At 54.4% G+C, this 137015-nt stretch overlaps 7 protein-coding genes across 22 annotated transcripts; 2 read left to right on the top strand and 5 right to left on the bottom strand.

Moving 5' to 3' along the window:
• Positions 1 to 44956: 44956 nt before the first annotated feature.
• PPIA (peptidylprolyl isomerase A) lies at positions 44957 to 47429 on the bottom strand. The gene is made up of 5 exons (XM_049831197.1): positions 47279 to 47429; positions 45973 to 46003; positions 45777 to 45865; positions 45413 to 45585; positions 44957 to 45274 (listed from the first exon to the last, which is right to left on the bottom strand). The coding sequence occupies exons 1-5, from the start codon at positions 47345 to 47347 to the stop codon at positions 45139 to 45141; spliced, it is 498 nt and encodes a 165-aa protein (XP_049687154.1). The 5' UTR covers positions 47348 to 47429; the 3' UTR covers positions 44957 to 45138.
• Positions 47430 to 48321: 892 nt separating this feature from the next.
• On the bottom strand, positions 48322 to 55077 carry ZMIZ2 (zinc finger MIZ-type containing 2). 4 transcript variants are annotated; one of them, XM_049831081.1, is made up of 19 exons: positions 54976 to 55077; positions 53933 to 54057; positions 53731 to 53845; positions 53435 to 53637; positions 53161 to 53353; positions 52826 to 53080; positions 52572 to 52745; positions 52414 to 52479; positions 52166 to 52337; positions 51388 to 51532; positions 50687 to 50897; positions 50486 to 50591; positions 50154 to 50311; positions 50006 to 50073; positions 49830 to 49898; positions 49488 to 49732; positions 49222 to 49397; positions 48891 to 49109; positions 48322 to 48773 (listed from the first exon to the last, which is right to left on the bottom strand). In XM_049831081.1, exons 2-19 carry the CDS (start codon positions 53980 to 53982, stop codon positions 48666 to 48668), a joined length of 2733 nt encoding a protein of 910 aa, XP_049687038.1. In that variant the 5' UTR covers positions 53983 to 54057; positions 54976 to 55077; the 3' UTR covers positions 48322 to 48665. The 4 variants fall into 4 exon arrangements, with proteins under 4 accessions (XP_049687038.1, XP_049687039.1, XP_049687037.1 ...); XM_049831082.1 differs by lacking the exon at positions 54976 to 55077 and having other exon boundaries at positions 49515 to 49732; positions 53933 to 54288; XM_049831080.1 differs by lacking the exon at positions 54976 to 55077 and having other exon boundaries at positions 53933 to 54286.
• An 868-nt stretch (positions 55078 to 55945) lies between these two features.
• Positions 55946 to 91776, bottom strand: OGDH (oxoglutarate dehydrogenase). 6 transcript variants are annotated; one of them, XM_049830748.1, is made up of 24 exons: positions 91695 to 91776; positions 88139 to 88387; positions 80991 to 81179; positions 75663 to 75753; positions 70439 to 70483; positions 67919 to 68034; positions 66575 to 66729; positions 65987 to 66133; positions 65416 to 65506; positions 64257 to 64436; positions 63010 to 63138; positions 62316 to 62495; positions 61800 to 61952; positions 60992 to 61094; positions 60645 to 60773; positions 59578 to 59728; positions 59359 to 59486; positions 59097 to 59275; positions 58848 to 58919; positions 58240 to 58362; positions 57593 to 57665; positions 56803 to 56966; positions 56567 to 56721; positions 55946 to 56480 (listed from the first exon to the last, which is right to left on the bottom strand). In XM_049830748.1, the coding sequence occupies exons 2-24, from the start codon at positions 88358 to 88360 to the stop codon at positions 56360 to 56362; spliced, it is 3096 nt and encodes a 1031-aa protein (XP_049686705.1). In that variant the 5' UTR covers positions 88361 to 88387; positions 91695 to 91776; the 3' UTR covers positions 55946 to 56359. The 6 variants fall into 6 exon arrangements, with proteins under 6 accessions (XP_049686705.1, XP_049686704.1, XP_049686707.1 ...); XM_049830747.1 differs by lacking the exon at positions 75663 to 75753 and adding an exon at positions 75431 to 75533; XM_049830750.1 differs by lacking the exon at positions 70439 to 70483.
• Positions 91777 to 93137: 1361 nt separating this feature from the next.
• LOC126051716 (interleukin-1 receptor antagonist protein-like) lies at positions 93138 to 94857 on the top strand. 4 transcript variants are annotated; one of them, XM_049831294.1, is made up of 6 exons: positions 93138 to 93327; positions 93421 to 93469; positions 93551 to 93740; positions 93849 to 94019; positions 94129 to 94274; positions 94364 to 94857. In XM_049831294.1, exons 1-6 carry the CDS (start codon positions 93287 to 93289, stop codon positions 94574 to 94576), a joined length of 810 nt encoding a protein of 269 aa, XP_049687251.1. In that variant the 5' UTR covers positions 93138 to 93286; the 3' UTR covers positions 94577 to 94857. The 4 variants fall into 4 exon arrangements, with proteins under 4 accessions (XP_049687251.1, XP_049687249.1, XP_049687250.1 ...); XM_049831292.1 differs by having other exon boundaries at positions 93149 to 93327; positions 93551 to 94019; XM_049831293.1 differs by having other exon boundaries at positions 93149 to 93327; positions 93421 to 93740.
• Positions 94858 to 96541: 1684 nt separating this feature from the next.
• CKAP2L (cytoskeleton associated protein 2 like) lies at positions 96542 to 103990 on the top strand. The gene is made up of 9 exons (XM_049831258.1): positions 96542 to 96604; positions 97757 to 97823; positions 99448 to 99514; positions 99870 to 101005; positions 101447 to 101639; positions 102291 to 102446; positions 102973 to 103036; positions 103357 to 103504; positions 103597 to 103990. Exons 1-9 carry the CDS (start codon positions 96577 to 96579, stop codon positions 103838 to 103840), a joined length of 2103 nt encoding a protein of 700 aa, XP_049687215.1. The 5' UTR covers positions 96542 to 96576; the 3' UTR covers positions 103841 to 103990.
• A 626-nt stretch (positions 103991 to 104616) lies between these two features.
• On the bottom strand, positions 104617 to 110251 carry LOC126051488 (cytosolic purine 5'-nucleotidase-like). Of its 4 annotated transcripts, none has more exons than XM_049830764.1 (18): positions 110130 to 110251; positions 109467 to 109540; positions 109259 to 109376; positions 109072 to 109167; positions 108901 to 108992; positions 108735 to 108792; positions 108524 to 108617; positions 108340 to 108393; positions 108147 to 108230; positions 107963 to 108004; positions 107772 to 107882; positions 107554 to 107620; positions 107306 to 107476; positions 107073 to 107124; positions 106912 to 106972; positions 106604 to 106780; positions 106339 to 106440; positions 104617 to 106232 (listed from the first exon to the last, which is right to left on the bottom strand). In XM_049830764.1, the coding sequence occupies exons 1-18, from the start codon at positions 110234 to 110236 to the stop codon at positions 106176 to 106178; spliced, it is 1617 nt and encodes a 538-aa protein (XP_049686721.1). In that variant the 5' UTR covers positions 110237 to 110251; the 3' UTR covers positions 104617 to 106175. The 4 variants fall into 4 exon arrangements, 3 of the variants coding, with proteins under 3 accessions (XP_049686721.1, XP_049686722.1, XP_049686720.1); XM_049830765.1 differs by having other exon boundaries at positions 107772 to 107879; XM_049830763.1 differs by having other exon boundaries at positions 104617 to 106440; positions 107772 to 107879.
• A 1454-nt stretch (positions 110252 to 111705) lies between these two features.
• Positions 111706 to 120813, bottom strand: SLC20A1 (solute carrier family 20 member 1). 2 transcript variants are annotated; one of them, XM_049830762.1, is made up of 11 exons: positions 120725 to 120813; positions 120028 to 120512; positions 119779 to 119919; positions 119607 to 119692; positions 117973 to 118069; positions 116117 to 116236; positions 114250 to 114498; positions 113607 to 114156; positions 113328 to 113513; positions 112911 to 112995; positions 111706 to 112416 (listed from the first exon to the last, which is right to left on the bottom strand). In XM_049830762.1, the coding sequence occupies exons 2-11, from the start codon at positions 120341 to 120343 to the stop codon at positions 112255 to 112257; spliced, it is 1992 nt and encodes a 663-aa protein (XP_049686719.1). In that variant the 5' UTR covers positions 120344 to 120512; positions 120725 to 120813; the 3' UTR covers positions 111706 to 112254. The 2 variants fall into 2 exon arrangements, with proteins under 2 accessions (XP_049686719.1, XP_049686718.1); XM_049830761.1 differs by having other exon boundaries at positions 120697 to 120810.
• Between the last annotated feature and the right edge of the window lie 16202 nt (positions 120814 to 137015).

The following is a 137015-nucleotide window of genomic DNA, read 5'->3' as shown; positions in this document are numbered from 1 at the left end:
GACCCGAGGAAGGTCTAAGCGCACAAGACAGACTACACAAACTACACGCCACCGCGGACACAGGCTGGAACTGCCCTGCCCGGCACACACGGGGCTCGTGCTGAAAAGCAACCCGCTCCCTTTGCTTGCGCAAAGGCGACTGCTTTGGGACAGCCCTCTCTCCTGCGCTAACTTTAAAACTCCTCCCTGCTATTCCCAGCTTTGTCCCTTCCTCTCAGCCTGGTCCCTCAACTTAGCTTTCAGAGGGCTGAGGGTCCAAATCCATCCTCCACAAAACCACACGGGCTAACTGGGATGTTCCTCAAGGGGAACATTGCTCTTCAACATCTGCAATGAAAAAAACAAACACAAACAAATCAGAAAAGGGAGTAAGCATCCCGCTGGCCAACGCCAACTACTTCCCCAACTCCCCCCTCCTCACAAGTGCCACCGTGTTCGCTTCCCCGCTCATTCCAGAGTCAGACCCTGCAGCCATCATCACTCGTGGTATCTAAGGTACCGAGAGAAACCACGTTAGCGTGGCACTCGTGAGAAGCCATCGGCCCCACGCTCCTCCTCGCTAATCCACAGCTCACCTGAAACGCTCATCCAATTCAAAGATAGCCCACACAGCACCTTCACAACAGAAGGTAAAGGCTGAACCGAGCAGCCCCATAATACTTTGCTATTCAACACCGACCCGGCCGACGACCGCCTCACCTTCTCGGACCGCTCACCGGCATGCAGCTTTTCGGGAGATCTTATAGCAGACTTCACGGTACGTAAAGGGTGCCTATAAGAAACTTGCAGAGGGACTTTTTACAAGGGAGTACAGCCATAGGACAAGGCGGTAACGGCTTTAGTCCTAAAGAGGGTACATTTAGTTTAGGCGTTAGGAAGACGTTTCTCACTAGGGGTGGCGAGGCACTGGAACACGTTGCCCAGAGAACCTGCGGATGCTCCCTCCCTGGAAGCATTCAAGGCCAAGTCAGATGGGGCTTTCAGCAACCTGGTCTTGCGGACAGGGTCCATGGGGGAGGGTTGGAACTAGAGGATCTTTATGGTGCCTTCCAACCCAAACCATTCTACGATTCTATGACATTCAAATCCAACTGCAAAACTCCTCTGAGAAGGGCTGGTGAACCCTCCTCCCTTTCCCCAGCAGTCCAAAAATTAAGAAACCCCTTTTCTTCTTCTCAACTTTCAGGAAAGGAACCCCACTGCTTCCTGACACCTCCTGCCCTCAATCTGCACTCCTGAAGCCCCTTCAGTGGCTACTCCTCAAGAGCCGCTCTTCTGAGCAACATCCCAAATTCTGGGGGCACCCCCTAACCTACAGCTCCCCAGAGACTCTGAGCTCTGCTACATGCCCACAAAAGAAAGTCAAGTCCCAAGCCTTGTAATCTACGAGGGGCCTGCCACCAGCTGCAAGGATTCCAAGGACAACGTGGCATTCTGTGGGCAATGAGGAAAGGCACCCCAAACCCTGAAGGGCACTGTGCCTCACGGCCCTTCTGCTTTCTTCAGAAATACTAAAACTCCATATTCAAATACATACAAGATGCTCACCCTAACCCCTGCTAAACAATGTCACCATCAGTCCCATTAAGAGAGATATCAACAACTTACACAGCAGAACTGTTAAAAAACCAACGTTCCTTCTTCAATAAAGTTGGGAATTGCAGGAAAACACAATGCATGAAGAATACAAAAAAAACCAAACAACAAAAAAAACCCCAAACAATGCATACTATTAAACCATCTTTCTACCCCTGAACTGATGCAGAAACTGACACTAGGCCTAGTAGATGTAGAAATAGAACGTATGTTTAGACTCAGTGTATTGCTAAATAAAAGACTCAGGAATTTGTTAGAAGGTTAACAACTGCCTCCGTAAGTTGATTTACGTAGACAAGCCAAGGACATAAAGCACAAGATTCCTGTGTCTGTAATATAAGACAAAATAACATGCCCTCTTTGAGGAGGTATTCTGTTTGATAAGAAAATATGTTCTGTCTCTTGTGGTGACTGAGCCAAAAGCTAGGTGATAAGCAGAAAAGTTGTTTGTGGGGCCCAGAAGGGGATCGTACTGCGCAAACTCATACAACAAAGTTCAAACAGCGGACAAGTGAGGAAGACTATGGAAGACCAGCAGAGGACTCCAGAAGACCACCGAAGACCTTCAACACGCATGCATAAAGGACGTTTACATATGCTAATGACTTCTCGGAAAATCAATGAATATGTATATTATTTCTCGGAAATTTTATGAATATGTATGTAAGGCAGGTATTTAACCTATACAATTAGTCCCTGCCAGGAAGCACATTTGGAGGAGCGATCCTCCGTTCTTCCAGCGCTGCAATAAAGAATACTTAACTCCATCACTGAATGCTCATTTCGAGAAACAGAACACTCGAAACAAAATTACTGACCTGAAAAAAAGAAAGGGGGGAAAAAAAAAAAAAGCTGCATACAAGTGTGTCGTGGTTTCAGCCCAGCCGGTAACAAAGGACCACGCAGCCGCTCGCTCGCTCCTCCCGCCGCCCTCCGGTGGGATAGGGAGGAGACAGAGGAGAGAAAAGGAAAAAAAAGGAACCTCAAGGGTTAAGATAAAGGCAGTTTACTGGGACAACACAAAACAAAATTGCAACAACAACAACAACGGTACTAACGAAAGAGTAAACAAAAAGAGTGATGCACAGTGCAACTGCTCACCACCCGGAACCCGACGCTCCACCACTTCCCCCACCAAAAGTCGAGCGCTCCCTGGGCCCAATCCCCATTTATATACTGAGCATGATATCACATGGTATGGAATAGCTCCTTGGCTAGTTCAGGTCAGCTGCCCCAGCTATGCCCCCCACGTCCCAGGTTCCTGTAAAAATTAACTCTATCCCAGCTGAACCCAGGACAAAGTGTTACTTTCTACCACACGTGCTGCTGAACCTTGACTGGTCCTGAAGCTCTTACCTCAGGCAGACACCTCTTCCCAAAGGGCTGAGCCAGCTCAAAAGCTGCAAAGCACTCAAGGAAGAGCTGAGCACCAACACCAGAGAAACCCAGGAGCACAATGAGCTCCCTCAGCAGAGGCTGTGGCTCAAATACCCCCGAGCCCCCGCCCACCACCCTTAGCACAATCCCCTGGGAAAGGGGAAGGGCAAACCACCAGCAGCTATAAAGTCAGCTGGAGGAGCAGCAGCACTGTTCTCACCTGCCTTAAATTTACAGCAAATGAGACCCTGAACAGAGAAAGTGACCCTTACTGACAACGATGATACCTGCTCCTGTGCTACAGCTACACCTATTGCATCAGCAATGGGACCAGGTAAGGAATTCAACTTAATTTGTCTGGGGCCTAGATAGAAAATAATAGATGCTCTTCCAAACTAGGTAGGAAACTAGCTCATTAAATGCAATGACAATGTTGTTATCAAAAATGATGTGCTTTAGTTTCCTATAAAAAAGCCAAAACACTCTGGGGTTATGCTTCATTTCTAGCAAGACTGTGCATACCTCCTTACTTCTACCAGAACTACCTTCTGGATAGGAATGAATCAAAAAGCAGAATTAGATCCCTTAAGAATTCCGTCTCCAAAATATCTCTGGTTGCAAAACAAATTATTTCCTGGCAATAGCCAATGATGCAGAGTCCCCCTGAGCATGTCTCCAGCTGACTCCCTTTAACAAGAGGTACAAGAGCCCCAAAGCACAAAAGACACCAAAAAAACCCCATGGAAATACATGGGGGGGAACAGGCAGCAGCCATGCCCTACAAGGACAGGACAGGCCAGGGCAGGGGGGCAACAACACCCCCTGCAGTCATGCAGGAAAGGGTCAGCAGAAGCCACACCCCTGCAGTTTGGCGGGGGGGGGGGGCTGCAGCCACAAATGACACCAAGAAAACATGGAACTTCAGGGATACACGGCGGGTGGGGGGAAGGGGGTGATGCCCCCACCAATCGGCATGGGAAAAAACTCACAGGGAAGGTGGGTTAGATGGCTAGTTTGCGGTGGTAAGATATGTGCACAAGAACATGCACAGGCTGGAGGGGGGGTCATGCATGAGGTTTACCTTCACCAGGGGCTCCACCCAGGTAATCCAGAGTAGGTAACCTCATCTGGGATAATCTGCAACAGCAATTCCGCTCTGGGTTCTTGACCCAACACCAGATAATCCACACTGCCTGCCCCATGGAGGGGGTGCTTCCCACAGGATGGGGCATCTGTTGAGCATCACCACACCCTTATGACAACACATCTGAAAAATTAAAATCACAAACTGTATTTCAGCATATTAAGAAAATAACACCAAATGAGTAGAGGAATTCCAGCAAAGGGAGAGGCTAGCAGGTGCCCTAATTAGGACTCAAGCTAAACAGGTCAGCTCACAATACAACACTTCCTTTAGAATGTAGACTGATGAAAACTGGTTTACTGTTAGATAACTGTATAAGTGAGATTTGATAAATGATCATGTATTAACATTATTGTTGAAACAGTAGACAAAGGGTACCTGGGGACATAATTACAAAAGTGTAGTGAAGTGACTAACTAGTAATTATTCATAAGTTTTGCTGTTCTTTGCTCTTATGACTAGATGTTCCTGTACGCTAAATGAGAACAATGCTGAAACTGACCACATGTGATTGAAACTGCATTAAGCTTCAAGATCAAAGAACAAGGACAAGAATAAAGACTTCGAGGACAGCCAGCAAGAACTTCAAATGGGTCGGTGGTCGCAAAAGCAGCCCTTCATCTCAAATGGATCCTTCATTGCACATGATTGGATGTAGGCAGTACTATGATAATCGGTTGCTGTCGTTTTTATGTATATGTGTACTAATCTGATTAATAAGCAATTAGTTATTCTATATAACCTGTTTGTGCTAAAGCTGTGGCATGCACACTAGGTGGAACTATCCCTCATGCATCCAGCACTGCAATGAAGAATGCCCGCTTTCTAAAACTCCAAAACGAGTCTTAGGGAGTTTCTTTGACCAGCTTTTCAGTATCAGAGGTACAAGGGAGGAAAGAAAAAAAAAAAAAAAGAAAAAATGGGCAGGGGTGTGGGAAAGAGAAGGGACCAGGGGAGGGAGGGGCAGGGAGGGACCAGAACGCCGAAGAGGGGAGACGGGGCCCCGAGGGCCCGGGGCTCACCACAGCTCTTGTTCTTGGCACTGCCAGGAGAATTTGCCAGTTCAGATGCTTCTTTCTGCTCCTCTCCCGCTCCCCACCTCTTCTGTAACTCCGGCAGCACAGCCGTCCTCCCCCTAGCAGTAACACAGGTCTTGCAAGACGAGGCTTCCTAGGCACGGAGCCTCGCTCGCTCGCACGCTATGTGGCCGTGCGGCATACGAACCCTGCGGTGCACCTCAGCAAGCCCCAGTGTCTGCTGTATCCCTCTGCATGGGGCATCAGGGTTGCGGGAGCGACAGCAGCCAGTCAGCAGACGCTGGCGAGAGATTTACAACAAAAAATAACGCCTGGTTCAGGTGACAGCCTGAAGGCAGGCCACAAGAGACCCAAAGCTGCTTCGTGCCAGAGGGGCAGCTCTGTTCGGCAGGAAACACCGCGGCCCAGCGCACCAGATGCGAGCGGCCCACCTGCAAGCGAGCGATACCCTGGCGACCCTGGGGCTCGGTCGGGGTGGGCACCTCCGTGCTATCAGAACGCTGCTCTCCTAATCCTGCACACACGCAAGGCTTCTTGCGCAGGGCTTGTCTCTTATCGAAAAGACGCTGCACGGTGTTACTTACCGCCCTGCCCTCTGGCGTGCAAAGTAATCAGACGTGAGGCAGGGAAAGCAAAGAGGCCTGTCGGGACATTAGATGTCCTCAGCAGAGGACCATAGAGCCCTCGAGGTTCCATCTTTGCTCCCTACAGGAGCGTGGCTCTGCGCTCCTTGCCGCTCCTGCCAGCAAGCGTCACAATTGCCCTTTGCCGCCTGCAACACGGCCCCAGTACTGCCGTTTACAGAGCGAGAGGCGCTCGCTATAAAGCGGCGATGAAGAACAAGGACGGCCCGTCGAGATGGCAGGAGGAACACAGAGAGCCTCCAGCATTAGCCAGGCAGGGCTTGCAACCCACCTCGTGTCCTGGTTTAACGCCAGCCGGCAACGAAGGCCCACGCGACCGCTCACTCGCTCCCCCGCCCCCAGCGGGACGGAGAGACAATCGGAAAGGGCAAAAGTGAGAAAACTCGTGGCTTGAAACGAAAACAGTTTAGTCATCATTAAAAAGAAACAACAACAACAACTTGTAAGGAAAAGAAGGAAAAAAAATGACAGAGAACATGGTGCAGGCAGCACACCAGGGGTCTGGAGCCTGATGGATGATGGTGGTGTGGAATAGGGAGGAGGGAAAGGAGGGAGGCAGGGCAGGAGACAGGAGAGCAGGGGGCGCAGGGGGAAACAGCTCGTGTGGGTTAAAAACTCGTGTGGGTGAAGGGGGTGGGCTGGAGCAGCGGGCAGCATATGGGGGAGACACGGACACAGGGGGTAGGGTATGTGTGGGTACAAAGGTGCACGGGGTGTACTAAAACAAGTTGTGCTGCTTCACAAAAACATGGTCCCACCTGAATTCAGTAGGGTTTCTTCTGCTCTTAAACATTAATCAGGCACTTAAAGCCTTCAGTAGACTTGTAAGTCCAAACCTCCGACAATTTACGTACTCTTATCATTTCTGATATCCATGATATGTGAAAATAAATCTTTCAGTTTAATAGTTGTCACTGAGAAAGAAACGTTTTAATCTAAACCACACAAGGGGAATAATATCATGTTCGCCATGTAGACTTTACTAAGAGCTTGAAATTAACTTCTCAGGATCTTTTAAGCTTCTAAGCATAAAATAATTAGTGTAGCTTACAGATGTGGAAGAGAAATATTTTGGTATCATAACCAAAGTAGCCTTCTCCTCTGTGAACTGCAACAGAATCTGTAATGTTGCATCAACACTTCAAAACCCACTCTGTCTCTCCACTTTTCTCATCCAATGTTTTGTTTATTTCAAGAAATTCTTTCATTATCTATCCCATAAAATGAGAAATAGATTATTATGGAATTGCTCCTAAGATAAAAAGTTAATGCATTAGACTAGCTGTGATATAAAAATTATTTGAGATATATTTATGTGTGATGTTCTGATGAATTATCTAGTTGTTTACAGTTGCTAGGACTTCTCTCAGTAGTAAATCACTGGCAATGTGAATGAACACGAGAAACTATTCATGGGGCACATTCATCCTTTATGCAGTTAAATGAAGTTTTTAAATCACAAAAAGATTTGGCTGTTACACAGTCTGTGTAAATTACATGATAGTAACCCAAACCACAAGACCATGTCTCTCCTACTTTGCTCTGTTGCAGAAGAATCTCAGCTTGCAAAGCACATCAGTTTTCTGTAACACCGATAACCAGGGTTCACACAGTCAGACTTTTCAGTTAGAAGGCCACAGAAAGAATCATAAAGAGACCAAGTATCTTTCCTTAAGCATCCTGTTTACAGACAGCTATGTTACCTCCTCCAAGTGCTATGAACGTTACTTTCTCTAAAACTATCTTCCATTTAGTTTTCCTTTTTTTTCTTCCCCCCCCCCCCCCCCCCCCCCGAAAACAATCTTATAGCTTAATCCTTATAGGATTATTTTCAAATTTTGTTTTTTTTCTAATGAGTATCAACACATGAAAACTCTAAATAGTTTCAGGAAGGTCAGTATTTGCTGCAGTTGCACTTGATCCAACATCCCACTTTTTTTTCCAACAAGCAAATGAGTTCAACCAAGTTTCTTTCAAGAGCCATACAGGAGAAAGTACAGATTCTGCTCTGTCTGCTAACAAGCAGGCGAAGGAGCTGCTACCAATTTGAATACTATACAGGCTCTGCTGTGCCCATTTTGAACTGGGGAAGAAAAATAGCCCTTCTTGTTCCAATATTTAGGTCCACTTTTTCTCATTTGTAGAGCAGATCCACTGCCTTGGGAGACTGACCAGAATTACCTGGAACAAACGTTATTTTTGCCTAGGATCTGTTTGTTAGTTGAGAAAACAGTCACTATGTCTCTATAATAATATTACACGATTTCATCACTACATTTCTGTCTCAAGGGGCCCAGTTGTATTTTATTTTCTAGTAACACAGTATCTATCTAATTCCTGTCTCTGACTTAAGAGATGAGCAACATGCAATTTCTTCAATGTCTACTTATCACGTGAGGAAGTCAACAAACCTCTTTTCACAGTTACAAGCACTTTTCAAAGACGTGACAGTTCGCTCCGGTCATCAACTGACCCTGAACAAGTTGGAAAACATAAAAGGATCAATGAATGTGAGAAAGACCTTTGGTATTAGGGAACCCAGACAAACCGGTGCAGCTTTCTTCCCTATTGATTCAAAGAGAATGCTGTTTGACTGCTGCTTATACGGATAATCCACAAATTATTTGCTCTTCTTCTTAGCCAAAGGGCTAAGGCAGTGCCATCAGCAACTTCATAATATACCCTGAAACAAGAAGCAGATATTACAGCTCCAAGTCTGAGGAAACAGCATCAATGATTAAGACAGCTGTAACATGGAAGGCCTGGTAAGTGGCAGTGGGATAAGGCACTAGCAATTTATCAGGGCTCTCTTTCAAATGCTGGCATTTTCTGTGACTTGGATTTTGCCTATTATTATGAGATCATTACATCACCTATCACACAAGTGTAACTTTGTTAACTTTGAAAGAAAAGCTGCTAGACAATATACAACACAAAGTTAGACAAGCGAGGGAAGTACACAGTGATTTCACAGGCAATCTGGAATCGGGCACCCGACTTGAATTCCTGGCTTTGAAAACCTCTCTCCAAATGACTTACCATCTTTCACTAAGATCCAGCAGCAGTTCTCTCCTGTGCCTCACGCTCTTCTGTAGTCAGCCAAAGCCCACGGAGCTGCACTGTAAGCTTGAAGACCAGGGTGCCAGCTTCGTGTCCTATTTCTGTCACCTAGTTCTTATGTACCGTTTCTTGCCAATCAAAAGGCCCAGTGATTCCTCCTCACACATCACACTTGAGTTAGTACATCCAAGCATTATTTCTGCAGCGCTACATTTGCACGGATTAGCTGCTGAACCCTCCAGATGATGTACTGCTTTTCAAGAAGGGTGTAGTACAACTGGTGAGGGTCTACAGTAAGTCCAAGAGGGTGCTCAACGATGTACAGGAGTCTGACTTCAAAGCGTAAATTTAAAAACAGCCGCTTAACCTGGAAAGGGCAATACTGAAGAGAAATAACAATGTTTAAACTCTAAAAGGTAGCTATAAGGAAGAACTTTTGTGTACATCCACTGCACACAGGACACGGAATCATGGGGCTTAAATTACAACCTGAAAAACTTAGGGTATGTGGCAATCTTTGCAACAGTAGTAATAATTACAGGAAATGTTTAAGAATAAATTAGGCAAGCATTTGTCAAGAATGGTACAGAAAGTTGATCATCCACCTCTAGAATGAGAGCAACACTAGACTATCTTCAAAGGTTCTTCTTTCCCCATTGCTGTCCCTCTCCGTATTTCTACCCTCATCAAACACAAGCATCATCCCCAGCTGTGCACTTACAATTATATCTGCACATGCACGTGTCTAGATATGCACATTTATTTCTTCGTTACACACAGTCGAAGGAGAGTACTCATAGGTAAGCCAATTTACATAAACAGCTTTTGAAAGTTAAACACCTCAGCTTCTTGCAAAACCGTCAGCCCAACAGAACACCGGGAGCGGTATGTAAATCCTTATTCCAAAACTGCGTTCTCTTAAATCTTATGAAAACCATTTCTATTATAAAGCCTGACTTGTCTATTTTCTGACACTCCCGTTCTCTATCATCAGGTACTTATTAGACAGTAAAACAACTGACAGGGCAAACACCATAACTAGCACAATAGCTGACTTCCGTAGCAGTTGCATATCATGTCTAAATAAATGTGAGTTTAGTAGGTAGATACACATTCAGAAATGCACAAGAACTGAAAGCAGTAATCTGTAACTGGTAGACTAAGAACACTGCAATAGCATGCAATGTAAATCAACATGCACCTATAGGGAAGGGAAGTACAGAAACATTCTTCTGGATTTAAAAAAAAAAAAAAAAAACAACAAAACGCAGCAATGGTAGGAAAAGGTACTTGGAACGTGCCACTTTCAATCCACTGAAACAATGTCTGCAACAGCAGTAAGAACACTGGCAAACTACCTTCTCTGTTCCACAGGGCCTTGAAACCCATACGCATCGTCTGTTGCCAGTTGCCATTAGGAAACAAAGGCACTGAGATCAGTAGAAGTGTGTAGAACACCAAAAATGAAACTTTTGAATATGTCACATGCAAGATCCTCATTCTCCGTACAGTCCACAAGGTTACACAATTGTAAAATACTTTGTAAGAATGAGAATCCTGAAGTTTGCCTTGGATTAAAAAAGTTTTAAAATTCCGTTTTGTTTTGAGTTTTTTTTCCAAGGGTTTTAGAAATAAAAGCATCTTGGTAAAGTGATTTTCGCACACTGCACAGACACAAGCAGTGTTTCTCCCACTGCGAGAGGAGTATAAAAATACTCTTATCTAATATGTTATAGACAAGAGTGACCAAGGTCACAGGAGAATCTGTACTTTCCCACTGATTACAAGGAACGGGCTAGGTGCTTTGTGCCTCCTATGCAGCTGGAGCATGCAGTTGCCTGGTAACTTGTTCTGAGCTATTGCATCTTAATCACACATACATGGAGGAATACCAAGCTGACCGCTTAGGTTTATCAGCCAAAACAGTTTACAGCAACACAATAGTTTAGAGCAATTCAGGAAGTTTAACACTGAATTTAGGTATGTGCTTATATGGTTTGATGAACAGAACTTTTATAAATGAAAGGGAAACAACAGACGACTTTAGAGCATACAAAAGGTATAGTCTACAAACCAAATATCAATTATTCGCAATATTTACCTGTTCAAAGGGCATCATGTAATGTCTCAGACTCAACAAGCATAAACTGACAGACTGTTATGATTTGAAAATTTTAAAAAAGTTCTAATAGCGTGCCCAAAATGGAGGTGTTTCAGTGTTCAGGCTAGACTCGTTGTCTCCAGTAAATACCTATCTTAATTCTAACACAGCATAAAAACCGATTTATAAATGTCCTCTTGTAAAAATGAAACTGTTCCAATCACCCTGTTCACTCCTATTTAAGATATTAAATAGGGCAAATAAGAAGTAACTTGAACCAATCCCTCCCACCCAGCTATAAACCAGGACCATATACAGCCCTTGCAGACTACACAAGATCCTGTCTCATTCCAGCCGTATCATTAGCATAAGCTGTGCAAACCCATGCAAATCAACAGGTTTATCAGGCATAAAAGCAGACTCCAACAGCAGTTAAGCCACTTCTTACAACTGACAATGTCATACTTCCATCACTGATTATAGCACAAGAACAAAAAAGAATGGGTCTTATTGTCCTTCATGAACTTGAGGGGCTGCAAGAAATCAGTGAAGTCACAAGCCTGGATTCTGTAACGTCACTATCAGCATAATTTCCAGATCAAAGATCCGGCCTCCTGTTAAGATCATCAAACATAATTTTGAGTTCAGAGGACAAGTCATCACAACACTATGTGAGGTAGAGTATAAAACCTTATCATCAGATTCTCAGCTAGTTTAAGTCAATGTATTCTGTGTGTTCCGCTGAAGTCAATGAAACTAAACACACTATCACAGGAAAGAGATATTTCAGCACGCCTCAGACCTGGAAAACTATCTTGAAAAATGCCCGTCACTTTTAACACAAATTCTCTGCACTTCCCACGATCTCTCAACAGCGAGCAGTAGTAAGACCCTAACAGTTACTTGCAACGTATTTCTTGCATAGCATTCATTTTTATTTTAATTTTAAAAGGGGCAACTAATAAGATTTTTGCAGCTACTCACAAAAATCAATAAGCAAAGACATTTGTTCCAAGACTTAAATTTCTTGTATAATTTAAAAAACTATCAAAACTCTGTAAAGTAAAATAGATACATTTACCTACTAATGTAGGAAACTACAGACAAACTTCAGGAAATGACCAAAAGTGCAGAGGATAGGGTAATAGGCTAAAGTCAGAAAAACAACAACAACAAAAAACCCCCCCACGAGTTCTACAGAAAAATGAGTGAGCAGCCCACAGCACTGGCAGACAACAGATTTTTTTATCCCCGATTCCTCCACCCCTTCTTCTTATTCCCCCACCCCCGTTTTTTTTAAAGGAAATAATTTTTCTATCGTGAAACACATTGTCAGTGATGCAGTTGAAGCCAAAAGTTTAAATGAGTTCAGGAGAGGATTAACCGAATTCTAAGACATGTGCCAACAGAACTGCTATAGAAAGCATCTGCATCATGGTGAAATGCAAACAGCTACTCTGATAACGACACACTATTCTTCACTAAATTTGCCTTTTACCCTGTTGTATAGTTACTAATGTTGAAAAGAGTCACTGCTGTGCAAGAAACTAAAACTTACAGCGCTTCATGCTCGGAGAGAACTGTGGCCCATCAGCTCGTGGCTGTGAAGTCTTACAACTTAACACGTTTACGGCGTCCCTTCTTCGAGAAAAGGCACACGCCACGCCGCCGTAAAGGGCAGCAACCGGTTTCCGACGTGCCAGACACACTGCCGGAAAGCGCGGCGTCTTTTCGTCGTGAAAAGAAACACGCCACGCCGCCGTAAAGGGCGGCAAGCGGTTTTCGACTTGCCCGCCACGCTGCCGGAAAGCGCGGCGCCTCATAGTCGTGAAACGCAGGGCGCCACACCGCCGTAAAGGGCGGCAAGCGGTTTTCGACGTGCCCGCCACGCTGCCGGAAAGCGCGGCGTCCCATAGTCGTGAAACGGAGGACGCCACACCGCCGTAAAGGGCGGCAACTAGTTTCCGACGCGCCCGCCACGCTGCCGGAAAGCGCGGCGTCCCATAGTCGTGAAACGGAGGGCGCCACACCGCCGTAAAGGGCGGCAAGCTGTTTTCAACGTCCCGCCACGCTGCCGGAAAGCGCGGCGTCCCTTCGTCGTGAAACAGCGGGCGCCACGCCGCCGTAAATGCCGGCAAGCGGTTTTCCTTCCCCACGCCGCTGCTAACGGCACCCGCGTTAAGGGAGACTCGAGAACACCGGAGGGCCAGCTTGCCGCCCTCACGACAGGGCTCGGGGGCTGCCTGCGGCTGCAGCACAGGCTTCAGGGGAGGGGCTGCAGCTGGGGGCAGCCGCACGGGCCGAGCGGGGCCGGGGGAAGGCACCGGGGGAGCTCCGGCGACTCGGGCAGGCGCCCGCTGGCCGCGCCTGGGGGGTGCCCGCCTCCGTCCCCTCTTCCCTTCTGTCGGCTCTCGGGGACCTGCCCGGCGCTGCCCTGGCCCGGCTCGCCTCCGGCGGACCGGGAGCCTGCCGCGGCGGCCGCTTCGCAGCTTCCCGTCCCGCCGGCCCCGGGCGGCCAGCGGGCAGGAGGCACCCACCGGCCCCGCTCCCTGCGCGCCGCCACGCTGCTCCCGGGGACCGCGCATGCGCGCCGGCCGTACGACGGCGCGCCGGAGGGCTCAGAGCCGTCGCGCGAACGCCGGGCTGCAGTACCGCACTTTGCCCACAAGGCGGCACCAGCGGCGGCGGCGCTGCTGCTGCTGCGCACCTGTGCGGTGCCGGCGCTGCTATTCGGCGCTTTGCGCGCGGAGCGCCCGCCGACACCGCGCCCGCGGGGCGGCAGCGGCGTTTCCTTACCGGGAGGAGGAAGCAACGAGCGCGGCGGCACTTTCCCCCGGGGCCGCACTGCCGGTACCGTCGGACGGCACGTGCAGGACCGGGGCAGCCCCGCGCACTCGCAGCCTCTGAGCTGCAGTACCGAACATTGGCCGCGGGGTGGCAGCGGCGAGGGCTTGGCAGAACGCGCCAGCGCGCATGCGCGGCACCCCAGCTGCAGTATCCGACTTTGGTCGTTAGGTGGCGAAAGAGAGCGCTGGCGCAAGGGGCCGCCACCGCGCATGCGGGGCTCCCAAGCTGCTGTCCCGTGCTTTGGTAGCCAGGCAACAGGCGGAGAGCCGTAAACCGCGCCTCCGCGCATGCGCGTTTGCCGAGGCGTCGTGTCGCGATTGGGTTGCCTGGCAACAGCGGCGAGCGCCGTAAACGGCGCAGCGCGCACGCCAGGCGGCCGTAACGCGTTCTGGTTGCTAGGCAACAGCAAGAGCGCCGTACACGGGGAAGCGCGCATGCGCGGACGCAGAACTGCCGTAACGCGATCTGGTTGCTAGGCAACAGCAGCGAGCGCCGTACAAGGCGCAGCGCGCATGCAGAGCTGCCGTAATGTGCCTTAGTTGCCAGGCAACAGCGGCTAGTCACGTCAATGTGCCACTGCGCATGCGCACCAGCAGAAGCCCACCGACTCACGCCACCGCGCATGCGCGCCTCCCCAACACCAGTTCCCACCTTTACTCACTGGGCAGCAGAATCCGCATCTCCGCAACGATCCTCTTCTGAGCGTCAGCTGCATGAGGGACGACTGACAGCTGAGCCCAGTAGAGACCAGCCGCAGGCGGCAACTCCTTACTGGGGGCACAGGGCTGACGTCGCCCTGCCATCTCCCCACTCGCAGCCCGGGCACTCCTCTTCATCGCCTCCCTTCCAAAAAGCACCCGAGCGGCTGCAGCGTTTACAGCAGTCAAGTGCAAGGAACAGACAATTCGGGCGGCCGCTTCTGTCCCTGCCCCCCCCCCCCCCCCCCCCCATTATCTAGAGAGGAGAAGCAGCACAGGGAACCTGCAAATGGGGGGGGGGGGGGGGGAAGGGGGGTGTCCCCTGGAGCAAGCCCCAGGGACTGCTGTATCCCTCTGCATGGGGCATCAGGGTTGCGGGAGCGACAGCAGCCAGTCAGCAGACGCTGGCGAGAGATTTACAACAAAATATAACGCCTGGTTCAGGTGACAGCCTGAAGGCAGGCCACAAGAGACCCAAAGCTGCTTCGTGCCAGAGGGGCAGCTCTGTTCGGCAGGAAACACCGCGGCCCAGCGCACCAGATGCGAGCGGCCCACCTGCAAGCGAGCGATACCCCGGCGACCCTGGGGTGGGCACCTCCGTGCTATCAGAACTCTCCTAATCCTGCACGCATGGCAAGGCTTCTTGCGCGGGGCTTGTCTCTTATCGAAAAGACGCTGCGCTGTGTTACTTAACCGCCCTGCCCTCCAGCGTGCAAAGTAATTAGATGTTGAGGCAGGGAAAGCAAAGAGGCCTGTCGGGATATTAGATGTCCTCAGCAGAGGACCATAGAGCCCTCAAGGTTCCATCTTTGCTCCCTACAGGAGCGTGGCTCCGCACTCCTTGCCGCTCCTGCCAGCAAGAGTCACAATTGCCCTTTGCTGCCTGCAACACGCAGTACCTGCACGGCCCCAGTACTGCTGCTTACAGAGCGAGATGCGCTCGCTATAAAGCAGCGATGAAGAACAAGCACGGCCCGGGAAGATGGCAGGAGGAACACAGAGAGCCTCCAGCATTAGCCAGGCAGGTCTTGCAACTCACCTCGTGTCGTGGTTTAATGCCAGCCGGCAACGAAGGCCCACGCGACCGCTCACTCGCTCCCCTGCCCCCAGCGGGACAAGGAGACAATCGGAAAGGGCAAAAGTGAGAAAACTCGTGGCTTGAAACGAAAACAGTTTAATCATCATTAAAAAGAAACAACAACAACAACTTGTAAGGAAAAGGAAGGAAAAAAATGACAGAGAACAGGGTGCAGGCAGCACACCAGGGGTCTGGAGCCTGATGGATGATGGTGGCACGGAGGGGGTGGTGTGGAATATGGAGGAGGGAAAGGAAGCAGGGGGGAGCAGGAGATAGGAGAGCAGGGGGTGCAGGGGGAAACTTGCATGGGTTAGAAACTTGCATGGGTGAAGGGGGCGGGCTGGAGCAGTGCGGGACATATGGGGGAGAAACACACGCCGGGGAGAGGGGAGGTGAGGGTACAAAGGTGCATGGTGGGACACGGGTGGGGATGACCTACCCCAGGGAGTCCACCCAGGATGATCCACAGCAGGTAACTCACCTGGGATAACCCGCAACAGAGCATCCACACCAGATCATCCACGCTGGGAGGACCCCCAGCAACACCCCTCAAACTGCCTGTGCTTCACCCCCAGTCTTCCCCAAACTGGGGAGTTTTTGGCTCTTTCAAAATACTCAGTTTGGGGTGTGTTTCAGTGCTTTTCCACAACATAAAAAGGGGTGATCTTTTGGTTGTGGTTTGTGCATGCAAATGGGGTGGGGTTTTTGCTTTCCAGCTGCGCAAATCCAGGCGGATTTGGCTTTCCCAGGAGTTCCAAATTTGTTTGGTATTTTTCCTTTGCAGACCCAGAATCAGGGGGTTTGGGGTTGTCCTGGTTTCGGCTGGAATAAAGTTAATTTTCTTCTGAGTAGCTGGTACAGGGCCATTTTGGATTTAGGATGAGAATAATGTTGACAACACACTGATGCTGTAGTTGTTGCTAAGCAGTGTTTATACTAAGTCAAGGACCTTCCAGCTTCTCATACCGCCCTGCCAGCAGAGGCTGGGGGTGCACAAGAAGAGTCGCTGAGCTAAAGGAGGATTCCAGGTAAAAAAGGTCAGCGCGAAATACACCACCTCCTCTAAAAGTTAAAGAGTGATTTGAACACTTAAAATCAGCATTTAGGCTAATCGATACCATTTTGAACACCTTCTTAGCATACAAGTAAACACTCTTGCCGGTGTTGGAAAACTGTCTCCTCCCTTCCTTACAGCACTGCTGCAGGGAGATAACCCTGGGAGGCTGCGGGACGAGGTCGTACGCAATCAGAATCTACAACAGCTACAGCCCTTGCGCTGCTGCTGCTGCTTTGCATCTTGCTTGTTTGGTGAATAAAGCTGAAAGTGAAGTGGAAAACTTCAAAGAGCAAAATGAAAAATAAAGAATAAATCTCAGTAATTCACTTTACACTAAAAAGGTGTGCCCATGTTTATATACATCCAATGAAAATACTTATACTGTGAAAGTATTTGATTTCCCTTTCCCATTACCTTAACTTGCACAGCTCTGAATTCGTACCGTTAAATTATCCCTCTCCAAAGTACACAGTTATAATGGGACTAGGGGGTTTTGTGCGTGTTACATAACACGGAGGGACACCTGGCCAGCTGAGCTGCCCAACAGAGGCACTACTGAACTGCCAGGGAAATGCACCATTGAAAGCCAGACAGAAAGAAAGTACTTCAGAGCACTCCGTCAAAACATCAGGAAAAAAAACCCATAACATTCAGTTGCCTCTCTTTTTAAACGTTTAGAAAAACACCTAACTGCTTACATACACCTAACACATCATATACTACAGCTATTTGGCAGTTACAGTTTAAACAATGCAAGTCAGTTTGTAAAATCCCCAGTGCTGCAATACCTCAGACTACCAAAAAGCACTGGTGGATTTCCTAATGCTTTTGGCAGTACTGAAGCAGGCAGAGTAACATGTTTTCATGTTATCTCGACTGTTACAACTGAGAAACCAAAGACCAGTGATGCCATCAACTTTAGGAAGATGGGCTGTGCTTGGGTCTTTGGACTTTTTTTTTAAAGAGAGTGAAAAGTCTTGTTACTGATGACTTCTACTGTCAAGTCAATCACCTCTGAAGATCCACTCTGATGGGAAGTTCCTAAAACAAAATTTCTTTGAGTGAGAAAGACTTCCATTTTGGAAAATCTCTTTCCAACTGAAGTCAAAATTACACACTGTAGGTTAAAGGAAAAAATACATTCCTGAAGCAGTAACTCATCAAAAACACCTCAAGGCTCACTGTCACTAGTTACAAGGCTGCTAATGCTTCCTGGGAAAGCCTGGGAAACACACAGATGCGACGCCCGTTTGTCCTGTTTTGTCCCCCGTCTCTTCTTTGACCTTGATTGCTTTTAGTACAGATGCTAATTATCTCCATAACGTTTTTGAGTACTACTATAAGATATTTTTAAAAACTCATTGACTGTAAAAGCATAAAGCTTTTATCATGAAAACAAAGTCTGTTTCTTCTGAACACCTGAACTCTTACGAACAGTTTCTTCCCTCTTTTAGTACAAAATTATTTTCACAGTATCATTTACTAGCAAGCACACAGAAACAGATGATTATGCTTTCAGGAAGAGAAAATAACCTGAGGGAAGTAAGTTTTGTATAGGTGTAACATGCTCCAGAACAGAACTTATTTTTAGTATTTCTGTTAAAATATTTCACGTTAAAAAAAGTAGGAGAGTTGGCACACTCTCAGTGTTAAAGTCCATACCACAAGTACCTTTGCAAAAATGCAGACACACATCGTAGGCATACCTTGTACTTGCAGGCCACTACGGAATCTTTCCCTCTGTCTCGTACCGTCACGGCAGAAGAAAGGGCAACCACAGCGAAACGGTGCCAGCTGACATCCAGCTGAGAGAAGAAAAAAACCCAACACATTAGCACAAAGCTGGGTAGGAAGCCAAAGCTGCCTTTTCTTTGTGAATGTTTGTGAAGACAGTATGACTGAGCGGAGGAAAAAGTATTTTTGTGTCATCTTCGGTACAGTTGTTTGTTGGAGCGGCGGAGGAATGCACATAAGTCGACCCAATATGAGTGATAGAAGTGATTCAACTTTATTTGCACGGATAGCTCATATTTATACAGTTTGCGATAATTATGCCTACTAGTCCTAATATGATTGGTACATTGCTAATGTTTATTCATTACTAAAACACACCCACTTGTGGTTGGCAGCTACGCGTGTTCAGTAACTTTCTCATGAGAACTTCTTCAAAAGTTACTTGTGAAGTCATGCCAAGGTCACACCGTCCCTGTCTTTCTCCTGATAACAGCGAGACCAGCTGTTGTTTTTCTCCCAATATCAGTAAAGCCAGCTATTTTCAGCCAAGGCCTAGTCTTGTTGCTCAAACTGACATTCTTTCACACAGAACTCTGCTCGCACAACTTTTCCACAGGCCCATGTCATTTTTCAGCAAGCCACTTCCCAACAATTCCCCCTTTTTCTTTTTGTGCGAGTAGAGCTTGGTGTGTCAGCTTTGACACTCCTCTCATCATGTACCCATACGCAATTTTAACTATTACACAGATTAATATCAACATACCCAACCATCGTAAGGCTTCCTTAATCAATGACATTAGCCGTGGTGTTATCCCACCAAATATTGACTCTAACACCCCATCAAACCAACTAGTTTCTTGCTGGATCTTTGTGTATGTTTCTTCAGCTAATTTATCTGTTTGTGAATAGATTGAGGTAAAATTTTAACACCTGCTGTATTGCCCTTTGCAAAGATCTGTGAACACAATTAATTAAACACAGTAAAAACAACATTATACCTAATAAAATACATAAGCACACAAAAACAGATTTGATTAATAGCTTTAGCTAGTGACACCCAAACATTCTTACTGTCCCATGGCGTTAACCGATGTGGATCAATCACCGGTGTCACTGTCATGCTGCTTACTACAGTCAGTGTGTTCCATATCAATCTCAGCATAAGGTTTCAAATTTATGGGTAAATCAGGAACGTATCTGCCAGACATGGATGATGTGACTTCTTTTTTTTGTCCAATTGCTGTCAAGGCTTGCCGTCCCGGTGCACTTAGTTGTCTTGTAGAAGTTAAGCTATCGCTGCCCCTCAATAAATCCAGCAGCGGCTGTAAGTCTGTATTTGTAATACCACAACAAGGTCGAATCCACTGTAGGTCTCTGTTTAAATCTTTCTCCCTCTTTTTGTTTTTGAGCAATCCAGGCTTGCTTAATAACTTGGGATGCCATTTTCCTTAATAAGCTGAACAAGGTAAAACTATTACAATAGCTACAATCACAGTAACTACAATAATGCCCATAATTCTTTGAGCCAACCTGTTACCCCTAATGACCCAGACCATGAGGACTATGAGGAAAATGAACCATCTATACATTCTTGTGCCATCTTGCTCCACGAACTCAGCCCAGCAATCGGTAGGTGCCAGCTTTCCGTGGGCGTCCCCACAGAGGCAACGATGGCCTCACCGTACACCAGCCCGATGCTCTTCGGAAAATCCCGGTATTTATACATTTGCAGAGGAACGGGTTTTAGCACACGTGGCCAGCGGGTGCCAAAAATCCGCCTCGGTTGCAATCTATGACGCATGCGCTCGCTGGCCAGGCGCGCTGCACGAGTCATAGCCATCTTGTCTATTGGTTCGTGGGCTTTACGATACAGTTGCGATGCGCAGAGAATCTTGACCTGTTATGTTAGCCAAGGTGACCTATACATTAGTTTTCGGCTGAGGTGGTATTCATATTGCCACATCATCTATGATGCTCCAGATGATGATGGTCATGCAAATCGAACAGGAGTCCGTCGTGGGCCTGTATCTGTGGAAACACAATCAAACTCGTTCCCAGGTTATTAATGGAAATAGACCTTACCCCTAATTTTGGCTTTAACTAACTTTTACATTTACCCCACACTGTCTTCCCGTAATCACACTATGTTTAATCAAATTATGCTTAACACACTTTTTACCTAAAGCAAGTTCTATATACAATAAGGCACGCTGTTCTAAAAACCTCTCTGAAGGACTCAGTGTCTGCTAGTAATACTCTATTAGTTAGAATCTGTCGGATCAGTGGCTTCAGCACCCGCCGGTGCCGTGCCAGTCGCCATTGGGACAATTCCGGGTCCAGCATCAGTGCGAAGCCATGGCTTGACCCACTTAGCTGGGATCTCCCAGTAAGTTTTACTTCTGCTGATCCGCACCATTTCCCGGATTCTGGGTCCTTATACATTACCATGATTCCTGTACTTTGTTGCGTCCTTTCTGCCTGTAAAAGAACATGATGCACTACCATTGGTGGGTCTTTGTGATCACCTGTCAATCTAAGATAATTTAGCACAAATAAGTCTTTGGCCAATCGTTCCTCTGGGAGTAAGCCCTGGGTTCCCCCTTTTTGTTTTTGCAGCATGTTCTTTTAGGGTTTGGTTGGCCCATTCGATAATAGCCTGTCCTGTGGGAAGATGTGGAATACCGGTACCATGATGAATTCCCCACAAATTACAAAATCGAGCAAATCGTGTAGAACCGTAGGCTGGGCCGTTGTCCGTCTTAATTTCTTTAGGCACACCCAGTACTGCAAAAGAAGCGTGAAGATGTCATTCACTATGTAAGGCCTTTTATCCAGTTCGTGCCGTGGCCCACACGGCAGCAGGACAGGTATCAATACACACGTGCACAGAACGCTTTGCACCAAACCACGTGACATGGGTGACATCCATTTGCCACAACTGCAATGGCAAAAGACCTCGTCGGTTAACCCCACGGCCCAAGCCCAGCCCTTCCTTTTGACAATCGGGGCATGCTTTAACGATACCTTGGGCATCAGTAAGTGGTAAGTCAAATTGCTTTGTTAACATCCTAGCGGGTTGGTGCAAGAACGCATGTGATTGCCGTGCTTTGTTGAAAACGATTCCCTGAAGGAGGCTCCCGTGGCGCTGCAACCAATTGGTCAACTCTGTCATTTCCCGTTTCTCATCTGCACAGTGTTCTCATACCCAAGAGTTCTACCAGAGGGGTCATATTGCCATTAGTGATACCGCAAAGATTCCGCACCCACTGGATATCTCCCACAAGCTTCTGGACATCATGTAATGTTGAAATTTCTCATGTTATTTGAACCTTCTGAGGTTTAACATTGCTAGCATTTATGTGCCACCCCAAATATTTCCAAGGTGCTGCCTTTTGCACCTTTTCAGGAGTGATTATTACTCCGCGATGGCTTAAGATGTCCTGCAATTGAGTTAAAATCTCATCCTGTGGCAAGTTACTGAGGTAACTGCTTTCTTACAGGCTCTGATGCCCAGGCCACATACACCTGACGCATCGTGGGGGAATTGCGCATTCATTGCGGTAACACGACCCAATGGTATCTCTTATAGGGTTCTGCCTTGTTAATCGATGGTACCGAAAAGGCGAACCGTTCAGCACCATCTGGGTGCAATCTTTTAGATTTATAATTAACAAATCCCATTCTTCTGGAAGCATAACTGGAGATGGCAAACCTGGCTGCAGGGCTCCCATACTGTGCATCACCACATTCACAGCTCTGAGATCATGTAACAGTCTCCGCTTCCCACTTTTCTTGGGAATGGTAAATATTGATGTATTCCATGGACTAGTAGAAGGAACAACTTGTCCCTCTCTCAATTGGTCCTCAACTAACCCTTGTATTTTTAGTAGCCTTTCAGAATTTAGCAGCTACTGATCAATCCAAACAGGTTCATCTGTTTTCCAGTTAATTTTCAGAATCGGCTACCCCTCAGTGACCGCTCCTAAAAAGGATGCGTCACTAACATTGCCTTCATTTGGCTCAATAAATCATGGCCTACGAGGCCAAACAATTCAGTTGGGGTAGTCATGACATACGGACACGTCGTAATGTGTTCACCATCGGGGAACACAAATGTAATCGGTAGCTGACTTACTAAGGTGGCTTGTGTGCCCCCTATCCCAGCAATACCAAAATTTGGATTGATCGATGGCCATGATGGAGGCCAAATGCATTGTGAAATAATCATAACATCAGCACCTGTATTGATTGTCATCGGTTTCTTGACAACAACTCCATTGGGCCCTTCCAATTGCACTACCTTTTCTGGTTTACCTCTTGTTGTGTCCATGGCAAAGTATACCTGCGGTTTCCCTGTGGAGCCGAATCCACCATCTCCACGTTGTACTTCACCTGGGTTCGGAACACACGACCTGAATGGAACTAATTGTGCTATTCTGGTACCTTTAGGAATAGAAACAGGAGGGATTAAAACATGAATCATAATTTTCACAGTCCCACAATAATCTGCATCAATAAGCCCTGGGAGCACCAGAATTCCTTCTAGAGCTGTTGAAGATTGCCCCATTAAAAATGCACTAAGTCCAAACCCCAATGGTCCCTTTATGTTGACTGCGGTTTCCACATCCACTCCGGAGCTTCCTGCGGTGGCGGATCTGGTGGTTGTGAGGCTGCCTGAGGGCTGGCAGCTCAAGCCCCTTGCATTCATGTCGTCGCGCGAGGGGCCTTCGCAGTTGGTGTAAAGTTTCCCTTCTTCCTATATTCTTGGTGGTATGGTTATCTTTCTTACACTTGTTGCAGCACTTACTGTTAACAGTACCTGTACATTTGCTCCTAATGCGTCCACGTTTGCCACAGTTAGAACACTTGACCAAGGGTGTCTTACTGGCCTTGTGTTTCTTTGTAGCTCCTTGGAGAGCTGTGGCAGCATAGGCTACTTTCTGTGAGTCCACTGATCGATCCGTGTATTCTAGCATATCAACGATGTCTGCATTTTTCGGCAAATTACACAATGCTTTGCGTGTCTTTTCAGTAGCATTTTCAAAAGCGAGTATTTTGAACATGTTTTCTTTCATGCCCTCGTTCATGTCAGGGTGGTCATAAATTGTATTCTCCTGTTTCACCTGGGTAAAAGCATGGCTGTACATATTGTCTGGTACAGTAAGAAAAGCTTGATACGCCAAGATTTGTGAGAGATGATGAACCTCAGTGACACATTGTAACTGAGCGTTCCCTGATGCGAAGGGTCCGGTACCCATCGGCATCTGCATGGTTACTCCCCATAGGGGATCTGTTTGTTGTCGTGATGTTGCTTGTTCCCTATCACAGAGCTTCTCCCACTGCCAGAAAAACACTAACATTCGGGTGGGTGTCAAAATCAACTGTGCTAGCTGTTTAATATCTTGAGGTATCAGCGTATCAGCAGAAAAAATGAATTGCAGTATTTGGTGAGTTAACGCAGATTTGATTCCGTACTGACTCACAGCATTCCTTAATTTCTCAATGACCTTCCAGTCAAACACCTCCCATTTTTTCTGTCCATTTTGATGCAATAACTGGGAATGCTTAGAGCATAGTCCCTTCTATAATGGCATCTGTTATTACACCCCTCCAATGTCTCTGCCTTTCTTCTGCAGCGGCTATTACAGGCGGCTCCGCGTCTATCACGGGTGCGGTTGGTTTCCCCGTCTCTTTTCCCCATTTCCTTTAACAATTCTAACATTGTCTCTTTTTGTTCTATTATTAGAGTAGCCAAGTCCTTGTTTGCATTATTTGAATCAGGGTGTATGCTAGGTATAATTTGTTCATGTTGAACGGTGGTATCTGAGGGCTGGTTTTTCGTAGGCAGATTTTTACTCACTCCCTGATTCTGTAGGGTTTCCTTTAATCGTACGGTTAGGGAGGCTTGGGAACTGTCGGATGGCTGATTAATATTGGCAGTCCCAGGGAGTGGAGCAGAAGTCAAGGGCACAAGAGCAGGCGAACAAGCTCCAAAAAGTCTCTCTCGCTGCATTATGTTTTTCTCCCCGCTTTTCCCTTTCGCTTGCGGTTGGAGAGAGAGAGCAGCAAAAGCAGACGCAGACGCTTTACGATCTGCTTTCATTTCTTACAGAGTTGTCTTAATCAATTTCCATAAAGTTACAAGATCTTTAACTTCTTTAGACCCGTCACTAATTTCATCCCATAGGGAGGTTCCGATAGCATTCCAGGTACTAAGCTCAAAAGCTGTACCCACACTAATTGAAAGGTTTCTGTCCTTGCTTCATTAGTTTTTTAGCTGATTTATCATCATCAGTTACCATATCCCATAATACGTCTCCTAATCTACGCCATTCACTCTCCTTAAATAATAAATCCGGATTCTTAAAGCATCCCTTAACGCGACCCAGCGCGACTAACCCCAAAATTTGCTTAATGCAGTTTACCCCCCGCTTTTCTAAAAAGCACTGTAATAATTTTAGGGCTACCTCTTGATCCATTGCCGGCCGGCTTCTTGATACTCCTGGGTGCTACCTTGATTAAGGCACCTCGGTTAAAAAGTCTTTGCAGCCTTTTTCCAGTAGCCCTCACTGACGGCGAACCCCTTTTGGACGGTCCAGGCACGAGAGTTAACACACCAACCAAGACGATCAGCGTTCGGTTAATCTTTTGCCCCCCGGTCGCTGCTACCGGTGCTTCTCAGTGTCCGTCGCTCCAATTCCCCTTTCTTCGGTCCCTGTTCGGGCGCCATTTGTTGGAGCGGCGGAGGAATGCACATAAGTCGACCCAATATGAGTGATAGAAGTGATTCAACTTTATTTGCACGGATAGCTCATATTTATACAGTTTGCGATAATTATGCCTACTAGTCCTAATAGGATTGGTACATTGCTAATGTTTATTCATTACTAAAACACACCCACTTGTGGTTGGCAGCTACGCGTGTTCAGTAACTTTCTCATGAGAACTTCTTCAAAAGTTACTTGTGAAGTCATGCCAAGGTCACACCGTCCCTGTCTTTCTCCTGATAACAGCGAGACCAGCTGTTGTTTTTCTCCCAATATCAGTAAAGCCAGCTATTTTCAGCCAAGGCCTAGTCTTGTTGCTCAAACTGACATTCTTTCACACAGAACTCTGCTCGCACAACTTTTCCACAGGCCCATGTCATTTTTCAGCAAGCCACTTCCCAACAGTTGTTGACACAGGCCACTAGAGCTTTTGCATCTTTCAGACAACCGTGCCTTTTTTTTTTTTTCTCTCCTTTCTTTTTTGACTCATTGGCAACTTTACTTTCACTAGAACTGACTTTCCTAGATAAACGCAGGTGACACACCCAGAGACCTACATACATCTTCTCAAGCTTTAGTACAGCCAAGGCTCCATCAAACCTATACATCCCAAGTTGAGTCTTTTTGCTAAAGAGCACAGCAACACATCTGTCCTTGTGAACTGCCTTGTTGCAAAAAAGGAATCATTTTTTTCCAGTCCGTTGCTCCAAACGGGCAAGATCTTTTAAAACCGCAGTTGTGCCACCAAACCCGCTCAGGGTCCCTCCTAGCTTTTGACTGCCCTGAGATTTAACAGGCACACGCTCCATTCCACCTTCCAACAGCAAAAATACGTTAACGCTCTCGGACCCAGAGTGCAACCCTACGGATGTCCACGCACACAGCCCGCCGTTTTGATGAGGAGCCACCAAGCATCCCTGCAAGCACAGCTGCACGCGCCAGATCGGTTTCACCTGCGCTGCGAGTTACCGGTTTGTAGTGAACGTAGTTTCTGACGCTTTACACCGAAAACCGTATCTTGACGCTTCGCCACAGCAGAAATGACCCATCGCTAGGACGCTACAAAAACGCAGTAACACCAACTGCAAACCCACAGCAGCAACAGCACCAGAAATATTTAGACCAGGAACAAGGGAGAAAAATAAAACAACTTCATCTCACGCACAGGGGAGCGGCAGGCAGAGAAAAGGGTTGGCATTCTGAGCCCTTACAGAAAACAGGCATTCTCCTTCCATTCCTCAGCCCGTCCATTAAGGTCTAAATGCTGCAACACTACTAAGACAACGTCAAGAGTAGGGAACAGCAGCCCTGCCACTGGACTTGCCATTGACCCATGCTATTTACGTAGCAGGACGCGGACGCAGAGGGACACGTTTTGCCACACGCAACCGTGAACTTCCTGAAAATTTACATTTACCAAAAAAAGCCATTTGGAACGTATTGCCAAACAACATTCGGCAATAAAGCTTTGATGCATTTGACACACGCAAGTTTTTGGTCACTTGCTATTTGCTTCCTGTTGCTGCTGCTGTTCTTCCTTCAGAAATTCTACCTGTAGCCAAGTTATTCACTACTGGTTCAAGCATTTGCCTTCCTGGTATTACCAGCACATTCACAGAGGCAAGTAACTTAACTGCTCTTCTACAATTATCCGAACGACAATTACAGCCATGAAAGAGAAGGAGAGGTCAGGCAGCAGAAGAGCTCTGCAGGCTAGCACCAGTCAATATTGCGCACTCTAAAAACAAACAACAACACAACAAAACCGTGACCCTGTATCCTCCTTTTTTTTTTTTTTTTCTTTCAGAGCTCATCCCTGCCTCAGCATTTTGTCTTGTCAGAGCGTGAAGCGCAGGTGATCCGTACCCTGACGACTTCTGCGTGTGATGAACGCCTGTCCAGAAATAGTCCAGATCTGCAAGACTGGCGTCATTTTTATGGTTTTAATCATCATAACTCAAATTTTATGTACTCACGCATTTGTGAGGAAACTAATTAACTTTAGACACTGCCTCTCCTTTTTTTGGGGGGTGGGGGTGGAAATGTGTTAGAGACTGAAAAACGTTACGATTCAGAGCTCCCAACCACGAGGGAGTGGTGGAGAAATCAATGAAAGCAAAGACCAACAGCAGCAACTTCAACTGAAAGTTGGCTTTAATTCCAATCACGTACTTAAGCGACTCTCCAAGTCTATGCCTCGGTCCTAGGAATGACTAGCCCCTTTTTGGAAGGACAAACTTTTTTACTTAAAAGTCCTAGACTGAAGACTCCACTGAATGGAATGGGGATTGTGCCACGGGACAACATGCCATCAACACTCTTAATGGCGAAGAAAAAAAAAAAAAAAAACGAACAAATAAAAATCAAGTTTAAGTACCAGTTCCCATCATGTTTCACTCATTACATTTCTACTGGCATCTAGGTGCTCAAAAATGAACTACAGGGACACCACATATTCCTAAAAATTCAGTTATACATAAAAAAGTAACAGGCTATTTCCAACTTGCCCATAAAATCAACATGAACAGAGAGAAAAAAAACACTCGACCCTGAAGAAGCTAACAGGCAGCTCTGAATTTACCAGACAGGAAATTTCATTCTTTCACCTGAAACAAAAACACATCAAGGGACCAGTTCAGGAACAGGGCACGATCTGTTAACAGCAATTTTTCCATCAGCTTTTCTGCACTAGCAGCAAATTCGCCTTCTCTGTGGGTTTAACGTGGAGCATCTGTAGTGCCCTCGAACTCACAAGCGTTTCTCTCCGCTCTCCCAGCCCGATACGTGCGATTACCTGAGCAGCAAGCGGAATTGACCACGCAGGATTTTCTTCATGTGACACTGGGAGAAGAGGAGACAAAGAAACGAACCTGCTTGTCACACCCAGCCAATGGTGAAAAGACGGGAGATTCTGCCGGAAGGGGTCTGCACCCCAGGAGCTCCTGCTGGCCAGTTTCTCTCCCCTTTGCCTGGTACCGAGGGGATGACGACACCTCACCCACGCCCCCTCGCAGGGGGGGCTGCCCCAGGAGAGCCGGGGGACCCCCACCTCACTTCTGCCCGCAGGAACGGACCGGGCGAGACCCTCCACGCAGAGAGAGGAGCGTGGCGTGGATTGCATCCCTGAGGGAAGAGGCCGGGCTCCCTGCTGGCAGAAGGACAACTCACCTCCCTGCTGCTCGGAGCTGCTTGCTGTGGACAGCCCTGCCTGCGCCCGGCCGCTCTTCGGCCGTGCTGGGAGCACAGTCCAGCCGACGGACGCTCCAGCGAAAAGATGCTCCAGCTAATCGCGCCTTCTGCTCGTTACAGCCACAGGTACTTTTGCCTCTGGATAATGCAAGCTCCAGACAGCGGACACCCTGCCTCGTTCCAGCTCCCGCTTGCTACAGTTCTGGCTGGTTGAAGCCCCAGCTCCGCACTGAAGCTCCGGCTGATTTCAGCTGCTTCTCCTTACAAGCTCCAGCTACGTGCAACAGTCTGGGCTTTCCATAAGGCTGTATATCAAATGCTGTCAAAACTGGAGCATTAGGATTAAACATCAGAGTTACACGCCAAGTAAATATCCGTTAGTTTGGGCAATTAATTACTTAACAACTATTCTGAGCAGTGCAGAAAGAAGAGCTGGACTCCAAGAGGGCACATGGGGTCTGAAAAGCGCCTTTCCCCCCACAGACCACCGCAGATGTTGAGTTCAGCCCACTGCGTGCCGGCCTCCCGAACTTTGGCGTCCGACACAACCAGACCCCCATCTCCGGGGAAGGTCCACGCACCCTGCCTGACCCCCGCTTCACCCCGCAGCCCCCAACACCCTCCCACCCGCCTGCAAAACCAGCCAAGCTGGCTCCCGCTTTTGGCCCCCACACCAGCTGACTCGGGGCCCATTTGGGAGCCAAAACACCCGGCTGCTGACCCTGTTCCCAAGGCCCAAACACGCAGGGCCGGACCTCTGTTTCTGGGCCCAAAGCCGGGCAGCTCGGTCTGTTTCCAAGCGCCCACATCAAGCCACACGAGCCTGTTGTCAAGCCCCAGGAATATAAAACTTGTTCTCCATTTCTGACCCTGCAGCGCCCATGGGCGACGCCGAGCATCGCCACCCCACAGCCCTGCACCCCCGGGGCCCCACACGTAGTTTCGGGGAGCGCTCGGGACCTGCGGAGGGCCCGGCCCCACGCCTCTGTGGGGCAGCCCCAGCACAGGCAGGGCGCCGCTTCTCGATTGCCGTTTCAGGCTTTATTTCCCCGCCATCAGCGGCATGGCCAGGCCCCCCCACCCCAAACCCCCCAGCCGAAGCACCCCCGCGGGTAGCCGGGCCCAGCCACCCGTAAAACAAGAAAACCAAAGAGGGAACAAGAGAGAACCGCGCTCACGGCGTGGCCTCTGGCAGAGGGAAAGAGGCAGCAGCGACCGTTCTTACCGCAGCTCCGCCCTGGCCGGAGCCCCTCCGTCCGCAGGGGCTTCCGCGGACGGACGCCGCTCCTTCCCCGCGTCGCTGCTAACGGCACCCACGTTAAGGGAGACTCGAGAACACCGGAGGGCCAGCTTGCTGCCCTCACGACAGGGCTCGGGGGCTGCCTGCGGCTGCAGCACAGACTTCAGGGGAGGGGCTGCAGCCGGAGGCAGCCGCAGGGGCCGAGCGGGGCCGGGGGAAGGCGCCGGGGGAACTCCGGCGACTCGGGGAGGCGCCCGCTGGCCGCGCCTGGGGGGTGCCCGCCTCCGTCCCCTCTTCCCTTCTGTCGGCTCTCGGGGACCTGCCCGGCGTTGCCCTGTCCCGGCTCGCCTCCGGCGGGCTGGGAGCCTGCCGCGGCGGCCGCTTCACAGCTTCCCGTCCCGACAGCCCCGGGCGGCCAGCGGGCAGGAGGCACCGACCGCCCCCGCCGCCGCCCCCGCCGGAGGGGATCGCTCGCCTCACCCGCGGTCCCGGCGCTCGCTCGCTGCCGCCGACACCCGCGCCCTGCGCGCCGCCACGCCGCTCCCGGGGACCGCGCATGGGCGCGCCGGAGGGCTCATAGCCGGCGCGCGAACGCCGGGCTGCAGTACCGCACTTTGCCCACAAGGCGGCACCAGCGGCGGCGCTGCTGCGCACCTGTGCGGTGCCGGCGCTGCTGTTCGGCGCTTTGCGCGCGGAGCGCCCGCCGACACCGCGCCCGCGGGGCGGCAGCGGCGTTTCCTTACCGGGAGGGAGGAAGCAACGAGCGCGGCGGCACTTTCCCCCGGGGACGCACTGCCGGTACCGTCGGACCACGGGTGCACCAGAGGCACCACCGTGCCTTTGCAGCCTCCGAGCTGTAGTACCAGATGGATTTTGGGCGCCGGGCAGCAGCATCCCCGCCGTAACGATCCTCTTCTGAGCGTCAGCTGCGTGAGGGATGACTGGCAGCTCAGCCCAGTAGAGACCAGCCGCAGGCGGCAACTCCTTGCTGGGGGCACAGGGCTGACGTCGCTCTGCCCTTTCCCCACTCGCAGCCTGGGCAGGCCTCTTCATTGCCTCCCTTCCAAAAAGCACCCGAGCAGCTGCAGCGTTTACAGCAGTCAAGTGCAAGGAACAGACAATTCGGGCGGCCGCTTCTGTCCCTGCCCCCCCACCCCATTATCTAGAGAGGAGAAGCAGCACAGGGAACCTGCAAATGGGGGGAGGAAGGGGGGTGTCCCCTGAAGCAAGCCCCAGGGACTGCTGTATCCCTCTGCATGGGGCATCAGGGTTGCGGGAGCGACAGCAGCCAGTCAGCAGATGCTGGCGAGAGATTTACAACAAAAAATAACACCTGGTTCAGGTGGCAGCCTGAAGGCAGGCCACAAGAGACCCAAAGCTGCTTCGTGCCAGAGGGGCAGCTCTGTTCGGCAGGAAAGGCCGCGGCCCAGCGCACCAGATGCGAGCGGCCCACCTGCAAGTGAGCGATACCCCGGCGACCCTGGGGCTCGGTCGGGGTGGGCACCTCCGTGCTATCAGAACGCTGCTCTCCTAATCCTGCACGCACGCAAGGCTTCTTGCGCGGGGCTTGTCTCTTATCGAAGAGACGCTGCACGGTGTTACTTACCGCCCTGCCCTCCGGCGTGCAAAGTAATCAGACGTGAAGCAGGGAAAGCAAAGAGGCCTGTCGGGATATTAGATGTCCTCAGCAGAGGACCATAGAGCCCTCGAGGTTCCATCTTTGCTCCCTACAGGAGCGTGGCTCCGCACTCCTTGCCACTCCTGCCAGCAAGCATCACAGTTGCCGTTTGCTGCCTGCAACACGGCCCCAGTACTGCCGCTTACAGAGCGAGAGGCACTCGCTATAAAGCGGCGATGAAGAACAAGGACAGCCCGGCAAGATGGCAGGAGGAACATAAAGAGCCTCCAGCATTAGCCACGCAGGGCTTGCAACTCACCTCGTGTCGTGGTTTAACGCCAGCCAGCAACGAAGGCCCACGCGACCGCTCACTCGCTCCCCCGCCCCCAGAGGGACGGGGAGACAATCGGAAAGGGCAAAAGTGAGAAAACTCGTGGCTTGAAACGAAAACAGTTTAATCATCATTAAAAAGAAACAACAGCAACTTGTAAGGAAAAGAAGAAAAAATGACAGAAAACAGGGTGCAGGCAGCACACCAGGGGTCTGGAGCCTGACGGATGATGGGGGGGTGGTGGTGTGGAATATAGAGGAGGGAAAGGAGGGAGGCAGGGCAGGAGATAGGAGAGCAGGGGGCGCAGGGGGAAACAACTCGCGTGGGTTAAAAACTCTTGTGGGTGAAGGGGGTGGGCTGGAGCAGGAGATGGGGGTGTGCGTGGGGGAGACACAGACATAGTGGGGAGGGCAGGTGAGGGTACAAAGGTGCATGGGGGGGTACTGAAACCAGATGTGCTGCTTCACAGCAATACGGTCCCACCTGAATTCAGTAGGGTTTCTTCTGCGCTTAAACATTAATCAGACATTTAAAAGCTTCAGTAGACTTGCAAACTGAAGCCTCTGACAATTTACATAGTCTTATAATTTCTGATATCCAGGATATGTGAAAGTAAATCTTTCAGTTTAATAGTTGTCACTGAGAAAGATACATGTTAATCTAAACCACACAAGGGAAATAATATCATGTTAGCCATGTAGCCTTTATTAAGAGGTTGAAATTAACTTCTCAGGATCTTTTAAGCTTCTAAGCGTAAAATAATTAGTGTAGCTTACAGATGTGGAAGAGAAATCTTTTGGTATCATAACCAAAGTAGTCTTCTCCTCTATGAATGGCAACACAATCTGTAATACTGCATCGACACCTCAAAACCCATTCTGTCTCTCCTCTTTTCTCATCCAATGTTTTCTTCTAGATAGTTCAAGAAATTCTTTCATTGTCTATCCCATAAAATGAGAAGTAGATTATTACGGAAGAGCTCCTAAGACAAAAAGTTAATGCATTAGACTAGCTGTGATATAAAAATTATTTGAGATATATTTATGTGTGATGTTCTGATGAATTATCTAGTTGTTTACAATTGCTAGGACTTCTCTCAGTAGTAAATCACTGGCAATGTGAATGAACACAAGGAACTATTCATGGGGCACATTCATCCTTTATGCAGTTAAATGAAGTTTTTAAATCACAAAAAGATTTGGCTGTTACACAGTCTGTGTAAATTACATGATAGTAACCCAAACCACAAGACCATGTCTCTCCTACTTTGCTCTGTTGCAGAAGAATCTCAGCTTGCAAAGCACATCAGTTTTCTGTAACACAGATAACCAGGGTTCACACAGTCAGACTTTTCATTTAGAAGGCCAGAGAACGAATCACAAAGAGACCAAGTATCTTTTCCTTAAACATCCTGTTTACAGACAGCTATGTTACCTCCAAGTGCTATGAAAGTTACTTTCTCTAAAACTATCTTCCATTTAGTTGTCCTTTTTTTTTTTTCCCCTGAAAACAATCTTATAGCTTAATCCTTATAGTATTTTTTTCAAGTTTTGCTTTTTTCTAATGAGTATCAACACATGAAAACTCTAAATAGTTTCAGGAAGGTCAGTATTTGCTACAGTTGCACTTGATCCAGCATCCCACTTTTTTTCCAACAAGCAAACGAGTTCAACCAAGTGTCTTTCAAGAGCCATACAGGAGAAAGTACAGATTCTGCTCTGTCTGCTAACAAGCAGGCGAAGGAGCTGCTGCCAATTTGAAAACTATATAGGCTCTGCTGTGCCCATTTTGAACTGGGGAAGAAAAATAGCCCTTCTTGTTCCAATATTTAGGTCCACTTTTTCTCATTTGCAGAGCAGATCCACTGCCTTGGGAGACTGACCAGAATTACCTGGAACAAACGTTATTTTTGCCTAGGATCTGTTTGTTAGTTGAGAAAACAGTCACTATGTCTCTATAATAATATTACACGATTTCATCACTACATTTCTGTCTCAAGGGGCCCAGTTGTATTTTATTTTCTAGTAACACAGTATCTATCTAATTCCTGTCTCTGACTTAAGAGATGAGCAACATGCAATTTCTTCAATGTCTACTTATCACATGAGGAAGTCAACAAACCTCTTTTCACAGTTACAAGCACTTTTCAAAGACGTGACAGTTCGCTCCGGTCATCAACTGACCCTGAACAAGTTGGAAAACGTAAAAGGATCAATTAATGCGAGAAAGACCTTTGGTATTAGGGAACCCAGACAAACCGGTGCAGCTTTCTTCCCTACTGATTCAAAGAGAATGCTGTTTGGCTGCTGCTTATACAGATAATCCACAAATTATTTGCTCTTCTTCTTAGCCAAAGGGCTAAGGCAGTGCCATCAGCAACTTCATAATATACCCTGAAACAAGAAGCAGATATTACAGCTCCAAGTCTGAGGAAACAGCATCAATGATTAAGACAGCTGTAACATGGAAGGCCTGGTAAGTGGCAGTGGTATAAGGCACTAGCAATCTATCAGGGCTCTCTTTCAAATGCTGGCATTTTCTGTGACTTGGATTTTGCCTATTATTACGAGATCATTACATCACCTATCACACAAGTGTAACTTTGTTAACTTTGAAAGAAAAGCTGCTAGACAATATACAAAGTTAGACAAGCGAGGGCAGTACACAGTGATTTCACAAGCAATCTGGAATTGGGCACCCGACTTGAATTCCTGGCTTTGAAAACCTCTCTCCAAATGACTTACCATCTTTCACTAAGATCCAGCAGCAGTTCTCTCCTGTGCCTCACGCTCTTCTGTAGTCAGCCAAAGCCCACGGAGCTGCACTGTAAGCTTGAAGACCAGGATGCCAGCTTCGTGTCCTATTTCTGTCACCTAGTTCTTATGTACCGTTTCTTGCCAATCAAAAGGCCCAGTGATTCCTCCTCACACATCACATTGGAGTTAGCACATCCAAGCATTACTTCTGCAGCGCTACATTTGCACGGATTAGCTGCTGAACCCTCCAGATGATGTACTGCTTTTCAAGAAGGGTGTAGTATAACTGGCGAGGGTCTACAGTAAATCCAAGAGGGTGCTCAACGATGTACAGAAGTCTGACTTCAAAGCATAAATTGAAAAACAGCCGCTTAACCTGGAAAGGGCAATACTGAAGAGAAATAACAATGTTTAAACTCTAAAAGGTAGCTATAAGGAAGAACTTTTGTGTACATCCACTGCACACAGTTACACGGAATCATGGGGCTTAAATTACAACCTGAAAAACTTAGGGTATGTGGCAATCTTTGCAACAGTAGTAATAATTACAGGAAATGTTTAAGAATAAATTAGGCAAGCATTTGTCAAGAATGGTACAGAAAGTTGATCATTCACCTCTAGAATGAGAGCAACACTAGACTATCTTCAAAGGTTCTTCTTTCCCCATTGCTGTCCCTCTCCGTATTTCTACCCTCATCAAACACAAGCATCATCCCCAGCTGTGCACTTACAATTATATCTGCATATGCACATGTCTAGATATGCACACATTTATTTCTTCGTTACACACAGCTGAAGGAGAGTACTCATAGGTAAGCCAATTTACATAAACAGCTTTTGAAAGTTAAACACCTCAGCTTCTTGCAAAGCGTTAGCCCAACAGAACACCAGGAGCGGTATGTAAATCCTTATGCCAAAACTGCGTTCTCTTAAATCTTATGAAAACCATTTCTATTATAAAGCCTGACTTGTCTATTTTCTGACACTCCCCTTCTCTGTCATCAGGTACTTATTAGACAGTAAAACAACTGACGGGGCAAACACCGTAACTAGCACAATAGCTGACTTCCGTAGCAGTTGTATATCATGTCTGAATAAATGTGAGTTTAGTAGGAATATAGGTAGATACACATTCAGAAATGCACAAGAACTGAAAGCAGTAATCTGTAACTGGTAGACTAAGAACACTGCAATAGCATGCAATGTAAATCAACATGCACCTACCTATAGGGAAGGGAAGTACAGAAACATTCTTCTGGATTAAAAAAAAATAATATACGCAGCAATGGTAGGAAAAGGTACTTGGAACGTGCCACTTTCAATCCACTGAAACAATGTCTGCAACAGCAGTAAGAACACTGGCAAACTACCTTCTCTGTTCCACAGGGCCTTGAAACCCATACGCATCGTCTGTTGCCACTTGCCGTTAGGAAACAAAGGCACTGCGATCAGTAGAAGCGCGTAGAACACCAAAAATGAAACTTTTGAATATGTCACATGCAAGATCCTCATTCTCCGTACAGTCCACAAGGTTACACAATTGTAAAATACTTTGTAAGAATGAGAATCCTGAAGTTTGCCTTGGATTAAAAAAGTTTTAAAATTCCGTTTTGTTTTGAGGTTTTTTTCCAAGCGTTTTAGAAATAAAAGCATCTTGGTAAAGTGATTTTCACACACTGCACAGACACAAGCAGTGTTTCTCCCACTGCGAGAGGAGTATCAAAATACTCTTATCTAATATGTTATAGACAAGGGTGACCAAGGTCACAGGAGAATCTGTACTTTCCCACTGATTACAAGGAACAGGCCAGCTGCTTTGTGCCCCACATGCAGCTGAAGCATGCAGTTGCCTGGTAACTTGTTCTGAGCTTTTGCATCTTAATCACATATACATGGAGGAATACCAAGCTGACCGCTTAGGTTTATCAGCCAAAACAGTTTACAGCAACACAATAGTTTAGAGCAATTCAGGAAGTTTAATACTGAATTTAGGTATGTGCTTATATGGTTTGATGAACAGAACTTTTATAAATGAAAGGGAAACCTGAACAGAAGTGAGTTATATGTGATTTCAGAGCATACAAAAGGTATAGTCTACAAACCAAGTATCAATTATTAGCAATATTTACCTGTTCAAAGGGCATCATGTAATGTCTCAGACTCAACAAGCATAAACTGACAGACTGTTATGATTTGAAAATTTTAAAAAAGTTCTAATAGTGTGCCCAAAACGGAGGTGTTTCAGTGTTCAGGCTAGACTCGTTGTCTCCAGTAAATACCTATCTTAATTCTAACACAGGATAAAAACCGATTTATAAATTTCCTCTTGTAAAAATGAAACTGTTCCAATCACCCTGTTCACTCCTATTTAAGATATTAAATAGGGCAAATAAGAAGTAACTTGAACCAATCCCTCCCACCCAGCTATAAACCAGGACCATATACAGCCCTTGCAGACTACACAAGATCCTGTCTCATTCCAGCCGTATCATTAGCATAAGCTGTGCAAACCCATGCAAATCAACAGGTTTATCAGGCATAAAAGCAGACTCCAACAGCAGTTAAGCCACTTCTTACAACTGACAATGTCATACTTCCATCACTGATTATAGCACAAGAACAAAAAAGAATGGGTCTTTATTGTCCTTCATGAACTTCTTCACTGCAAGAAACCAGTGAAGTCACAAGCCTGGATTCTGTAACGTCACTATCAGCATAATTTCCAGATCAAAGATCCGGCCTCCTGTTAAGATCATCAAATATAATTTTGAGTTCAGAGGACAAGTCATCACAACACTATGTGAGGTAGAGTATAAAACCTTATCATCAGATTCTCAGCTAGTTTATGTATTCTGTGTGTTCCGCTGAAGTCAATGAAACTAAACACTATCACAGGAAAGAGATATTTCAGCACGCCTCAGACCTGGAAAACTATCTTGAAAAATGCCCGTCACTTTTAACACAAATTCTCTGCACTTCCCACGATCTCTCAACAGCGAGCAGTAGTAAGACCCTAACAGTTACTTGCAACGTATTTCTTGCGTAGCATTCATTTTTATTTTAATTTTAAAAGGGGCAACTAATAAATAAGATTTTTGCAGCTACTCACAAAAATCAATAAGCAAAGACATTTGTTCCGAGATTTAAATTACTTGTATAATTTAAGAAACTATCAAAGCTCTGTAAAGTAAAATAGATACATTTACCTACTAATGTAGGAAACTACAGACAAACTTCAGGAAATGACCAAAGGTGCAGAGGAGAGGCTAATAGGCTAAGGCAGAAAAACAACAACAACAAAAAACCCCCCCACGAGTTCTAGAGAAAAATGAGTGAGCAGCCCACAGCACTGGCAGACAACAGATTTTTTTATCCCCGCTTCCTCCACCCCTTCTTCTTATCCGCCCCCGCCCCCCTTTTTTTTTTAAAGGAAATAATTATTCTATTCTGAAACATATTGTCAGTGAGGCAGTTGAAGCCAAAAGTTTAAATGAGTTCAGGAGAGAATTAACCGAATTCTAAGACATGTGCCAACACAACTGCTATAAAAAGCATCTGCATCATGGTGAAATGCAAACAGCTACTCTGATAACGACACATTATTATTCACTAAATTTGCCTTTTACCCTGTCGTATAGTTACTAATGTTGAAAAGAGTCACTGCTGTGCAAGAAACTAAAACTTACAGCGCTTCATGCTCGGAGAGAACTGTGGCCCCGCAGCTCGTGGCTGTGAAGTCTTACAACTTAACACTTTTCAGTTGCACACCAAAAGTTCTGAGGCGGACTGCTGACTGTATTCAATAGTCACAGCTTATGTAGGAGGATATGATAAACTTTACTTATTTGCCTTTAACCGATGCTCCAAATATTTTAAAGTCGTTCTTAAAGTAGGTTACTGGTTTGATTACCCTTCATACAAAACCCTCCTTCAAATGGAGGTTTCTCTTCTCTTCTTTTCAGATTGAAGGCATGAACAGAAATCACACCTGCATAATCACTGAAATCAGTGCCTATTTTTCAATAAACTTTAGCAGCATCAGAATTCGTCCTCAAGTACCGTTCATAATGCAAATGCTTCATTCTTCAAAACTTTTTTTAGCAAAGGTTAGTAATGCTGTACCACAGACTCTCACGCCCAGTCACACATGTTCTTCCCGAGACTGTTACGCAGCTTCGTATTTTAAAAATCACCATCCTAACTGTGTACCTGATACCGGTTCTCCCCTTTTTAAAGTCTGATGTTAAGGAAAAGCTGCAAGTCCTACAAAACCAGGCAGACTTGCTTGTTCTTGCCAAACAGAAAAAGGTTAAGCATTATTAAAAAATAAGACTATTGCCTACCTTTAAGTATCCATAAAGCTATCAACATGAACCGTATGGTGGCTTGTTAGCATCAATATTTGAACACGGGCATGCAAAATGTCCTTCAGTTAAATTCCAAACTCTACGAATTAATTGGTGGGCAATTCCCCGAGGATAAAACATCTATCAAAAGCCAACAGTAAGCCAGAAATCTCTTTCCATTTAATAGGGTAAAAAAAAAAAAAAAAAAAAATACAGTGAATCCTGAAAAAAGAAATCGATATTAGACAGGGAACGCCTCTATAGTTATAGGGCAAGTAATAAAACATTTAGTGTTTTGATTTTTTTTTTATTTATGTCATCACAATAGTTAGACAAACATGGAAACATTTGCAACAGCAATACTTGGGCCACTTTAAAATCTTGGTAACACTGAAATACAGGTCAGCAAAAACTAACGATGTGGGGAGGGGACTTTAGGTCTTATTATTTTCATACACATTCACACACACACACACATGTATCTATATACACACGCACACTCCACAACTCCAAAGAGCTACCTTAACTATGCCTGCAAGTAAACTGAAATAGTAGGCAGAAGGGAACCATATCCATACTAAGACAGTTATCTGTGTCGTAAAACTGAAGATCACTGCAACCAGTGCCATCTTAAAGAAGGAAAAAAAAAAAAAAAAACCAACACCAAAAAACCTGAAAGGAACCATCGCTGTGCATGTCATAAGCATGAAGTTATTTAAACCTGGTGACTACTCTGCTCTATACTTTAAGCATCATTAAGTTTTTATGTATTTTTAAGGTCTAAGGTTACTATTTTAAATTACCTACTTGTAGTGGCAGCCCAAGTAGCATTCTGGAGAACACCACAGTGTCCACAACTTCTACAGGTCAGTGCAGTATGATTAAGCACTACATTTCTAGGGGAGGAAAACAAAAAACCACTACCACTCATTTATTCAATTGAAAAGCTTATTACCTGCACTTCCAAAGCAACAGGCTACAGGAACACTGAATGCAAAGTAAACCAGACCCATCTGGAATAGTCTGACGTCTCAGCTCCAAGTTACACATCTTTCATTTCATATTTTAACGGATTAACAGCATTTGGATGCACAGAAACTGTCTTTACAGCGATGTCTGCAGACCTCCGAGTCAAGAGTTAAAAAGTCTTCCTAAAATATAACAGTTTTAGCACTTCCTCTGAAAGGAGTGGGAAAAAAAAACACAACCAGGGAAGGAGGAAAGTGACACAACACCAAGGTTTTTTTCCAGAGATAACAAAATCCTGAGAGAACAAGATGTTTGTGCTATCAGAATAAAAATCCCCAAAGAAACAAAAGAGTTTACCTTTCCCTTGGAAAAGTTACCTTTGAGTCAAGATCTGCTCTTTTTCTCTCCCAACCATGAAATCTCTCTTCAGCTTAAGACTGTCTTCTACTGCAGCAGAAATTTAGTGCACACGCTGGAACCTGGATAGAAACTTATTTAAAAAAACAAACAATACAATAGTACTACAGTGGCTAGAAATCTTTTACACATTCTGATGAAAAGACTCAACTTATTTCTAGGAAATAAAGTGTTTGGGGCCAAAGCCAACAGATGATGTTCATGTAAGGTTAAAAATTTTATTATTTTTTTTTTTTTTTAAATTGATATATTGAAAAAAGCTGGAGAAGGAAGCGGGGACAGAAATGAAAAACCACTCAGGGAGTCAGTGGTATAGATTGTCACCATGCAATCTAAATATTGTAATTGCAGATCACATAGTCCGAACAAGCCAGTCAAAAGTAGCACACTCCCTGGGAGAGGGGCGGGAGTCTCTTCCCCCTTGTATTTCAAGCCAAGAGCCAACTAGCAGAAGGCAGCTTTTCTGTCAGATAAAGCAAGGCAAAAGGATCATGTACAGCAACTTCCTCGCAGCCTCTTGCTCCTGAGCACCCTTCTTCACCTCTTTCTTTCTTTCTTCTGGTGATGGGAAGGCAAAGCATATTCTGTTCCTGTGAGCCCATACTGCTTGTCCCTATAGTCACAGCAGGCACCTGTGATTCCTCTCCGAAGACATTTACGCATAGAAATCAGTTGAGTGGTGTGTTACGGAAGCATAAGCTGCAGTGGACGTGATTTTGAATCAGTTATTTTTTTGCCCATCATGACAAAATACAACCGGCAATTTCTTACTTTATAGAAATCCCCCTAAAGGAGTAGTTGCCTCCAATAGCTGTCAAGTTTTTGTATCACAGGAGAACAAATGCAGCCAAAAGAACATTTTCTCTGAAAGGACCGCTCCGAACTACACGAGCAGGCAGGCACAGGCAGCTCCCAATTTAATTAAGCGTATGTACACAGCACCACTTAGTGGTGCAAGCGGAGTCACCACTGACAGGAATGAGAAGCTTGAACACCAACCTTCCCGCCCCGGCCCCCTGGACATGAACGATGTCTGGTCTGTCTGTCCTCACTCGCAAAATACCACTACAATGCCTTTACTACAAGAGAGTACATCTGCCAAGCAAAACAAGTCCAAGAGTGCTGAACCTCAAGGCCAGCAGAACCAACGGCTGCTGAGCATCAAACAGATGCATCCACTCTGAAGAGCTTTCAGAATTCTACAGCACACTACCACATGGTTTCCGGTGACAATGGCCTGAAGCAGGGTTTAAACAAATGATCCAGCTTAGTATATGCCATCTCCTTCTTGCCATCAGCCAGGGGCTTGGCCAGCAGGGGCCTGAGGATGCAGCAGGGCATGCTTGGGTCAGCTTGGGGCTCCAGGTTGGGTGGTTGGTGCACCGGCCCCACCACCTTCACTCTTTGCCCCAGTGGGTGGAAACTCAGGATGGAGTTCCGCAAGCACACCCTCAGGTCAGTGCAGGGCATCCCCAGCCCCTGCAGCATTTTGGCTTGGACTTGTTTGCACAGCAGCCTGTCCTGGGGTGGCACATTGCAGGGATCCATGCTCTGCACCTTCTCTTTCAGCAGTGGGTGGGTTGGATGGGCAGGCACAGGCCCCTTTGTCCCCTGGCACTCCCAGGTCTTCTGGGTCGCTCAAGCGCCAAGATGGGCACATTGGTGTCCTCAGATGCCCTGCGCTTGCTGCTGCCCACTTGTTGCCCACTGCTGCCCACTGCCACACCGTCCCTGTCCGGCTTCCCCTCCCACAGCGCTTTTGACTGTTTTGCCACCCAGCATACCACCATCTTCTTCTTCTCTGGTGGCATGTTGTCTCGTGGGGAGGTCTCTTGCGTCCTGGGGGTGCTGGCCAGTGCAGGGCGCTTGTCCTTCTTGCCGTCCCCCTCTCCTGATCTGGGCACCACCCAGCAGGAAACAATGCCCGGTGGCAACAGCAAGTGGGTCGAAACCCCTCAGGGCTGCCTCCGCAGCGCCTCCTCCACCAGTTGGACCATGCGGGGCAGATGAGGCTGGGGGCAGGTGTGGGGCTGGCCAGGGGACTCAGCAGTGGCATCCGCAGGGGGCTCAGCAGGAGACTTTCCAGGGGATCCTTCAGAGGACCCTCTGGGCAACTGTTCAGGGGATTCTCTGGACGAGTCTCCTTTGAAGTCTCTGTAGGTCTCTCCTGAGAAGGGTCCCAGGACTCTCTGGCAGCCGAGGGGGAGGACCGCCACCACCCCATCCTGCTTCCTCCTGGTGTCCAGAGAGGGGGACATCGCCACTCCCCACCAGGAGGGGTTGGTGTCCCCCAGCATCACTGCCACCATGCTGGAAGCACCCTGAGGTGGGGGGCTGAGGCAGGCGAGTGTCACCAGGCCAGGGAGGGGGTCAGTGCTGTTTGTTCACCTCCATCGCAGCTGAAGACCTGTGATACAGCCTTCGCCAAACAAGAGCTTAACTTTCTGGGCGTTTGTCACATTGCAGTGCTTTGCCCCAGTTTCAGGCCACTGTCCAGTCTGGGAAACCCTCAGCTGAGCAGTCCCAAAGGAGTGAGGGTCTGAGCATATTCTGGTTTGGCTTTTGCTCGTTGCCTGCGCTTTTCTCTTTGAAGGGATGATATTTGGGAACTTCTGCAACACGGACCTCCTCCCTCCATCAACCCGTCGCAGCACACCTGTGTTTAATGCCCGCAGTTCAACGTAGTTTGCTCCCAGAGCTGCGATCAGAACCTTCATCCAGAAAAGAGCTGTTTGCCTCGTGACCCGATGAAGAAAATCCAAGAACAAAAGGAAGAACCGGGCCTGATGGCACGCCTGACATCCAGAACTCGCTGCTACAGGCCAGAGGTCAGTCTTGGTCTTGCTGCCAGGGAAGAGATGCTCAGTGACGTTCATGTGCCCCTTCCTGGGGAGCACCGGGGGAGCTGTGCCAGGGCTGTGTCTGGGGCGCAGGGAAGGCTAGTGGTGCAGCAGACAGGAGTCCTTCCCTGCGGGGTCTGCCAGCGCAAGGGCTACACTGGTGGTTAGGGAGAGCTGCGGGGAGCCTTCTCCCGTGTCCTGGCTCAGCCGGGCTCTGGGAGCATCCCTGACGGATCCTCAGACCTCGAAGGAGGCCGAGGAAGAGTTGTCAGAAGGACACAAGCACCCTGCAAGGCCTGGGCCCGAGCTTGACAGGAGGTCCCGGGGCGCACAGCGTGTTGCCACACCCGGCAGATCCCCGGCCTGGAGCTTAAGAGCCGTGACGCAGGAGATGTGGAAGGGCGAGGTCTCTGACGCCGCGGAGCTGCGGAAGGAGAAGGAGAAAACATCGGGGGTCGAGAAGGAGCCCGCACCTCCGCCTCCCGGGCGCCTCGAAGGCTTCCGCCGCAGGGACCCGGTGCGACACCGACAGGCTTCCCCCTCCTGCCTGGGTGCAGCACAGAATCGCTTCCCCCGAGCTTCCGTCTTACGGCACTGAAAGGCTTCCCCCTGCTGCCTCGTTGCAGTACAGAAAGGCTTCCTCCGTGTCGCCTCCGTTCGGGAGAGGATGGCTTCCCGCGGGGGCCCGGACCAACCTCTGCGGGTACTCCACCACCTCGCCCTCGAGAGAGCCCAGCTCCCAAAAGGACACCCACCACCTCGGCCTCCCACACGGAAAGTGGCAGCCCTGAAAGCTGTTGCTGGTCTTCACCATCCCCATGCAGCCCATTCGCAGGCACAAGAGCCCTGCAGATCCGTGCTTTCCCAGAGACCTGGCAGCTCAGCATTCGAGGCAGAGCCTGTTTCCGAAATCGCAAACGTCCGGCTAGTTTTCCCGCAAGGAAGGTGGCAGCCCTGAAAGCTGTTTCTGCTCTTCAAACTTCCCCATGCAGCCTATTCACAGGCACAAGCCCCCTGCAGATCCATGCTTTCCCAGAGACGCAACATCTCATCGCTCCTGTTCTCGGCAGAGCCCGTTTCCGAAACGCCAAATGTCCGGCTTCTCCCGCAAGGAAGGTGCCAGCCCTGAAAGCTCTTGCTGGTCTTCACCTTCCCCTTGCAGCCCTTCCATAGACCTGCCCGCACTGGGGCTCGGCATTAGCTCTGGCACCTCACCCATGCCAGAGCCCAGCTCCAAAATGGGCCCCACCACAGACGCCCCCATGCAGGGCAAGGGGCCTATGGGGTGGTGCATGCAGGTGAGGGAGTTTAGCATCAAGTGCAGGCAGAGTTGTAGCTCTCAGCACAGGCAGAGGTGCAGGCAGCAGTGGCCAGCACAGGCAGTTTCAGGCAGGGGGTGCAGGCAGCAGTGCCACTGCAGGCACTGTGGGTGCACCCCACAGGAGGGCGGGGGGCCAGGTCCTTGTCTTGCTGGGCCCACACGGTACTGGAATCTGCCCCTACCCAGGCACCCTCAAACAGGAGGCACTGAGATCATCCTAGAGGTGGAAGCACCAACCACCCCACCCCCAACTGGGACTGTGCCAGACTGGGAATCTTAAAGAGCACTGGACAACCCCAGCTGGGACCACTAGAATCCCCCAAACACAGTGCTCCCCCCAGATCGGGTTGCTTAAACTGGGAGCACTGGGATGCTCCCAGGCCTGGACTCTCCCTTACTGGGACCACTGGGATTCCCATGTTCCCAGCACAGTCCAGCACTCTCCAATGGCACCTGTTGACCCAGATCCACAAGGCACCCAAAGGTGGGGAGCACCACCCCTCCTATGTCTGAGAGGGGGGGTGTTGTAGCCCCACAGCGGGGGGGGTGTGTGTGTCGCACAACAGTGGGTGAACAGGGAGCGGGAAGGGGCATGTCTCTTCCCAATCTGCAGCACTGAGGTCCCCAGGGATCAGCTCTGTGCCACAACTAGCAGCCCACACCTGTTCTGAGGGCCTGGTACAGCCACAGTGCAGGGGTCCTCATGCCCCACCCCAAGCACCCCCTCCTTCCTTCCCCACCAGCCCCACACACCACCCACCCCACGAAGGAGGAAGAGAAGGGGGCCACTGTGGTTTAACTCATTTTATTTAGACTCATAAAGGTAACCGCGGCCCAGCTGGACCATGCACATGGGGCTGAGACCCAGTAGAAACGCAGCAGTAAGTCAGGAGCGGGGTGGGACAGGGCAAACTGCAGCAGGGCACGGTGCCCAGGCTGCTGAAGGAATGGTCAGTTGTTGAGAGGAGGGTTTATGAGAGCTGCCCACAGTCGGTAATGGTGATCTTCTTGCTTGTTTTGCCATCTTTGGAGCCACAGCGCTCCATGGCCTCCACCACATTCATCCCCTCCTTGACACGGCCAAAGACAACATGCTTGCCATCCAACCTGCAAGAGAAGCACCGGTCACAGTTGGCACCTGCTGTCCCCATGTGGGGATGTCGGCACCAGGCCTGGCATGTCACCTCCCCAACAGGGCGGGTGCCAGGGACCCCTGAGCTCGCCCTCCTGCAGCCCCTGACTCACCATTCGGTCTTGGCAGTGCAGATGAAGAACTGGGAGCCATTCGTGTTGGGGCCGGCATTGGCCATGGACAGGATGCCAGGGCCTGTGTGCTTCAGGATGAAGTTCTCATCGGGGAACTTCTCCCCATAGATGGATTTGCCGCCAGTGCCGTTGTGGCGCGTGAAGTCGCCACCCTGTGAAGAAGTGGCATTTCAGGTCATGGGCGCAGGAAAAGACTCTGGAACCAGGCGCAACAGCCCTGCAGAGACTGCAGGCAGAGCCGCCTTCCCATCCCAAATCTGCCAGCACCCAACTCTGAAACCCACGCAAGCACCACCATCTCCTCACCCGCCCACCTCCCTGCTGCGACAGAAGTGCCACACACCTGGCACATGAATCCAGGAATTATTCTGTGGAAGCAGGACCCCTTGTAGCCAAATCCCTTCTCACCAGTGCTCAGGGCACGGAAGTTTTCTGCAAAGGAAGAGGAAAACCATGGTCAATGGCTCGTTTTGCCCAGAGTTAGGAGCACACTAGGGTTTGGCACAGCTGCAGTGTGGCCACAGTGCTGCTTTACCAACCTGCTGTCTTGGGGACCTTGTCTGCAAACAGCTGTAAAGAAAAGAGAGGCTATTAGGCTGGGGTGAAGACTGCCAATTGCCATCGCCCCCGGGAGCACACCCAACCCTGGGGGGATGCCCCCTCCCTCACTGCTTGGAGCCCAGGGACCCCCTCCAGGAGGTGGATCCCAGCAGTGCCTGTGGCCGCAGAGCACTCCCCACCTTAAGCTTTCACCTGGAGGCATCTGGAAACTGAACTAACAGACACAGCAGCCAAACGACTTGAAATATGCTGCACGTCTCATCAGCGGGGCAGATACGCGTTCGTTCCGCAGGCTGGGATTAAATTAGAAACCTATTTGACTCGAGCCTTTCCAGTCAGAGCGCACGCCACCTCCCAATTACTCCAGGAGGATTTTGAGCGGCAAGCAGCCATCTGCACGGTGAGGCGCTGCCAGGCAGGGAACCCACTCTGCGACAGCCGCAGCGCAGTGATTCCTGGAGCGCGGTCCCTGGCCGTGCCAGAGATGCTTCACACCCCTGGCTGCCCGCTTCGCAGGGCGCTAAATGCTTTCCCTTAGCAGTGACAATCCTACAGCCACCGGCTTGCTGCCGCTCTCGCTCCCCGCCGGCCTTCCGAGACCCGGGAGCTCAACGGGCGCCCCAGAAGCATCTCCGGGGGGAGTGGGGGTGACGCGGCTCGCTCCTCGGGGGGCTGCTACCGCTCGCCGAGGGGCAGCCTCGTTCGGGGGGGGGGGGAACAACTGGGACAAAATGGCGGCGCAGGCAGCCGCGGCCCCGATCCCGCAGCAGGAGAAGCCACCACGGCCGCCACCCCTCCATCCCCCCGCACCAGTGTGGCGCGGGGCCTCCCCGGCGGCAAGGCCGGCGCTAACGGGCCCGGGCTGCCCGCCGGCCGAGCGGCGGGACACGCATTGCGGCGGTAGCGGGGCTGCCCGCGGGCGGCGACACGCCCTGGGCTGGCACCGCGCCGCATCCTCCACCACGCTCAGCCCGGGGCGGGGGCGCTGGGGCCGGGGGGCTGCGCCGGCTCCTTTGTTCCCTCCCCCCCAAACCCGCCGCCGCCGTCGCCGGGGGAGCCACCGCCCCCCCCCCGCCGTGGGGAGCCCGCGGCCACGTGGAGGTGGCGCGGGCCCCCCGCCGCCCCCCACCCCCGGCCGCGCAGGCGTAGTGCCCACCGCCCCTCCCCCCACAGCGGCCCCGGGCGCCCAGCGAGGAAATGGCGGCAGCCCCCCTCTCCCTCAGCGCCGCCGCCGCCCCCCCCCCCCCCCCCGCACCGCAACCACGCCACGCCACCCTCCCCCACCTCGAAGGTGACGCGGCCCAGGGGTTCGCCGCTGGCGGCGATGTCGAAGAAGACGACGGGGTTGGCCATAGCAGGGCGGGAGCTAGGCGGCTACAATGACTACTCCTGGCGGCGGGCGCAGCACAGCAGAAGGAGAAGGGCTGCCCGCCGCCCTTTATATAGGGCCGGGGAGGGCCCGCCTCCCCAGCGGCGCCGGCCAACGGCCGCTGGATTTGTGGCGGAGTGGCGGGGTGGACGACCAATCGACAGCACCGCGTTTGAAAGGGGGGGAGGAAAAGGCGGGGGTGGGGGGCGCGCGCGGGTCTGGCGCTAGGCAGGGCGGGGCGCGCATGCGCGGTGCCTGTGGGGTGGGGGGAGGCGGGGGGATGGGGCTGGCGCGGGAGGCGGAGGGGGGTCGGCTCGTGTGGTGCCGGTGCGCCGGGCTGAGGCCGAGAGATGTGGGGCAGGGCCGGGCCGCGGTGCGGGGCAGCCCCAGGGCCGGAGGGTGGCAGCGGGGCTAGGCGGAGGTTAGCAGCAACCCTGCGATCTGGGGCGTGCGGGGCCTGGAGCTGCGGCCTCTCTTTGGGGCGCCCTGCTCCATGCCGTGGGTCTAGAGCCGGGCCCGGGCAGCCCCACGCCGGAGTTGGGCCCCGCTCCCGCCTTGGAGAAGCCCCACAGAGACCCCTCCCCCACCCCCGGGGAAGGCCACCCCCCGCCACGCTGCTCCGGGCCTGCCCTGCCCGCGGTTAATGATTGACGGCGGCGGGCACGGCTCACCGCCCGGCTTGGCTGCAGCCGCCCTGGGAGGGGGGCGGGATCCCGCCAGCCACCCACCCCCGACCCCCTGTTCGGGGGGGCTGGGGGGGGGCCGTGGGGGCAGCCCCCCAGCCGGGTGATAAAGGAGCTAAGGCGGAAAGGAGACACGGAGGGGGAGGGGAGTGCGAACCCTGCCCAGCGACGCGTGAGCCCCGCCGAAACGAAATCCTTTAATAGCGATAAGGAGACGGTACAGGGAGCTCGACGGCGGCGGGGGGGGGGGGGGCGGGGGGGGGGGCGGCGGGCGAGCTCCGCACCCCCCAGCCGGGCACGTATGTTACAAGGGGAAGCAGCGTATGCACATTTATACAGGGGGCACGGGCCAGCCCCGCAGCGACGCACTTGCCTTTAAATACCGGGGGGGGGGGGCAGTAGTGTTTCTACACTATGTACAGCCTTGTGCTTATGGGGGGGGCCGAGCCCATCCGTCTGTCCATCCCATCGCGTCCCTTCAAGGGAAGCCCCCTTGTTGCAGGGGTGGGGGTCCCGACTCTGCAGCAGGCAGGGGCACGGCAGCGCTGCACCCCCCGGCCCCGTGATGGAGTGGGGGAGTTCGGGGGGGGGGGGGGGGAGGGGGGAGGGGTCGGATGGCTCAGTTGTTCTCGAAGAGGGAGAGGAGGTCATCGTTGCTGCTGCTGGGGAGGTCGGGGGGGCCCAGGTAGGAGAGCAGCTCGTCGGGGTTCGTCAGCTCAGGCAGGAGCTGGGGGCGGCAGCGTGTGATGACCGGCCCCCCCCCAGCTCCTCCCCACCCATCCCACAGCGGCCGGGGTCCCGAACCAGCAGCCGGACCCCCAGCCGCCCCCCCCGGGGTACTCACGTCGAGGGCAGGCTCTGACCCGTCACCCGTCCCGGCCATGCCGGGCGCGGGGGGGAAGTTGAGGTCTGCGGCATGTGCCGGGCCGGGGGGTCCCAGGGGGGGCCGTGCCGGCGCACTCCGGTGGTGCAGGGGCTGTGCCGGCTGGCTGCCCGGGGGGGCGTTGTGCAGCCCCTGCTGCACCGGGGTGTGGGACGGCTCCATCCGCCCCGGTGGGGGGAGCTGTGGGGGGAGAGTGCAGCGGTGAGACCCTCCCTCTACCAGGATCCCCCTGGTCCCCCCATGGGGAGATGTGGGGGCTGGGGGGGAGCCCCCCACTCATAGCCCAGCTGACCTGTGCGGGGAGAGGGGGTGCGGGGGGCTTCTCGGGGGCCAGGAGGCTGCCAGGGATGTCAGACTGGTAAGAGATGGGGGGTGGTCCCGGCGTGAAGTCGCTCAGCGTCGGCGTGCCAGGGGCGCCAGGGGGGGGGAATGGCTCTGGGAAGCCCCCAGGTCCTGGAAAGCTGGAACCTGTGGGAGGAAAGGAGGTGGTTGGGTGGGTGGGTGGGGGTCAAGGACATGGACACAGCCTGCCCTTGTTCCCTACGGGTCCCCCCATACCCGAGGTGCCATAGTCGGCAGCGGCACCCGCCGGTGGTGGCGGCAGTGCCGGGAAGGGCGTGGAGCCAGGCCCCAGAGCCGCAATCATCTCCATGATGTTGGGCAGCACCATGTGTGTAGGACTGAGGGTTCGGCACCGCTTCAGCGCCGGCCCCTCCGGCTCCTCCTTGATGTGGATGTCAGGTTTGACTGGGACGGGTTTCCAGCTGCAGGTCGGGTCGATGGTGATCTCCTCATGCTCTGAGCTAGGGGCGGCAGGATAGCAGGGGGGGCAGGTTTGCTGCACGGCCCCCCGGGAGTAACACAGTGCCAGCCAGGGACAGACAGAGCACAGACACTTACTTCTGGATGTAGATCAGGATGCCCAACATATACTGGTCCACCTCCAGCCCCTCCAGCAGGGCTGTCTTACTGCAGGCAGGGAGAGGCAGGGTGAGGGCAGGGTGAGGGCAGGGAACCCACACCTGCCCCCCCGCAGGCAGGGAAACCGACACAGAGCCCTGCTGGACCCCACTCACTTGCAGACAGGACACCGCCATGTCCCCCTTTCACAGTTGAGCTGCAGGTAGGACTCCAGGTCAAAGCACTGTGGGGGAGAGCAGTGGCTGAGCCAGCAGGGGGGGGGACACGGGGTGGGGGACACCCCCCTGCCACCACCACCCCTACCTGTATGTGCCGGCAGTCATGGCCCCTGGCCGGGAGCTGAATCCTCCGGAAGGTGATGGGGCACTTGAGGGACACCTTGATGGCTGTCTGCTCCACGCCATCCTCGCCATTGGGCCCCGGAGTCCCCGGGATGGTCCCGCTGCTGAAGTTGCGCTTGACTGGGGCGGTGGGGGGGGGGTGGGGGTGAGGGGCACAGAGGGTCAGAATGGGGACACGGGGATGGGGGTGGCACCGTGGTGGCGTCTGGGCATAGTGCCCCATTACCCCCACCACACTGCAGCCCCCCATCCCCCAGGACCCAGCAGGCCGGGGGTGCCAGCCGTGGCACTCACTTTTGGTGATGCAATGCTCTGCAGGCAGCAGGCGCTTCTTGATGAGACCCTGCAGCACTGAGCGCACCGAGGGCCGGTGCACCAGCTGCAGGACGAAGAGGTGGGACTGTGGAGAGACAGGGAGGGGCTGAGCCATAGCCCCAGCCACTGCCCCCACCCCACCACCACCACCACCACCCCGAGACCCTCCCGGTAACTCACGCAGCAGCAGGCGGTGACGGTGATCTGGATGGTGTTTCTGCCAGGCTGGCAGACGTGCTTCAGGTAGAGCGGTTTGTGGGAGGTCTTGTTGTCACCACGCTCAATGGTGAGCGGCGTGGCGTTGACGCTCACCTGCACTGAGGCTGGCCAGTTGGTGTTCATCTGCCGGTCCTCATGGTGGTAGCACTTAAACTGCAGCTCCAGGTCAGGCCTGGTGGGGCGGGCAGGGGTGTGGGCAGGGGTGCAGGCAGGGGCTGTGCCCACACGCGAGCCACTGCGCCGGATACCACCGTGCCATACAGCACCATGCTGTGCTAAGCCACGCCACGTACCACTGCACCATACGGCACCATAACAAACCGCACATGGGTACCACCGCAGCGCACAGCACCGCGCCATGCCATGCCAAGCCACACCACATACCACCATGCCATACAGCACTATGCGGTGCCAAGCCACGGCCCTGTACCACCACGCATCCAGCACCATGCCTTGCTGAGCCATGCCGTGACACGGTATGGCACTGCACCATGCCACGTACCACCATGCCACACAGCGCTGTGCTGCAACAACCCACGCTGTGCACCACGACTCTATGCCGTGCCATACTGCACTGTGCTGCGCTGGGCCGTACAGTGCCACGCCAAGCAGCACCGTACGACGCCGTGCCGTGCGGCCCCCTGCCCCCCTGCCGCCCCCACCTCATCATGAGGGTCTTGTAGACGGAGTCACGCAGCTGGAAGACGTGGTTGCTGACGGCCAGGTTGTGCTGCAGGCGGAAGGGCTCCAGCACCACGCCGTCCCGCACCGGGAAGGTCAGCCGCAGCTCCTCCCCGGGGGCCGGCCCTGCCGGGGACGCCGTCAGCTGGGACCCCCGCGCCCCGGCAAGCCCAACCGACTGCTTAAGAGCCCACCCTGCAGGAAGCCCCGCCCCCACACGGAGGCCCCTCCCACTAGACAGCCCCACCCCTATGCCAGAAGCCCCACCCACTACAGACAACCACACCCTATCCATGCAGGAAGTCCCTCCCCCTGGAGGCCCCTCCCCCTGGAGGCCCCTCCCCTCCAGTATCCCTCCATAGACAAGCTCCTCCTACTCGAGGAGGCCCCAGCCTTACAGAAGCTCCTCCCACCAAAGCCACCACTCCTCTGGTTGAAGCGCCCCCACCACTCACAGTTCTGCCCGCTTCACAGGAAGCTCCTGCCACTGCCTCAACCTCCCCTCTCATTGAGCAGTGCCTTTGACCCCCCCACCTCCGCCGTGAAACCTTGGCAGTGACCACGCCTCCTTTGCTGAAGCCCCGCCCTTTTCCTTAGCTGCCTCCCCACAGCACCCTGCCCTTTAAAGGGGCAATGGCCACCAGGCTGCCAGCAGTGGTGCCCACGCGAGGCCCTGTGGCATGGAAAGGGGGCGTGTGTCTACGATGTGCCCCGCGGCCCCGGCAGCCCCCCCCCCCCCCCCACGCCAGGAGCACCTACCCGAGGGCGATGGGTGCAGGGAGGTGACACTAGGCTTCATGTCCGGCAGGAAGGGAGACTTGACGTCCTGACCCGGGGACGCGTAGGGGGGGATGCCGCTGCCCGGCGTCATGGGTGGCGTGGGATTCCCAGCCAGTGGCGAGCTGGGGTACCCCGGCAGCGACCGGCCCGGCTGCGGAGGCACCACGCACCCTCAGCACCCAGCCAGGCCAGCATTGCACCCCATCCCACCCGGTGCCGGGACTCACCCCATTGACAGCCGCCTGGCTGTAGGTGCCAAAGCCGGTGCTCTGCCCATTGAACTGGTCAGCCGGCTGCAGGAGGAGGAATGTTGCCGGGGGCTGGCACCAGGGGATGGCAGACACCCAGCCCCCCCTGCCCCGTGCCTGCTGTCTGCCCACGGTACCTTGTAATAGGGTCCAGAGTTGCCCGAGGTGGAGAGGTACTGGCCCATGCCCTGCTGCAGCCTGTGGCCAGGGTAGGAGGGGGATGGAGCGGAGGGCTGGGGGGCGCTGGGGGCATACTGGGCACTGGCCGGAGCGTACTGCCCGCCCTGGAGGTACTGCTGTGCCGGGTATCCCTGCAGGGCCAGGGGGAGTCAGCACCGGCAGGGGAAGAGGGTTCCAGCACGCCGCGGTCCCCACCGGTGCAGAAGCTCACCTCGTTAGAGTACGCCCGCTTGAGGCCCTGGCGAGGGAGCTGCTGGCTTGGAGGGGGGCCAGGGTAGGCATGCTGGGGCATCCGCTGCCCACCGTACAGGGGCCCGGCGCCGGGTGCCCGCGCAGGGCTCATGCTCACAGGGGAGACGCCGGAGGGAGCCATGACACCCGCCATGCCAGCCGGGCTCAGGCCAGTTGGGCCACGGGCTCCGGCATGAGGGAGGAACTGGCTGCCGAAGGGCTGCCCTGCACCCATCTGCAGCGGATAGAGAGGGGGGTCACGGTGGGGCGGGGGCGGCCGCCGGCTCCTCGGCTCTGCCGCGGCCGGGCTCTTACCGTGCCATACTGGCTCAGCTCCTGGCTCTGCTTCTCTTGTAGCGCTGCCACTGTCGCCGTAGCCGTGGCCGTGGCTGTGGCAGCGGCGGCGGCCACAGCAGCGGCAGCAGCTGCCTGGGTGAAGTCGGCGGGGGGCCGGCCAGCATGTGAGGGGAGCCCCATCCCGCCGGGTGCGCTGGGGCTGCCGGCATAGCTGGAGAACAGAGAGGCGGAGAAGGGGCGTGCAGTGGCCCTGTGGCGGGACGTGCCCCAGGACAAGGGGGTGGTGTCTTACCTGGCGGCGAAGCCTGGCCCGCTGGGGTAGGCACTGCGGCTATAGACCCCCGGCTGCACATAGCCTTTCCCGGGCGCTCCCTCGGCGAAGGGCTGCTGCGGCAGGAACGGCGGCGAGCTTATGCCCGAGCCGGTGCCGGCCATGCCAGGCAGCAGCGGCGTGCTGGAGCTGCTGCCCCCGGGGCCCATGGGGCTGCCGAAAACCTGGGAGGGGGGGGGGCAGCGTGTCAGGCAGGGCGCAGCTGTGCCCGTTTGTGGGGCGGTCCCCGAGGTAGGGGACAAGGATGCTGCGGGTACCTGGCTCTGGGAGGTGTTGCTGACACCCCAGACGGTGGTTACCACGGAGAGGGATCCTGCCGGCTGATTGGTGCTTGGTTGCCAAGGAACAGCCTCGTATGCAAATGAACCATCACTAGAAAGAAAAACAAATTAATTAAGACGAAGGACGGAGGCCACGGGCCCGGGCAGCCGGGTGCACCCCCGGGGTGCCGGGGCTCACCCGTGGGGCGTGGGCGGCAGGGAGGGTTTCATGGGGTTCATGGAGTTCATCGGCGGCAGGCGGGCGCAGGCTGGGTCCTCCGAGGCCGCGGCGGGCGCTGCGGGACGGCGTCACCGTCACCGGGGCTGCGGGAGGCAGAGGAGACGGCGGGTGAGGGGGCGGCCATCCCCGGGGGAGGGGACCCCGGCGGGGCCGAGGAAGGGGATGGGGGGAGGCCCGGAGCCCGCGCGGCCCCCGCCCGGCCTCCGGCACCGGGACTTGGCGTTCTGCCCGGGCCTGGCACGGGGAGCCGGCCGGCACGCGCCCGCCCCCAGCGTGGGGCGGGGGTGTCCGTGGTCCCGCAGGAAGCGCCCCCCCCCCCCCCCCGGCCCCCCAAAAAATCCCCGCGGGCACAGACCACACACGCACATGGTCCCCCCCGCCCGCCCCGGGGCCGCGGGCATTCCCCCGTGGCCGCGGGTGGGGGGAACCGCGGGGACTTTCCAGGGCGAGACCGGGGGGGCGGGGAGGACGCGGCCCCCCGCCCCGGCATCTCCCCCCGCACCCGGCCGGGAGCCGCCCGGGGTATTTCCAGTCCGGGCCGGCAGTGGGGGCCCGTGGGGTCACCCCGGCGCTTTCGGTTCCCTCCGGCCCCGCGGGGAGGCGGCAGGGACGGAGCCGCTACGGGGAGGAGCGGGGGGGGGGGGGGGGGGGAAACGGGACTGCACCCGCGCCGAGCCGGGCCTACCCCGGCCACTCCGGGAGGTGCCACCAGCCCCGGGCACCCACCGCCCCCCCTTCCCCCTTCCCGGCCGCGGGCCCGGTGGCACCGCGGGGACAGGCCCCGAGGCCGGGCCGGGCAGGGCCGGGCCGGGCCGGCCGCCCGCCCCCCCACATTGCCATGGCAACCGCCCCCGCCGCCCCCGGGCACGGCGCGTGGGGTGGGGTGGGGGGCCCGCGGGGCCATTTTCAGCCGCGGCGCGGGGCTGCGCACAGGGACCCGCCCGTCCCGGCGCTGCCCGTCCCTGCCCGTCCCCGCCCGCCCCGGCGCTGCCCGCACTCACCGTCGCGAGCGGCCCAAAATGGCCCTGGCGGCGCCGGGCGCGCGCGGCTGCGCGGAAGCTGCGCGGGATTTTCAGCCCGCGCGCGGCCCCGGCTCCATGGCGGCGGCGGCGGCGCGGGGGGGGGGGACGACGGGGGACGGGGCGGGGCGCGCGGGGGCGGGGCGGGGCGCGCGGGGCCGAGCCGGGCCGAGCCGAGCCGAACCGGGCCGGGCCGAGCCGAGCGCGCGCCACCGCCACCGCCGCCGCCGCCGCCGCGCACAATGGGGCCGCGAGCTCATCAGTATGCACGGGCCGCCCTGCCCCGCCCCGCCCCGCCCCGCCAGGCGCGGGCAGCCGAACACCGAGCGGGAGAGTGAAGCCGGGGGGGGGTGGGGGGGGGGAGCGGGGGGGGCGAGTGTGCGGCAGTGCTGGGGTGGGGGGGTACGAAGGGCTGTGCGTGTGCGAGGGGGCGCGCGTGACACGGTGCGCGGGGGCGGGGGGGGGGTGTCGTGTGCGACCGAGCGTGCGACAACCAGCGCGTGAGCAGGTGCGACGCGGTGCGTGACTGCGCCCGCAGGGGCGGGGGGGGGTGTGGGGGGGTGACAGGCGTGTGTGACAGCAGGGGCGGGGCCGAGGGCTGCGCGCGCGCCTGCGCGACCACCTGCCAGGGACACGATGCGCGACCCGGTGTGCGACAGCTCGACACAGCGGCGGGGGCGTGCACCGCCCCCCCACCTCGAGAGGCTGCACACGCGTGTGCAAGCACCCGTGGGGAGCGGGGACGGGCGGAGTGCATGCGGCCACCGCGCCGGGCGAAGGCCCCGGTGGTGACAGGTGCCGGTGAACACGCGCCCCGGCCTGGGGTCACCCCCCTTGCACCCCCCAGGAGAGGACACGGCCCCCAGCACCGGCCCAGCGGCTGCGGGGGCTCGGGGGGGGGTGGGGGGTGGAGTAGTGGCGGGCAGAGCGCGAGAGAAACCGTGCCATGGAAGGTGGAGGAGCGGGGGGGGGGGGGGAGTCTCAGGCGGGGGGGCAGCACCCCTGGAGCTGCCCGGGGCCTGTGTGGCCAGCCCGTCTCCCCCGAGACACAGTGGCTGCAGGGGCAAGTGCAAGACCAGCGTGGGAGCAGCTGGGAGGGGGCTAGACCCACTGCACTGGACCCCCCCCAGAACAGCACCCCACGGACCAGCCCTTCCTTGGGGGGGACGGGAACAGCTCCCGGCCCCTCTCACCCACCAGGGCAGCCGCACTAACACTGGCCCCGGTCCAAGCCAGACAAGGACTCCAGGCGCTAGCGTGGGGTTTTACAAGGTCTGTAGTTAAGGAAGGAGGGGGGAGGCGAGCGAGGGACAGACAGATGGACAGACAGACGGACGGGAGCATGCTGCCACCGCCAGGCTGGCACTTAGGCCAGGTCCTTGAAGGCGTCGAGGTTGAAGGCCGTATCAAGGAGCCGCTGCAGCTCCGTCAGGTGGGTTTTCTTGTTGCCGGTAGCAGGGGCAGCCGCCGGCTCTCGCCCTGCATACCTGCGGGGGAGAAGGTGGGGGGTGAGGAGTGGTCTGCACCCCACAGAGCCCCTCCCCAGCATCACGGCAACCCCCCAAGTCCCTACCACACGGGCTTGGCGCGGTTGATGGTGGTGCGGAGCCGGGGTTTGACGTAGTCGTAGTAGCCCTGGTTCTTGTGCTCCTCCTGGCACCACACCAGCTCAGCAGCCGGGTACTTCTCCGCTTCCTGCTGGAGGAGGTCAAAGGGGAACGGGGAGAGCTGCGGGGAACACAGAACGCCGTCATGGGGGCCACAACACCCCAAGCCCATGGGCTCGGAGGCAACCCGGACCCTGCTCACCTGCTCCACCCTGGTGATGGCCACGTCGGCCTCCATCTGCCGAGCCTTACGCTCACGGGTCAGGTCGTAGTAGACCTTGCCAGTGCAGAACAGCACCCGCTTCACCTGCTCGGGGCTCTGGGCTGCTGGGCCACCATCGGGGATGACACGGAGGAAGTGGGTGCCTGCCAAGGGAGAGGACAGCACCGTCACCCGCAGCAGCCCCAGGCACCGCACCAGGAGCTGCCTGCACCTGCATCCCATGCCAGCCCCTCCTGGGACCCCAGCCTGGGCAGGCAAACCTGAGAGGCAGAGCCAGACCAGCCGGTACTGGGTCCAGCTCCCAGTACAAACCATCACGGCTCTGCGGGACTCAGGGCTGCCAAACCCCGTCCACGCCACTCTGGCGGGAAGTGGCTGCTGATGGAGGAAGCACCATGGCAAAACCTAGAAAGCTGAGCCACATCTCTCCAGGGTGCCAGACTCGGCACTAATGACGGGTGGCTCCAATTTGCCGGGTAGATGGCTGCAGCCGGCGCACCCTGGCCACGGTAGGGACAAACATGTCTCCTCAGCACTGGAGGGGAGCAGGGAGGGAGGAAGGCAGCCCGCGTGCCATGCCGGCACAGAGCTCCCCACACAGGCTATCTGTGATGCCCCGATGCCAGTGGCGTCAGCCTCACTCAGCCGCTCTTTGGCATGGGGAGGCTGCTGCCAGGCGGACTTTACCCGAGGAGACCGGCTCCTGCCCTTCACCCTTCATCCCACAGAGCGGCACAGAGGGGAAAACATGCCTCCACGCTGCTCGTACCTGGCAGCATGTCATCAAAGCTGGAGCGGGCTTCAGGGTGGCGCAGCAGCGACTTTGGAGTGAAGATTATCAGCTGGAGGGGGGAAGAAGAGGCAGAGCAAGGCAGTCAGCCTCACCAGAAACGCCTCCCCTGCAAGCAAAGGCTGGAGGACCAACCTGCGCCTCCTGCCTGCCCTCCCCTGCCTAAGCATGGGAGCAGCTGCAAGAAATTTGTTCCTCGCTCAGCTGCCATTCTCTGCCAGATTGGGCACCGGTTTCCAACAGCACCGGCTTTCCCAGTCTGGATTTCCCCTGGGGAATGGGCTGAGGTGCTGCCAGGGACCTGCCTGCCCCATGGCCGGAACTGAAGACAAACAGCTGGACCGGGTTATTTACCGATGCTCTCCAGCCCCAACGTCTCTGACCTCCCTGCAGAGCACAGGAAGGGGTTGCAGCCACCCCAGCCTGCACGAGCCAGCCAGCAGCGCGTCATGTACCGAACCAGCCCTGAGCACCAAGAGGTCCTTGGCCCAGGCAGAGGCAAACTGTCTGTGTTTGCTGACGAGGTGCAAGAACAAGCCCGCCCAGAGTCCCATCCCCAGGCTTGGCAGGGGCACGGGGCTGCCCTGCCTTGGCACCAAGCTGGGCGCAGAGCTGCCGGCACTGACCGGTTTGCGGAAGGGCAGGAGGATCTGGCGCCGGAGGACATGGAAGAAGTTGGCTGGAGTGGAGCAGTTCACGACAATCCAGTTGCAGTCATAGAGCTGGCGCACGTCGAAGTCATCCAGTTTCTGCCTCAGCGAGCATGGTCGAGGGGATTTCAAGAAACACAAGGTGCCCCTTGGCCTCGCAGCTCCAGCAGTGGGGAGAAGAGCGGCACCCAGTCCTCCCTCCCTCCTCTCCCCCTCCAGAGCACATGGAGACCCACAGAGACCCGGGAGAAGCTGCAGGCCTGCGCCCCCCCCACCTTGGAGCATCCAGCAACCCCCTCCCACGCCACGTTGGGGGCCACCTCTGCCTCATGTTGTGCAGCAGCCCCAGGGGCAGTGGAGGTGCAGCCTGGGCACTGGGTTCAGCCCCTTACCCCAAACCCTCCCAGCTGCAGCACGAGCCCAGGGCATCCCATGCCTCCTGCTACCAGCTCCATGACACCCGCTCCGACCGCAGTGCTGCACTGAGCCCACATGGGTGTTATTGCCCCCCTCCCCATTTCAAAGCAGCAGTTGGATCCAGGACACAGGAGAGCCAGGCTGAGCTCAGCACAGCTGCCACTCACAGGGAAGACGTCAGGATCATCGTTGCACATCTGCAAGAATCGCTCCGGGCGGGCGGAGGAGTGTTCGGGACCCTGCAGGGACCAAGCGGGGGGAGAGTGAGCAGGGGACAAGGCTGACGCGAGAAGCCCATGCTGGGCACTGCTACGCCACGAGCAGTGCTATCTGCTGCTGCTGCCTCAGCTTTGCTTCTGGTGTGGTCCAGGCAATGGGCAGCCCTGGGTGCCCATGAGCTTGGTTGGGGGTCTTACCATGCCCTCCATGCCATGGGGAAGGAGCAGGACGATGCCGTTCTGCCTGACCCACTTGGCCTGCCCGGGACAGATGAACTGGTCGATTATGCACTGAGCGGTGTTGTGGAAGTCCCCGAATTGGGCTTCCCAAAGCACCAGGGCGTTGGGGCTGGCCATGGCAAAGCCCAGCTCAAATCCTGAGGGATGGGAGAGAAGTGAGGGGGTTATCCTCCCAGAGTGGCCTCACCCCCAGGCAGCAGGCGCAGACCTCTTCACTCACCAAGGACGCCGTACTCCGACAGAGAACTGTTGCAGACGGTGTAAGGAGCCTGGTTGGGCCAGAGGTGGTTCATGGGGATACAGGTTCTCTTGTCCACGTTCTGATCATGCAGGACATGGTGGCGATGGCTGGAAGAGGGGAAAGCATTACTCCATCATCACCCTTCAGCTCCCTTCTGGAAAGGAATCGCCTTTACAGCCACCAAAAGCACGGCTTTACCTGAATGTCCCCCTCTCAACATCCTGGCCACTCAGGCGGATGTGGATGCCCTCTTTGAGCAGGGAGCCGAATGCCATGTACTCTGCCAGGGCCCAGTCCACCGTCCGGTTCTTCACCATCTCCCCACGGGTTTTCAGAATACGGCTTAAACCTGCCAGGACAGAAGCCAGTTCGTAGCTGGTGTGGGAGGGAGCTCCAGCAACACCGTGTTTGTCCCACAAGCTGCCCACAAACTCCGGGGGCAGAGGAACGGATCCACCTCTGCCAAAAGGATGAGCCAGGGACAAGGAATCAGGACTGCAGGGAAGGATCAGCTCCGAAGAAGAGCTACTCCTCGGTTCACTTCCCTTAACCACAACTCCCTCATGAAGTAATTCTCATAGACTCACAGAAGGGTTTGGGTTGGAAGGGACCTTCAGAGGTCACCTAGTCCCAGGCCACCCGCCATCAGCAGGGACATCTTCCACTAGACCAGGTTGCTCAAAGCCCCTTCCAACCTGACTCTGAACACTTCTAATGATGGGGCATTCACAGCTTCTCAGGACAACCTCTTCCAGTGTCTCACCACCCTCAGCGTAAACCATTTCTTCCTTATGTCCAATCTAAACCTACCCTCTTTCAACTTAAAACGTTGTCCCTTGTCCTGTCACTACAGGCCCTGGGAAAAAATCTCTCTGCGCCTTTCTCAGAAGTCCCCATCATATACTGAAAGGCTGCAGTTAAGGTCTCCCTGGAGCCTTCTCTTCTCCAGGTGGAACACCACCAACTCTCTCAGCCTTTCCTCATAGGAGAGGTGTTCCAGCCCTGGGATCATTTTTGCGGCCTACTCTGGGCCCGCTCCAACAGGTCCGTGTCTTTCTTGCACTGGGGACCCCAGAGCTGGATGCAGTGCTTCAGGTGGGGTCTCAAAAGAGTGGAAGAGAGGGGGAGAATCCCTTCCCTCGACCTGCTGGCTGCACATATCAGAGCACTGTAACAGGTTCCTTCCTTCCAGGCCACGTTCCAGCTCCATCTCACATCTTCTCTAGAACAAACATCCAGTCTGCATAGCTTCCACAAGCTCCTACCTCCATGGATAGTGAAATCCTCCACTGGTACCGAGCTGGCCACTTGACCAATGTGCGTCAAGTCCTCTTCATTCAGACCGGTGGAAGGGCAGGTCATGCTCCGGGGTTGGCCATCCAGAGTGAAGAAACCTGTAGGAGGAGAAGCAGTCCACCGTGTTGTGGGAGCGATGCCCGACTCCGTGTGAAGAGCTCAGGTCACGGACACCCTCAAGCAAGGGTGGGGATGCCAGGAGAAGAGAGTACCACCCCACCTCCCCACCAGGCTGTTTTACTGGAAAATAGCCACTACGGCTCTAGAGAAGCCAGGCTCTTTGCTAGGGACCTCCAAAACATCGCTGACGAATTACCAGGCCAGGGTGAGTCCAGCCAGTGCTTGATGTGCAAGATCTTTTCATCCTTGGATCTCGCGTGGGCCTCCTCGCAGATCTTATCATACTTGGCAATTTCCTCCTAAAAGGCAGAACCAGGAGGAGGAAAAGCATTAGCAAGGGGGTCTCCAAACAAGGGTGCCGAGCCTGGGGATCTCAGGGTGAGCTTGCAAGGGGGGTGCTGGAGGGCACAGCTGCTCCCCACAGCAGGAGAGCCCCAGGGCCATGCAGCTCAGCCTTAGAGAGCAGAGCTGCTGCTGGAGGCCCCTGTCCCCCAAGGGACAGCTCTGCTGCTGTCCGAACCAACAACTCGCATTCAACCCTAAAGATGCTGCAAAGTGGTACCAGGGCAAGGAAGAGCTGGCAGAGCTGCTGCTGCGCTTGCTGCCAGGGCAGCAGCCGGGGTGGGGGGACCTGCCCCGGATATCCCCAGGCCACAACCAAGCCTGAGTGCTGCAGAGCCCGATTCTCCCATGGGTCCCTGCCATGCCACAGTGGCCCAGTGCCATATGGCCTGTGCTGCACTGATCACAGGGCAATCCTTGAACTATATGTTCCTGTGCTGTTCAGAGCTGGCACAGTCCAAGGATGAGCCTCAGCTCCTAACCTCGTCACTGCCAGGTCCGCAGCTCTCGCCCAACCCTAGCATAGCTTTGCCACCTTTAGGTGACAAGCACAAGCAGAGACGGGCCCCATCACATCGTTCACACCCAGGTCTGAACCAAACAAGTAGTTTTCCCCAGAGATGCTGCCCACAGTTTTCCTCCCAGGCCCCAGGGGACAGTACCTCATACTCCAGCTGATTTACCACCCCCTGTGAAATCAGCAGCTCTGCGTATTTCTGCAGCACCGGCTTCTGTTTCCGGATCTGTTTGTACATCAGGGGTTGTGTGAACATGGGTTCATCCATCTCATTGTGACCATTGCGCCTGTAACAAACCTGTTGGGAAGGGAAAGAGCCTTTGAAAGCAGCTGCTTGCAACCCGTGGCTCTGAAAGCAGTTGGAGGTACCTGGGTCTCTGTGCTAGGAAGGGTCCAAAACAGCCCAGGAGAGACCCAAGCGTGCATTCCCCAGTGCCGGCAGTGAGGGTAGGCTCCATATAGAGACAGTGTCACCTCTCTAAGTGCTATTACAGCCTCATTGCCTTGCTTTACACCACCTCCTCCCTCCCCTCATGTCAAAAGGGCCAGACAAGCCCTGAAGAGAAACCTCAGCTTTCAGAAAATACACCCTGAGAGGTATCGGTGAGCATCCACAGTAGAGCCACAGCTTTAGGATAAAGCCTCATGCCACGCATCTTACCAAATCCACCACCACATCCTTATGGAAGGTGCTTCGCCACTCTGCTGCCACATTGCACACGTAGACAACAGCCTCCGGGTCATCCGCATTGACGTGGAAAATGGGTGCGTTCACCACACGAGCAACATCGGTTGGGTACGGGGAGGAGCGGGCCATCCGGGGGTCTGTTGTGAAGCCAATCTGTAGCAAGTGAGAGGGAACAGGACCAGCACAGTGGTAAGGATTTGGAAAGTGGTACACGCAGCTTCAAGGGCAGCTCGGCTGCTGCAGCCGAGCTGGGTGTTCCCCCACAGCTGTGCTGCTCAGTCATAGCACAACCTGCCTGCCTCCTGCGCCCCAGGCACTGCAGTCCATCCCGGTCCCTGTGCCTAAGCCGTCATCCCTCTGCACCCGGAGGGATGGGCTGGTTCCAGTGAAATGTCTCTGGTTTATGCAGGGGCAGAACGGAGCAGCCCTGCATGATCTCACATGCCAAGCATCAGGTTGCACCACCTCTGTGCCAGGCTGGACTCAAAAGCTGCTACCATTGAGCAGCTGGGTATACAGTACCCCCTGCTAACCTCAGGATTATGGCTTATGCCAGGAACATTGGCTGGGAAACAGCTACTGCCTGCTGCCAGCTACCATCCAGACCTGAGCCTGCAGAGGCTGGTCTGCAAGGGACCCCCATGGACACAGGAGATTTGCTCCTCACCTGGTTGTTCACCACGACGTGGACGGTGCCGTGGGTGGTGTAGGATGGCAGGTCACTCAAGTGGAATGTCTCATACACAATGCCCTGCCCTGCGAAAGCGGCATCTCCATGCAGGAGGATGGACATCACCTGGGAGATGTGAAGCCACGGTGGTCAGCAGGGGCTCTGCAGGGATGGCGGGCAGGGGCACCCACTAGGAAAGGGCCCAAGTCTTATCCCCATGAGCCTTCAGCATCCCAGAAAGGATGGAGAGCAGCTCATCAACACATCCGATGCTTTCTCAGGGGATCGGAGCAGAGCTGGCCAAGGCTGGCACAACCACCTGGGAGAAGGCTGTGGCCGGCAGTTCTCTCCCTGCACAAGGGCAGCACACTCATGGCACCTCGATTGGGCAGCGGGATGACACCTGGCACACAGCGGGTGGGAGGCACGTCCCATTCCCAAACGCATACATCTCAAAGCAAAGTCTTTTTCTTAACTGGGGGAAGATGAGAAAAATGCCCCTTTCCCTCACACTTTCACCCCAGACCACCTTTGGGCAGGAGCCGGGCTGGGAGCTCACTACAGCTTCAGTGATGTTATTTTGCTATCGTACCCAGGGGCTGGCTGAGGATGCCGCCTGTCAGACGAGGACAGAGTTTGTCTATTTATATCCAGCCCTTGTGGTGTAGGAGGAAGGGAAGCACTTTTGATCTCACCCTTCCAATTCTTGGTGTTGGAGACAGGTCTGCGATGAATCAGACCACAAATAAACCCCCGCTGCAGCCTGTTCCCTGCCTGCTATCCCACCTGGGTGCAGAGAGCTGCCTCCTGCTGCCAGCTCCAGCTTTCCCAGCCCCAGAAATCATTGTCCCTGGTCATATTGAGATCCTTCAGCTTGAGGCTCCTACTCCTGAGCCCCCTGAGCTGTGATGCTTGGGTTAGCTTACCAGAGCATCCTTCATTTCCCTGCTTTCCAACCAGGGGTTTGGGTGTCTGCTGCTCCCCACAGCCCTGCTAAGCTGGGCATTCAGGGATGGAGGAAGCAGCAATGGGAGCCCGGGGTGGGTGAGCTCCTAGCGAAGTTAAACCCAAAGACAGCAGGGAAGGATGGGGGAGCAAAGTCAGGGTAATAACAGTGTGACAGAAGGGGAAGGGGCACAGCAAACAAAAACGAGCTGGGTTTCTTCACTTTCCCACTAGCCTGCCTCCCACCAAACCCTGTCCAGCCCAGGCCACTTCACTGTGGGCATCTCAGCACCACTCACCTTCTTCCCTTCAGTGTCCCCGCAGTAAAACTGCTCTGCTTTAGTCTTGCCTTGAACAACGGGATCAGCCGCCTCCAAGTGAGAAGGATTTGCCACCAAGGAAAGGGTGATGTTCCTGTCAGTGACGCGGTTAATCCGCCGGTGGTACATTCCCAGGTGGTACTTCACATCACCGGAGCCCTGATGGATGGGAGAGGAGAGTCACCCCCAGGAATGCGAGCAGCTTTTGGAGCATGGAAGGAGACCTGAGGCAGGGCAGCGTTGACCCCAAGGGCTGGAAGAAGGGGGCATTTTCTGGAGGAACTGGCAGAAAGCAGCAGGCACTCGCTTTAGGAGCTGACCTGGCAGCCAGCGAAGCCAAAGCAGCCAGTTCCAGGTGCCAAACTGCCAACAAACCTCAGATATGCATCAAGCCCATCTAGGTAAGGTTCTTGGTGCAGGGGAAGAATCAAGTGTGTTGGGTTTGGGGAAGACACTGGAAAACAGGTAATGCTCATCCGAACTCTGACTGCACTGCAGCAGTACAGCCATCCCTGGCACCCCTTAAGACATGCCACAGCTCCCAGTCAGGGCACCTCGACGCCCCAGGCTGCTGCTTGCTCACCTCGAAACCCCACCTGAAGGGCATGGTAGGATAAAGCCAACCCAGCCCAGCTCTGCAAAAGCCAAATCACCCCAGCTTATGATGCTGGAAGCTTTGGAGCATGATTGTGTCGCAGTGACAGAGCCTGTGGCACAAGTGATTTGAGCCTTGGGGCTTTTGGAGCTGCTTTAGGGCCCCGTATGGGGACCAGGGGCTGCTGCAAGGGTACAAGCCAACCTCTGTTCCTGGCCGCCTTCCCCTCACCTCATCATTCACCCCAAGGCTGCTTTACACCCATGGAGAGCCACTGACCGACCAGCCCATGCTGGAGACACTGGCAGCGGCCAGGGCACACATCACCCCCAGGACAGGCAAGGACAGACCAACACTGGCATTGACATGAAGGCTTCAGTCGCACGGGTGCACATGCAACGTGGAAATCCTTGCAACGCTGATGCCACAGAGTGACAGCACACGCAGTGGCACAATCCAGCTCACACTGCATGGCCACGGCCTTCGGGGACCGCATAGGGACAGGCAACAGCTCCCCTGCTATGGGCAGAGGAGGAGACTCGCCTCATCTGCAGCTTCCAGCTTGGAGTCGAACTGGCAGAAGATCTGCTCCAGCTCTTTCCTGATCACATTGGCGAGAACATTCAGGCGTCCCCTGTAAAAGCAAGACCGTGTTGGCAACCAGCAGTGTCAGCCAGGCATCGAGTGCCGATGGTGACCTGCTATTCCCCCCCATCACGCAGAGGTGGTGCAACAACCCCACTCCTCCTGCAACAGCTGTAGGGTCACCCGGGGAGGGGGGTCCCAAGGAGACTGCAGACCTCAGCATGGGGATGGACTGGCTGCCACTGCATCCCGACAGCTGCCCCAGAGCAGGCAGGCCGAATCCTGCTCTGGGATTCCAGCTCTGTCACTCGAGCCGTGACCCCTCTCCAGATGAATTTACAAACGAGCTGAAGCTGAAAATACCACGATAAGCGGATAGCAGCCAAGGCCTGAACTCTCCAGCTAAGGTGCCCTACCAGCCAAGACCAGTTAGATGATGGCAAAAACCAATGTGCCCTCCAGTACCGAACCCCAGCAGCATCCCCCTCCTCCGCGCCCCAAGCACCACCATGGAGAGAGGCAGGGTTACCTGTGGGGCATCCCCATGATAACATAATCCACTCCCTTCTCACTCGACTTATCAATGATGGTCTTTAAGGCTGGGATCAGCACTTCACAGCCCTCCAGACCAAAACGCTTCTCCGAAGACCACTTCCGATGGAGAAACTCCTCAAACCTGGAAGGCAAAGGGAGAGAGGAATCAGTGCCAGGGCTACAGCTGCAGGCAGAAACGAAAGAAAGGATGGAGACTGCACTGAGGGAGCCACAGCACCAAGTGATGCGTAAGCAGGCATCACGCAGCGGCCTGACAGCCTTCCTGGTCACCCCCGTACCCTCCCGCAGAGCCCAGCTGGCCGCTTCCCCACCCCATCACTGCACTGCACTTAGACCTTATTTTTAGACCTTTTCTTTCAGTATCATCCATGTTTTCAGGCTCTTTGCCAGCACCTGAGCCTGCCAGCCTGGCAGCTCACTGGCGTCACCCTGATGATTAAGCAGACCGCAACAGATGACGTCAAGATGTGACTCAGGTGGTGACCGTGTTGCGCCAGCTGGGAGCAAACCACCCCGGGCAGCAAGGAAAGACAAGGAGGTGGTGAACAGCCCCCTGGGGTACCTGGTAGAGCGGACCAGCCTGGCCAGCAGCGTGCGTTTCTCTTCATTGGTGAACTGCATGATGCCCGGGGTCTCAAACTTCTGCCGGATCCACTGGCACTGCTCCAGGTCATTGATAAACATGAACTCCACACCGATGTGCTGGCAGTACGCCATCTGCCCCAACAGGAGAAGAAAGGCTGTGAGACAACAGCCAGGGCTTTAGCACCTCCTCACCCCCCGCAAAGACAGGCACATATGGCATTGTATCGGACCACGAGGCCAAGGACTCTTTCATTTCCCTCTTTAACCTTTCAGCAAGACAAAGAGCCCTCCTGCACCAGTGGAGACAAAAACCCTCCTGTCTGGCAGCCACACCACGCTGCCTGAACACAGACAAGTGCTGCCTGCGATGGTAGCCTGGCGGGCGACCCATGAGCAGTGCCTGGCAGCCAGCACCACACCAGCCCCGTTTTGGGAGCCTGGTTTGATCTGTCTCCCGGGGAAAGCGGACGCCACGGGGGACATCCCAGGATGCTGCGGAGCAGCTCAGATGCTGCACATGACCCAGCATCAAAATGTTTAATTTCCTTTCCCTGAGGAGCCCAGGATCAGACCCTCAAGTCTTTTACATCCACCTCAGAGGCAAGATTTTCCCTCTTGGTGGCATCAGCTGTGACCACATCCACAACCCTGCTTCATATGCAGGGAAAACCTTCCCCAACAAATAAGGAGCCTCTTCTTGCAGCTTATCTCAAATGTCAGCACAGCTTTGCTTCTCCCAAGGTCAACCTGTCTCGGCAGAGACCATCTGAGCAAGCCTGCAGCTTGCCTGGGAGCTGTCTGCACTCTCAGACCAGGAAGAGCAGGGTATGAAATTTGGCAGGAAAGGGGAACCGGCTGCAAGAGCTGGAAGCTACAGCCCTAGGTTGGAGCTGCTCTTGCACCAAGACCCTCCATGCAGGGCAGCAGCACTACTGCAGTGCACAGAGAGGGTATCGCCTGCCTCCAGCCCACTCCTGTGCTCTCCCAGCACCATCTGCTGCTTTAAACTGGAAAACATAGCTGGAGAGGTTTCCAAAAATGCAATATTTATGGCCTGGGGTTTGCTCCACCTTGGGTAGACCAAATGCGTTGCTCCAACTCAGCATGAAGCTCGAGGTGATCAGACATGAGCAGATAACACGGGGCAGCTGCTACAAGTGGGGCAAACACCGAGCAGCAGCTGCCAACCTGAAAAGCTTAAAATCTGCCGGTTGGCCCAGGCTGCGGGCAGCAGCAGGGCTCAGGACCTTCAAAAAGCAACTGCTCTGCCCCCACCCCAGGCTGCAAACAGGTCTCTCGCAGCCCTCCCTGCCCTCCTCACCTCCAGGCGACGGATGATTTCCCGGAGCGGAAGAGCCGATTCATTTCCACCGATGAAAGTGGTTGTGGGCAAGTGGAAGACCTTGTCGAGGTCAGATTCATCCAGCCCATAAAAGCCTGCAGGATTTTTCATGGGTGGGACAAGCAAAAGCAAGAGAGAGAAGGAAGGAAGAGGGGTGGGGGAGACACCATCACGCAGGGACCGGGTGCATTTGGGAGAGGTGGGGAAGGGACAAAAAAAAAGCAGCATAAAACCAAAAATAAGCATAAAGGAGGTTTATATGGATAAAAACCAAGCCATAATTAAACAAAAAGACATTAAGCACAGAACAACAAGGTTATTATGAAAGGTAACGCAGGAAACAAAACACAAAGCAATATATATATGCATGTAAAATCGGCAATTAAAATCCAGGGTGAGTCAGGAAGTTTGTAGCCCCAAGAACACAAAAAATACACCACAAATTGTAACAGAGGGAAGAGAAAAGACACAGGAATTGAGGAGTCACCCAGCACAACGGAGGTGTCACCACACAGTGGGAATTAAAAACGAGGAGTCAACGCGGAGAAGGAAATGGTTAAAGCAGACAAACCCCAAAGAGGGAGAGAAAGAGAAGCAAGCGAGAAAATGGCATCAGGGCTCTGCGACAGACTCTCCTGAATAGCTCAGCCCGGGATAGGGGCAGCCACCTGGCCCCTTGGGGGTTTTGCTGCCCAGATACCCCCTCAGCCCAATTAACAGCCTTTTAATTAGGGGTCTAGCCTAGCTCTGCTCAGCAAACCCCCTCCTTTTTGGTGCTGGCACCTCGTGGTTCACAGGTGGCTCCCACAAATGGCACGAGGGGCTGCAGGGAGCTGGGCTGTGCCTGGAGAAGGTGCTATGCAGGGCTCAGAGCCGAAGGTCAGGTTTTAGAGCTGCAGATGAGCCCCGACACCGCCTGCTGCTGTTACAGAGGCGGCAAGTCCCTGCCAGGGCCCGCAGCACTTCCACAGTACCCCAAACCCATCGGACGTGCCTCAGCGCCCATTGAAGCTCATGGTTTTCTTTGGGGAAACTGAGGCACAGAGGAGGAGGTACAATGAACTCACTGAACTGATGCGGCAAGGCAGAAGCAGAGCCAGGAAGGGACTAGGAAGTCTCAAGACCCTTTTGAAGCAGCAGCTTTGCTGGAAGGAGGGCGGACGAGCGAAGCTGCCTGGTACCAGCCCAGAGCCCTAACACCTCCCTCGCGCCCGTTTGTCCCCCCCAAACTCCCAACAGAGCCAGGTTTCAAGGTGTCTTCTAACCCAGGGCAGGAGCCACAGAGGAGGCAGAGCTACCACCACTCCTCCCAGCTCCCTCCAAACCAGTCCAACACCCCAGCTGGGGTCTCTTTTAGGGAAGGTACGGGGGATGCCACCCCCTAAACGCTGCAGGGCAGCATAATCCACCTTCCTGTGGACCAAAAATTGGCCCTTCCAGAGCTGGCCCTCCTTGAACTTAATTTTAAAAGAGTCTATCCCTTGCACTCTGGTCAGAAATAGAGGATGAGCTGGAGATGGGGCTGGCCACAGCTTGTTCCTGTGCAGCCTTGAGGACGGTGCTTGCCAGAGGCTGGGAACACCCACATTAAGCCCAGAGAGGAGGTTTTCCTGGTTGCCACTGCCATCCATGCCCTCCTCTGCCCACATAACCCTCCTGGATGCTGCTGGTCCCCCGGGAAGGAATTAAGCCAGACACCAGGGAGCTGAGCTCCTGAGCCCGTGCCTGGGAGCACCGAAGCTCGCTCTCCTGGCAGGAGCTGACGGTTTGGCCCTGTGTCTCCAGGACTTCTCTGTGGTTTCTATCCAAAGAGAAGTCCTGGAGAGAGGCAGCATTAGTATAGAGCATCCCAGTTAAGCTGCTGGCTGGAGGTTTCAGGGAAGCATCAGTAATTTGCTGCAGCTGCCAGCCCCGCGGCACAGGGCTTCAGCTCCCTCTGCCACGCCATTCTGAAGACTCAGGCACACTTTGGGGGGTATCGGATTTTACAAGGAGTTTTCAGGGCTCTAAGCATCTCTGCTTCTGCTTTGCTGCAGCCTGCCAGCTTTTTTGACAGTGCTTAGTATTTATAGGCAGCAATACCATCAGATGGAGGGGGAAGGTTAGGGATGAGCTGACAAATTTTCACCATGACAAAACTAGGGCAGAGTCAGGAGAAGACAGCTTGGATTTTTAGGAGACTTGAACTAACTGGGGAGATTGAGGCCTCATAAAATTAATGTTCACAACAAAACGTGTACTCTAGCAAGCTAGGCATGCAAACACACAGTATGGGAAAGGCCAGCGAGGCTCTAAATTGGGGATCTCTACAGGTGAAGCATCATTAACCAAGCACCTACATCAAGACTTTTAGCAGGACAAATTAAAAATAAACGTGTTACAAAACTCAGGAGTGGTGTGAGACAGGAGGGGACCGCTTTACCGGCTTGGTTCATGCCCAGAATAACCTATTCAAAGAGGTCTGCACTCCAGAGGGTTAAAGGCTCATTAATTGCATACCTCCTACTGTTAACACTCTCAGCCGCTCCTTGAACACTGCGAGATCTGGGGTGGGCAGGGAGGGGGGTGCAGAAAGGGAGAAGATAGAGAGACGCAGTGAAAGTTAGTAAAAAAAACCCCTGGAACCATGAAAACTAGTCATGGAAAGCACAAGTCAAAAAAATACAGTATTTAAAATACAGTCAAAAATCATCAGAGGCAAAAGGGTTAGGATGGAGGATGACTACGGCCTAGGCGGAAAAGAAATACCAGTGGAAAGTCTGGCAAGAGGAGGGAGGAGCAGGGAGGGGAACGGGGGCATCAGACACTGGGGAGCAGTTGAGCTGCATGGTTTGAGATCTCCTCTCATGTGCACACTCCTGCCAAGAGAGGGAGACTGCCCAGCATGGCATCTTCACCTGCTATGACCAAAAGGCATCTTCCCGTCAAGCTGCATCAAGGGGAGCGTTATCCTCTGCAGAGCAGGGAGCTGCCTCCCACCACCATCTGCTCCTGGAGGGTTTTGCTCTGCTCGTCGCTACTGGAAGGATTTCAAGGTCACCACCAAGGAGGCACCAATGCTGCCTACATACAGGCAGGAGGGGGATTGGGGTGTTAATGAGCAGGCCATTAATGAGGAAGACCAATGGTGAGGCAGGCACGCACAACGCCATCATTTCTTGAGCATGCTCGGCACAGCGGGGAGCACCAGGACACCATGCCAGATGCAGGCAGGGCTGCGGGAGCAGCAGCAGCGTGCGTCACTGGAGCTGCACTTCCCAGCTAGGTTAGGTGACCCGAGTGCCTCAATCTCACCTGGGTTACAAGAAAGACACTTCTCCTTTTGGTCAGCGGGGAAAAATCATACATTTAGGTGAGACGTTTGGTTAGCAAGGTCTCAAACAGGGGAAAGGGGAGGTGGCAGCCCTCCCAGCCCATCCGCCCGCAGGGTCTTGCCTGGCTCTTCCCAAGCTGAAGAACAATTTCCATCAGTTCCCCTGGGCAAGAGGCAGGAGCAGCTGCTTTCCACGGAAAGACAGACAGACAGGGATGGACGCTCAGACACACACCGCCTTCCACGCACCACTGAGATTTCAGCATGCTAAAGTATTATTTCCTTGGACAGGCCACGTAAAGTTTCTGCCGTCACCTTGTCCTCGTTTTACACCACTTACCATGCCAGATCAGCTGCAGTAGAAGACCAGGATGAGATTATTTTGTTTTTTTAAAAGAAAAGACAAGAGAAAGAAGAATATGGTGGCTCCAGCCCCACCACTCATCAGACCGAGTACCCCCAGGCAGGCTTTCTCCCCCTTACATTTTCTCCAAAGTTCACACTGCTTAATCTAAAGAGTTTGGAAGCTCCAAACCAGACACAAACCAGTTGCTAAACAAAAGGCAATTGAGAAGAAAGATCAATTTCCGAGATTAACCATGCAACTCCTTTGAATTACAGCACTGCTCAGCCACGGTTTAAGTTGTTGGCAGCAGAGCCCACACCACAAAAGCTGACCTTTAAGGATTTCACTGCTCAGAAAGAGGAAACAAGATTGTTTCCAGGTTTCAAAACCACTCCTGTTATTAACTGCTCTGTCAAGTGTTAAGAAATACTCTTTCAAAGCAAAAAAAGCCAGCAGGATCTGCTTAGAAATTGGCTTTCTCTGCCACAAGCAGGCGACACCCGATCTTAGGCTAGGCCAGAGCTCAGCCCATGCTCTGCTCCAGCGCTGCTCTCCTCCCCTCTTGCTGAGCATTGTTTGCAAGCGTTGTTCACCAAGTTGTATTTTAATATTGACCAGATGAGGTTTTCTAGGATAAGGATACCAGGGGAAAATCGATTCAGTATAAATAATACTTACAGCAAGATAATAAAGCCTCCTTTGATTAGACACAGCCATTTGAGTCTGGGGTCCTACCACAGGACACAACTCCAGTGTGAGCTAGCGGCTGATACCAGCATAGCTTGTTCCCAGGACTACAAATTAATGGATTCCTGGTAATTAAATCAACACCAGGAACCGCAATGACAGTTATCTTCGTATGAAAGCCACAAAGAAACAGAAATAAAGCTTAACGCCTGGCTCAGACACAGAGATCGTGGGCTAAGATTCAATTCCAGCCGATGCCTACAGACCAGCCATGCCTGAACACTTTCCACCACAGCAAGCCATGCTAGGTCACGCTGCTGGGCTCATGACCACTCACCCTGGGGGAGCAGGAAAAATGGAGCTTATACCGCTTTACCCAGATTCTGTTACAGCTGTGATGATGCTGTCAGCCCAGCTCTGTAGTTAGGGCTCCAAGGGAGGACCTGCTCTTGGATCGCTTTGGGCTTTTGGGCTCTTCTTCCTCTGAAGCAAGGACGCTGCTGGAGCACACGGTCAAAGCAGAAGAAAAGCCCTCTGAACTGACTTTCCCCATTGAAGCAGACCCATCAGTTCAATGTCCAAGTGGAAACCAGTAAGGAGCAGTGTCCCTCACAGGTCTGTACTGGGACCGATACATGTTAATATCTTCGTTGATGGCATAGATAGTGAGATTGAGGGCACCCTCAGCCAAGCTGCAGGTGACACCAAGGTGAGTGGTGCAGTTGATATGCTGGAGCGAAGAGATGCCATCCAGAGGGACCAGGGCAGGCTGGAAGAGTGGGCCTCTGTGAAGTTCATGAAGTTCAACAACACCAAGTGCAAGGATCGGGGCAATCCCCATTTCCAGCACAGACTGGGGCACGGATAGATGGATGGATGGAGACCAGCCCTGCAGAGAAGGACTTGGAGATGCTGGTGGGTGACAAACCGGACATGAGCCAGCAATGTGCGCTTGCAGCCCAGAAAGCCAACCGTATCCTGGGCTGCATCCAAAGAATCATGGCCAGCAGGTCGAGGGAAGGGATTCTCCCCCTCTCCTCCGCTCTCCTGAGACTCCACTTGAAGCACTGCAACCAGCTCTGGGGTCCCCAGTGCAAGAAAGACACAGACCTGTTGGAGCAGGCCCAGAGTAGGCCGCAAAAATGATCCCAGGGCTGGAACACCTCTCCTATGAGGAAAGGCTGAGAGAGTTGGGGGTGTTCCACCTGGAGAAGAGAAAGCTCTGGGGAGAGCTTAACTGTGGCCTTTTGGTATATGAAGGGGGCTTATGAGAAAGATGGAGAGAGACTTTACCAGGGCCTGCAGTGACAGGGCCAGGGACAACGGTTTCAAAGTAAAAGAGGGTAGGTTTAGATTGGACATAGGAAAGAAGGGTTTTTTACACTGAGGGTGGTGAGACACTGGAACAGGTTATCCAGAGAAGCTGTGGATGCCCCACCCCTGGAAGTGTTCAAGGTCACGTTGGAGGTGGGTTTGAGCAACCTGATCTAGTGAAAGATGTCCCTGCTTACAGCAGGGGGGTTGGACTAGGTGACCTCTGAAGGTCCCTTCCAATCCAGACCACTCTGTGAATCTATGAATTACTGAGCAGTACAGTAACTGCTCCCCACATGCAGCTCCCTTTTCTTGCGAGGGAGAGCAGTCACTGCAACCACTTGCAGCTGTCCAGCTCTGGGTTTCACGTAGCTCCTGCTCTCCTCCCAAAAGGAAAACACGTCCACCAGGCACGGGGCTTCAGGGCTCTTCCCTGCTGCTCTGCTTCAGAAGGACCAGAGCACCCACAGCAGAGGCCAAAAGCCCTGAGCTAGAGAAGGCTTTCCCCAGCGTTTCCTCTCCCCTGCCACTGGGAGTAGCTTCAAAGTCACCTAAAAAAGTCTCCCTGCTCCCCTCGCAGTGTTGACTCCGAGCACTTGTGTCCTCTCCTGTGACTGGGTTCATGGCCATCATGTCCCCACCTCTTCCCATCAAATCCTCCCAAGCACAGGGCTTGCTCCAACCCAGAGCCAGCCAGCTCCCAAGGCACAGCCAGGGCTTGGTCCTCTGGACAAGCACATCAGAAGTCCAGACCTTGGGAGGAAGCAGCTTCCCCATCATCCTGCAAGCGGGGACAACCAAAACCTAATCCCTCCCTCCCACTCCCAGTACACACAATCCTGTATGAAGGTCCAGCAGGTCCAGGGCTGGTGTCCCTGTGCTGGCAGCTGAACAAGGAATCAAGATCATTTACATGCACCGTACGCTCTGATCAGCTGTTTCAGTTGTGCGAGGTTAGTAATCATCACTGCTGCTCTACTCTAAGTTAGAAGCATGCCTCCTGAGCGCTTGTAGTGCCAGGGTAACAACCCTTGGAAAGCACCAGCGAGGTGAAAGAGCTCAGCGCCGCGACCTCATTCTAGCTAGAAGAATGGCAGCGTACTACAGAGATCAAATCTAAAACACGTTGAGAGGTGCTGAGTTTAAGCACTTTCAGATTAGGATTTCAAGTCCTAAGCACCACACACGCATCTGTGCAACACTCATGCATCTTTCACTCAAAGGCATTGGGATTTCCACCTCTCTACTTGGACGGGAACGCATCCCAAAGCTTCCTTGTTATGATCACCAGCAGGGACTTACAGTCAGTCCTGGAAAAAGGGGGCAATTAAGGGATTTACAGATGCTGCAGCAAGCTGGGAGAGAAGGAGGGCAGGGCATTGTTGCAGGGACACGCCAAGAGGCGCTTCTCAGCCCCACAGAGGGGAAGCCTGCCCATTGCCCCCGGCTCCCGGGGCCCCCAAGAGCAGCAAGAGGAGCTGAGGGAACAGACCTCCAGCTCTCACCAACACAAAACCTCTCTGCTTTGTCCTTCCGGAAGATGCAATTGCTTCCACCCCTGGATGAGCGAGTCCAATGACATAATTAATTAGCACCAGTTGGAGGAGAAACATGAGCCGAGCAATAGGGTTTTGGCACAAGATCCATTCGCCGTGACAGCCGGAGGGGGGCAGAACTGCTCCACGGTGGCCGGTCGGCTATAAATTTAGTGTGATCATTACTAAGGAAACTTAAGACCTTTCCCCCCTTACTGTGAAGCAATCTACCTACAAAGCTGTGAAAGAGAGAGGAGCTCAAGCAATGCAGCACTAACTGCTCTCAAAGCCCTCACCCAGTTTGTCTGTGGATGTGATAATATCGGCTGGAAGGGAGGAGTCCAGATCTGCATCCAAGATGCCCAGTGGGTCGAGTTGTGCTACATGATGCCCTCGAATCTATGAAATGGGCCAGGAATGGAAAGGAGAACAGGTACCAAGAGGGAGAGGGGAAAGGGAGAAAAACAAAAGAGGGGAGGGGTAAAAAAGTTAAATTACATTAGAATTAATTTGCAGAGTAATTCTCACCGACGTTTGGAGAAACAGTTACTGGCGCATCATCAAAATTTACACAACTAATGCCGAGAGGATCAAGCTTTGCAATGTGATGACCCCTGACCTGGAAGCAACAACACAGATTAGTCATTAAAACAAGTTAGTCAAAGAGACATTCCTTAACAACAACAACAACAACAAAAAAAGACATGCAGTTTCCCTCTTCGCATTTTCTGCAGAGCCACCCCAATTTCTGGCTGCAACTAAAGCCTGGAGAAGTTGGGTTTACTTTCAACTACAGCATGTAGGTGTGAGTGCCATCAGCTGCAAGGACTGCTCTGCTCTGCTCTGCCTGAAGCCAGGCTTCGGCAGGGCAGACAGGGGGAAGGCAACCTCCTTCACAGCAGAGACGTTCCAGAATTGAGGTCTGAGGGTCTCCCACCACTTTCCCGGTGTCCAATACGAGCACCTCCTTTCTAGAGATGCAGTAGCTCCACACTTACTGTTTCCTCCTAAGCATCATAGCAAATGAAGGGGCAGTTTTCCAGATTTTGGCAGATCTAGGTGCTCTCTTGCCAATGTGGCAGAGAAAACAAGCGTTGCCACCAGCAGCAGTAGCTTCTGAAAGGCAGAGGAACATGTCTAAAGAACATGTGCCTGTCTATGCTATCAGAGGTCAGCAGCTCACAGTATCCTTTTGGAGAGAGGAGCCTACAGCAGGACTTGGAGCACTCTTCAGGGAAGGGGCAGTTGTGGAAATACCAAAGAGCTTTGGCACCAAGAGAGCCTTGATGGTTCCTGGTGGCGGCTGTCAGGCCCGGAATCACCACACTGGGTTTGAATCCACATCAGGAGCCACAGAGAATAATGAGAGGTAATGAGGAGTTTTGCTTTTCGCCCTCACAGGAGGAGGTGCCCACAGATGGACCACAGCACATCTCGCTGGGCAAACTCAATTCACCTCAGCAGCCAGCACTCTCCATTTGGCAAGCCATGGTTTATTTCTTGACAGCTCCTGCTCTTGAAGCTTCAGGCTCAGCTACGCTAGGAGCAGGGCCGAAAACACTACTGCCATGGTATGGGGTGCAATGCCTTCTTGACGCTGTGAAAACGATACTCCCAGCCATCAAATCTGTTACCAGTTAGAAAAATCACTTGTATACGAGGGGATTACTAAACCTCGTGTACAAACCAGGCACACTGATCTGACCTTATTTACCAGAAAGGCATTCCTATTCAGAGTATCCCAAGGGGATTTTAGGAAAGGATTTTTGTGGGTTTACTAGCCAAAGAGCCTGAAATCAGCCATCCACATTAAGGCAAACTGTTAAGAAAGCAGGGCCCGATGACAATGTGTCCCTGAGCACTGGTGGCCACACGGAAAGCTCTTCTTCTGGGCCAGCTTTGTCTGAGAACTATTTACTTGTTTGTCTTGTGACAGAGCAGGGGAGCTAGCACATCATTTAGCAGTCGGCAGGATGCAAGTTCACCACACTGTTCCCCACAGCCAGGATGCTCTTGCCAGGACCGGGAGGCCACTTTGTCCGGCAAACAGCTTTGAGCCGGGGGCGTCCAGTGGCTTTGAGGTCAACTTCGCAGTTTGCAGGTACGCAGCAAATCCTCAAATCAGTGTGGTTGGAGCAAAGAGAAGGTCTTTTCCCCCATAGGAGCCATGCTGCTTGTTTTTCTCCACATGCAACACAAGCCGAAACAAGAAGCCCCCAGCCCAAAACAAGACCATAACAGATATTTGCAACAAGCATCATGCTCTCAGGCCCTGATCCTTATAGGGGACTTCAACCACCCGGACATCTGCTGAAAAAGCAGCACAGCGAACTGCAAGCAGTCCAGGAAACTACTGGAGTGCACTGAGGACAAATTCCTAAATAGAGATGATGGAGAGCCCAACCAGAGGACAGGCACAGAGGACCTGTTGCTCACTAATGTGGAAGAACTTATCGGAGAGGTCAAGACTGGAAGTAGCCTGGGCTGCAGCGATCATGCCCTGGTGGAATTCTCAATCTTGAGGGGTACAAGATGCATAAAAAGTAGAGTCAGGACCCTAAACTTCAGAAAGGCAAACTTTCGGCTATTTAGGGCACCAGTGCGTGGGATCCCTTGGGAAACTGCCCTTGGAGGCAAAGGAGCGAACAAGAGCTGGGAGATATTTAAAGGCATTTTTCTTAGGGAGCAAGAGCTCTCAGTCCTGACATGCGAGAAGTTGGATAAGAGAGGCAGGAGGCCAGCTTGGCTAAGTCAAGACCTGTTAGCCAAAGTAAAACACAAAACCAAAATGCATATGCAGTGGAGGCAGGGATACACATCCTGGGGAGATTTTAGGGATACGGCCCAAGAGTGCAGGGAAGGGATCAGGAAAGCCAAGGCACAGCTGGAGCTGAACTTGGCTCGGGATGTAAAAAATAACAAGAAGGGCTTCTTTGGGTACCTTGGACAACAAAGGAAGATGAAAAAAACCGTATCCCCGATGAGCAAAACAGGACACCTGGCAACAACCGGCATGGAAAAAAGGCTGAGGTACTCAACAAATTGGTCTTCACCATGAAGTGCTCTAGCCACACCACCCAATTCACAGAATCCAAAGGCAGTGACTGGGAAAATGAAGTACCACCTACCATAGGAGAAGATCAGGTTCAAGACCATCTAAGGAACCTGAATGTGCACAAGTCCATGTGACCTAAGGAGATGCGTCAAAGGGTCCGAAGGAACTGGCAGATGAAGTTGCTAAGCCACTATCCCTCACATTTTAAAAGTCATGGCAGTCTGGTAAGGTTCCCAGTGACTGGAAAAGGGGAAAAATAACCTGTGTTTTTAAAAAGGGGAGAAAGGAAGAACCAAGGAATTACAGGCCAGTCAGTCTCACCTCTGTGCCCGACAAGATCATGAAGCAGATCCTCCTGGAAACTATGATAGGGCACATGGAAAACAGAGAGGTGGTTGGTGACAGCCAGCATGGCTTCACTAAGGGCAAATCGTGCCTGACAAACTCGGTGGCCTTCTACAACGTGGTTACAGCATTGGTGGATAAGGGAAGAGCAACTGATGTCATCTGCCTGGACTTGTGCAAAGCATTTAATACTGTCCCACACAACAACCTTGTCTCTAAAGTAGAGAGACCTGAATTTAATGGGTGGACCACCTGGTGGATAAGCAACTGGCTGGATGGTCGCACTCAAAGAGTTGCAGTCAACAGTTCGATGTCTGGGTGGAGACCAGTGATGAGTGGTGTCCCTCCGGGGTCCACACTGGGACCAGTATTAACATCTTTGTCGGTGACATGGACAGCAGGATCAAGTGCACCGTCAGCAAGTTTGCTGATGGCACTGAGCTGAGTGGCGTGGCTGATACTCTAGAGGGAAGGGATGCCATCCAGAAGGACCTGGACAGGCTAGAGAGGTGGGCCTGTGTGAACCTCATGAAGTTCTACAGGCCAAGTGCAAGGTCCTGCACCTAGGTTGGGTCAATCCCAAGCACAAATACAGGCTAGGAAATGAGTGGATTGAGAGCAGCCCTGTGGAGAAGGACATGGGGGTACTGGTGGATGAAAAGCTGGACATGAGCTGGCAATGTGCGCTTGCAGCCCAGACAGCCAACCGTATACTGGGCTGCATCCAAAGAATCATGGCCAGCAGGTCAAGGGAAGGATTCTCCCCCTCTCCTCCGCTCTCCTGAGACCCCACCTGAAGCACTGCATCCAGCTCTGGGGTCCCCAGTGCAAGAAAGACACGGACCTGTTGGAGCAGGCCCAGAGGAGGCCACAAAAATGATCCCAGGGCTGGAACACCTCTCCTGTGAGGAAAGGCTGAGAGAGTTGGGGGTGCTCTGCCTGGAGAAGAGAAGGCTCCAGGGAGACCTTATTGCAGTCTTTCAGTACTTAAAGGGGGCTTTACAGATGGGGACAGACTTTTAAGTAGGGTGTGTAGCAATAGAACAAGGGGTAATGGTTTTAAACTACCCATCACCAGCAGGGCTTCTTCCTGCCTTCCTACTCTTTCGTACCACCATCCACCGTGCTGAACTTCCCCACGTGGACACGCCACTGCAGCTACGGCCCTACAGTGACACCAGGGTAGGAAGGGAGGTGGGCTTCTCACTGCAGACAGCTTAGAAAAATACATCCAAGAGCAATCACCTCCCAGTGCTGCCATTCAGAGACTGAGGAAGTGACGGGAATGCAGAAGAGGTTACAGATTTTGCTTTCAAATCGCTGACTTGGAGCTGCTGCTTCCAACTACATCAGTCATCACTTGTTTGAACTTGGCACCTGGCCGCTTGTTCCACCAGTGAGAGCTGCACAGCCTTTAGAAACAGCTCGCCACACCAGATCTGCCCAAGCTGGAGAGAGCTGGCAGGGTGGTCACCTCCATGTTTGTCCTCACAAACATGTCCCAGCTTCCCCTTCTTAAAGAAAAGCAGGGCAGTGCCCCAGCATTGATGTTGGTACCTCTGCTGCAGTGGTGGGCAGGGCAGGGGCACTTTCTTCAAGCCAGAGAGCAGGGCCAAGCCTGGGCAGACCTTTGGACTTGCCCAGTGCTGCAGTTCTTGCCTTAACCTGTGGCCTTGTACACTGGATTTTCCCCACACCTGAGCAGAACACAACCTGCAGTGGGTGCTTCTTTGCAGGAATAGGTGAGAAGACCATGGTCACACCTCCACAGCAGCTGGGTTTGTTAAATTCTCACCTCAGCCCCAATTAGAGCCCTCACACTTGACAAACTAGAGTGCAACCAAAAGTGAAAGTATGACACAGATGTAGAAACACATTTAAATGTTCTCTTGAGTTAAAATATTGGCTGGCCATCGCCTAGCTGGAGGATGTTTCCTTCCTGCTTGAAACTTGTTTCTCCCAAAAGGCTGACTTTGGCAGCATCGGTCTGAGTTGCAGTCCAGCAGCACCATAGCCCTCTTCCAGGTCACAAACCATAAGGAAATGTTTCCTGAACTTTTATTTTAGGACCTCAGGAGTTCTCTCAGCAACATGGGGAAAGCAGAATGTGTTTTCCACACCACCGCTGAGCATGGCAGGAGCCGACAGCAGAGGAGCATCATTCTAGAAGCCAGCAAACCACCCTGTGTGGAGAAGACCTCCCCCTCCCTGCCACTATAATTGCTCTGTTTGGGCGACAATAGCTTTAATCTTCCTATTGTCCAGCAAAGCATCAGCTGAGTTTCTGCCCCAACAGATCAGCAGCTCCTGTTAAAAACCAGGCAGCCCAGCACACATCCTGCACGCTCTCCATGCAAAACACGTGCATCAACTGCACTAACCCCAGCCCACCTCAGCCACCGCATGCCCCTCTACAGTAGACATACTCCTCCTTGGCGCAAAGCCCGTCTCCTTACCTGATATGCCCTGATGAGTGATTGCACTGCGAGATGGTCCTCCACCAGTTTATCTACGTTTGGCTGTGCTTGAACCAGGAACTGGGCTTGGGACAGTGTGGAAAGCCTGGTACTCAGTGGAGGGGGGCTTTGGTAAGCGGTGCCTGGAGCAGCTCCGGCATTGGCATTGCGAAAGAAGATGTCCCATGACTAGGAAAAGGGAAAGAAGAGAGGTGACAGGGTCATTACCCACGACGCAAACACCTCCTCACTCGAGGTTAGTGGGATCTCAGCTCTGTTGCCACAGTGGGGAGTAAAATCCCCCAAGGGCAGGGCTGCCTCCTGCCTTGTGCTGCAGCTCCATGCAGCTGCTGCCGAAGGCATCCACCTGCCTTGGACAGGAGAGTACTAAAGCTCTCCTGCTATTCCAGTTACACCACTATCCTACTTTCCATTCATCTGGATTGTTTCTTTTGGCATGAGACCGTCCCCAGACACACCCCACACCCCCCCCTCGGTAGCAGCGCTCAGGACAGGACATGGGTGACAGCCGTCCCCCGGCTTGGCTCTCAAAACCGCTACTCTGAGCAATGAGCCCCAGCCTGGTCTTCCGGCTCTTGTTTGCGTCTCTCCAGGGCAGGAGGCTGTCCTCTAAATACCCACAAAATTTTCTGAAAAATATTTTTGCCCTGTAATCAAATACGCCTCTTCCTCTTTTCTGTGGTCTAAATGGCCTGAGACCCAAGTCGCAGCGTAAGCTGTGCTGTCCAGCCCTCAACCAGCAATGGCTTTTCTCTTTTTCTGTCCCCTCTTCAATTTTTCCCCATCCTTTCAGCGACACCGATGCCAGTGCTATGCGGATACTCCTGTGCCAGCTCTCCCATGCCCTTAGCAAGGCAGGTATCACCTCTGCTCCTGTCCCCCCTGCAGATGGGCATTTCTAGGCGTTAAGAAAACAAAGCAAAAACCCCCAAAAAAGCCCTGGACGGACTTGGTGTAACTTTGTGGTACTTATCCAGCACTGCCTGAAGAGCCCAGAAGCATCCCAGGCCAAAGCCAAGTTAATCTGTCTACTTGGAGAAGCAGACACAGACCTGGGCAAGGGGAGAGACCAGCTGAGCAAAGTTCAAGCCACGTCCTCCTGTCACACTCCCACCCCTGCCCGTTTCCCATGTGCCACTGAGCGATAGCAAAGGATGAAGGCAAGGCGGAGCGGTATCTGCATGCCTGCACGTACCCAAGACACCAGCTAGAGCAAACAAATCTCATTGGCTTTGCACGCTGGTTTCAGCCCAAGGGTCTCTCCACTGACCAGGAGCAAGAGCTCAGCGCTGAGCATCCTGCACACCCCTGAACCTTGTGTCTGCGGAGAGCACCAAACCCAACCTCGATGATGCAGAGACGGGCAAAGCATTGCCCAGCCAACCTCAGCATGTTTGAACCAAGCCAAAAAGAGCCGTGAGAGCAGCTCTTGTGGTGGTTTGGAGCAGAAAAAGCAGCTTTTGCACCCTGGTAGCAGGCTGGAGGGACGTGAAAACCTGACCTGTGCCTGAGAAGCACCAGCTCTCCCCCTTCCCTGGAGCTCCTCCAGCTGCAGTGCCCATCACATGCCCCAGAAAGCTATTTCCAGCCCAGATTTACCCAGACACCCCATCACACGGCTGTGCAAGGTGATTAAATTTAGAAACAGGTCACGCTGAAGGAACATAAATAAAATCTGGAACAATTTGGCACTGTAACTGATAAACAATAGCTCCCCCAAAGGAAAAAAAAAAAAACCAAAACCAAACTAAAACCAACCAAAAACCAAAAAGCAAAGACAGAAAACACCCGATGCTGTTCCGATTGCTGTCTGCTAAAGGAAATTTCAGTAAGAAAAGAGGGAGAGCTGCTTTTTGTATGATCCTCACTCCTGGCCATTGGTGAGAGCAGCCCAAGCCCATTCCCTTCCCCAGGCTCACAGAGCTGGTGGGTGCCCCAGAAGCCATCGACAGAAGCCATCGGCTCCTGTGAGTGGGAGGGATGAGCACTGCAGGGTGGGTTCCGTGCCCTTGGGATGCGGAGGAATCTGGCTGGCTGCTTTGCTTAGTGGTTTAAGGTTGTTCAATATACTGGAAGATAAAGACAGGCAAGAGAAAGGGAGCATCTGCTAGCCCAGGGAGGGCACTGGCAGCAGTGCTGGGGGGACAGGGACAGAGCCAGGAGGCAGACGTGTTGCCTTTACAACCTATTCCCTTCTGACATTAAACAATATTAGCGTCTTGGAGATGCAATTTGCTTCTGTTCTGAAAGACAAAGTTCATTTTAAGCTCTCCAAACAAGGTGTGGCACCAGCTCAGGCACTTTCGCTAAATGCTTTATTGCCCAATGTAATTACAGAGTATTTCAGGCTACCTGACTGCAGGCTTTGCCTCCGCTGAAGGCTGTGGCCCTGATAAGCGCTATAAAAACATCACCTTTCAAGCTGCTGATGTGGTTTCGAATTCAAGAGTATTTGAGGGCCACCCCAGGGGTTTCTGGTGACCCGTGGAGGTGCCTCTGGAGCTCACATATCTCATGGAAGAGCCTGAACAGCCCCATCAGCGTTATCCTGCTTTATTGTGGGAAGGACTTAGCCTTGGTCCAGCACTTGCCAAAGGTAACAGTAGTAATAAAGGTCATCAGGTTATTCCCCTCCAACCCTCTCTGTGCCCACGGCAGCCCTGCAAACACTCCTCCGCCTCTTATACCCTGTAGATATACACACACATATAGTGTATTATACATATATATATATATATATAGGCTATAAGAGAGCTCAGTTTCACCTCATTTTTACCAAGAGGACACAAAGCAGTATCTCCCTGCTCTTAAGCGTGCAGGCAGACCCCAGGTCTCAGCACGCTAAATACTACCAACCCCCGGTCCCTGCTGTGACTGTCCCACAGCCACATGTCCCACCACAGCTGGCTTTCCCGGCGCTCCTCTGTGCTGCTGCTTGTGCACTGGCAAAGCAGGATGGGAGAGCCAGCTGACCGCAGCAAGCCCCGATAGTTCAGGCTTTAGAGGGATTTTGAGCTCATCTCTGAGAGCGGAACACACCACAGGCTTCTCTGTCGAGAACAGCCCCAAAAACAGCTCACCAAGCGAAACCAGCATCTTTCACTTCGTTTATCGGTCTCAGTTCCTGGAGAAGGGTGTGGACTCAGACTGCTGTGTCCCAGCCTCCACCACAAAGCCAGCTCAGAGGTCAGGCACCCACGGCAAAGGGAGAGGGCAGGGCACCTCAAATTGGACTGTGGCTGCTCCAGGCTGGGAGCTGCACAAAGGAGACGTGGCCTCTACCTCCGGCTCAGGCTGCATCCCTGCTCCTCCTCCTGCCGTGGATGCCGGAGACAGAAAGCACCAACCAGACCTGCTCTGCAGGGTTAGCAAGACAGGCAGCACCTCCTGCTAGCAGGGAGAAGAGGAGGAACACTCAGAGCTTAAGGCTGGAAGAGGAGGAGCCCAAACCAAATTTACGGCAGGTAACCTTTGCTGAGAATAGGGGGTCGAGCAGTGATGGATCAGTTTGTGCTCCACACATCGTCTTGCCCCTTATCAACATAAACAATGACCTTCAATTCTCTGGGGTCATCGCTTTTGAAGACGGGGGATGAAACCCAAACGCTTCAAACTCTCAAGTGAGACTTCTACCAATTTCAGCCTGGGCCCCTATTTGCCAGCACAACTGCAAAGGACGTGGCCAAGGCACCTCCTGGGGCCAGGCACGGGGTTCTGGCCTCACCAAAGACTGCGGGTTCCTGCCATCGTGTTGGTGAAGCTGGGGTTACACGGCATGGTCTACACACATTGTGGTCATAAAACCACTTTCAATATAAAAATCAAAACACTGGCATATTAAGAAGTCCATGTTAAAGACAGTTTGATGTACATACATACAGGGAGAGCTGTATGCCTTTACACCAGTTCAACCTAAACACAGGGGCTGCTGTTTAGGAAGGCTAAACTTGTCGCAGATGTATGACTGTGGGTATCATCCACCTGCAGTCAAAGCTCTCTGGCCACCTGCCCTGAAGCAAGCAAGTTGCTTGGGGTCCTGAGGAGATTGGCATGGGCTGTGCAGAGCATTGCTAGCAGCCAGCACCGTACCTGAGTTGGCAAAGAACGGGGAAGTTGGAGGGTGTCTCCGCTTCCTTGGGAAGTGGTCCCAGGAGTGAACAGCACTGATCCTGCTGCAGCTCACCAGCACCAGCCTCCTACAGCCTCGCCTCCTCTTTCCCCAGCTCTGCTCTTCTTTGGTCATCAGACTCAGAAACTGGAGTTTAGCTGAAGGACTGCACACAGAAGAAAGGCTAAAATAGCTTTTTTTTTGGCCTTTTTTTTTTTTTTTTTAATTTTCCCTACTCTAAACAAGCACTTAAGTATATTCTGCAGTTTAAGCCACCAGTGTCTGCACGGAGGAAGTGAATTCATTTTGCTCAGACAGGTCAGACGTGCCAGCTGGAGGTCTCGTAGGTTTTTGTCAACAACAGCAAAGAAACCGCAGCTCTCCCCTGGCTGAATGTCTCGCCCTCACCAGCGAAAAGCAGCATGGCAAGGCACAGCCAGTCTCTGCTCTGTCCAGGGAACAGATAAGCCACAGCCAGGTCCATGTGACAGCCTGGCTTTTTTTGGGAACTCCACCCTCGGATCTGACCCTACGTCTAATGGGATGGAGGCCAACGCTTATCAGGGACGAGGGTGACACGCTCCATTGCTGCTTCAGAATCATGCCGGAGGGGACGCAGGCTGACAGGGACCACTCACGAGCCAAGACCAGGGTCAGCCACAACCCCGAACCCACCACAGCAGCTCAGTGTCCCCATCAGGGATGGGGTGAGCCATGAAAAAGTGCAGAGAGGAGACAGGGGCAAAGCTATGAGCTGGGAATGGATCTTGCTGATTCCACTGGAATGAGGTGGGATCCACCCAGGAGAGACAAGTCAACAGGAAAAACATCAGAAGCCACAGCAATGGCCAAGCGCGTCAGTAAGAAACAACAAAGTCCACGCCAAACCTCAGGTATCAACCCTACCAGAAGTTTTGGGACCTGGAGCTGGATTTCATAGGATCACAGCATGCTTTGGGTTGGAAGGGGATAGTCCAACCCTCCTGGTCCAATGCCCTTTTTGCCAGGCAGGACACCAGCTTGATTTTGTTTAAAAAGCAATCTGTAAAACTTGCTTTTTACATTACTAACATCAGGTTCACTTTCTGCTAATGACAAGACCCTGCTTCATTTTCACACTGCTTTTCCTACTGCCACAAATCATTCCCAGCCACACTGGAGGCAAAATCTTGTATCAACTCCTGCACTGCTTTCTAAGCACTTAGAAGTACTTCAGGGGACACTGATCTTCACCATAAACATTGGACTGGGGGCCTGGAGAGGTGGTGGGAGCTCTACTGTTGTAGGTGCTCAAAACTTGTCCACACAAGGCCCTGAGTGACCTGGTCTAGCCACAAAGCTAGATGTCACCTCCAAGCTGGATGCCACCTCCAAGCCAGCCACGCTGGGGCAGAGGCTCCAGAGGCTCCTTCCAACCTAAATTCCCCTCCAGCTTCTTCAGCCAAGCGTGCATGAGCACTCCCATACAGCACTGCACTCACTGCCTACCTATAGATGAGCTGATGAAGTTACAGGGGCTACATTAAAGAGGAGATGAGACCAGAGGAGATCCAGAGGTCTGGCCTCAGGACCCAAATACAGTTCCCAGCCAGCTGCCCCAGTTAGTCTTGATATTTACTCTCACACCTGCTCAGAGCAACGTTCAAGACTGAGCAGGGTCTGTAGATCAAAGAGCTGGTATCAAACCGTGAAAACTCTCCTGAAGACACAACTGTGCCTGTCACTGGGACAAGCATGGTGTAACCCTCGCTTGCTTTTAAATTAGACTACAGCATTTAGATTTATGGCTTTTCATTCAATATCCCACCTCTGAAGGATTGGGCTGCACCATGTGCATGTGCTTGGGTAGCTTTCCAGTCACTATTTGACAAAAGGCACAACCCAAACCAATATACTTTGTGTTTTCCGAGTCTGTATTGCTTAGCTTAGCCATCCATTTGCCTCAAAAGAAGCATAAAGTCAACATTGTTTGGGAAAATTCAGCTTTAATCCTACCTTAAGACCTTTACAGCACCCTACAGGCTGTGCATTTTGGATGCATGGGATCGGCGCCATGAAAAACACACTCAACACTGATGCAAGCACTGGGGCATGAGACTCCTTACTCACCCCTGACTGCTCACTTAACCCTTGTGTCCTGGCTTGCAGACTGCTCATGTGCTATGGAATAAAGAAAATCCCTGCTCTACATCAGGACATGTACAAAACGGTCATAAAAATCCCCTGGGTAATGCTGAGACATAGTCGCTACAGGAACATTTTCCTTGTGAAACAGTGGGGAATGGGGAAAAATGCAGTCGGGTTTCAGAAACTCTCCTCCCAGCTGAGCCCTCACCTGCTGGAATCTATGTTAAAGAGCTGGCCTTCTGCTTGCTGGAGGAGCTTCAGTAATTCAGATCAAGACAGACCTCTGCACATACTGCCCGCGGCCGGGTTGTTTTCCCAATTTTAAGTTAGGGAGCAGCTGGTGGGAATTCCTCTGGCCACCAGACCCAGTCCCCCTCCCCAGGCTGCAGATCAGCAGTCTGGCTTTATGCACAAAAGCTCAAAGTCAAGCTTAGCTACAGCCCGTCTACCCCAACATGTACCACCACCCGTGCCCAAAGCAAAAAGGAAACCAGTCAAGATGTGGAGAATAGCCTCCCTGCCTCTCCTCCATCCTCCACTCCAGAATAAGCCCTCCTGATGAGCCATCAGAGCTGGAAAAAATAAAGCATCAGGAGTTTGTTAAAGGTGGATTCCCAGAAGGCATTCCTTGTATCCGCTTGTGATCCAGGATGCTGCCCGCGTCCCACAAACCCACGGCGTTCCCTCTTGAACAGAGAGGCTCCTCTTGGCTCTTGCTCATGGAATCGCTGATGTGTCTTTCAGGCAAAGTGAGGCAGAAGGACCATCCACAACCATGCAGCCCCTCCAGCTGAATTCAATCCTCCTTGGGACTCATGCACTTACCTGAACCCACTGCTCAGATACACAGAGAAAGAAGCAAAGGCGATATCCTGTCGAGGTTGCTCCTTACCTTATGTACACTTTTGGGATTTTCCAGCCAAGCATAATACATTTCCTCCACGTAGTTTGAACTAGTCCCACTCAAAAAAGGCTCGGCAGCCACCGGTGCGCTGTAGCACCTGATCTGTTGAAACGTCCTGGGTGCTGCCAGCCTGTGTTGGGAAATTGTCTTTACAGTCTGCGAGGCCGTCAACGGCCTCAGCTTTGCTGCACAAGTCCTTAAGTTAAGCATGTTTGTCCTGTTGCCTCACACAAGTTCCTGTTGGGAGAGAAGGGAAAAGTGGGTTAGAAATTATTGCAGGAGAGCACAGAGCAGAGGCCACCCCCTCTCGGCCCCTGTCAGCCCCGAACACAGAGAACTAAGCTTAGAATCAGTTTTTAATTCGGATTAATCCGTCCACCCTGTCCCACAGCCAAGTCCCTGATGGCTGTGAAAAGCAGTTTTTGCTCAAGATGCTTGGCACGGCCGGGTCTGCCTGCCCCATCCCTGCTGGCACAGCACCATCATCTCCCCTGACATGACAGCGAAAAGCAGATTTGTTCGGCAGGGTACCCAAATGCCGGCCTCAAATGAGCTGCTGTGCCTCAAAGCCACCCACACCTTCTTATATTGGCACCTTTGTACAAAATAAGGCATGCTTGATGGTGAAACATGGCCTGGATTGACAGTATAAGATATCAGGTTCCCCCGGTGCTTTCCTCCTTAGTTCCTAGCCAACATCATCTACTTCTTTTCCAATAATATATCCACAAAGTATTCTTTGATTTCTTTTATTATTTTATTCTTCCTGCAAGAATCCTCTTTTTGTTTGTTTTAAACAGGAAAATCCTCTCTATGAAACTCAGACTGAGCTGGAGTTGGACACTTTGGCCCTTCAACCTCCCATTTGCAGCAACACAGCTAGTCATATGAGTTTAAAGAAAAGCACTTTAAATCACCGTGCCCAGAAGGGTGCTGGAAAAAAATTTGTTACCAGCTGGATTTTAACGCTGAAGGTCACGTTTTCCTTCGCATTGAGCTGATCGAGTCTAGTGGGGCACGCTTCTCCAGGCCTCCACAAGCTGCAGGAGGACAACTCTCAGTACGCCAACCCAGCATGGAAGCTTTTTGTGTCGCTCTCTCTCCCAGGTAGAAGGTCTTGGCTTCCATTTTTACTGCATTACTCACCCTGCAACCACTCTGCTTGGGCAAGGTTTTCTTCTCACTGGTTTGTGTTACATGCACCAGGGTAAAGCTGGGAAGAAACTGTCTACAGGGAAGACCCCTCGCAAAGCAGAGGTATGGTGGCGCAAAGCACTTGAGATGTGGGCTCCAGGACAGACCGCTTCATCACCTCTCCTTAGAAGCTCGGATGCAAGAAGGCCGACATAGTTGAAAGACCCAGAGAGGGGCTCTCCCCTGCCCAGAGAACCCAGAAAAGCAACCCATAGCCCGCATGGGACCTCTCAAAGATCCCCCAGCAATGTCCACCTTGCAGCTCTTGGTGGGGCGCAGCCCTGCATGGACAGGGAGGCCTGGGGTTAACCACGCTCTTCGTTAGGCACATCCAACCGACAGCCACAGCCCAAGCGAAAGCGCTGGAGCAAGATCATATTGGGGGAAGTGCTGGCACTTGGAGCTAGCTCTCCTCGGAGCTGCCCTTTCCACCCAGCATCTCCTGCAAAAGGCAGGATCTGAGGCTGGAGGTGACCCAGCTGGCTGGTTTCCATATCCCTGACCAGTTTAACGAGCAGCAGCCCAATGTCAAAGCAGCTATTCTGCATTCACCAGATTAAAACGAAGTCTCGCAGCAGACTGGAGAAAAGAAGTACACCTTTGTGACCAGCATTTCATCAGCCAGGCTTCCAGGTTTGCCTTGCTGAATCTAGTTCTGGCTGCTTGGCACGTCAGCGGCTACACTTCCTACCTCAAAACACAAGCTTTTGGTCTGAAGAGCCTGAGGAAGACCTAGGATCACACTAAGTCAGCCAAAGCGTTTTACAGATATCCCTGGGGGAAGAAGGGAAGACCACTTGTGCTTTCCACCCTGCTTGCTCACTTCTGCCTGCAGTCAAACCAGGACCATAACAGGCAAGAAATGGCAGGCAGGTGCAGGACAGCAAGCGTGGCAGCGCTAGATGTTTTCCCAGCTTACCCTCCTCAGATTTAAGCAACAAAACACGCGATATTTTAAAAAGCCTACTGAATTGGGCATTGGCGCACAGGCACGCCTGTGGCGGGGAAAAAGCTTTAGGACGAAAGCGTCGGTGTCGTCTTTGGCTTTGGTGTCCCATTTCGGTGCTGCCACTCAGCAGCATCCTGGTGACCTCTCTGGAAAACAGTGGGGTTAATGCCAGGGTTTGCACTCAAAATGAGCAGAACCAGACGGTCTTTGAGGGCCTCTCGCAGAAAGGGTTGGCTTCCTGAAGGCATGGGAGCCTGTGCCACAGACCGGGGCAAGCTTGGAGGTCTGCAAGCTTGGAGAAAGGATGTTTCCAAGGTAAATCAAAATAGCGCACGATGACTGGGAGGATGGATGCAGGAAACTGATCCCAAGAAAACCGATACGGGGGTCACACGTGAACACAAAGTTCACTGACGGAGTCACAGCTGAAGAAGGGCTAAGGAGAGGAAGCCCTGGCTTGTTGGCCGGGCACTCATGGCAACAGCCTGACAGCCGGATCACAACCCAACTCTCACCGAGAGGTCAAACAACAGGAATATTCAGAATAGATTAACAGCTGGGACGGCCAAGAGCGTACCGTTAAGCAGATTAAGGTACTAAATTTGACCTCTGGCAGCCGGGATGCGTGACACTGGCCCCAGAAGGCAGTTAGCTGGGAATTGGTCTTTCTTTCTTTTTTTCTTTTTATTTTTTTTGCGGGGAGGGGGGTTAGAATCAGAACAAATTCAGCGTTAAAGGAAGCGGCGGGGCCGGCGCTGGCCCAGGGCCGCGGGCTCCCGGCCCAGCTGCTCCAGCACCAGGCGCCCTCGGGCCCCCGGCAGCCGCTGACCCTCTCCAGGGGGAGCATCGTCCGTCCGTCCGCCCCGGCCCGTCTGAGCCCTCCGAGGCCGCCATGGGTCAGAGCGGGGAATCCACCCGCCGGGAAGGGCGGAACGGGGCACCCGGGGCGGACGCGCCGGGCGGAGGGAGGGGGTCCCGGGGGGGTCCCCACGTGCGGGTGGGCGCGGGAAAGGGGCGCGGAACTCTCCCACCCACCGCGCGCGGCCCCACACATACACACACGGGCGCGCGCGCCAGACCCGCCCACCCCGCTCCGCGCCCGCCAATCAGCGCCCGGCGCCGCTACCCGGGCTTCGCGCCCCTCACCGCCTATAGGTGCGGCGCGAGGCCCCGAGCAGCCTTCCCATTGGCCGCGCTGGGCTGCCCTTCTAGCGGCAGTCCCGCCCTACCCCCCGCCCCGAGGCGCCCGGGCGGCGGCGCCAAGGACACCGGGGAGCAGCCGCGGCCCCCCCAGCCCGGCGCGCCCTCCCCCCGCCTTCCGGCCCTGGCCCTCGCCCTGGCCCGGCCCAGCCCGGTCCGGCCCAGCCCTGCCGCCCGGCCCGGCCCGGCCGCGGTACCTACCGGCACGTCCGCCCGCCCCGCTCGTGGCCCCTGCTCTGACAGCGGCCCCCAACCGCCGGCTGCCGCCCCGCCCCGCGCCGCCCCGCCCCGAACGCTGCGTCACCGCGTCGCCACACCCCCGCCTTCTGCCACGCCCCCTCCGAGCCCTGCCCAACGCGCATGCGCAGCAGTCTCTGCGGCGCGCGGGAGAACCCGCCAGGGGCGGGGCCAGGAGTAGGGGTGTGGCTTGGGCGGCGGGAATCTGAGTGGGGCGGTCGCCATGGTTACCGGACGCGGCCCTTGCCTCAGGGCTCGGCGCCATCGGCTTGGAGACCACCAATGTGGTGGGGACACCACCACAGTCTGGGGACCCTCACTACAGCCTGGGAAACCTCACTGTGGTGGGGAGGACCCCACGGCCTGGGGACACTACCACAGCCTGGGGACCCCGCCATGGCCTGGGGACCCTCACCACAGGCTGGGGACCCCCACCACGGTCTGAGGGCCCCCACTTGGTGTGGAAGACCCCATAGCCTGGGGGACCCCAGGCTTTCAGGGACATCCCGGCGTGGGTGACAGCCAGTGGGCCTTGCCCCTACATGGGGGACAGGCAGAGCCAGCCAGGGGTGCAGGCAGGGCTGGGCAGGCCAGAGGTGCCAGGGGAGTTTTGGGGTTGCTAGCAATTTCCTGCTGGGTGAGTCATGACAGCAGCAGCCCAGCGCCGAGAAGCCATGAGGGGCCAGCCGGCACTTTCGGGAAGTGAAACAGGCACCAGGAAAACACCTTGAGAGCCTGCGGCCACGCAAGCCTGGCCACGCACATCCCTGGCCTGGCCGGCGTGATGCAACCGCCCGCAGCCCGGCTGGATGCAGGGTGCCGTGCGGAGTGGGGTGTGCTGTGGAGTGGTGACAAGGAGTGTCCCCAAAGGCTGTGTCCCTGGAGCAGCTTGCATGGGCACAGAGGACCGAGTGGACAGCAGGGTCCTGCACCCTCAGATATTGGGGCAGTAGGGACTGGAGGGGTGATGGAGGGGGCCCTGCCAGCTGTGGTGCTGCAGGCCTGGGCAGCACAGGAGGAAGCTGTGGGGAAATGGTGGAGTGGCAGTACTTGCGCCACTGGCCCCTTCCGGGGCACCCATGGTCCCCTGTCCTGACGAGGGTGGATGTCATCACGGCCCCAGTGGGATGAGGATGGTGCTGGGGCAGTCCCTGCTAGGTCAGCCCAGCCGCTGAGGGCCACCACACAAGCACTGGCCCCACATGTTGACCCCAAACATTACCCCTGCTCTTTGCCCCACACACCGGCCCCAGAGCATCGCCCCTGCTGGGCCCCATGCACGGCCCCTCACTCAGCCCCACAGTGCTGCTCAGGGGCAGCCAGCGCCCCAGCCCTCCCGGCCATGCTAGAGGAACTGGGCAAAACCAGGCATTGCGAAAGGTGGAAATCCCGCTCTGACGGTGCTTCCTTCCAGAGGCTCTTGAAAACCCGCCGCACCGACACCAGGCTCAGAGAACGCCCAAGCGAGGCTACAGGCAGGAGCAGGCAGCCAAGTGCTGTGGCACTCAACAGGTACTGACAGGTCTCTGCCCACATTTTTGCAGTCAGCAGCGTAGATGGCGTTCGTCCCCGATTTGGACACGCTGGAGAGCAGCAGGTAAGTGTGGCCGTGCCGCAGAGGACACCGGGGACACAATGCTGCTCTGGTGCCATGGTGGCCCTGACTTCACCATCTCCCTTTGCCTTTCAGCCTGAATGAGGAGACATTTTATGGCCCCGACTGCCTCTGCCCGCAGAAGGTAATACCGGGTTGGTGGGAACAGCAAGACACCCATGATGGGGAAGCCGGGCTCTCACCCCACATCTCCTTTCCTCCCCAGAAACCCCGCCTGGACTCAGAGGTGACATCACCCGGGGTGGACATCCAGGTCACAGTGACCAAGGGACACCCTGCCAGGACCTTTCGCCAGGCTGCTGTCCTCGTGGTGGCCGTAACCAAGCTCCAGAAGCAGCCAGTGCACAAGGACTTTGCAGACAGTGACCTTGGGGGCTTCCTGGAGAATATTTTTGGTATGGGGTGGTGGTGGTGGAGGTGTCACTCCAGCTGGGGGATGCTCTTGGGGGATGTTCTTGGACCAGGGACCATCAGCATCTCCCTGACCATCTCCCTCCCTGCAGAGCCCATCTCCTTCCAGCAGATTGAGGACACCTATGCCAGGGCACCCGTCTATCGCTACACCCGCTCCCAGTCCTTCGACATCCTCGACATTGACCACAAGTGCTTCGTGCTGGAGTCACCCACCCAGCTGGTGGCCCTGCACCTGCAGGGACCCTCTGCCAGATGGAAAGGTGAGCGGACTCGGTCCTTATCCAGTGTCCCCGTCCCTAACCCCAGCAGCAAACGGGAGCCACCCCACAGCCCTGGGACCACCCATTAACCCACTCCTTTTTTCTGCAGTGAAGCTCAACATCGCTCTGTACCGTCCCCAGTCATCACAGGGTGGCCCAGGGACTGGGCGGATGCCGGTGGCCTTGGGCATTAAGGGTTACCAACTCTACATGTCGTGTGTGATGAGCGGCACTGAGCCCGTGCTGCAGCTGGAGGTGAGCGAGGGGTCCCATTGGATCCATCCCCCAAGGGACTGGGGGTTCCATCCCACCCTGAACCCTGTTTCTCCCCCTGCCGGTTGTAGGAAGCTGACATCAGGAAGGACATTGAGAGCACAGAGCTGACCCGCTTCATCTTCTTCCGCCTGGACAGCCCGGGTGATGGGACCACCCGCTTCGAGTCGGCCGCCTTCCCCGGCTGGTTCATCTGCACCTCCCTGCAGCCCCGCCAGCCTGTCGGCATCACCAACCAGCCTGACCAGGTCAACATTGCCACCTACAAGCTGAGCGGGCGCTGAGGAGCCCCTGCACCCAATGCAACCCAACCAGCAGTTGCTGGTTTTCAGGCTGTATGTACCAAGTACAAACCCCCCAGCTGGGACTCCCGTGCTCCCCATCTATTTCAGGTGAAATAGCATCTCTGGGCCCTGTGGGCCTGAGTCACCCCAATTGGTACTTATTTATTGTGTCCACCCCTTGCTTTTAATTTATATTAATTTTATTGGAAGTACCGTGGTTTTGTTATCAGGAACAGGGGTATTTGTTGGTGATGGAAGTGGAAATAAAAGGTTTCCCAGGATGGTGTCACTCAGCTCGTTGCTCTCACAGGGGTTAAACAATGCGGGAGTGGTTTATGGATGGGAAAACCCCACTGTTTTGGCTGCTTTTGGGGGCTCTCCAGGCCTGGGTACAAAGCCCAGGGGGCGGGGGGTGACCCCACAGCCCTGTGACCACCCCAGACCCAAGGGACCACCCCAGACCCAGGGACCAGCCCAGACCCATGTCCACCCCACAGGCAGGGTGGCAGCTGGGGTGGGCATCCCATGGGTGGGGGTCACCTGCAGCCCCTGGCAGCCACCCGGGGCTGCCACCTGTCATGGTTTCAGCCCAGCCAGTAACAAAGCACCAACGAAACCACTCGGTCACTCCTCCCCACCCCGGCCCTGGAGGACTGGGGGGAAAAAAATATAAAGAAACGCTTGTGGGTTGAGACAAGGACAGGGAGGGATCACTCCGCCCTTATGGTCACGGGCAAAAGACAGGCTCAATTTGGGGAAGGAACAAAATCAATTTAATTTACTACGAATCAAACCAAAACAAGGATAATGAGAAGTACAACCAAACCTTAGAACACCTTCCCCCCACCCCTCCCTCCTTCCTGGCTCAACCCCACTCCTGGTTCTCTCCACCTCCTCCCAGCCAGCGGCGCAGGGGGACGGGGAATGGGGGTCAGGGTCAGTCCATCATACCTTGTCTCTGCTGCTCCTTCCTCCTCGGGGGGAGGACTCCTCACTCGGCGCCTGCTCTGCCGTGGGGTCCGTCCCTTCCGCAGGAGACAGCCCTTCACGAACCTCTCCACCGTGGGTCCTTTCCGCAGGCTGCAGTTCCTCACAGGCTGCTCCAGCGCGGGCTTTCCCATGGAGTCACGGCCATTGTGGGTGGCCTCTGGTCCCCCGCTCCCCTCCATTCACTGGGGGGGACAGCCTGCCGCCTCACCACAGGCTGCGGGGGCATCCCCTCCTCCTCTTCCTTCCCTGACCTCGGTATCCGCAGAGGGGTTCCTCTCACATCCCAATCCCCTGACTCACTGGGGGGTTCCCCTTCTGAAATCTGTTCTCCCAGAGGTGCTACCACCGTCGCTGAGGGGCTCGGCCCGGGCCAGAGGCGGGGCCGGCTTGGAGCCACGGGAGCTCTGAGCAGCTTCGAGCAGGAGCCGGCCCTGCGGCCCCTCTCCCGCTACCAAGACCCCACCACACAAACCCAAAACACCACCTCTGCCCCAGCAACTGCCACCACACACCACCGAGGCATGGCATGGTGGGCTGTAGCTTGGCATGACATCGTGTGGCGTGGCGTGACAGGGTCTCGCATGGTGTGGCACTGCATAGCACGGTGTGATGTGGCGTGGCGTGACACGTCCACCACGCCGAGCCACCTTACCACACCGAGCCGCCCCACGGCACGCTAATTGACAGAAATCGGGTCCAATTGACGAGGCCGCAGCTGGTGCCGTGACCACCCGCCCCGCCCCCGGCGCCCAGCGAGTCCCGCCCCATCCCGGGTCCCCCAGCCCCGAGCCCCGCCCTCCAGTGAGTTGGGCTGCCGGAGGGGACGCGTCGTCACCGCCCCCTTGCCCACCTCTAGCCAATCACGACTCTTCTCGCTCGCCGGCCCGTCTCCGAGCTGTCAGTTTCGCACTCCCCATTGGTCGGTTTGAAGAAGGCGGCGGCCAATGAGTTCGGCGCGGCCGTTGGTGGCGGCGGGTGGGCAGTGGGTTTTGCAGAGGCGAGTGCCCGGGATGGATCGGGCAGGGGTGGCCGTGGAGGGTGAGTGGCCGGGGCGGGTGGCCGGAGGTCCCGTGGGGTGGGGGGACCCTGTGAGGCCGGGGGTGTCCGGGTGCTCCAGGGGCCCCGTGGGGTTGGGGGAGAGTGGAGACCTGGGGTCCTGTGGGGTGGGAGGTGATGGGGAACAGGGCCCGGGGGGGGGAGCGGAGCGGGGGGCTGGGGGTGATCGGAGGACCCTGTGGTGACAGGGGCGATCGCCAGTGCCCCGTGGAATGGGGGGTGCTGGGGGGGGGCAGGGCGTGGTCCGAGATAGGCTTGGGTGGCCTTGGGGGGTGTCCACCTTGGGGGACGGAGTGGAGGGGAAGGGACGGGCTGGGTGGCTGCTGGGGCGTTGGGAGGGTTGGGTGTACCCCAGGGGACGTGCAGGGGGTATCCCCGAAATGGGTGCGCTGACACAGTTTGGGAGGGCAGGCAGCGTGGGGGGGCGTGGAGTGCTGGGGAGACTGGGGACACCCAGGGGTGCCACGCTGCTCTTGGGGCTCTGTGGAAGCCCTGGGATGCAGTGTCAAGGGAAGAGGGTGACTTGGGGGGGGCAGAGGGCTGGAAGGGGGTGGGGGCTGAGATGCCATCAGAGCCCCGTGCGCGTGGGATATCGGATGAGGGTGGGACAGCTGTAGGGACAGGGGCGAGGCCTTGGGGATGGGGCGATGCTGGACTCCAGCCGGGCCAGGCTGTCCTGCCATAGGATGCCCCAGTACCGCAGCCAACTGGGGATGTCAGAGGTATCTATCCCCTGCTCCCCCTGTGGAGGCGCTCCTCACTTTGCCCACCTGACTGCAGAGGGCTTGGCCACAGCAGGGTACAGGCTTACAGGATATGTAGCTGAAGCAGGGTCATTGGCAGCATCTCGCCTTTCCTTCTGCAAATTGACTAAGCCCCACACCAAGGTTTTGAGCGGCATCACGCCGCAAGCATCGGAGACCTCTGGTCTTTATGTGCCGATGAGCCTCTGGGCAATATCACATGCATGGAAATGCTCTGGAAATTTCTGGGAACAGCATTGCCAGGCTTGGCCAGGGAGCTCGGGAGACCTGTACAGTAGTGCTGTGAATATAAAAGAAATCCATCCTTATCAGCACTCCAAATACTGAGGTTGTGGTGTGTGCACTGCATTTTCCTACCATCTCTTTGCAGAAGAGCGGAGAAGACAGCTCCCGGAGTACCGAGCAGCCAAAGGAAATCTGAAATGCCCAAGTGCAAAGTAAGTCAGAAGAATGCTGGGGTTGGACTAGATGATCTGTAAAGGTCCCTTCTGGCTCAAATTACTCGGTGATTCTCTGAGGTATAGCTGACTCTTCCTGGCTTGCCAGTGTCTGCCTTCTCTCTGCAGCGATTCATGGGCGTACATGGAATTGCCTCCTCGCAACGCCTTGCTGTCAAGGCAGCGACCAGGGATGGCTCTGCCCCTGCAGCACCCTGGCAGTGCTCTGTAGAGTTACTGGCAGCAGGAGCAAAGGGATGGTTTCAGTGTTGACATTTCCTGCTGGTTGATATTGTCTCTTCTGGGTATTTTCTGAGTCTCCATGAAACTTTCTCATCTCAGCTCTTCAGTCTGTCAGAACAGGCCCATTTTGCCAATAACTCAGTCTCCTAACTGGATCTTGAAGAAAGGCTGGTTCAAGTCTCACCACTGCTTTTTAATGGCAACTTTCAGTGGCCTTCTGGGATAGCTTAATATTAGAAAGGGGCATTTTCAGTGCATTTAAAAGGATATAGATACAACCACCTACTAAATGAGTTACCTGGCTCTGGGATCCCTTTGCTGCCTTGCTTAGTTCTTCTGGAGTGGGGCTGCGTGCAGATACACTGCTGTGAGCTCAGCAGCGGCTTGCAGGCTGCAGGTAGCAAGGCACCTTTGTGCAAAGCTTTTAATTGAAACTGCTGATGTGCTTGGCAAACCTGAACACTCGAAAGACTCCCCACTGCAGCGAGTATTTCTCGTGATGTTGTACTGCAAAGGAAGCCATAAAATTTCTCCATGGTGAGGAGATAAAGAGAAGCAGGATCAGAGAAAGCCAACCAGTCCCTGGTGCCAGGCTCTGGAAAACACCACTAGTATAACAGAAATGAGGGGAGAAGATTCATGATCTTTCTTTATGGCATAGTACACCACTTGCGTAGAATAGAGGACAATATCCTAACTTTCTGGAATTTCATTACAGAAAAATATCTGCACAGGCAGTAATCTTCCCTAATAGCTGAGCTGCTAGCTCTGGAGCAGAGGGGTGGGAGAACCCTGCAGCTGGTTGCTGTCAGAGGGCTCTGATTCAGGGAGGAGGAGAGGGAAAGGATGGGACCTGACAGCCAGGGCCACTGCCCCACCTCCCGCTTTGCTGCCTGGGCAGCCGAGGCGCTGGTGAATCAGCTACTGCAGTGCTGCGGCTCGCCGTGGCAGAGTGAACCCCGGCTGATGTGCTCGGAGACATTGCTGTGACCTGCAGCACAGCAGCAGCTGACTCCGATGCACCTCGGCTGTCTGCGGTGTACAGGGCAAGTCCGGACAACAGCCGGAGGCAGCAGCCTCCAAACCTATTGGTCTCCTGCCTGCCAGCCCCCCCTGCCTGCAGGAATGATTTTGGTTACTTTTGCTGTCAGTGGAAGACATAAGTTTTGTGACAATCTTGGTTGTCAGTGTTTTGTGTTGCTTTTCTGTTGCCATGCAAAAGAAAAAGAATTAATATTACGTGGTATTTCCTTGACAGCTTTTTGATTTCTAAAACCTACTTATGAACTCCTGTCACTGAGAAAACCAGTGGCATTTTAGATGTTTAACCTTTTCTGCAACAGCTGTTAAATAACCTGATATATTGTTTGACTTCCTACAGACCATTTTTAAAGGACCAGGAGAATCACCTGGATCGACCCTTAGAAGCAGTTTCTAAACTAGACCATGTAAGTAGAATCTTTTGAGTTTAGTTTTGTATTTCACGCTTGAAGCAAGTCTGGGCAGAACAGGGTACCCAAATCAGGCTAGTGTGCTCCTGCACCAAATAGGGTGCAGTCAAGAGAATGCTAAATAGCTGGTAATAAGTCAACTAATAATTTTTCAGAAGAACTTAGTCTGGGAGACTCATCCTCTGCCCATGCGCTGGTGGGTGTTGTGGTATCATTCTGTTGACAACTGCTTCGTCACTGTGGGCCTTCATGTGGACGTCCCCTGGGCTAGCAGGGCTGGGGCAGAAGCAAGCTGTCAGGGTTCGACCAAGCTGAGCTCTCTTTGGGGCTAAGGTTCGCTTTGTCTCTCCAGGTTGACAGGAACAAGAAGGATATTCTCAGAAACATGACGAAAGGCGCTCAGAGGAATGGCAAGTTTGGTGCCAAATCCACACAGCACGCTGGCCACACTGCTCAGCAGAAGTCTTCAAATACGTTCCAGAGAGCAGCGATGGTATGTCCAGAGCAGACGAGGAAGAGTGCAAAGCTTCCCGTGGGGCTCGTGCCAAGCATGAGCCACTCTACACAGCCCAGAGGGAGGCTCCACGCTTCAGCCTCTGGTCACCTAAATCCAGAAAGGAACAAGAAGCCTGCACAGGAGACTGTCACCACTGCAGCACTTCAGACTGGAAGCGACCACCCTATTCCTGGGGCACATTGCTCCCTAAATGAGGGCCTGCAGGACAGGCTAGTCTGCAACAAAGAAAATGTCCGAGCACAAGCCTCTACAACTCCTGTGCTGAACAGAGATTTTCAGTCTGATGGAAGCAATCTCGGGAACAAAAGGTTTTTGGCCCACAGGCAAAGCTCAGCCACGATGTCGAGAACCATCATGGGCCCAAAGGACAGAATTAATAGCCACCAGGCTAAGGAAGAGCCGATTCAGGATAAATTCAGGAAAACCTTGGCAGGCTCAAAGAGTGTGTCTCAAAAACCAAGTATCAAAACTCAGCCCTTGCAGCCCCCTCAGTTACTTACTACTTCTACTAATTTGCTACATAAAACCCCAGGTGCAAACCAGAGACAAACGAATACGGCAAGACAACCCGTAGGAAAGCCACTCAGCATACTTCCAGTGGGAAATCTTAACTACCACAGCAGACCCCCCCAAATGAAAAGATCTCCCACAAAGCCTGTGGCCTCCAGCAGGCCCCAGGGAACCACAACCCTGAAATCCAGCCTGAAACCAGGTGGCACCATGCAATGGCGAATGCCCACAGCTAAAGGGGAGGTGGATAGGAAGGACATGAAGGTGGTGCCTCCTGCACCCACAGCAGCATCCCAAGTGACAGTCCCCCAAAACCAGCCTCGCAGCACACACAGCTCCAAAACTCAAGCAACGGAGAGTGATTTTAGGAGTAGGAGAGAGAGGCTTAAAACAGAGCTGCTGAAGGCAAGTGGAATGGAGGCTAGGCGTGTTCCCAAGACCCCATCGGCTGCAGATCGTAAGTGAGTAGCAGTTTTGGCCGACTCTGTCCTCGCCTCCAGGGGACAGCAGAGTTTAAAGTGTTTAACTGGGTGAACCAGCACTGACCTGTTGGAAACTGGGTCCAAAGTCCTCTTATCAGTGAACGCCTGTTTGGAGGTTGATGCCCCAGAAAAGAGGAGGGTGGGAATGAGATTTGGTGGTATCCTGGGTTACTCTCCCACTGCTTCAGCAAGTGGGAGGGGAACGTGTGGCCGCTGTCCTGTTTTATCTTCAAGGCACGCTTAAACTTGAGAGGGTTTTCCTTTCCCAGCCTAGAGCTCAGATACATTTTTAGGATAGATGAACTGGTTCTTCCTGAGCAGCTGAAGTTGGCTAGAGGGAGATTCTAAGGGAAAACAGTAGCCTGGTGAGTGCTGGCGGTCTGCTGGGGTGGTAACAGTGATCCCCTGGTCCTTTGACAGGAAACAGCTGCAGGAGTGGTTGGCATCCAAAGGCAAGACATACAAGCGGCCACCTATGATGCTGCTTCAGAAAGAGGCAGTGAAGCTGTCCTGCAGAACTATCAAGGAGAAAGAAGAGCAAAAGAAACCAGAGCAGCTCTGCCTGGAGAAGATCAACAACATATTAACTGAGTGCCTGAAGCTCATTGAGGAGGTGGGAATGGGAAAGGAGATGCTTGAACAGGCTCCTCTTCTCCCAGAGCATCTCAGGAGAGGAGGGCCATGTCCCCAGAACAGCATAGAAGGGTTTGGAGCAAGCATTCTTGCTCGCTTAGCTGCAGTGGCCAGAGGGATAACATCATGTGTAGGACAATTAAAAGTCCTCGTGGAGTTACAGATAGGCCAAAGGCATGCAGCGAGATGCACTAACAGGAAAAGAGAGCAACACCCGGTCACAAGACTTGTCTATGTTATTCCTGGTACCTGGCAGTGCAGTCTGCAGCAGAAATTTCTGTGGCAGCAACCCAGGCTGATCAAGCCAGCACGAGATATGTTCCTGGTGGACCTCACAGCTGCTGTGAATTATCACCTCTGGGAATGCTGACCACTAGCCCCACTTTGGGGTTTAATGGCTCTGTTAGTGCCAGCACTGAAGAGTCTATCCCTTGACATCCCTCTGAAATACTAGACTCATTTTAGAAAGGGGAAAATACAGGCAGTAAAGCTATTATCTGTACATGGTCACTCAGGAGACTTGCAAAACCAGACTCTTCAGACCCTCCTTTTCATAGAGAGTGCTGGGAGAGTGGTTACGCACTGATAGCTCCCCCAGTGCACATCTTTGGCCCTTGTCCCCTTCTCCTAGGGTGTCCAGGCAGAGGAGATCTCTGCAGTGCTGTCCCACGTGCCCCAGGCAGAGAAATTTGCCAAGTTCTGGACCTGCAAAGCAAAACTGCTCGCCCGGAGTGGCCCTTTTGACGTGATGGGGTTGTACAAAGCAGCAGTCTGCGCTGGTGCTGTGGTGAGTGAGGCATGCTTCTCTTCAGTAGCTCCCCACGTTCCCCACCTCTGCAGCAGCAGGTTTCCTCAAGATCCAGGGGTTGGATTTTGGGATGAGTTTAGCAGCACTAATCAGCAGTGAAAAAGCCTTTTGAGCTGCCAGTTTTGTCCCATAGAAACACCTTTGGCTTTCATCAGCCAAGCAGACAGTGCCGTGCAGGCATGAACAGGGTCAGGGGGAGGACACGTACGTACTCTGCGCCGTGTCGGAGCTGTAGCTGGAAGCAATGTGACAGCAGCTCTGTGCTGTTCTGAGCAGTGCAAGTGCAGCATCTGGTGGGATTTACCCACACGGCGTCGATGGCTGCTTAGCTATGCCTGTGTGCTGACAGATCTCACTTAGAGAAGGGAAATTCTGCAGCCTTTTGCCACTGTTTCCAGCACAGGGTGTTGCGATGCAGCAAAACCCTTTTCTCCTATTCAGTTGTAACTCCAACCACCGTTCCCAAGTGAGGCCTGCCTTGACCCGCATTTTGCTTTTCCTGTAGCCACTCCAGGAGCTCAGAGAAGTTGTCCTTGATATTTTGAAGGCTGCAGACCAAACATCAGAAGGTAATGTGAATGTGGGGGCAGGCTAGAGCATGGGCAGCCTGGGGTTCCCTGCCACTGCAGGCTGGGAAGCAGCATGGTTTGCAGTCTGTCCCAGCACCCTGTGTCCTTATTGACTTTGTTTGGAGACCGAGTGTTGTGAAAGTCCGGAATCCTGATCCTCGAAAATGGGGCAAGATTCCTCTGCCAGGGCTGGGCACAATCCCGGCCCAGCATGCCTCTGTAGCAAGGTGCCCTCGTCCACGTCCAGAGCACCGCAGTGTTGTAGTCCCTCCCCAGCTGCCGCTCTCTGCAACAGTGCTGCCCTTTTCCTCTCCTGTCAGGGGAAAAGGCTGAGCAGCCCATTCCTTGGGAGCCTACAACGCCTTGCCCGAGTGAGAGGCAGCAGGTGGTAGCAACTCCCTGCATGACAGGGAAGCCCCTGACCAGCCTGCCCATCTCAATCAAGTTACAAGTTACGTCTGCATCCAGGTAAGGCTGAGCTGCCCGCTCCTAGAAGCAAGCACCCTCTGTGCCAGCACTCCTCTGCAGGGTTTATCTAAAGGGTCTTGTCTTCTCTGCAGAGGAAAGGAGTTACTGGAAGGCCAGGAGCTGAAATTCGTGACACCAGTGCGGCGCTCGCTGCGGATAGGGTGGGCTGGGAGCCGCTACCCAGAGATGCTGAAGGACCATGACCCTGTGGTGTCATCCCTCAGTGAAATCCTGGATGCTGAGGAGGAGACTCAGTTCTTCTTCCGGAAAAACAAGGCTTTGCCAGAGGTGACGGAGCTGGAGGGTTTGAGTTTGTATCCCCCAGAGTGCTGCTGAGGGATTCCCGGCGGGGTGCAGGCTGCTTGCTTCCCCATGCTGCCTTGCACATGCTCCGCTGAATTCTTTTGCCTCACAGATGTAAATAGGTAGCAGTGGCACATAATAAGCACTGTTTCAAATATATAAGCGCTGTTTAAATAAATAAAAACTTGCAGTAGAGATGTAATGTGGCCTAGCGAGTAGCGTGCAAGGTCCGGGGTTGGAGATGGGCTGTGTCCTCTGGGACTGCCCTTGGCTCCTCTGCTGTGACGCACGCCCCGATTTTCCTGCTGTAGGATGATGTCAGTCAGATTCCGCAATGCTCCAGGCACCTGCCGGTGTTTTGCAAGCAATGTCCTGAGGGATTTGCTCCAGAGCTGTGTTGCACCCTACCCAGACAGCATCTGGATGTTCCCCACTGAGAGGCTCACACAGAGCCCATGTCTTGCGTCTCTCGTAGCAGCACCAGCTACGCCAGACTGGTGAGGGGCTACAGGGCCTGGGGTACCTTCGGGACCACAGCAGCTCCCACACAGGCCCCGAGGAGGATGAAGGCGGCACATGCAAGGGGCGCAGAGGTCCTGGGGACGCAGCAGTGCAGGCTGCCAGTCCCCTGGGCATGGCTAGGGGTCTGGGACAGGACAGCGAGGGCAGCTGAGCCCTATTAGTGCGCTCAGGGCCCCTACAGCGGCTTCACCTCCCTCAAGGGCTGTCCTCATACCAAGAGCAAGCGGTGGCACAAGGCAGCTGGTGACAAGACTGTTCCAGATGCACGCATAACCAAATCCAACAGGTGTTAAAACTCAGATTTATTCTTCAGTAAAAGTTAATTAGAAGTCCGGTAACATTTTACAAAACCACAGCCTTGATGATGTAAAGAGAATTAATACTACATGGCCGACTTAAGAATCCCCAAGATTTAAAGTAATGGCTCCAAAACGTGCATATCACTCACCCAAAAGCTGAGGGTTCTCTCCCTCGAGGAGTTACGCTGGGTAGTGCCCCGACCCGAGGGGGAGCCCCTGCCTGCAAAGCCGCCACTCCAAGGAGGACTAACTCCTCCGTCGGGAGCCCTTTATAGCCCTGTCAAATCCCACCTGTGGGCATTTAATCCCTATTAGCCAGGAGGGTCACCTCGGTGCACTTGGTGGGTCCCTATTGGCCAGTTCAAATTTCAACCTGCGCCCTCCAGGATTTAGGGTTTGTGGGTTTTTTTTCTTCCCCTTCTCCCTGCCTGGACAAGTTTCGTTTCCTGCTGGTGGGATGGGGGCAGGGGGGGAGGGGGAGCGTGCTGTCGCAGGGAGGGTTGCTGTGGATCGGGACGGTTTCCCTGCTGTGAGGAGTAAAGCCGTGTGGCTGCCATGAAGGGGAGCCCTGTCATCGCCTCCCTGTCCCCAAACCGCAGTCCAGTCCTCATCCCACCCTTTTGCCTCCTCCCGACACAGCCACCACCACCGTTGGGTCAGCATCTTTATTGAGAAACCTCGATGCTGGAAGAAGTCTTAGAGCAGTAGCTGGAATTCCTGGCACGGGTCTGCGGAGGGTGGCAGGCTCGGCCCCCTCCTCTGGTGTGCAGGACAGTGCCGGCAGAGCGGGGGTGTCTCGGGGCTGCCACCCTCCGCCCAGGGGCTTGCACTTGTCCCAGCTGCTGGCTGAGGATTTGGGAATTGCCCTTTGCCCCCACCTCCCAGGCTCAGGGGCAAAGCAGTTTTCCTTTAAAGTAGCCATTTTTATATCTCTGCGGTGCCAGGAGTTTGAGCATCTTTTATAAATAGAAACGGGCAGAAAACAGAAGAGGGTAATAGCGAGTAAAAGGGATTTCCAGGGAGCAGCAGTTGCCTCCAGAGCTCTTCTGTGCTTGAGCAACATCCACCCACCACCACCGGGAGCCAGGCCCCAGCGCAGTGGTGCCTGGGCCAGGCACTGAAGCTGGAGGAGCAGGGGCTGCCGGGACCACCGATCCGTCCAAAGCAGGTTTCCAGTGATACCCACAGCAGCGGCGCTGCCGGCTCTCCCTGGCATTGGGCGGCCCCAGGCTGGTGTCGAGCTGGCTGGGAGAAGCAGCTGATGCTGGTGAGGGGACCCATGAGTGAAAGTGGGGGCACCGGGCAGCCTGTGGGCTCTGGGGGGCCCTTCTCCCAGCTCCTGGCACAGTCGGGAGAAGGGCAATGCTGCACGGGGAGAGGTGTGACTTGGGGCATGGGGCAGGGCCACCAGCTGTCCTGTGGCCAGTGGAGGCGGTAGCTGACCATGGGCGACTTTGGGCTGGCAGCACAAGTGGTCCAGGGCCACCGAATGCCCTGCCGGGGGGCTGGCTACTGCCAGCTCAGCAGCCGTCAGCGCTGGGGTGGGCTCAGGCTTCTCCATCATCCTCCTCCTCCCCGCTGGAGTCCTGGCATACCCCAGCAACCTGAGAAGGAGGTGGGGGGCTCAGTGGGCACAGGACCCCACTGGCATTGGGGTTGCTGGTGCTGGGACTCCTCTGCCCTTCTGCTCCTCAGTCCCCTGCCACCCACCTGCTGGCCGGGGTGGCCATGCTGGGCCAGCCAGGGTGCCAGAGCTGTGCCTGCCTCCCCCGCGTCCAGGCGGCCGTGCTCCACCGTCGACTCGTGTGCCATCTGTGGCAGGGAGAAGGCTTGCAGAGAGGGGCCAAGCACCGACCAGCTAAGGGGTTGGGTGCCCACCAAACGCCTCCATCATCCCTGTACCTGCCTCCCCACCCCAGGCAGGGAGGGAAACTGAGGCACGGTGGGTGAGCAGGGGGGGCTGGGAGCTACATACCAGGACAGGGGGTGCTCGGAAGAGGTAGCTGAAGGGGTAGTAGAGGAAGTTGATGAAGGAGGCGGCGTAGAGGTCTGCGTAGCGCATCAGCTGGTTGGCGAAGAGTGTCTGGCGCGAGCCGCAGCGGAAGAGGCTGCCCATCTTCCCATAGCACATGTCCATCTCGTGCGTGACTTTCTGCGCATGCAGCGGGTTGGGTGGTCAGGGCACCCAACAGCCCCCCCGGTGCTCCCCCCTCCATGGAGGAGGAGGAAATCCATGTGGGGGGCTGTGCCGTGTGCCAACAGGGATGGTGCCCCAGGCATCACCTGGATCCGACGCTTGATGGAGCTGATATCCGGGCGCTCGCTGCTGCCGCTGTCCAAGTGCCTGGAGTGGGAGAGACCCGGCTGGGGGCTCACCTGGAGGGTCCCCCATGGGTGCCTGCACCACCCCCCCCATGCCCCCTGCCCACCCAGTGCCCACTCACTGGTACAGCTCCGCCAGGAAAAGGTCCAGGCTCCGCAGCTCCTCAAACAGCTCTGCAAGTGTAACGGGGCCAGCTCAGTGCAGGCAATGTCCACTGCTGCCCAGCACAACTGACATGGGGTGTCTGGGCACACCACACCAGGGCTGGTTTTGCCATCAAAGAGGGGGGGCAGGAGGCTCCAAGCCACCTCCCCTAGCTGGGCTTGGCTGTGTCCCTGGCCGGGCGCTGCTCACCGCTCTTCTCCGTCCAGACCTGCAGCTCACGGGCCAGCTCTGGCACCACCAGGAAGGTACGCCAGCCCTGCCGCTTCTTGGACTTGAGGATGTCCCCGAAGATGTGGTCCCCCATGTAGAGGATGTCTTTGCCCTTCACGCCCAGCAGGTCACACACCATGTCCGAGGAGCCTGCGACAGCCAGAAGTCAGGGCGACGGTGCGGGCACGTTCCCCCGAGCTGCACATGGAGCCTGGCCGGGCGCTCACCGCCAGAGTAGACGGCACAGTGCTGGAGCGGGCCGGTGTACGTTCCAATGCGCAGCTTCCCTGTATCCTACAAGACAAGAGGACCCCAGGATGGGGAGTACTGTTACCTGTGCCTGCTCAGTGCCCACCCAATTGCGAATCCATCCCCCGTGCCTGTGGGAGCCCTTGTAGTTCCCAGGTAGTGCCCACTGGCCCCATGGCAGTGGAGGGGTCCCCACCGTGTTGACTTGGCGCAGGACAGTGCCCTCAGCGAAGAAGAGTGGCTTGCGGGTGTCCACCACAATGAGGTCGAAATAGGATCGCCAGGGGCGCTGTGGGGTCTCGGCCTGCTGGGTGTCAGGTTAGGGGGGGTTCAGGGAGAGGATGTCGATGGCACCCTGCACCCATCCCACACCGGGGGCAGACTCACCTTGTGCCCATCGCTGAAGTCAAACAGGTAGGACATGATGGCCTGCAAGGACACCCGGCATCTCCACCACTGTCACCAGGGAGGGCAGACCCCTGCCTGCACTCTGCCACCCCCAGGGCCCCCAGGGCAGGCTGGACCCGGGAGGGTGGGACACACAAGACAGACACACACACCCCCTACTCACGTCTGTGTAGTTATAGTCGCTGTTGGTGGCCAGAAAGACCTTCCCCACCTCCTTCATGCGGCTCAGCAGCAGCGGCACCCGGGGCTGGCGAGGGGAAAGTCAGGGCAGGGGGGGCTGGGGGTGCCACAGGGACCCAGCTGAGGGGACCAGGGTAGGGAAAGGTCCACAGGGACGGGGGTCAGCAGACACTCACATCCTTCACCACGTACTTCTCCAGGTTCTCCAGTGTCTTCTCTTTCAGGCAGCCCTGCAGAGGGGATCGATGGTCTGGCCAAAACCTCCCTGGGGGTGGGGGGTGTCCCCACTACTCTCAGCATGCCCCCAGCAAGCCCCCCCCCCTCCCCCCGCTCTGCCAGCCCCCTGCCCACTGCACCCACCGAGAGGTGGACACTGTCCATGGCCTCGCGCACATCCTGGAACATGCTGCGGAAGGACATGAAGAGGTTTCCATGCTTGTAACCGGTGTCACAGCTGCAATGGTCAGGAAAAGGGGGGTTGAAGGGGCTGCCCTGCTGAGGGGAGACCCCCCCCCCCCTACCCATCCCCAACCCACCAGGTCTAAGCCCCCACCCACCATCTCCCTCTTACTTGACGTATCTGGAGCAGTTGGTGAAGAAGTCCACGAGACAGGCGTAGAGGTGGGCCTCTGCCAGGGAGGGGGCTGTGAGAGGGGATGCGGGGGGCACAGGGGGAGGGCAGCAACCCACGATGGGGTTGGGGGGCCTGGGGCAGGGGGCTGGGGAGTCTCACTCACCTGTGAGGTTGAAGAGGGTGTTGAGGATGTGGAAGCGCTTCATGTCGTCCCGCTGGATGAACTTGTTGGGGTAATAGTGGAGGATTTCGGCCCTGGGGAAGGAGCACAGAGATGCACCCCATATCGAGGGTTCCCCCCCGTCTGTCCCCCCCCCGGGGGTCCCAGACTCACCCCTTAAGGAAGCGGAAGCCGTGGGCGCAGACCAGCAGGTTCCCATGGGAGTCCACCTTCAGCAGGTTCCCATACAGGGCATCGAACACCAGCCCCCTGTGCCACACACCCCATCAGCGGGTGGGGGTCCTACCAACACCCCCCCACCCTGTCCCCTGTGTGTCCCCCAAAACCCGCCAGCACTCACCGTGTGGGGAAGGTGGGGTCGTACTTGTAGGCAAGGATCTCATGGGGGTACCCGATGGAGACAAGGTGCTCCAGAAGCAGGGCGAAGGCCAGCTCCTCGTAGTCAGGGGACTTGTACACTGCAGGGGGACAGGGAGGGTGGCATGGGCATGGGCATGGGCTGGGGGGGGTTCCCGCCTCCCCCCCCCCCCCCCCCGCCAAAAACGCACTGGCCAAGGTGTAGTCCATGTCGAAGCCGAAGCACTTGATCTTCTCCAGCGCCAGGCTCCGGTTGACGAAGATCCTGGAGGTGACCGGGTAGGGGGGGAAGGCATGGGGGTGAAGCGTTGTCTAGGGCTGGGGGTGGCACAGAGGAGGGGGACCTGTCCCCATGTCCCCCATTCCTGGTCAGGGGGCTGCAGGGGCTCTGTGCCCGCCCTGGCCCAGGGGCCCCACAGTGAGTTATTGGAGCAGAAAAATGGGCTTTTGAGCTGGAAATGGAGCCAGGGGAGAAAAATGGGCTTTTGAGCTGGAAATGGAGCTGGGGGAGGGAGAGGAGTGCAGGGCAGGGAGGGGGGATACTGAGCCCCCTGTTTTGGCCTACCCCCCTCCCCCATAGCCTGTCTACATGGGGGGTCCCGTCAGGGCCTCTGCCCTCTCCCCCACTGCCAAGGGTACTTCCCCATACCTGCACCCCTGGCGTCCTTCCCTCGGGTCCTGCCCCCCCCCCCCCCCAAATGCCCACCTCCCCACCTGCCCACCCCCCCCAGCCCTTTCCCCGCAGCTCCAGGTCCTGCTGCTCCCGATCGCCCCCCCTCGAGCCCCCTCTCTCCCGCTCCTGCCCCCCAACCCCCGCCCCCCCCCAAACCCCCCCGGCCGCCCCCCGGTCCCACCGGTGCTGGCAGTCCCTCCGCAGCGCCCGCGGGTCGCCCGGGCCCGGGGTCGGGGCCGGGGTCGCCGCCGGGGCCGCCGCCGGGCCCCACTCCCCCTCGCTGCCCATCGCCGCCGCCTCCGGCCGCCGCCTCCAGCCGTCGCCGCTTTAACGGGGCCCCGCGGGACCGCCCCGACCCGGCCCCCGGCACCGGCCCGGCCCCCCACCCTGGGTGCAACTGCCGGGACGGGACCCGGGGCATCCCGAGGTGGTGACCCCCCCAAATGGGGCGGTGATTCCCCCTCCCCGTGCGCCCTCCCCCCCCCCCCCGCAAAATGGGTCAATGAGCCCCCAAATGGGGCAGCATCCCCTCACGTGCACCCCAAAATGGGGGGGCAGTCCATCCCCCCGGCCGTGCACCCCCCCCCACGGGGCAGCGCCCCTCCATACACCCCCAAATAGAGCATGCCTCTCTCACGCACCCCTAAAAGGCCCCCCTCCCCAGAGGAAGCGCCCTCCCACGGCCCCGGCCCCGACGGCGCCAGGAGCGGCCGCGGGCGCCCGGCCCGGAGCCCCGGGGCCGGTGTTTGCCCAGCGGGGCCGCTGGCAGCGGGGAGCGACCGGCGGCGAATCATTAACCGGGGTCAAGGCCCGGCCCCGCCACCGCCCGGAGGCTGCCCCGATGGGCGTCCCGGCCCCCTCCGCCCCCCCCCCCCCGGAGAGGGGCGGGAGCTGGGAAGGGGGGAGGGGGGCTGAGCGGCACTGGTGTGGGGGGGTCCGGCGCCAGGGGCCACCCCCAGCACCTCACACCGGAGGGATGGGGACAGGAGGGGGCACCCACGTCCCGCGGGACATAGACCAGTCCCGGGGGAAACGTCCTCATCCCCATGGGGCCCAACTGGCACGTTCCCATTCCCACGGGACTCGTCCTCATCCCCATGCCATTGACTCACATCCATGTCCCCATCCCTGTGGGTCACGTCCCCACGCAGCTCCGCAAGGCACACCCCGAACTCCACGGGGGCGCATTCCCAAGCCCCCATGTCCGCACATCCTCACACCTCTACCCCCAGGCAGGGCTCAGCACCCCCAGGGACCCACAGATGTCCAAGCTGCCTCAGCCAGCACCAGTCCCATGTCCCACTGCAATCACCCACAGCTCTTGCAACACCCTGGTGCCAACCCGCTGACGTGGGTCCCCCCCTGCCTGGCCTTGACCAAGACTGAGCCCCCTGGAACAGGAGGAAGCATCACTGGGGATGGGAACATGGAGGAGACAGCAGGTGCAGCTGCAGCCCCAGGGTTGGGGGCAAACAGGCTGGTAACAGGCTTAGGAACTGCCCCCCCCTCCCCCAGGTGTGGGGCCCTGATAACCCCCCCTATGCAGGGGTGGGGTGCAGCCCAGAGCTGTTTACAGCCAGTCCCATGACACAGGGGAACACATGGGGCTCTTATCAGCTGCCCCAGTCCCAGCTCCCTCCCAGGGCGTGGGTCCAAGGAGGGGCAGGGCAGAGGCCATGGGGCAGCATGTGACAGGGGACAGTGCCCAGGGCCACCCCAGCACCCCACCCCACCACCCCCAGCCCCAGCATGAGCATCAGCATCAGCTTACAAAGGAAATCTTTATTGAGTCCGAGGTAGCAGCAGTGAGGGGGGGGCCAGGGGCTGCCCCCAGGGACCCCCGAGCAGGATGGTTGGGCAGCGCCTGATGTCCGCACCACTACAGCAATGGAGGCAAAGCTGAATGCAGCACACACAGCCCACCATGGGGGGATGCCCCACAGCCCCCAAGCCCTCCCAGCAGGGGCAAGGACCAGCCCTAGTCCTTACTCAAAGAGGAATCACTGCCAGGGGATTTTAATTAAGTCATTAAAATAAAAAAGTGGCCTCCCATAACTGCTAATCTAAAGCTACAGCGCAGCAGGGGAGTCACACCAAGGACAGGCACAGCCTCAGCACTGCACCCCCTCTAGAAACTTAGCGCCAAGACATTTATATAAAAAAAATACTTCAGTGACAACACTACGCAGAACTGAGGAAGCCCCAGAGATGATGGTAGCCCCCATCCCGCAGTGGGAAAAGCCTCCCCGGCTCCTGGAGGGGAGGGTGGCAGCAGGGAAGCAGGAGCAGTACGAGCCCCGGTGCCTTCACACCTTCAGGACAGCATACTTGAAGACAGCCATGATGGCAGCACTGATGAGACCCGAGATGGGGACGGTGACAAACCAGGCCATGAAGATGTTGCGGAAGAGGCGCCAGTCCACTGCCTTCCTGGAACGCAGCCAGCCCACCGAGACCACGGAGCCCACCTGCCCGAGGAGCCAGGGCACAGCTCAGCATCGCAGCAGGACGGGGTGCCCACCACCCCGCAACAGCCTTGCCCACTGGTACCCAGGGAAAGCCTCAGCCATGGGGCCAAGGGTCTTGCTTCAGCCCTTGGGGACCCAAGCAGACACCATGCTGGGAGAGCAGGGCAAGCAGCTGCCATCCCAGAGCAGTGATGAGGACAGGGCAGTGCAGCACTCCGGTTCCCATGGCTGCTTGGCAGAGCCCTGGAGTCCATCAAAGGGGTTTTGTTCTCCCATCACCTCCTCAACTGCCCCCTCACCCGGGGACTCCCCCCAGCCCTGGGCAGCTGCCGTCACCCCACATTGAGATGCAAATGACAGAGCTGGGACCTGAAGGCTGGCCAGCAGCCTAGTTTGGAACCTCCCACACAGCTCGGCCTTAATAGCACCAGGATTTGGGGGAAGCTGAACTTATACCAAGCCAGCACCATCCCCCTCCTGCCACCTCCACCTACCTTGCAGTGGGTCGTGCTGATGGGGAGGCCAACATTAGAGGCGATCACCACCGTCAGGGCAGACGCCAGCTCGATGCTGAAGCCGCTGCAGAGACAGAAAGCACATGAGAAGCCAGGCACCAGACCCCCTGCACTACCCAGCACATCAGGCTGGCTCAGCCCAAGCCAAACCTGGGACCGCTCTCCTCAGGCAGACCCTGTGCAGCAGGGTCAGCTTCTCACTTAGCTCTCCAGACCCCCAGCTGCCCCAGACTGACACCCCCCAAGGGATGCAGGGAAGCATTATGGGGCCACACGTGCCCCAGCTCTACCACCTGAGCAATGGAACCCCCAAAAAGAGCATGGAGAGGGGCTCCAAGGGCAGGATGCAGCTCTAGGACTGCCTGAGGCCTCCCCCTGCCCCAAGGCAGACCTTACCTTGATGGTGTGATGGGAGTCAAGTCCTTCCCCATCGTCTGGATGACTCTCCTTCCCCAGACCCACAAGCCGATGCAAATCCCTGCACCTCCATAGAGCAGCAGCCAGATGGGAGTTGCCACCTTGGTAGCCACATCACCCGTCTGATAGACCAGGTAGAGTGCGACCAGGGGCCCTATGGCATTGCTGGAAGAGAAAGGAGAGCTGGTCCAGAGGCTCTGGGCAAAGTAGGCACCAGCCCCAGCAAGCAACCCCACCACTCCTGCTGACCCAACTGACCTGACATCATTGCCACCATGAGCAAAGGAGCCAAAGCAGGCTGTGAGGATCTGCAGGAACTGGAAGAGGAGGGACACCTCGGGTTTGTCCTGATCATGCCATTCTTCCAGGGAGCTACTGCTGCCCTTGCAGTCGCTGACGCCCATCTCCACCTGGGCTGTGTTCAGATCCACATCAGCCACCGGGTGGGCATCTGCCACCGCATTGCAGTAGCTGGTATAGCTGTCCATGCGGACCCTCTTCTTGGTGTCCGCCACAGGCCATGTCAGCTTCTCCATCTCCTCTCCCTCCTTGGCACGGAGCGAGTCCAGGGGCATGCCACAGATGGCCATGGTGTAGGAAGTGTAGCTGTTGTTGCGCCGCAGGGGCTTGTCCCCCGAATCCCCCATGCAGTCCCCCATCTTGGCCAGGTGCAGTTTATGCAGCAGCTCCTTGTAGAGACCGGAGTCCTTGTGCACAGTGTGGTACTGGTACTGTCCGCTGGAGCTCATCTGGTGGCCCATGGCCTGGTTGAACTGGACAAGGTTGCCATTGGGCAGCCGAACGGCTCCTGCCAAGGGAGATGGTGGGGGTTTAGCACCCAGGGGTACCTGGGGTGGGGGGAGACCACGCTGGCACCCCCATATCATCCCCCACCACTCACCGCTGTCAATGCTGGTTTCCTTCAGGTCAAGGCTGGGGAGCCTCTCCTGCTCCGGGGCCTCCTCCAGGTCCCCCAGGTTGAAGGAGACTGTCCTCTCCTCCACCGCTGCCCGGTGGGGTGCAGCCAACCCCACATCAGCAACGGGGCTCTTGGCATCACCCAGGGGCACCTTGGGCTCCTCGTGGTCCTCCTTCGGGCTAATGTTCTTCTCCATCAAGGGGCTTTCAGAAGGACTGGATTTGATCTCTCCTGTGAAGGGAGGCAGCTGCCATCAAACCCCTTCCCACCACTACACCCAACACCAGGAGCAAGCCCACACCCCTCACCACTCAGATTTATGGCAGCCAAATAAAGAATTTACAGCTTCCCCCCCATCCTGAACTTTGGAAACTGCTGGGCAGTCGCACCTTGTCCCGGGCATAACAGCCAAACCATCACAAGCCAGCTCATCTCCTATTTTTAGACCCCCCCACCCACACGGGGTGTGGTGAGCACCATTATGGGGCTTTTATGCCCATTCTTCCTACAGCAGAGGTTCCTCTTTGAGCCACGTTTGTCCCATTCCCGCCAGCCGTGGGATGCTTTGGACCCACTTCTGGGGTGGCCGTGATCCCTGAAGCTGATGGGAAGGTGCCCAGAAGAGCCCAGCTCCTCTGTCAGCCCATCAGCTCCAGCCTGCTGGGAGGACTCGCCTGCCTGGGCTCCTCTCCAGCTCCCACTGGTGGGTGACAAACACCTCCCGAGGGCAGCCTGGTTTCCTGTCCCACTGGAAGAGCCAAGCCAGTGGCACCAAGCCCTGGAAGCTGAGGCTGTTACTCCCCCTCTACCGGGAAAAGCATGTTTTCTCCAGGTGAAAACATGAGGTCAGCTCCTTCAGACAACAACAAAAACTACCTCCTTGTCACAAACATAACCATTTCCAAGCTAGTTTGCTCCCTGCAAGGGCCAGGCTGTCACATCCAGCCCCTCACCCTGGCATCAAGCCCCTGCAGAGCTCATCTCCCCCTGCATTACCACCTCCTCCCAGCGATGCTCTCAAGCAGGCAGGCTGCCTTAGCAGGCAGGGGAGCCTGTCTGGCAGGCAGGAGAGCCTGCCTTGCAGGCAGGAGTTAAGCCGAAGCTTGAACAGCTGGAAGAATGTCAAGGGCAGCTATAAAGCTGTTAGTCACACCCCAATTACACCAGTCTGACAAGGACACTGGTTATCCCCTCATCTCCAGTTCCTTAAGTGCCCCAGACTGCACACAAAATTTATATGCAAGACCACACACAGCTCCAGGAGAGCTGCCTGTACTTTTCAGGAGGCAGAACTTGGGACTGCTCTTTTGGATGCCTTTCAATAGAGATTTTTTTTTTTGTGCTACAGGGAAAGGATTTCATCAGCTTACACAGCTTTAAACTTGTGATCTGCATCTGCCAGGCCAAAGATTGATCAGCAGGTATGCAGAGGATTAAAGGTTACACCAGTTAACAGGCAGGTTGTCTCCTGCCTTTTCTTCTCTATTAAACAGAGAAATCAGGCTCATTTGTATTGCCTGCTGTCCAGTGCAGTTCAAGGAAAGATCACTCTGGTCAGAAATCAGCTGCCAGACACCGTTCAGCAGCACAACAGCTACTTTGAGGGGTATTTTGGGGACCCAGGGAACAGCTTTCTGGTGCTGCTGCAGGTTAAGAGCACGCAGGGTCCAGCTTGATGAGACGAGCCCCAGTGACTCAGGGTTTGCAGAGCAGCTTAAGCGATAACTGAAGCTGAGGATCCCTGCTAATAACAGCCCTGCAGCTAATGAGATCTCCCGCTGGGAAAAGAAGTTGGTTAGTCTGAGAGTGCCCTTCCCCAAAGGATTGCAAAGAGAGAGGCATTACTTACGTTCAATTTTCTTCTTCATTCTTGGACATACAAAGAACCAGACGACGAGAGCACAGACAACAGCACTCCCCGCCGAAATTAGAAGGATACCCCACAGAGGAAGTTTGTCAAAGCCCAGCACTAGGAAATAAAACAATGGATCTTTGAAAACCTCTGGGCAAAAGCCTCCTCGACATATGACTTTGCTCTTCCCGGCACAGGGACTCCATCACCTGCAACATCCCTGAGCTAATTTGCCTGCCAGGGAGAAACGCCAGTGGAAAGCCATCACTGACCACACTGAGAGCTTAACCCACACAGAAGCAGCCCCCCACACCCCCCGGTTACATCTCCCCCATCACAAGCTAATCTTTCACACGTGCAGACACTTTCCCCTCCCTCCCGCAGCCAAAGCCCATCAGGGATCAGTGCATGCCCTGAGCAGGGACAGGAGGCTCCTCACATCCCTTGTCTCCTCACTTGCTGCAATGTCAAAGAAAAAAACAAACACAAAAACACCCAGCACAGCTGCTGCGGCAACAGCACCGCTTTCCCCGGTCATGGAGATGATATGCAGGACCTCGGCTGCTCCCACCCAAGAGCCCCATGTCTCCATTAACTCCTCCAGCTGCTGGGGGAAGATGGTTCTCCTGCCCGACGAGTCCCTAGGAACTTAAGCTCAAGCTTCAAGGCATCCGAGGTGTTATGTGACCTAGTTACAAGCATTCTCACATGCAGCGTGACTTCTAGAAAAGGTTTTGCATTTTACAGCCTGCTGCAGCCCCCAGTTGGGGTATCAGGTGCTTGCGACAGCTCAAATCCTGCATCTTCCACTGCAGGCAATAATTTACTGCTCCTAATGCACCACCAGCAACATCACAGCTATTCTACCCATGCATGTGGCTATTTGCTTACACCAAGCCCGGCTCACTGAAGGCTACAAACCCTGCACTTGAGTGGCACAGAGCTCACCCAGCCCTCCTGCAGCTCAGGACTTGGGATAAACACAAATCCACCTTGGGGGTGCCAGGGTACAAAGTGATCTTGGAGCAGCATCACTGCTGCTTTGCAGCCCCGGTGCCCCCAGCAGCACCACAGCAACCCTGCCTTCTCCCCAGGCTGCAAAGCCAAAGGAAAGGGAAGCTGACATCCCTTCAAAATTCTTTCCAGCCACTGTTTACAGAGAAAACCCTGCAGAGCCAGCACTGACTGCCTTCATCCCACCTCCAGCAACTCCTCCACAACAGGAAACCCATGCTCAGACCAAAAACAGCTCACACCAAGTCACACCAGCAGACAGAGGTTATGGAGGCTCCAGCTCCGCAGGCAAAGCCACCTTCCCCTGCCAAGTCCTCTCCTCGTCCTGCCTGCAACCTGTCCCCTACATAACAGCCAAACAAGCATTTCAATTTGGCTTCTCAAACTGAAATACAAACTCTTCTCAGTACAGGTGCCAGCTCTTCTTGTCAGGGATAATTACTTTATTCTTAGGGACAAGGTGAATCAGGAGGCACAGCCTCCATCCCTGCTCCTAGCCTCGCTACCAGCAGCCCAAGGAATCTCTTCAGTGGCAGCCGGGTACCTGAGTTTTAGCACAGGTAAGAGAAGGTAAGGGGAAGTCATGTTATCTGCCAGTCCTGTGAAGTCTAAGGAGAAAGGTCTGGAGGGGTTTAGTTTGAGCAGGTCTCTTTGGTTGGGCAACTATCTAGCCCAGAACTCAGCGCACGCTAGCCTGCAGCCTTCTGTAACCGGCACAGGCCAGCCGCCTTCTAGGAGATTTCAGCCCTGTAAAGCAAAAAAGGGGTAAATCGTGCATTTAATGGAGGTTTTATAAAAAATTTAAAAATTAAGGTTCAAGTATTCTGACGCATACTTACAAGGGGCACCGGTATACATGATGGAGAAGAGGTTGATCCCCACAGTACAGGCATAGAAGATGGGCAAAGCCCGCAAGCCATTGGGAACAGGATCTGCCTGCAAAACAAGGATCAGTGCTGCAGGAAGCCAGACCCTGAGGGTTGCACAGCAGCCGAAGACCAGCCAAGCGACAGCCCCTTCCCCAAAAGGTGGCTTGTGCCTTCAGTCAACTGGCGACAGCAACTCGAACACCACGTTCCTGCAAGCCCTGCCAAAAGCCAGTGCTCCCAACAGCTTTTAGAGAATAACCCACAGGGGCTGACTGTAAGACCCCCTCCAGCAGCCTGGGGGCAGAGACATTGGGAGAACACCGTGGGTCCCATCAGGCTCCCCAGGAAGCCAGGGCAGGACCAGACAAGCATCCCACCACTCCCAAGGCTGGAGCATCTCATCTGCGCCTGCAGCAAGGGGCTGCCTGGCTCTTGAACCCCTCCTGAGGCTCCCCAGCCTGTGGAACTCCACAGTCTCCAGCTGCACGTATGTTTCCTTTCAACTCCCCAGGCACTTTCAGACAAAACCATTTGTCAGACAAAGCTTTCACCTCTTTCCAGCTGACTTGGATGAAATAAAAAAGTCCATTACCCACAAAGCAGCTTATTTGACCACATACCTGCACAGAGAGGCCCTCACCCGAGCAGCAGGAGCACTTAATCTCCGCTGCTGCCCAGCAATTGGGGTCTAGTGTCAGTACAAACACACCGAGCCTTACCAAATGCTGAGCAGGACAGAGCAACCGGACTGTTCAGCACCAGAATGAAGCATGACCGGGCCAGCCCAGCTTTGAAAGGCCAGTTACGCAAGGTTGCTCTGACAGCGGTGACGCTGAATTGTTTTAAAGGGCTGCCAAGTAGAAACCAGCAGTGATAAGATCTTAACACCTCTTGAACCAGAAATAGAGCTAAAACCTGAAATAATTTAAGGTAACCTCAAATACGCAGAAGAAAGTGTTGGAGTTCCTCTTTACAGCTGGCTGGATACCCCTGCTCAGGGCTGGCAGCATCCTGCGCTGGATCCAGGGTCACGATCACCTCATAAAGATGAGGTCTAAAGCTGCTGCCTCCATTTCAAGCAGCTTTGGGTGCCCAATCCCTCTTTCTGGGCTTTCAGACACACCCAACAGTGGGAACATGTCCCTGGAGCCAGCCTAAGCACCCCTCACCCCTACCTGGGGCCCCAGATGGGACGAAAGCAGTTTCCACAGTGCCAGGGACAACTCTGGCCTTCCTGGCTTAAAAAAAAAGCCATCACTGCTGGTCATTGCCTTCACCTGCAGCCTGACACAGGAGGAGGTCCAGCCTTGCACCAGGACTTAGGAAAAGCCTGACAAGGAGCTCTGATCTTATCAGTTCTGGCCTACTTCACTACTTGGAAACTGCAGCTGTTTCCAGAGGCCAGGCAGGACACTCCTGGCACAGATGTTTTGGAGGAGGTGAAGCGATGCCTCCATACCTCCCAGGCTCTGCTTTGGGGAGCAGCTACAGGCCTCCTTCTCCCATCCCTTCAGCTCCTCCTGCAGGGCTCACCCAAGTGTCAACACAATGATGGACATGCCTGGAGCCCCTAGGTGTCAGAAAATGGAATGGACAGCCCTTACCTTACGGAGGATGAACCTCCGGACAAGGAAGAACAGGATAGCAGACATGATGCCCGAAAGGAGGGGTGAGATGAACCAGGACAACACTAGGAGAAAAGAGGCAGGATCAGCATCCCGCTGCTAGAATGGGAAGCCCGGGGGCACACGGAGGCCTCACACGAGCCAGACTTACCAATCTTTAGCAGCTCGGACCACTTGACGCCTTCTTGTCCTTGGGCCACCAATGAAAAGCCAATGGTTGCTCCAACAATGCAGTGGGTACCAGAAATGGGGAGCTTCAAGAATGAAGCCACGAGCTGCCACACAGCAGATCCTGGAGGAGAAAGAAAATAAAAGCCTGGTAAGAAAGCTGTCATGGGGGCACCTTGGGGCATGCTGCCCTGCCCCCCCCCCCCTCCATTTTGAGCCCCCCATTCCTCACCGAACATGGCGCTGATTGAACCTGCCATCAGCAGCTGCTGCGTGGAGTTGTACATCTCCACGTCGATCAGCCCCTTCCGGATGGTCTCACTGACTTTGGCTCCCAGGAGGACAGAGCCCACCGTCTCAAAGACGCTGGCCAAGATGCAGGCTTGCCGGAGGGTCACCACTCCCGAGCCCACCGCTGTGCCGAAGGAGTTGGCCACATCGTTGGCGCCAACAGAGAAGGCCAGGACGAAGGCGATGATGAAGCCCAGGACCAGCATCCAGAGGAAGCCCGCCATGGGGATGGTGGGCACAGCGGGGGTTGGGTCCATGGTTTGGGGGGGTGTGAGGAGCAGGGCAAGGCGTTAATAAATTAGGTATAAAATTAAATAGGGGAGGGGGGTGGCTATAGGGCGCGGGGGAGCTCCGCCGTCCTACGGGGCCGCTGCCCGCGGGGGCTGGGGCCCTGCTGCCGCGCCATGGCCTGCGCCGTTCTTCATCCTGCGGGAGAGACGGGGCTCAGCGGGGCGGGAGAGGGGGGGGAGGCGGGTACCGGATACCGGCCGTTCCCGCGCGCCGGTAACGGCCGGTCCCGCGCGCGCCGCCGCCGCCCTCTCCTCCTCCGCAGCCGCCATGTGCCCGCCCCGCCCCCGCCCCATGCCGCCGCCCGTAGGCCGCCGCTCACCGGCAGGGCCGAGCCGGGCCGCGCTCACCGGGAAGGGCCCGCTCCGTTCCGCCGCCACCGCCGCCGCCCCCGCCGCCTCCGACTGGCGCCGCCGCCCGCCGCCCGCCGCGCTTTAACTGCCTCCCTCCGCCCCACGTGACCTCCGCACCGCCCGCCCCCCCCCCCCCGCTCCCCCTCCTCCCGCCTGACGCGCGGCGCCGCTCGCGGCGCCCATTGGCCCGCTCCTCGCCGGAGAGGGGCGAGGCCGCTCCGCCATTGGGCCGGCGCCCGGCACAGAACCCCGGTCCCGCCCCACCGGGCGCCGCGTCCCCCGCGCGGGCAGCGCGCCCCGGCACCACGTGCACGCTCAGCGGCGGAGCGGAGCGGATGCGGGCTCGGCTCCAGCACCGTCCGCTTTGGGGCCGCGTAGGTCTGGCCCACGGCCGGCACGGCCCCGGTACAGCTCTGGGCCCGGTGGCGCTGGACCAGGCACGGCCCCGGTACTGCGCCGGGTCAGGGGGCACCGAGCCGCTAGACCACCGGGCTGGCACTGCGGTGCGGCTCCGGGCTCCGTATGGCGTAAAACGCAGGCCTTGTGCTGGCACCAGCGGCTGGGGGCCAGCACCCAGCGGCAGCACGTGGCCCGGGGGGCACCCACCGCACTCCAGCACTGGCACAGCCCAGGTTCGCCCCTGGTGAAGGCCCCACGCAGGGACCGAAAACGGTTCCCACCAGGACCCACCAGGGCACCGGCACCCGCAGCCGGGTGACCAAAGCCTGGGGGATCCCACGAGGTCCCAGGAGGTTCGTGGGTCCCCCCAGCCTGGGTGGCACAGCCGGGGGGGCACCCCTGCATGCTGCTGGTGCACGCATCCCTCGTGTGCGGGCATGTGCGCACGCAGGGCCGCCACGTGCACGCACACGTGCGGCCCCAGTGGTGTTGGGTGCTGGTCGCCGTTCCCACCGTGGGGTGACCGTTGCCCGGCAGGAACCGCGGCTCAGTGGGCAGAGCCGCAGCATCTCGGCCCCGGGGCAGGGGGTCAGCCCGGCACGGGAAGCTGGGGTGTCCAGCTGAGGGAGGGAGGTTGTGCCAGGGCACGGGTCAGCGGTTCGGTGCCAGCCGGGGTTTGTTCATGGTGGGCTGTTGCGTCGCGGGGCCGCTGGTGACGTGGGCCCGCAGATGGCACCCAGCGGGGGGGAAGCAGCCGGGGTGCCCCGGCTCTGCTGTCCTGCTGCCCCTGCGTCACCGGGCCAGAGTCCGTCCCGTGTCCCCGTGGGCCCTGTGTCCCCGGCCACGTGCGGCGCTGGGTGCGTAGAGCCGCCGCACGGCCCAGGGCATGCCTGCGGGTGAGGGGGGGGGCATGTGTCGAGCCTGGGATCCCCTCGCCCCTCTCAGCCCCCCAAGGCGGTAGCAGGGGATGACCCCATGCCCTTACATCATCCCCGTCCCACATTCCTGTCACCCTTTGGTGGTCCCATCTGCCTTAGACAGGTGAGTCTGTTGGGGAAACTAAGGCAGGAGCTCCTGGATGAAGCTGGGAGGACCCATGGCCCAGGCCCCTGGGTCCCTTCCCCCTGCACCCCAAAAGCTGGGAAGGGACCCAGGTGTGCCTGCAGCCCTGCAGGGGTAAAGGCTGCCCAGGGGGTGCAGCACCGGGCACAGTGGGGTGCAGCTCCGAGCATGCAGGCAGAGCACAAAGGACATGGGGTGCGGGGCCAAGCACAGAGAAGTGCAGCGCTGAGCATGGGGGTTGCAGCAGTGAGCACATGGGGTACAGCGCTGGGCAAAAGCGGGTGCAGGGTCAAGCACATGGGGAGCAGCATTGAGCACATGCGCTGCAGCGCCGAGCACACAGGGTTGCGGGCCTAAGGATGTGCTGGGGAATGAGCAGGTGTGGGTGCCTCTCGGAGATGCCTCCAGGCAAATGCACGCAGTGTGGGGACCCAACAGGAGGAGTCAGCGGTGCTTGGAGGAACTGGCTGTGGCTTGAGATGGCATCTCCGAACGCCGGTGACCCCAAGACTTTGACTGGTGTCACCTGTAGAAATGCTGCTGTTTCTGGGGAAACAAGAAAGCTCATTTATGTATCAACATTCCTATCTGTAGCTGTATCTATAGCTGTATCTACAGGCTGTGGGCCAAGGGCTGTGGGACAGTTGTGTCCGGGGACTGGGCGAGGGACAGTTGTGTCCGGGGACTGGGCGAATCAATGGGAGATGTGGGATTCCCATCTGAAGGGCAGGAGCCCTATGCTGAGATCAAGCAACCTGGGTTGGATGACAGCCCAGCAGCCACCAGCGCTTTGCTGCACCATTTGTCCTGTCGAGTGGCTTGCATGGGGACATGGCTTTGCTGTGACAGAGATGTGAATGACATGGGGAGAGGGGCTACCATACAAACATAGAGCCAAAGCACAGCTCAGCAGCACCACAAGGATACCTAAGCAAGACAGAGAAGGGCAATCCCTGCAGGTCCAGCCAACACTGGGAGGAGGGAACCCTGGACCTGGAGCAGCTCTGCTCTTGCAGCTGCCCTCCCTGAGCAGTGAGGACTATGAGACTTAAGGCATTTATGGCACCGGCGCAGAGGGAGCTGCTGGGAAACAACCTCAGAACTGCTCCAGCCCATGCCCATTTCACCAACAAAACCACAGGTCCCAATAACACGAGCAAGTCTAAATCGTGCGTTTGATGCACTGAAGGTTTCCAAGGCTGTGGTTTCTCTACTGGGTGCTAAGCCTTCCCCCGAAATCCTTCTGGGTACAGGGTGTTCTCCCTTTGCAGCAGGCTCCAGGGGGAGAAGCTGTGCGATTCCTGGAGCGCAGGTGCCCCAAATGACCATGGGATGGCACAGCAGAACGTGAACAGGGTTCTCAGTGCTGCCGAGCCGAGTTGCTCTGCTTCAGTGCTCCCAGCCCCGGCACTGGCTTTGATCTGGAGGTTCCTGAAGGTACCCCAATGGTCAACAGCATCACTGGGCACTCCAATGCTCGCTGACCCACCAGACACCCCCAAGTTTCACCAGCACCTCCCAGAACACTCCAGCACCCCAGCGGTCCCACCCCTGCCCATCCTGGCTCCACTCCTGACCGAGCCTCACCGACCCCTCTCCTTGCTCAGGTCTCCTCCAGTGTCCCCCTGGCCCATGTAATCTCCTGCCAGCCCCCCACCATTGCTCAGACCCACATGAGGGTACACCACCCCCGGCACTCCCAGAGCCCTCCGTTCCTCCCCTGCCTTCGCAGCCCCTGCCTTGCCCTACAGGTAAGCTCACATCACCTCTGGCCCCCGGCACGTCAGATCCCCCAGTGCCCACCTGTATTGGGTTTATTTGCAAGGTTTTGGTAGCCAGGGAGAAGATGCCAGAGAAGATGCCAGAAGCTGTCCCCATGTCCAGCAGAGCCAATGCCAGCTGGCTCCAAGACGGACCCGCCGCTGGCCAAAGCCGAGCCCGTCAGCAGGAGTGGTAGCACCTCTGGGATACCATATTTAAGAACGGGGAAAACCTGCTGCCCAACAACAACTACAGCCAGAGAGAGGAGTAAGAATATGTGAGAGAAAGAACTGCAGACCCCCAGGTCAGTGAAGAAGGAGGGGGAGGAGGTGCTGCAGGCACTGGAGAAGAGATTCCCCTGCAGCCCGTGGGGAAGACCATGGTGAGGCAGGCTGTCCCTCTGCAGCCCATGGAGGTCCACGTTGGAGCAGAAATTGGGACTGAAGTTGAGCCTGGGAAGAAGGGAGGGGTGGGGGCAAGGTGGTTTTAGGTTTGCTCTTATTTCTTATTATCCTACTCTGTTGTTAACTGGCAATAAATTAAAATTAATTTCTCTGACTCGGTTTTGCCCGTGATGGTAATTGCTGAGTGATCTCCATGCCCTTATCTTGACCCACAAGCCTTTCGTTGTGTGTCCCCCCCCGTACTGTTGAGGAGGAGGAGTGACCAAGCAGCTGGGTGGGCACCCGGCATCCAGCCAAGGTCAACCTACCACACCACCCTGCTTGCTCACATCCTTTCCCCTCCATGAGCACCCTCATCCCCTCCCTTCCCCTCTGCAAGCTTCTGGACCCCCTCCATGCCCCCCATAAGCACTCATGTCCCTAGCCTTCCCCCCTCTGCACACCCAGAGCACATCGCTTCCCCTCCAAGGCTCCTCCAGCCTCCCACACGAGCTCACAGCTCCCCTCCATTCCCCGCAGCGCCTGTTCACAGCTCTTCTCACTGCCCTCCGTGTCTGCTCTGATGCTCCATTTCTCCTTTGTTCATGCTTGCATCCCTTTTATTCTCCAGTCTGCATCACTCACGTCTCTTTCCTTCCCCTCTCGGGATGCTCAAAGTCCCTTCCTTCCCTCCATGCGTGCTGACATCTCCTCCACTGACCCCTACCTGAGACGAGATACTCTCTGCTTGCCCCGGTGTTGGATCCCTTCCCCTCCCAGGACAATGGCTCAGGTCTCCTCCCTTCCTCTCCTGTGGGCTCACACTTCCTCTGCTTCCATTGCCCAGCACTCACCTCTCCTCTGCTGCCCTCCAGGCGCCTCATCTGCAGCCCTTGGGGTTGATCACATGCTGATCCTACCCTTAGAGAGCCCTGTGCCCCCAGGTGTCCACCATTTTCCTTTCTGGGTGCTCCCTTCCCGTCCCCTCCCCATGCCTGCTCAAGTCCCCCATGGGGCAAGACAGGGGTGAGATGCTTGTGCATGGCCACCCCGGGGGGAGGCTGCTATGCCCATGCGCTGCTGTCCACCACCACCCTGGATCTGCAGCACACCCTCCTGCCTGAATCCCTGCAGATCAACGCCCTGCCAGGCACAGGCTGGTGACTCCAGCTGGGAGCTGGCCCCAGGGGGCTTTATTTGGCATTTCTGAGGGGGTTGAATGCAGCGAGAGCAGGAGATTCCACACCACCACACCTCCGCTCAGCCCCAGCACTGCTGACCTTGGAGTTTCCCAACCCTGGGGTTTCCCTAGGTCGTCCCAAGCATCACATGTCTGCAGTCATGCAGGTCCGTGCAGTTCGACTGCTCACACCTCTGCAGTCATGCACGTCCATGCGATTCAACTGCTCATGCCTCTTGTGCCCTGCCAGGAAAGCCTTGTACTTTTCCCAATGCTCTTGGAGCCCATCTTCCCCGCAAGCCTAAGGGGCAATACAAAAAGCATCCATGTGTACACAGAGAGGAGGACAAGACATCCTGCCTGCTTCCTGCAGGGTCCGGTTCCTGGAGGAGGAACCACTGGCCCTAAGGGCAAGGTGTCTGCGTGTGGCTGCTCTGCCAGAGGAAGGACGGGCTCTCTGGGGTGGAAGGGCAGAGCCAGACTCCATGTTCCTCCTCCACCTTTTCTGGTGGCCTTTATGTGTCTCCAGCCTTGCCAGAACCTCTCTTGCTTATGGTAGCAAGGTGCTTCAATGGCAGGGAAAAATTCTCTCTTGACCCTGGCTGGGACCCAGCCCCTGCCCAGGAACCAGGAGAGTCACCTCAACAGCCCTGCAAAGCATCACTTGGGTGTCCCTTGCGGCACTGCAAAAGAAGGTAGGAATGGCTATTTGCAGAGCAGGAACAAGGAGGGCAAGTCAGAGGTGTCAACACAGGCAATGCCACCGAAGAGTCCAGGAGCCCTCTAGTGATGATACAGCCGTTTTCACAACATTCAGCCCCAAGGCCTTTTTCCCAACCAAGTCAAAATTGGAGGCTCCATCCCTTGCCTACTGAAGCCAGTGGACATTTTCATTTCCTCTTTTCATGCTTTTTATGCCAGTGTGCTTGGGAGACAGTCCTAATGCTTCAGATTTAAAAGAAAACACGCCCCCCCCCCCCCCGACTTTCAAATCCATGTTCTATTCATAAATGAAAGTTATCGGTCATGCCAATAGAAGTACAGTAAATAAAAAGGCCACTTGGAGCTCCCTGCGACAGCGTGGCTGTGACTTGCTCTAGCCACCGGACTTGAAGAGCCCGAGTCAAACTCCAGGCGAGCACTGCAGGCAATGGCTGTCTGAGTTGCATGGGGTGGTCAATCTATGCTCTCCCCACAGGACATCACTTCTTCTGTCCTTTGGTTTTCCTTGTCAACTCCTCCCTCACGGTCACGTGGGCAGGTGAGCGTGAGACACAAGCGCAGTGTAAAAAAGGAAGGAGTCACTCGCAAGACAGAAAGGAAGAGCCCACAGAAGTAATTGAACGAGCACATCTGAAGGGCTCTTTCAAGACTCCATATCCAAAGAGCTGTTTTTCTACACTTTACACCATCAGTATGTCAATCTGTAATACGTACTGTTTCTGCTCTCATCTGATGCTCTTTTCTCATCCAATGAACAGGAAGTCAAGCAAAGATGCCCAGGAGCTGGTTGAAAGGAAAGCCATGGGTTTCCACCACATGCATTTCCGGTGGTTTCCCTGGAACTGGTTGTCCAAAGAGACTGTGGAGTCTCCATCCTTGGAGAATGTATTGGTTTCGTGTGGCAAGGTTTTGGTAGCGGGGGGAGGGGGGGAGGTTACAGGGGTGGCTTCTGTAAGAAGCTGCTGGAGGCTTCCCCTGTGTTCGAGAGAGAGCGAGCCCTTACCAGCCGGCTCTAAGACGGACCCGCCGCTAGCCAAGGCCGAGCCAATCAGTGATAGTGGTAACGCCTCTGTGATAACATTTTTAAGAAGGAAAAAAAAGTTGGGACAGGGAGAAACAGCTGCCGGAGTGAGGAGTGAGAACATGTAAGAGAAACAAGCCTGCGGACACCAAGGTCAGTGAAGAAGGAGGGGGAGGAGATGCTCCAGGCACCGGAGCGAAGATTCCCCTGCAGCCCGTGGTGAAGACCCTGGTGAGGCAGGCTGTCCCCCTGCAGCCCAGGGAGGTCCACGGTGGAGCAGATATCCACCTGCAACCCGTGGAGGACCCCACGCCGGAGCAGGTGGGTTCCCGAAAGAGGCTGTGACCCCGTGGGAAACCCACGCTGGAGCAGGCTCCTGGCAGGACCTGTGGATCTGTGGAGAGAGGAGCCCACAGAGCAGGTTTTCTGGCAGGACTTGTGACCCCGTGGGGGACTCATGCTGGAGCAGTGTGCTCCTGAAGGACTGCACGCCGTGGAAAGGACCCACGCTGGAGCAGTTTGTGAAGAACTGCAGCCTGTGGGAACGGCCCACGTTGGAGGAGTTCATGGAGGACTGTCTCCCATGGGTGGGACCCCACGCTGGAGCAGGGGAAGAGTGTGATGAGCCCTCGCCCTCAGGAGGTGAAGCGGCAGAAAATAATGTGTGATGAAATGACCGTAAACCCCATCCCCGTCCCCCCTGTGCTGCTGGGGGGTTTTGGTAGAGAAATCCGGGAGTGAAGTTGTGCCCAGGAGGAAGGGAGGGGTGGAGGGAAGGTGTTCTGAGATTTGCTTTTATTTCTCATTACCTTATTCTGGTTGATTTGTAATAAATTGAGTTAATTTTCCCCAAACTGAGTCTGTTTTGCCGTGACGGTAATTGGTGAATGATCTCTCCTGTCCTTATCTCAACCTGCAAGGTCTTTGTTATATTTTTTCTCTCCCCTGTTCAGCTGAGGAGGGGAAGTGATAGAACGGCTTTGGTGGGCACCTGGCGTCCACCCAGGGTTAACCCATCACAGAGGTATTCAAAAGTTCTTGGCAACCAGCTCTCCTTGAGCAGAGGAGTTGGGCCAGATGACCTCCAGAGGTCCCTTCCAACCTCAGCTGCCCCATGATTCTGTGACTCCATGTGCAGCTGGACAGGAAGAAGGCAGGTGACATTACGCACCTGTAGCGACACTGACGGGAAGACCATTGTACATTGAAGAGTCGGTGGTCCGCAGAACAGTTTTCCTGCTCTGTGCTGTGCTTAGGGATTCAGCTTGTTTTCCTTTGTTGTCCTGGTTTCAGCTGGGATAGAGTTAACTGTCTTCCTAGTAGCTGGTATGGTGCTATGTTTTGAGTTCAGGATGAGAAGAATGTTGATAACACTGATGTTTTCAGTTGTTGCTCAGTAGTGTTTAGACTAAAGTCAAGGATTTTTCAGCTTCTCATGCTCAGCCAGGGCACAAGAAGTTGGCACAGGACACAGCCAGGGCACCTGACCCAAACTGGCCAATGGTGTATTCCATACCATGTGATGTCCCATCTAGTTTTAGGAACTGGGAAGTGGGGGGGCAGGGAATCGCCGCTCGGGGACTAGCTGGGTGTCGGTCGGCGGGTGGTGAGCAATTGCCCTGCGCATCATTTGTACATTCCAATCCTTTCATTACTACTGTTGTCATTTTATTAGTGTTATCATTATCATTATTAGTTTCTTCTTTTCTGTTCTATTAAACCGTTCTTATCTCAACCCAGGAGTTTTACTTCTTTTCCCGATTTCCTTCCCCATCCCACTGGATGGGGGGGAGTGGGTGAGCGGCTGCGTGGTGCTTAGTTGCTGGCTGGGGTTAAACCACGACAGTCCATTTTTGGCGCCCAACGTGGGGCACGAAGGGTTGAGATAACGACAAACCTGACCAGAGCTTGTTAAAACAAATTTGTTCCAAGCGTTCATTATGTTGATTTATGTGTTCTTAGAGTTGTTGCTCTGGCTTTTAACGCTCTGTTATGTATCACCTCGCTTGCTGTATATAGTTCTTCTTTTACTGCTTATCATCCGTGGGAGGTGGATTAAGGTTTTCGCTTTGATGTATGGTATAACACTGGTTTACGGTATGATAAAGTCATCGGCTGTGGGATTAATCCGGTATTTGCACTTAGCATTGTCACCTTTATACGGCGGGAGCCACCTGTGGGAAACTATTAATAATTATACCATTTACCTTTCCTCCATGGAAAACCAGTCTATGGGTGGGGTACCTTTCTTCCCCTCTCCTTTCTCCTTCAGTCCGGTTACAATGGTGTTTGAGAATTTTGAAAAATTTGGATACTCCTGGGGTGTTGGGACTAGCACAGTCCTAGCCCTACTGCTAGGAATTAGCATACTTCTGAATGTGGTTCAGCTCTCGTTTAAGGTTAAACAGCTATTTAAGAAGATCACCCAGAGATGTGCCCCCAGGCTAGATAATGATGAGTGGCAGGGTGTGTGGGGTAGTATGGGCAAGTACCTAGAAAAGTGGGCACCTCCAATGTTTTGGAAATTCACCCCTGAACAAGTGCAGGATCCAGACGAACTAGTAAAATATTTGGAAAAGGTATGCTGTCACCCCGGCAGCTCCAGAGAGATACAAATCACTGCAACGTGCTGGGGCCTGGCCCATGCCTATCGAGCCCTGTTCGACACTACTCAGTACCCTCAAGGGGAAGAGAAAGTCTCTAGGCCTAACAACAAAACGATGAGCACCGCGGCCACCCAAACCTCGGCAATGGGCGCTGCGGCCCCTCTAGGCCTGGCAAGGAGCATCGCAGGCACCCAGACCTTGGCGACAGGCACCGTGACCCCTCCAGCCCCGGCGACGAGAACTCGGGCTACCCAAACCTCAACAACAGGCACTGCAGCCCCTCCAGCCCCGGCAATGAGCACAGCAGCTACCCAAACCTTGGCAACAAGCACTGCGGTCCCTCCAGCCCCACCGACGAGCACTGCTGCTGCCCAAACCTCGGCGACAGACACTGCGGTTATCCAGAACCTGATGAGCGATACTGCAACTGAACCGGAGGAAAAGGCAGAACCAGAGGTAATAACCCGGTCCCTATCCTTGAGTGAGCTGCGGGATTTGCAAAAAGATTTTGGCCGCCGTATAGGTGAGCATATTATCACCTGGCTCCTCCGATGCTGGGACAATGGGGCTAATAGCTTGCAATTAGAAGGTAGGGAAGCCAAGCAGCTGGGATCACTTGCCAGGGAAGGTGGCATTGACAAGGCAATTGGACAAGGGACACAAGCCATCAGCCTCTGGAGGCGACTCCTGTCACGTGTGAAGGAAAGGTACCCCTTTAAGGAAGATGTTATATGTCAATCAAGCAAGTGGACCACCATGGAAAAAGGTATTCAGTATCTGAGGGAATTAGCTGTGCTAGAGACGATTCATCATGACCCAGACAACCAACAATTACCCAAAGATCCAGACGAAGTCCAATGCACACGACCCATGTGGCAGAAGTTTGTACGGAGTGCACCATCATCCTATGCCAACGCATTGGCAGTAATATCCTGGAAGGATGAAGAGGCACCAACAGTGGAGGAAGTGGCTTGCCAACTGCGTCAATACGAAGAAAATCTCTCCTCCTCCCTACAAGCCTGCATTTTGGCTGTGGAGAAGCTGTCCCAGGATGTCCAACAAATCAAAGAGGATATATCCTACTCCACAGTTGTAAGGACCAATGTCTCAGCTATTAGGAGTGAGTGGTCTCCTGCCCAAGAGAGAGAATATAGAAGGTACACACTGCGAGGTGCCCTGTGGTTTTACCTATGTGATCAGGGAGAGGACATGAGGAAATGGGACGGAAAACCTACCTCGGTCCTAAATGCACGGGTACGTGAACTGCGAGGAAAAACCACCACAAAAGGGGATTCTACCAGGAAAAATGCCGCTCCAGTTTCCAAACAGAATAGAAGGGCTGACTTTATTTCCAATCCTCTTGAAGGGACTTCTGAGCCAATTCTACAAGAAGTGAATACTGAATACTCTGACCAGAATTAGAGGGGCCCTGCCTCCAGCCAGGTGGAGGAAAGGGATAACCGGGTCTATTGGACTGTGTGGATTCGATGGCCTGGCACGTCAGACCCACAGGAGTATAAGGCTCTAGTAGACACTGGCGCACAGTGCACTCTAATGCCATCAAGTTTTAAAGGGACAGAACCCATTCGTATTTCTGGTGTGACAGGGGGATCTCAAGAGTTAACTGTATTGGAAGCTGAAGTAAGCCTAACTGGGAATGAACGGCAGAAACACCCCATTGTGACTGGTCCAGAGGCTCCGTGTATCCTTGGCATAGACTATCTCAGGAGGGGGTATTTTAAGGACCCGAAGGGGTATCGATGGGCTTTCGGTATAGCTGCCTTGGAGACGGAGGGCACTGAACAGTTGTCTACCCTGCCTGGTCTCTCTCAAGACCCTTCGATTGTGGGGTTGCTGAAGGTTGAAGAACAACAAGTGCCAATTGCTACCATGACGGTGCACCGGCGGCAATATCGCACCAACCGAGACTCTCTGATTCCCATCCACAAGTTGATTCGCCAACTGGAGAGCCAAGGAGTGATCAGCAAAACTCGCTCACCCTTTAATAGTCCCATATGGCCAGTGCGGAAGTCTAATGGGGAATGGAGATTAACAGTTGACTATCGCGGCCTGAATGAAGTTACGCCACCGCTGAGTGCTGCCGTTCCAGATACGCTAGAACTTCAATACGAGCTAGAGTCAAAGGCAGCCAAGTGGTATGCCACAATTGACATTGCTAATGCGTTTTTCTCAATCCCTCTGGCAGCAGAGTGTCGCCCACAATTTGCCTTTACTTGGAGGGGTGTCCAGTACACTTGAATCGATTGCCCCAGGCGTGGAAACACAGCCCCACCATTTGCCATGGACTAATCCAGACTGCACTGGAAAAAGGTCAAGCTCCAGAACACCTGCAATACATTGATGACATCATCGTATGGGGCAACACAGCAGAAGAAGTCTTTGAGAAAGGGAAGAAAATAATCTAAATCCTTCTGAAAGCCAGTTTGGCCATAAAAGAAAGTAAGGTCAAGGGACCTGCACAGGAGATCCAGTTTTTGGGAATAAAATGGCAAGATGGACGTCGTCAGCTCCCAATGGACGTGATTAACAAAATAGCAGCTATGTCTCCCCCGACTAACAAAAAGGACACACAGGCCTTCTTAGGTGTTGTGGGGTTTTGGAGAATGCACATTCCAAATTACAGTTTGATTGTAAGCCCTCTCTATCAAGTGACCAGGAAGAAGAATGATTTTAAATGGGGCCCTGAACAACAACAAGCCTTCGAACAAATTGAACGGGAGATTGTTCATGCCGTAGCTCTTGGACCAGTCCGGACAGGACAAGATGTTAAAAATGTGCTCTCCACTGCAGCTGGGGTGAATGGCCCTACCTGGAGCCTCTGGCAGAAAGCACCTGGGGAAACCCGAGGCCGACCCCTGGGGTTTTGGAGTCGAGGATATCGAGGATCCGAGGCTCGCTATACTCCAACTGAAAAAGAGATACTGGCAGCGTATGAAGGAGTTCGAGCCGCCTCAGAAGTGTTTGGTACTGAGACACAGCTCCTCTTAGCACCCTGACTGCCAGTGCCGGGCTGGATGTTCAAAGGGAGGGTCTCCTTTACACATCACGCGACTGACGCCACGTGGAGTAAGTGGATCGCACTGATCACACAGCGGGCTCGCATAGGAAACCCCAGTCGCCCAGGAATTTTAGAAGTGATCACGGACTGGCCAGAAGGCAAAGATTTTGGAATGTCACCAGAGGAGGAGGTGGCACGTGCCGAAGAAGCCCCGCTGTAGAAGAAACTGTCAGAAGATGAGAGGCAATATGCCCTGTTCACTGATGGGTCCTGTCGCATTGTGGGAAAGCATCGAAGGGGGAAAGCTGCTGTATGGAGTCCTATACGACAAGTTGCAGAAACTGCTGAAGGAGAAGGTGAATCGAGTCAATTTGCAGAGGTGAAAGCCATCCAGCTAGCGTTAGACATTGCTGAAAGAGAAAAGTGGCCAGTGCTCTATCTCTATACTGACTCATGGATGGTGGCAAATGCCCTGTGGGGGTGGCTACAGCAATGGAAGCAGAGCAACTGGCAGCGCAGAGATAAACCCATTTGGGCTCCCGCACTGTGGCAAGATATTGCGTCCCGGCTAGAGAATCTGGTTGTAAAAGTACGTCATGTAGATGCTCATGTACCCAAGGGTTGGGCCACTGAGGAACATCGAAACAACGAACAGGTGGATCAGGCTGCCAAGATTGAAGTGGCTCAGGTGGACCTGGACTGGCAACATAAGGGTGAGCTATTTATGGCTCGGTGGGCCCATGATACTTCAGGCCATCAGGGAAGAGATGCAACATATAGATGGGCTCGAGATCGAGGGGCGGACTTGACCATGGACGCTATCACGCAGGTTATCCATGAATGTGAAACATGTGCTGCAATTAAGCAAGCCAAGCGGTTAAAGCCCCTGTGGTATGGAGGGCGATGGCTGAAATATAAATCTGGGGAAGCCTGGCAGATTGACTGTATTGCGCTCCCACAAACTCGCCAAGGCAAGCGCTATGTGCTGACAATGGTGGAAGCAACCACCGGATGGCTGGAAACATATTCTGTACCCCACGCCACTGCCCGGAACGCTATCCTGGGCCTTGAGAAGCAGGTCTTGTGGCGACATGGCACCCCAGAAAGAATCGAGTCAGACAATGGGACTCATTTCCGAAACAACCTCATAGACACCTGGGCCAAAGAGCATGGCATTGAGTGGGTGTATCATATTCCCTATCATGCACCAGCCTCTGGGAAAATCGAGCGATACAATGGACTGTTAAAGACTACATTGAGAGCAATGGGGGGTGGAACCTTCAAACATTGGGATACACACTTAGCAAAAGCCACCTGGTTAGTCAACACCAGAGGATCTGCCCATCAGAGTGGCCCTGCCCAATCAGAATTTTTACATACTGTAGAAGGGGATAAAGTCCCTGTAGTGCACATGAAAAATATGTTAGGGAAAACAGTCTGGGTTACTCCTGCCTCAGGCAAAGGTAAACCCATTTGTGGGATTGCTTTTGCTCAAGGGCCTGGGTGCACTTGATGGGTGATACAAAAAGATGGAGAAGTCCGATGTGTGCCTCAAGGGGATTTGATTTTAGGTGAAAATAGCCAGAATTAAACTGTATGATATTAGTTGCTATATAACCCTGCTACTGTATGTTATCATTACTATAATTGTTATATGCTATATCCATAGTACTATAGTAAGACTCACTTGGATCAAGCAAGAAAGAACTACGATAAAACTGAGCAAAATGCAGTAGTGATGGAACCAGAACTGACTCCAGCATGCAACAATCCAATGGTGCACACCATCCTCCTGCTGCATCAAATGTCAGCTGCTCGTCCCACCGCACTGAAGCCCAATTCTGCTCTACCGACTGAGAGGACTTTGCACCATTCCTCCTGCCCAGACAGACTGGTATGGCAGATGGAGCCCAGAGTTGGAAACTAATTGAACTGAACAAATGTTTTATGAACATAACTCATGAACTAAAGGAATGATATCTCTCTGTGTGTATACATATATATATATATCTCATTGTTCATATGTCTCAAAGGGATGGAAAGGTGGTGATGATTAATCAGGATGTAACTAAAGGTATGGGAACTGAGCATGACGTCAATGGTATAGAATAAGGGGTGGATACTGTCCTGGTTTCAGCTGTCTTCCTAGTAGCTGGTACAGTGCTATGTTTTGAGTTCAGCATGTGAAGAATGTTGATAACACTGATGTTTTCAGTTGTTGCTCAGTAGTGTTTAGACTAAAGTCAAGGATTTTTCAGCTTCTCATGCTCAGCCAGGGCACAAGAAGTTGGCACAGGACACAACCAAGGCACCTGACCCAAACTGGCCAACGGTGTATTCCATACCATGGGACGTCCCATCTAGTTTTAGGAACTGGGAAGTGGGGGGGCAGGGATTGCCGCTCGGGGACTAGCTGGGTGTTGGTCGGCGGGTGGTGAGCAATTGCCCTGCGCATCATTTGTACATTCCAATCCTTTCATTACTACTGTTGTAATTTTATTAGTGTTATCATTATCATTATTAGTTTCTTCTTTTCTGTTCTATTAAACCGTTCTTATCTCAACCCAGGAGTTTTACTTCTTTTCCTGATTTCCTCCCCCATCCCACTGGATGGGGGGGAGTGGGTGAGCGGCTGCGTGGTGCTTAGTTGCTTGTCGGGGAAGGTAACGAATCTACGGAATTCCTGACAGTTTGAGAACAGCGCGACTTCGAGCAGCTTGTAGTATATCCTTGAAGAGTCTGGAAAGATCCGAGAAGACCAGTACAAAAACAAGATAGTGATAAGAAGAACCGTCCTAACGAACTCACCAATCATGAATTGTTAGTTACTAACCAAACCAATCATATACTAACACATACTCTAAAGAAGGGTATAAAAAGGTGTGTTAGAACAATAAAGTAGCCATTTTGCGTGATCTATTACTTGTCGTGTCCGTCTCTACCGCGACAAATGGTGACCCCGATGCGCCTGAGCGAACAGATCATCTAACGGTGATAAATCCAGCACTAGAGAGAAGTATACCAGCGGTGACGAGAGCTGCGAAAGAGTATACGGGCAGCGAGAAAAGCTGCGGAGACGGAGCCCGGTGAAGCTGAGAGCAGTGGAATCTGCCTGGTCTGGACCTGAGCCTAGACACCTAATACGGTGAGCCACTGGGGACTAAACTGTTAGAATGGGGCAGAAATTAACAAAAGAAAAGGAGACGATTTTGTCTACCTCGAAAGCCCTATTAAAAAGAAAAGGGGTTAAAACCCCAGAACAAAGCCTGAAACAGATTTTAATACAGTGTAAGGTGCAAGGCTTTACAGCCACAACAGTTACTGCATTCAGTGTGGATGCATGGCAAGCAGTGGGCTGGAAAATGTTTGATGAGATCTCTAAAGGACAGAAAGAGCTCTGTAAGTTGGTGATCGTATGGCGTCTATTACGTGAGACCCTGAAGGAATGGAAAGCAGAATGTGATGCGAAAGATCAGCAAAAGAAAGATGAGAAATCAGAAAATGTTATCAATGAAAAAGTTTCTGCTCAAGTAACAGCTGCAGCCGATGCTGCAGTATCAGCAGTTGCGGGCAGAAAACCCCTCATGAGCAAAATCAGATCATACCCTTATTCACCTTCTCCTCCTACGCCATTAATTACTTTACCGGGCGATGAGGGGCCCTCCTCACCTACTGGTGCGGCGGCAGAAGGGGTGACTCCATCAGCCCCCCCGCAGAGAAAAATGTGGCGATTAACACTGAGCCAGAAAGCAAGGGCCGTAACGAAAGCCAGGGCCGTAACGAAAGCCAGGGCCATACCGAAAGTGAGGGCCGAAAGGATGGTGAGACTCAAACCAAATGTGAGGGCCGCATGGAAAATGAGAGCCAAAATGAAACTGAGGCAGAAAAAGCTCTAATTGACGCTATGCGATCTCTGCAGCTCGCAGATAAAACCATACCGAAAGAACCCCTGCCATGGACTCTCCCTCCATCCACAGTAACTGTGGTCCCGAGATCCCCTGATCAATTTTGGGAGGGAGTTAGAAGATATGCTGCCGACGCCGGCAACTGGGATCTAGTAGAACGCCTCAGCCCGTGCTCTCTAACACCTGCATTTCTAAAGCCTATAGATAACGCAGCAGAGGCTCCTGGTAC

This window comes from Accipiter gentilis, chromosome 28 (genome assembly GCF_929443795.1).
Source record: "Accipiter gentilis chromosome 28, bAccGen1.1, whole genome shotgun sequence".
Taxonomy (NCBI): Eukaryota; Metazoa; Chordata; class Aves; order Accipitriformes; family Accipitridae; genus Astur; species Astur gentilis.
The sequence above is the reverse complement of the archived record's forward strand: the minus strand, read 5'-3'. Positions and strand labels throughout refer to the sequence as shown.

What these genes read in the sequence shown, in the direction of transcription:
- ZMIZ2 (XM_049831081.1), bottom strand. Translation starts at nt 53,982, where the DNA reads ATGAACTCCATGAACCCCATGAAACCCTCCCTGCCGCCCACGCCCCAC. An exon ending in CCGTCACCGCCTGCTGCTGC is followed by an intron (nt 50,592 to 50,686) that starts GTGAGTTACCGG and finishes GTCTCTCCACAG; the next exon opens with TCCCACCTCTTCGTCCTGCA. An exon ending in GGTCAGAGCCTGCCCTCGAC is followed by an intron (nt 48,774 to 48,890) that starts GTGAGTACCCCG and finishes TGCCGCCCCCAG; the next exon opens with CTCCTGCCTGAGCTGACGAA.
- OGDH (XM_049830747.1), bottom strand. Translation starts at nt 88,360, where the DNA reads ATGCTTAACTTAAGGACTTGTGCAGCAAAGCTGAGGCCGTTGACGGCC. An exon ending in AAATCATCCGTCGCCTGGAG is followed by an intron (nt 66,730 to 67,918) that starts GTGAGGAGGGCA and finishes CTGTTGGGGCAG; the next exon opens with ATGGCGTACTGCCAGCACAT. An exon ending in GTCGGAGTACGGCGTCCTTG is followed by an intron (nt 59,276 to 59,358) that starts GTGAGTGAAGAG and finishes CCCATCCCTCAG; the next exon opens with GATTTGAGCTGGGCTTTGCC.
- LOC126051488 (XM_049830763.1), bottom strand. Translation starts at nt 110,236, where the DNA reads ATGGGCAGCGAGGGGGAGTGGGGCCCGGCGGCGGCCCCGGCGGCGACC. An exon ending in AGAAGTACGTGGTGAAGGAT is followed by an intron (nt 108,231 to 108,339) that starts GTGAGTGTCTGC and finishes TCCCCTCGCCAG; the next exon opens with CCCCGGGTGCCGCTGCTGCT. An exon ending in CTGTGCCGTCTACTCTGGCG is followed by an intron (nt 107,477 to 107,553) that starts GTGAGCGCCCGG and finishes TGGCTGTCGCAG; the next exon opens with GCTCCTCGGACATGGTGTGT.
- CKAP2L (XM_049831258.1), top strand. Translation starts at nt 96,577, where the DNA reads ATGGATCGGGCAGGGGTGGCCGTGGAGG. An exon ending in CAGTTTCTAAACTAGACCAT is followed by an intron (nt 99,515 to 99,869) that starts GTAAGTAGAATC and finishes TTGTCTCTCCAG; the next exon opens with GTTGACAGGAACAAGAAGGA. An exon ending in TGCAGACCAAACATCAGAAG is followed by an intron (nt 103,037 to 103,356) that starts GTAATGTGAATG and finishes CTCTCCTGTCAG; the next exon opens with GGGAAAAGGCTGAGCAGCCC.
- LOC126051716 (XM_049831291.1), top strand. Translation starts at nt 93,287, where the DNA reads ATGGCGTTCGTCCCCGATTTGGACACGCTGGAGAGCAGCAG. An exon ending in GACACGCTGGAGAGCAGCAG is followed by an intron (nt 93,328 to 93,420) that starts GTAAGTGTGGCC and finishes TTTGCCTTTCAG; the next exon opens with CCTGAATGAGGAGACATTTT. An exon ending in AGCCCGTGCTGCAGCTGGAG is followed by an intron (nt 94,275 to 94,363) that starts GTGAGCGAGGGG and finishes TGCCGGTTGTAG; the next exon opens with GAAGCTGACATCAGGAAGGA.
- PPIA (XM_049831197.1), bottom strand. Translation starts at nt 47,347, where the DNA reads ATGGCCAACCCCGTCGTCTTCTTCGACATCGCCGCCAGCGGCGAACCC. An exon ending in TGGGCCGCGTCACCTTCGAG is followed by an intron (nt 46,004 to 47,278) that starts GTGGGGGAGGGT and finishes TTTTCTTTACAG; the next exon opens with CTGTTTGCAGACAAGGTCCC. An exon ending in CAAGGTCCCCAAGACAGCAG is followed by an intron (nt 45,866 to 45,972) that starts GTTGGTAAAGCA and finishes CTTCCTTTGCAG; the next exon opens with AAAACTTCCGTGCCCTGAGC.
- SLC20A1 (XM_049830762.1), bottom strand. Translation starts at nt 120,343, where the DNA reads ATGGACCCAACCCCCGCTGTGCCCACCATCCCCATGGCGGGCTTCCTC. An exon ending in GTCCGAGCTGCTAAAGATTG is followed by an intron (nt 119,693 to 119,778) that starts GTAAGTCTGGCT and finishes CTTTTCTCCTAG; the next exon opens with TGTTGTCCTGGTTCATCTCA. An exon ending in CATGTATACCGGTGCCCCTT is followed by an intron (nt 116,237 to 117,972) that starts GTAAGTATGCGT and finishes TTTATTTCCTAG; the next exon opens with TGCTGGGCTTTGACAAACTT.